Source organism: Mixophyes fleayi, chromosome 9, assembly GCF_038048845.1.
Source record: "Mixophyes fleayi isolate aMixFle1 chromosome 9, aMixFle1.hap1, whole genome shotgun sequence".
NCBI classification, from domain to species: Eukaryota; Metazoa; Chordata; class Amphibia; order Anura; family Limnodynastidae; genus Mixophyes; species Mixophyes fleayi.
Window position 1 is genome coordinate 28,076,814 of NC_134410.1, and position 118,593 is coordinate 28,195,406.

The 118,593-nt window shown below is 40.1% G+C and overlaps 3 protein-coding genes across 5 annotated transcripts; 1 reads left to right on the forward strand and 2 right to left on the reverse strand.

Annotated features, from left to right (window-relative positions):
- Positions 1-1,057: 1,057 nt before the first annotated feature.
- PPP1R37 (protein phosphatase 1 regulatory subunit 37) lies at positions 1,058-38,939 on the reverse strand. Its single transcript, XM_075187142.1, has 13 exons — positions 37,302-38,939; positions 20,957-21,054; positions 19,230-19,275; positions 18,087-18,187; positions 16,349-16,468; positions 15,103-15,253; positions 13,199-13,354; positions 11,001-11,113; positions 10,641-10,782; positions 6,158-6,324; positions 5,080-5,653; positions 4,064-4,159; positions 1,058-3,873 (listed from the first exon to the last, which is right to left on the reverse strand). Exons 1-12 carry the CDS (start codon positions 37,909-37,911, stop codon positions 4,065-4,067), a joined length of 2,373 nt encoding a protein of 790 aa, XP_075043243.1. The 5' UTR covers positions 37,912-38,939; the 3' UTR covers positions 1,058-3,873; position 4,064.
- Positions 38,940-54,361: 15,422 nt separating this feature from the next.
- Positions 54,362-63,780, reverse strand: NKPD1 (NTPase KAP family P-loop domain containing 1). The gene is made up of 4 exons (XM_075187143.1): positions 63,657-63,780; positions 58,862-58,922; positions 57,468-57,599; positions 54,362-57,011 (listed from the first exon to the last, which is right to left on the reverse strand). The coding sequence occupies exons 2-4, from the start codon at positions 58,881-58,883 to the stop codon at positions 54,844-54,846; spliced, it is 2,322 nt and encodes a 773-aa protein (XP_075043244.1). The 5' UTR covers positions 58,884-58,922; positions 63,657-63,780; the 3' UTR covers positions 54,362-54,843.
- An 18,214-nt stretch (positions 63,781-81,994) lies between these two features.
- Positions 81,995-112,025, forward strand: LOC142102335 (galectin-4-like). Of its 3 annotated transcripts, XM_075187144.1 has the most exons (12): positions 81,995-82,138; positions 99,584-99,672; positions 100,709-100,904; positions 104,042-104,161; positions 104,736-104,777; positions 105,410-105,451; positions 106,725-106,766; positions 108,158-108,199; positions 108,334-108,366; positions 109,012-109,100; positions 109,848-110,013; positions 110,111-112,025. In XM_075187144.1, the coding sequence occupies exons 1-12, from the start codon at positions 81,998-82,000 to the stop codon at positions 110,252-110,254; spliced, it is 1,146 nt and encodes a 381-aa protein (XP_075043245.1). In that variant the 5' UTR covers positions 81,995-81,997; the 3' UTR covers positions 110,255-112,025. The 3 variants fall into 3 exon arrangements, with proteins under 3 accessions (XP_075043245.1, XP_075043246.1, XP_075043247.1); XM_075187145.1 differs by lacking the exon at positions 106,725-106,766; XM_075187146.1 differs by lacking the exon at positions 104,736-104,777.
- Positions 112,026-118,593: the final 6,568 nt, after the last annotated feature.

A 118,593-nucleotide genomic window follows, 5' to 3' on the forward strand; every position in this document is an offset into this window, starting at 1 on the left:
CACCACAAAAGGAGTGTGCACCTCACATTTTAGCTATCTTTCTAGACACCACAGGGAGCAGCTGTTGCCCATCTGAGACACTCCTCCACATGGTACACCACACAAGGAGCAGCTGTTGCCCATCTGAGACACTCCTCCACATGGTACACTGCACAGGGAGCAGCTGTTGCCCATCTGAGACACTCCTCCACATGGTACACCACACAAGGAGCAGCTGTTGCCCATCTGAGACACTTCTTCACATGGTACACCGCACAGGGAGCAGCTGTTGCCCATCTGAGACACTCCTCCACATGGTACACTGCACAGGGAGCAGCTGTTGCCCATCTGAGACACTCCTCCACATGGTACATCACACAAGGAGCAGCTGTTGCCCATCTGAGACACTTCCCCACATGGTACACCGCACAGGGAGCAGCTGTTGCCCATCTGAGACACTTCCCCACATGGTACATCGCACAGGGAGCAGCTGTTGCCCATCTGAGACACTTCCCCACATGGTACACCGCACAGGGAGCAGCTGTTGCCCATCTGAGACACTTCCCCACATGGTACACTGCACAGGGAGCAGCTGTTGCCCATCTGAGACACTCCTCCACATGGTACACCGCACAGGGAGCAGCTGTTGCCCATCTGAGACACTTCCCCACATGGTACACCGCACAGGGAGCAGCTGTTGCCCATCTGAGACACTCCTCCACATGGTACACCGCACAAGGAGCAGCTGTCGCCCATCTGAGACACTCCACTACATGGTACACCACACAAGGAGCAGCTGTCGCCCATCTGAGACACTCCACTACATGGTACACCACACAGGGAGCAGCTGATGCCCATTTAACCTTCTTCTCCATATCGTAGACCACAGGGAAAATGGCTGATCCTTCAGTTACATGTTAAATAGTCTGTTCTAGTGAAAGTGGGTTGGCATACAAGGGGTTTATAGGGTTGGTGTGGTGACTATGTCTACAATGTGAGGCCCTTGTACAATCTTCACACATTACTAATTGGGGCGTACTGCAGCCAACCTTTGATATAACATATAAATACACATTGAGACATATAAGAAATCATTTTATTTGACAGTAGGAAGAAAACCCTTTTAAAACACAGCACATATTTGTAGGGTGTATATAAGGGGTGACCATACAGGTGAAGAGAGGTGTATGAACAGCAAGGTGTAGTGTAGGGCACAGTAATGGGGACTTGTATTGCACATCATGAGGTTTGCTTTTCCCCATATAACACCTTTTCATCTGACTTTAATTTGATTTTATAACTTGTAGACAAATCAATGAAGGGCAGCCATTTTGTTATTCAATAAAAGCAGAGTTAAAATAAATGAAATTGTGTGCTTAGACATAAATATTGATTTCTACAATAAATTACAAATAAAAAGATTTCTGTAAACGTGGCAGTTTCTTTAAGTGGACCTGTCACTCGCACCCATTGGAGGCACAGCCATTTTTGTCCAACCCTCTGTGAGACATAAAGTACCTCACACTTAAAATGCCACAAGTTCCTACAGAACTGACAAGCTGATTGCTCAATATAGTCTTAGCCCACAAAATGGCCACCTCCATTCGGTGTAAGCAACACATACACTATAATTGTTTGTTTCTCACTCCCTAACAGGTCATAGAAAAAGACAGAGGTGTATTTCAATGTGAATTTTATGACTTATTTAGGGTCATGCTGTGATGGGCAGTCACCTTTTCAGAAGACCTGTGGAGAGTAGAAAGCAGTAGCAGGAGAGGTACCAACCAAAGGAACTAGAATTTCAGTGTTTCCTCTGCCATGTAAAATGGACGCCAAATGTTCCCAATTCGGCAGCACAACTATGTTCCCACAAAACATCTTATGTCAGAATGAAAAAAAATAAAAATATTACTCTGACCTAACATACATGTATGTGTAATGCCTTTGACATCACTCTCTAACATGTACAACACAAGAATACATTTCACTAGCTACAATTAACATGTGGGTTATCTATGCCCAAAAACAACATGGCGTTTTCCACTGCGCAGAAGGAGTTATCTTGTTGTGTCCCGCACTACAAAGATGATTGAGTAATTGTGTGACTAGCTGCTAGCACAGGTCAACTGCATAATTATCCAATTTCAACTCCAGATCAGTAGAGGGCATTTATAACAACTGGGGCTCAGGTAACTGTTCAAAATCGTGCGTAACCCATAGCAACGAATCAGACTATTGCTCTCATTTTGTAAACTGCTCTAAAAAAAAATATGTAAGACTGGCTGGTTGCTATGAGTTAAAATAAAAATAAAAAATGCTTTAACAGTCATCTGATTACCAGTTTCCATAAACGTTCCACATAAATATTTCTTCGTTTAATACCAGCAGCTACGGCCAAAATGCTAATTCTGACATTTGGAATCCAAACTCTAAAATCTGATCTGTTTGTGGCTAGCAAAAACTAGAAGGTATAACTAATATATGGTTAAAGATGGATTAAAAAAAAAATACGTATTGCAAATTAACATTTAAAACGCCCAACAGGAAAGGAGATTTGATATGTAGACATATATGTAATAACTTTACAAATACATCTACCCATACAACATGGCCGCCCTCCTGCCCTGTTCATACCTTCCTCTATAGCAGAACTGGGAAACTTGAGGATCTCTGGTTATTTAACTAGCACAGCAGCTGCTGACCAGCACCAGGTTGACTAAGCCTACTCTGTAGTCAGCTGATGTTCTTCTCGACAGTCATTAGAACCCACAGCTGCAGGTTATGGTTCACAATTCCTTATAAGCTTGTCCAGGAAACTATATGGTGTGGGAAGCGTGTTGGGGGAAAAAAAGAAAAAAAATCACAGGGTCACCATTAAATTCCAAGTACCACCAAAAGTGTCTGTAGTACTTGTAGCTATGTCATTTCCTAACTGCTAGATCTTTCAGGTGAACAGCATTGCTATTTATTACACGTCTCAAATGATAACAGGAAAGCCGGTGAACAAGTAGTAACACAAACATTCTAGGTGGAGTTGAGGTCATCAGAACTCAGAAAGTATGGTCCTTAGATGTGGAGAGTGTCAAGAGGAACATGCTCTAGTAGTAAGTACACTAAACCAACCAGTCTAGAAAATCTAGAAACCTCAAATGGAATAAACAGATACTGGATCGATCAGACACCTACTGAGCCCTGTACCATCACAAGGCTTGAAGTAGGCAGACCAGTTGTTTATTATAGTACTGAAAAGATGAACGTCTCCCACCCCCATATGCATAAACCCATATATCACCCTATAATGTCCCAGCCATACAGAATGAAGTGATTTTTTATGAATGTAGAGTCAGCCTGTTTCAATCCTCCACGGGCACAAGTTATGGTCAGGGGTGTAGTGTAATTCTGTACCCATAGGTGTAACACGGTACATCAGTAGAATGCATACAAGGTAAGGCTGAAAACCCTATTGTGTTGTACAATGTAGATTACTGGAGTTTCCACAGAGTGTGACCAAGCAAAAGGGTCAGTTTATTTGTCCATAAGAGCCCTCATCTGAGAAGATACCCCAAACCAGTAACAGTCCAGTGTGTGTGAACAATATATCAGCGTTGTCCCATTCTCCAGGAAACTTTGAAATTGCCTCTTCTCTTGGATAAATCCCAGTCCGGGGAGTCCCAGCATGAAGGTAATGGGCTTTATGTTTACACTGTGCAAATTCCATTACCTGCAGGAACTGTGTCTGCCTTTATTGCCATCATATGGGGAAGCAAGTCCTCAAAGGGGAACCCGTGTAATGTGATCCTATAGGACCCCATTTCTTAAGGCAAGATCAATGGGGTTGTAAAAAGGATTCAGGGTACACAGAAGAAGGGACCCAAAGACCCGGAATAATCAATCCTACAAGAAGAGAGACACATGGATTAAACCACCAAAACAAGCACATTTCTCTGTGCTCCTGCATGACAATTACAGTTAACTGAAAGTAAAGGTTAAATCTATTATCTAGATTGATGTTTCATGCTTCATACATTATTTATACCCCAAGAAGAAACATAACTACATATATTACATGAAGAAATATAAATACCTTATAGTGTTATAATGTTCAGAGTTGGGTCTGGTTCTGTGGAGGCCTCCCGTAGTAGGTCCTCCAACTCTGTATCGCTGTAAGTGCCATGAGAATCTGCATAAAAGGTGAGACATCAGGTAAATGTTGGGACAATAAATCACCTTCCTGCATCTAGGTCTGAGCTTTAAAATTAGGTTTTGTCAGATTTGATTAGCTTATACTAGTGGACTTAGTGCCTGCCCTTCTTGATTTATTTGGGCCTTGACATCTAGGGGCATATTCAATTATTATTCGCGGCCACACAGGCCCCGGTACCGCAACATTGTGGATTTCTGTGCGCACCCCATAGGGCTCATAAATCCGCGATGTTGCGGCACCGTAATGGCACTTTATAGATGCAGCCATGTGTAATCGCGGCCGCAAAGCCTAATTGAATATGCCCCCTAAAGTTAAAAGGTGGAGAGAAGGCCCCACTACTTGGAAGACCAAGTAATCATCATCATAGTTTATTTATAAGGTGTCAAAGAATCTGCAGCAGCGTGCAATCAACAAACAAAATACAAATAAGTAATATAAAACAATAGCATCAGTGAAAATCAATACAAGATGAAAAATAGAAAGAAAGTAACTACGTTAAAAGACAACTAGAATGGGTGGGGAAGCATATAGAGATTGTAAGGGTAAAAGTTAGTGAGTGGAGGAAGGGGTAGGTGGAGTGGGAGGAGGGAGTTTTTTTTAGGGAAGAGTGGAGAAGCAGAGATAGGGGTGAAGGGCAAAAGACATTGAGGGGCGGCCCCTCTCCCTGGCGGGCCAAGTCCAGGGGCGGCCCCTCTCCCTGGCGGGCCAAGTCCAGGGGCGGCCCCTCTCCCTGGCGGGCCAAGTCCAGGGGCGGCCATTCTACTTAAATTAATGTTTTGCATTTCTAGGACACAAAGCAGTTATGCACAAGTGGATCTGAAAGACTTACTGTCCCAAAAAATGTCAACAACAAAAAAATAAATCTAGGAAATATAATTGTAGCACAGTACACCCACCCTTGTTATCACAGAATGTTTTTGCCCTTTCAAACTCAGCCTCAAGTCCATTGACCAGGGCAGGACCTCCTGGCAAGGTTACTCCAGCCAATGTTGATGCTTTAATCTCTTGGGCTCCCTTTCCGCCTTCCACTGTATTTGGATTTTCTACACGGGTGACCAGGAAGACCTTGTGGCCTCTACCAGGACTAGACACTGCTACCGGCCCTGGGGCACTCTGAACAGAGTTTTCTGCTGAATTTGTTGTTGCCTCCTTTTCCACCTCCACTTCATCCTCTGTATCAGAGTCTGACTCCTGCCCCTGAGGATCTGGAGCAGGAGTGATCTCTTCATCATGTTGTTCAGATGAGGGAGGTCTAGTATCCTCAGTGGCAGTGTTGGAATCCTCAGAGGGGTGGCTAATCTCCTCGGGGGCGGTATTAGTATCCTCTTCTTCAGCAGTGCTGGCTATCTCTGCCATTGACGCTGACTGTTGTAGGCGCTCTTCCTTCTCTTTGGCTAAAACAAAGTTTCGCCGGCAACCGTTTTGAATCTCTGTCAACAGTGCCTTTTGGGTTTCAATAAAGCTCTTAACCTGGAAAGATAAAGGAAATTAGCTACAAAAAGGACATAGAAGGATGAGCGAATCAAACCGAAAATGGAGATAGAGATGGACAACTAATAAAAGAATGTTAATTAAGGACGTTTTTATAATTAAACTCCGTATTTGTTTTGAGGGAGATTGGCTAAAAGGATTCATAAAGCTCTCCATTGTATATAAAACAAAGTTAACACCATTTTAAAAACCAGGATAATCACACATACCCGGCTATAAAAGCAGCATTGCCTCAAAGCAACAAAAGGGATTTAAAAAACTCATTTAATGGATTATGGACAGTGACACGTAAATCACTTTATCTAAGCCCCATTTAGCTAATAGTTTACTAGCAACCTGTGTTAGGGACATATGCATATTTCTATAGAAGGGGCATGTAAACACATTTTAATGTTAAAAAAAAACAAAACAAAAAAAAAAACAGATCATATCCGACTAGAGGGGAACCAATGAGAAATAATGGGGCACGCCATAAGCCCTCACCGCCTCTTTCTTTGGTTCTCGGTCCAAATCCAACCTGAGTAAGGATTGGTTGACACGAAGAGCCAATGAGAGTGCCATCAACCCCCCAGTCTTGATTTCATTCTCCCTTAAATCTAGGCGCAGTAGCCGTGGGGATTCAGCCACAAACTCTGCTACAGCCACTGCACCTGTAAAGTAAATACAAGAGGGAATAACAATAATGTTACAGACTAATACTGCTAACTGAAACAAACTAAGGTATAAAATACTCAATTAAAATGAATACTTAGCTGAAACAAACTAAATGTATGAAAGAGAGAATGTATACTCATGTCAAGACTGAAATAAAATAAAAAAAACTTTATTTAAAAAAAATAAATAAATGTGACAATCGCTGACACTAAACAAACAAAATTGTTGGTTATGCCGACATTCCAAAAGATTACTAATTGCATGTATGAACTTTGTTTCATATAGAGATGCATTTGATACCACAATCTTCCCACACCCGTAAGTCTGTGCTGTTACCATTTAGATCAGCGATGGACAACAGACGGCCCTCCAATCCCTCAGCTGCAGCTCCTTCCTGCTTAATTGTCAGATTTGATTCTAACAGTTTGTAAAATCCCCAATGTTGATGCTTGCATTGTCTACATGTTGGCCTAGCCCCTTCCACTTCAATCTTGCAGACTTGTGGAGTTGGCCGAGCCCCTCTGTACTGCTCTTAACATTCTAATGTTCTGATCGACTATAGTTCTATCTCTGCCCAATTCATATTCTCCATGTCTAGGTGTCCCATACTTGAAGCTTGTATACAATAGGTGCTCTGATCCCAGTCACTGGCATAAAAAAACAGACCTAGTATTGAGAGCACTCTGGATGCCTAACTCCTGCTGGCATACAGACTATTTAATTGGTATTTCTATTACTTCCGGTATAAAACTAATACTTTATAGATATACATTAAAACAATAGAAATTGAAAACTAAATAAAAAAAAGTCACAACATTTAAACACAATTCCCATCTATTTATATTATTTTATAAAGTCGAAAAGCCTTGTCTACCATTAAATACTATATTGACAATCAGATTGATTTCAGCCCTTTAACTAGTTAATTTACTTTAAGATAACTTAGAAAGCAAAAAACTCTCAAATATTTATGAATATTTGCTCATCCGTCAACAAACCTGGATATTAGATACAAGACATAAGAGGTAGAATTCACACCACCAGGTACTAAGTGACACACACGTATTGTGGTTTCCATCCCTATATAGGGAATCAAACAGAGTTCTACCCTTGGCTACAGCCTGGTTTGAGATTTCTAATCCATCAGTAGCATAAATTAATGCCCAGAAGATCACTTTAATCGATTCAGAGTCCTGAAGTCCTTTTTACTTTATCAAACAGTTTGGCATCCATTTAAGTGGATGCTCTGGGCACTCTTCTGCTCAGCTGATCGAACAGTAATTTAGGCTTAGACTCTCCTATCTTCCCCTCTTACATGTTACCAGCTGATTTAGCTAAAACTAGTTCTAATATATAGTGGGAGCCTGACTGCAGGAAATACATGCATTGCAATGGCAAATTACATTAAGAGCATTTCTAATGTACCAATTGTACTGGAAATGACAGAAAGCTGCTTTGTGGTTGTTATATGGTCTGCTTAAAATCCATCAGGTTTTGGTAATAAAATGATCGATCGTATATGTCTAATATATAAGCCCCATCATTATAAAAATGTATACAAAAAAAAACAAACAAAAACCTTAAAAATGGAAGAACTTTTCACTTACTGTGAAATCTTTCTCCATAGCATGTAAGGCTCCACCCTCTAGGACACTCCCAGCAGCTCATGTTTTCAGGATCTCTTTAATCATGCACAGGTGAGAGTCTACTTGGCTGGGTCAGTAATCATCCTATCTGTTTCCACAGACAGAAATACTTAAGACATGAGCTGTTGGGGGTGCATGGGGATGGGAGATAAGAAAATTTGCTGTAGGAGATAAGCACTTCGAAGAAAATTATTCTCTACAGTCATGGCCAAAACTTTTGAAAATGACACAAATAATATTTTTCACAAACTCTGCTGCCTCAGTTTTTATGATGGCAATTTGCATATACTCCAGAATGTCATGAAAAGTGATCAGATTTAATTGCAATGAATACCCTCATTGCCATGACAATAGACTTTATCCCAAAAACAACATTTCCACTGCATTTCAGCCCTGCCACAAAGGGACCAGCTGACATCAGGTCAGTTATTTTCTCATTAACACAGGTGAGAGAGTTGACGAGGACAAGGCTGGAGATCACTCTGTCAAGCTGACAGAGTTAAAATAACAGATTGGAAGCTTTAAAATGAGGGTGGTGCTTGAGATCATTGTTCTTTCTCTGTTAACTATGGTTATCTGCAAGGAAACATGTGCAGTCATCATTGCTTTGCTCAAAAAGTGCTTCACAGGCAAGGATATTGCTGCTAGTAAGAGTGCACCTAAATCAACCATTTATCGGATCATCAAGAACTTCAATGAGAGAGGTTCAATAGTTGTGAAGAAGAATTTCAGGGTGCCCAAGAACGCCCAAGCAACTGCCAGGACAGTCTCGAAATTTTGGGTCCATGGCCAGGAAGCTCTCCAGACCTTAATCCCATTGAAAACTCGTGGTCAATCCTCAAGAGGTGGGTATACAAACAAAAACCCACAAATTCGGACAAATTCCAATCTTTGATTAGGCAAGAATGGGCGGCCATCAGTCAGTATGTGACCCAGAAGTTGATTGACAGCATGCCAGGGCGAATTGCAGAGGTCTTCAAAAAGAAAGTTCAACACTGCAAATATTGACTCTTTGCATAAACTTAATGTAATTGTCAATAAAAGCCTTTTACACTTATGAAATGCTTGTAATTGTACTTCAGTAACCATAGCAACATCCGACAAAAAGGTCTAAAAACACTGAAGCAGCAAACTCTGTGAAAACCAATACTTGTGTCATTCTCAAAACTTTTGGCCATGACTGTAAATCTCCACAGCCTTCATTCCTCTCCAGTTTACAAATTGCCAAGCAGGCAGAAATAAGGAGATTTCTGTACCAAAGTGAGGAAAAAAAACACTACATGTCTCAGATAAACAGATTTAACAGTAAGTGTAAAATCCACTTGTTTCAATGTTGCTAGCATGCATACCTGTGTCATTTGTTCTCCATGGTGTACCTCAGACACCCCCACCCCCAAAAAGAACCCACTCGTCAAATAGCAGCCCTAATCCAACTGGAAACACATTGTGAAGGAGCCAACATTCCCTTCTTTGGGTCCTTAAAGAGAAGCAGAAGTGACACCAATGTAGTATTCTTACCTTCTGTAAATATAGACACAAAGGGGCAGATTTAATTCCCAGCGTTTTTCTTTAGAAAAATCAGGGAAGAGTGGAGGGTTACAGAGAAAAGAAGGAGCCTTTTAAGTCCCTGTCTCCTACAGGGTGAAGCTAAACCCTGGCCTGGGTTTGTGGTGAAGAAATTTAGTTTTGGGTAAACTTTACTTTTTAAGTTATAATAAAATGCAGAAGTACAGGCGGAGCCTCACAGTGCAAGCACATAACAAGTTCACCTTGCAGTACCTCCTATATCCAGAGCACGTGGTTACAGCTGGAGCTATGGGAAAGGGAGTTATATGGGAGCCTGAAGATGCACCCTCTGTCCCCTGTATCACGCACTGTCCCCACATGCTCCATCTTTTGTCAGCCCATGAAAGAGTGGCAGCGATGACACACAGCCCACTCACCAGACCCACATTCTGCCAATTAGTGTTCTCCTTGCAGGAAGGCTTCTCCGGACTGGTGGAGAAAAGCCTTCAGCGGAACTTTGGGGACCACAGAATGGGTACAAGAGCAGCACTCCACCCAAAACTTTACATTTTGTTTAGGGTGGCGTTATCCTTGGACCTTCCTGGATGTGTATTTTTAAGTGTACCAATTACTTTTTAGCATTGTATTGTGATAAAACTGTTGAACCACCGCTGTTCAAAAAATACTGATTTGTGTATTTGCCACAAAATCAATTCACAGTATTTGCCTCAACCGTCTTGCTGCACACCCAAAAATATAGCCAATAACTGGTCTATAGCGGACATGGCATGTTGGGACATCGGCTAGACATGTGAAAATCAGATTTTAAAAAAAAGATGCTTGCCAGGTCTCCTGACAAATGGAATGGTTTGGACCCTGTGAGTGCTCTATTTATCACTAGACTCCTCTCTAACCATCAAATGGTGGCATCATTTTCACTATTTATGTCCATTAAATTCTGTGGGTAGTTACACTGTCAGATATTACCATTTTTGCTGTTGAATATCCTGACTTGTTCGTGTTCTCTCACTTTCTTCCTTTGATTACATAAAGATCATGTTTAGCTGCAGTTTTATACCTCCCCAGTATAAGCAAGTCACATTCCATAATGCAGAACCTGGAATTGGCCAGAAGTTCCAAGTACATTAAGTAGACAGTACCTTCACAGGTGAGTTTGGCAGAGGCCAAGCCAAGCCGCAGTACGCTACGATTTCCGATTAGGCCATTCTTGAGATGGCGGACGCCCTCATTGCCGATAGCATTGTGACCAAGGTTCAAAGTCTCTAAATTCTGAGTGTGAGGCTGAGAAAGAGAGAAAAGGATTATTGTGAGGATGAATATTGCTGGTGTGGATCATGGAGTAGGTGGGCGAGAGTGATAAAAGTGTGTTCTGTAAGACACAGATGGGAGAAGGAAGAGTTGACAAAATTATCTCCACTCCCTTTCCCCCATACAACAATCCGTACACCATAGAATACTCGTTGTGGACGACTGGGAAACCACCAGTCACGTAGACTTACCAAGCACATACTCATGTAGACCATGCCAGCGTGAGTCAACTGGTTGTTCCAGAGAACCAACGTGACCAGTCCGTGGCGCTGCTCCTTTAGCCCCTCGCAGATATAAGCTAGTCCTGCAAATAAAAAGGGAAAAAGGAATCTTCAGGCGACATCAGGAATTTTCAATACGTAAGATGACAAAAGTGGCAATCAGGTTACATGACCTTTCAGATATGAAAGCACATGAGCATAACAAAGTGTAACCACACTACCATGAAGCACAAATGGTCTCTATAATCTATATGTGTGACAATCTGTGTAGAGTGTGGTGGCACTCCTAGTATAAATAAGCAGCGTTTTTAAGGTTTGTCCTTATATATTGGACTCTACAAACTATTTTCTGTGCAGTAACTTCATAAATTTAAATTTCCAAATGTTATGTTTAAATAGAATTCAAACGCTAGAGATTTGCTCATAGATTCCCCTTAATGCTGGTGTCACACAAGCTGCATTCACTCAACAAGAAAATAGCCAGTGAAAAACTCTTTGGTATTTTTAGCTAGAATAAAACAAATGTTGCCGAGACAACTGAACAGTTATTGAGGTGACGTTTAATTAGTCATATGACAGGCGCAGAAGGAATGACATACTTCTGCAAAGCACATATTTGTTTCAGCAATTTTCCAGATAGCTTTTAATATGTTTTAGTCAACAATTTAAACTGCCTGAAAGAAAAACCTGAGTGTGCAAGGCTGTTCCTCCCCTATGGTGAGGGGAGACTCTAAACTCAGACGGCAGTATCTCTGGTGGCAGAAGTCAAGTTTCTCACCTCTTCTCCTGACTTGCAGTCTAGCACGGGCAGTTTCAGCAGAGGAGGTACAGGAGACTTCCCCTCCCTCCACGTACATCTACTCATGCATCCAATCACTACTATACTAATGTAACAATCAGAGGAGGTAGTGCAGACAACTGGAGTCGCAGTGCCCTCCTAACTGCAATCAGTGGTGCTTAGTGAATCGTCACTATAGAACACTGTGACATGCCTTGATGTCCTGTAAATCAATGTCTGGAGTGGCGTTGCATTAGAGCCAAGTATCCATAGGTTTATAGACGAGGCAGGGGAATGGGGCAGCGGAGACGGGTGGTGGTGGCCGATAGGCGGCACAATGAGTAAAAGTTAGGACACTATCCACACAATCGATTCAAAAGGATATTGTAGTAACTTTTTCTTGCTTTTTTAAATCAAGTGTTTTTATTGAAAATGTTTTATACAAACACCACAAAGCCAACATAACCCGTAGCTAAACTACCCCCAACATTGTACTTTTTACTTTGAAATTAAAGCTTTGAATCTTAAAAACCTGGCAGATAAATGTATAAGTAAAATGCAAGGATAACATGAATAAATAAAAGAATAATAAAAAAGGACATGCAAACTAGCTGCAGAGGTCCATTTCTATAGAAATCTTTCCAAACACAGGTTTGTGGTTTCCTCAGCTGGGTTTTGAAAAGAACATTTGTTTATACATTAATTTGTATTGCTCCTTTCCCTCTCTAATCTCTCTATATATTTCTTTCTTTCCTACCACTACTTGACCTTTTCCCTCCCCATTTTTCTACTGTTTCTTTTCTCCCTTTGTCGCTTTTCTTCTCTCGCCATCATTCCCTCTAAGTTTATACCAGTAAAAGTAACTTATACACACCTTCCTCTAGCTTTCTATCAGGTCTCCTAACAACCAAAACCACCCATCTCTTCTTCCAAGCCCACATCCCTATGGACCCCTTGGCTCAGACAACATCACTCCATACACCGATTTACAGGACATCAAGGTACTCCAAACACTGCTCCACTGCTACAATAAGTATCACTATGTCTAGATATAATAGGTGGAGAACGCACATACACACCGCCTCCCATTACAGCTAAGAGCATTGAGTGAAGTTGATGCAGCTCAGATGAGATAAGGGAACGGTTCTGCCCATGTGACACCGTCAAGGTAAGAACTATTAATACTAAAACCATTGCAGTTCTTCCTGAAGGGTAAAACCACAGCATGCCTGACACCAGCCTAACACAACATAAATAAAATCTTTCACAAATGGAATGTGCAGAAAAACAAAAACCATTCTGTCTGATCCTGGCTTTTCACAGCAGCTTGTTAGGTAGTATAGTTGACCTTGAGAACGTTTGTGGTCCTGGTAAAAACGCGCTCACTCACCAGAGTCCATAATGTGGTTGTTCCGCAAGTCCAGGATCTGTATACAGCTGTTGAACTTTAATACATTTCCCAACTGGGCCGAGTCCTGCAGGCTGTTGAGACGGTTGTCGGCGAGGTACAGCTCTCGTAACACTATGTTCATCTTCAGCGCCGTGGCTGAGCGCGAGAAACATCGGGAGTAGGGAGCGGAAATTATTAATACATCAATTTAATTAATTAAACAGTACTGAGAAGGTGACATTTTTATTTCTTAGGTTGACGTATGAATTACCTGGTCAAATACATGTTATTAGTTTATTGAAAAGGAACCAACTTGACTTTATAGAATTTTTTTTTAACGCTATAGACTGCCCTTACTCTGGAACTTCTGTAGAATCCTGCTGACGGGGACCACTGTTCATTCAATTAAGACAGTAGCCAGCACCCCCTCCATCCTGCTGCTATCAGTTCTCAGTATGCATTGAGTGTGTTCTACAGCACTGAAGTGTGCATCATGTGATTACTAATAAGCACACTGCATCTTGGGACTTGTAGTAGGCTGGATTGCTGTAGCGTGCAATGACATCGTGGCTCAATGTGCACTGCCCCGAGTGCCAAATTCAAAATGAGCACTGAGGCAGAAATCATTAGCTCAGACTTGAATGCAGCTGAAAAAAAGACAAATGAAGCAGACTAGTGGATATGCTAATGCCTATGATGAAATGTACAAATAAAGCAAATTTGACACCTGTAAAATATATCATGATCATGTTAACACATGCGACGATAACTACCGCACAGTGGTCACCTATGATTTCAATAAGCTCCACAAAGTATATGAAAGCAACAATTCTTCCGAATCTCTGACACCGACATAGTCCAGATTGGTCTAGCCAGTGAGAGTTGAGCAAGCATCAGCAAATTTCCCTGGTCCAGTACACCTAACGTGATTGGATAGCCCCTTTAAATATGAAAGTAATTCATATTTCAAAAACATATGTTAAAAGTTTCAGACGCATTGTTAATTTTATGCTGCAGTATCTATCTATTGCCTGCAGGTGTCCCTCTTGCTACTTGCATCTATGGACACAAATCATAACAGTGACATTTGCAGGTTATTACAGGATAATGTACTGATCAAAGAAAATCATGTTTAATAAAATACCTGAACAGAAGCAAAAGAAAAACAAACCCCAAAACAATCAAACTTCTAACAGAGTGAATAATATATTATAGAACGTATATATCTTGCAAGATTAGAATTATGTAAAAAAAAGTATTTACCCACCACCTACACACACTGGGGGGCAGTCATTTTGTGAGTGCTTTCAATATACATAAAAGAGTGCAGCAAATCAATTCACTAGGAACAAGTGACATCAACTGGGGTGCAATCCCTAGTCACGTCATAGGCTGCACTGTCCTGAGTATTGGTGCATCTCACAAGATCCCCGATATATCCCTTCAGTGGGGGGTCAAAACATTTACATCTATTTCACAGCATCTGTCAGAATGGAAAGCAGAGCACTGTCAGTCTTGGTGGACTGAAGCCATCTTAATTATTCAGTCTGATAGATATAGTATTTGTTTGACAGTTGATTGGGTTGGTCAGCTCCTATCCAATCAGGTATTGGATTGGTCAGCTCCTATCCAATTAGGTACCCCATACAGTACATGCATGCAGAGTTGTGAGTTTAAATATTCTACCAGGCTGGCCTGGCACGGCTCGCTTCTGCAAGCTATTAGTAGGGCTGGACCAGGAGCAAAATTCAGGTGGCGTTAGTGGTCCTAGGGGCTGTAATGGTATCACCATTACTTGTAGGTGGAGGGAAGATGGATTGTTATTTAGCAATCCCTTTAGAAAAAGTAAAAAAAAAAAAAGAAGAGTTTGGAATGGATCTGATTGATACAGACAGATGACTCACCCAGCAACATAAGAGGTCTCCCGGAGATGCTGGTGTTCTCAAGGTGAAGGACGGTTAAGCTGCTGCTAATGCGAAGTGCCCGAGCCACAAACGGAGCCGAGTGGTCTAGCAGAGGGGTATTGCGGGCATCCAAGTACTGCAGGCAGTTTGTCTGTGGAATGACAAACCTTCATAGTAACACTCATGACCCATTACACCGAAGGACTATTTGTTTCACAAGAATTATATAGATCTCCTCTCTAAACAAGGGAACTACCAAGTCATAGATATGTGTGGGACATTATTTCCAAATGTTGGTAAAAACAAGCAAATAATCTAACACTTTCTTTGATAGTGTGGCCACCAGGGGGCACTGTTGTAAAAGAATCCACGGGGGGAGATTCAATTTGGCGCAAGGTGTTTCTGGGATGTCCGTGTGTTATGGCAGAAATCTTCGCTCATCTTTCCTTGCACCCCATAGAGGTGCGCAGACAAATGAGTGGCGATTCCCGCCGGACATCGCGGTGATGTCCGTGCATCATGTAGCCGCCAATTTTATCTCCCCCTATGGATGGTGTTCCTTTACCCTTAGCAAGGTAATTCAGCGTAACTGCTCCTACCTGTGTTAATAAAAGCAAATATGAAAAGAACAAAAATGATTCTCTGTGCAGTAGGACAAGCCTATGAAATATTAAAATAAAACAGGATTTTTGTACTCACTATTAAATCCTCATCACTTGTAATTCAATCGGGTGAGTGGGGCAGAGTGGTGGCATTATAGGAACTGATCTAGAGTTAGAATGGAGCAAATGTGCACCTGGACAAACCATGTTGTAATGCAAGTACATTTATTCAATGCAGAGAAAAGACTGCTTTTCCATAGCGCACATTTACTGGGTATTTTTATTTTAACACTGCAATTTAGAGTAAAGCTAGGATGCCCCCTTCCCAACTATAAACCTTTCCATACAGTTTAAATGCTGACCTGAAGGTTCTCACAAACGCATCGAGGAACTTCCTATCCAAAGTGGGATGGCCTGAGAAGTCCTTTTTTCAGAACAACAAAGTTCAAAAGTACCCCTTGAACTGCTCTGATGGCAATATGTGAACTACCAGCCCCTGACAAATAAAGGCCTTCAGGGCTTGGAACAGAAGAAAATCACCATTGAGGGCTAAATTGAATGAAAAAAATCCCCCTTACATCACTCCTGAACTCCCATATCCCTGTACACCTAGAAAGAACTCTGTATGTTAGGGCCACACTTACCTTACGCATCATATGGGCAGCAGCTTGCCAACCTCGAGTGCCAATGTGCTTGTTGAAGGAGATGTTAAGATGCGTTGCCGACTCATAATACTCAATCATGTCGAACAGAGCGGAGGCTCCCTGTACAGAGATGGAGAAAAAGTATTAAATGGCTGTATGGACAATGTAAAACACGGCTTTCACTTAAAGATTCCAAAATGAAATGCTTTTCTCCAAACCTCCCTTAGAAATCACCTGCCCTACTCCACTAGCTATGTTGCCCTCATCCATGTGAATCTAGCACCCCTGCAGGACAGGCAGGGGTAATTTGTTTCAGACTGTCCATGACAGCAGCACAATTAGACAAGGGTGATATAGCTATTATATTCCTGCAGGACTGGCTCCATGGTGCCTTCCTATGGTGCCTGTAGACTGAAAGAAAGATGGACAAGTGCTTGCACGGCACAGCCAAACATGGGACAGGCTTTTTATGGAGATACTGGGGAACATTCATAAATATGCGAGCACAGAAAAACTATGCAAAATAAGAAAATTAATGGACAAAACTGTACTGTGCTATTATCGTCTCCGGAATGGTACTGTGCTCTTGTTCCTCAGGCCTAATATCTTTTCATAAATATAGTGCTGCAGTCCCAGTCATGCAAAGATGCAGGAAATGCAAAGCCTGTAAACACCTGCAACAGCCGATCAGAATGGAGTTTCACAGTACAGGGATAGGGGTGAGGCACGTTGGCACTATTTTTTTTTTATTATTTTTTTTTAAAGTCGTAAAAAAAAAAAAAAAATTTTTTTTTTTTTTAGATTTTCTGGTCCATTCAACCTAAAATAATGTTTGTCAATAATAGCTCTGTTTTATATTGGTCAGTCACAAATATATACAAACAAGGGATATCTTGTTACACAAATATAGTAAATGATGGGGTTGCTCAGTGATCATGTCTACACTTACACTTCATCACAGAGTGAGTCTTCCTCCAGTCACTACGGGGACAGCTGCTTACCTACTTAATGACTAATGGCATGGGGCAGGGTGGATAGAGACAGTGGTCATTTTATTTTTATTTTAACATAATTTAGTATATTTTAGGCATGGCGCCCCAAATTACAGAGAAAAAAACAAAACAAAATAAAAAAAAACAACTTTATCTGGACAACCATAAACCCCAAGCATTCTGGGTAGTAAAACCAATACCTGTGTGCATTACAAATGTCTATCCTTTGCATACCAGAATATCAGTCTTTAAATCTATGGTTCTTCTCTCAGCCAGAATATGTCAGATAAAAGCGAGTGATAGCTTGCACTAGGCACTAGGTGTTTTGTTATAAACGGATATTGAACACTTATTATTCATTTGTACTGTTGTATTGTTAAGAGTACAGTGCTCAATGTTGCTTTTATCTATCAATATTCATACATTAAAGAGCAAGTAAATCCACATTTTCACATTTCTACATACCAGAGTATTTATATTACAGAGTTAATGATAATGTACATGAAGTAAGTGGAGTGTTTATATGTAACTAAATGTCCTCTATCACTCTGCGGCAGCAGGACGCCATGTTGGGAGGGTGGGGCTTCCCTAAATAAACAAGCACATTGGCTGTCCTAAAGATGTAGGAGGAGCCCCAGCTGAACGCAGTAGAGCAGGAGGTAATATTTAACAGTGAAAGTAATTTACCATCATGGCAGAGATCTGAAATTAAACTTACAAAATGTTCATTGAACATTTGTACTTACGTCCTCGTCCAGGTTAGTCTGCTCCAGATCAACCATTTTAAACTGCACTCGTTTGAAGATTTCCTCCAGAGCCTCACACGCCTTGTGATCCAGTCTCTCTCCTGTAGGGAGAAAACCTATACTTATACAGAGAACGTATGAAACTAGACACCTCCAGGGGCAATACCAGCAGGGGGCAGGAATGGACCCTGGTATGTAGACACGATGGAAAAAGACGTATTGTAGACTGAATTTATATTACGGTTTACATTATTAGCATTATATAGCGCCGTCATATTCCACAGCCCTTACAATTATAAGTAATAACACAGTAATAAAACAAGACTGGGTATTACCTGAGCTTACAATCTATAGGAAAACAGGAGCTTCATACAGGAGGTTAAGCGTCAGATCGATTGCAATGAGGCATATTCCTAAGAACCACCTCATTACTTCACTAGGTACATCACTGTGATGCATAGGGGTAAATTTATCAAGCTGCTGCGGTTTTCAAAAAGTGGAGATGTTGCCTATAGCAACCAATCAATCATTTATTTAGTACATTCTAGAAAATGACAGCTAGAATCTGATTGGTTGCAATTGGCAACATCTCCACTTTTTGAAACCCGCAGTTTAGTAAATATAAACTTTAGTGTTGTCATTGGTTCCTAGTCAATTACATTTTGTGGATACACATGCTGCCATATTAGACAAATTGCCCAGGACATGGGCTATCGTGGCAAGTTTGGTTAGCTTTAAGTAAGCACTTTCCCTCCCCTAAGTGTTATTTTACAGACCCCAGCACTCAACGTTATCATATGAGCTGTATTTAACCTGCAATGAAAATTACTAGAAAATAGCCTCAGGATTAATTTGAATTGGCATTATCTAAGTGTGCATTAAATATTACATTAACCAGAACAGGCTTTAATACTTTTTGATGCATGTGCCTACAAGAATAGAGTGTAATTATGTAATTTGACTTGCCAGCTATCTGCACTGCAGAAACATGTCCCATGGCAAGATGGGAGTACTGTGATGGTAGTCAGAGTATGGCAGTCAGAAGTGATCATGGGACAGAGAAATATGACATTAGATGGCAGGAGTGGTGATCAGAGGGGTGAGAGGGAATAGAAAATATCTACAGGTCAACCCCATTCTTACCTTTAAGGTCCAAGTTATCCACTCTCCCTGAAAGATCAGTCAGTTCCTGCAAGAGACAAAGTTAATAATACTGATGTGAGCGAGTTCTCTGTACAGCGCTGCGGAATTAGTGGCACCATATAAATAAATGGTGATAATGATGATTAATACAAAATCATTAAGAACACAGGAATAATTACATGTCAACCTCTCGCCACAAGAGAAGCAGCAGAAGAACCTAGAACTAGTATGTAAAATTACGATGACTAAATGGACCCTAGTGTGTGACTGGTAGGAAATAGATCAATGCGGCAGTGAATGAATACACACTGTATACTCTGTACAGAGCTGCTCACGAGCCAAGCTCCTCCCTCGAGCTGCACACATACTAAGACGCACCCTGTAGTGTCCCCCTGCAGCGTACATACTAAGACACTCCCTGTAGCGCCCCCCTGCAGCGCACATACTAAGACGCACCCTGTAGTGTCCCCCTGCAGCGTACATACTAAGACACTCCCTGTAGCGCCCCCCTGCAGCGCACATACTAAGACGCTCCCTGTAGCATCCCCATGCAGCGCACATACTAAGACGCTCCCTGTAGCGTCCCCCTGCAGCGCACATACTAAGACGCTCCCTGTAGCGTCCCCCTGCAGCGCACATACTAAGACGCTCCCTGTAGCGTCCCCCTGCAGCGCACATACTAAGACACTCCCCCTGTAGCGCACATACTAAGACGCTGCCCCTGTAGCGTCCCCCTTCAGCGCACATACTAAGACGCTCCCCCTGTAGCGCACATACTAAGAGGCTCCCCCTGTAGCGTCCCCCTTCAGCGCACATACTAAGACGCTTCCCCTGTAGCGTCCCCCTGCAGCGCACATACTAAGACGCTCCCCCTGTAGCATCCCACTGCAGCGCACATACTAAGACGCTCCCCCTGTAGCATCCCCCTGCAGCGCACATACTAAGACGCTCCCCCTGTAGCGTCCCCCTGCAGCGCACATACTAAGACGCTCCCTGTAGCGTCCCCCTGCAGCACACATACTAAGACGCTCCCTGTAGCGTCCCCCTGCAGCACACATACTAAGACGCTCCCTGTAGCGTCCCCCTGCAGCACACATACTAAGACGCTCCCTGTAGCGTCCCCCTGCAGCACACATACTAAGAAGCTCCCTGTAGCGTCCCCCTGCAGCGCACATACTAAGACACTCCCCCTGTAGCGCACATACTAAGACGCTGCCCCTGTAGCGTCCCCCTTCAGCGCACATACTAAGAGGCTCCCCCTGTAGCGTCCCCCTTCAGCGCACATACTAAGACGCTTCCCCTGTAGCGTCCCCCTGCAGCGCACATACTAAGACGCTCCCCCTGTAGCATCCCCCTGCAGCGCACATACTAAGACGCTCCCCCTGTAGCATCCCCCTGCAGCGCACATACTAAGACGCTCCCCCTGTAGCGTCCCCCTGCAGCGCACATACTAAGACGCTCCCTGTAGCGTCCCCCTGCAGCACACATACTAAGACGCTCCCTGTAGCGTCCCCCTGCAGCGCACATACTAAGACGCTCCCTGTAGCGTCCCCCTGCAGCGCACATACCAAGACGCTCCCCCTGTAGCCTCCCCACTGGAGCACACATACTAAGACGCTCCCTGTAGCGTCATCCTAAGCTCCTACCTGTAGTATCGCTCTGCAGGACACTTGTCAACACCATTAATGCTGCATTACAGTAAATGGAAACATTGGGAGCTGACTTACCTGTAGCTGTCGGATAAGTTTTGGAATCTGTTTACAGTTGAGTTTCTGGCAGGCCTGTGTATAGGACATGATGATATCCTCCACTGTGACATTTTGAGCTGAAGGGACAGAGAGAAACCATAATCACGTCATGTTACCTGTCTAAGCGTCTGTGAAAGAAGCTACAGTTAGACATGCTAAACTGAGAAAACAGGGCTCACTTTTGTATTTAGTGGGAGCAGTGATACAATTTGGTAAACCCTTGGGTTAGAGAGAGCGACACTGGCTGGATACTCAGCAGATGGTGAGAGACAAAGGGGCTATTTAGTAATTAACAGGGTTTTGCCCCGCTAATTAACATCTGTCATTACAACGATGACAGATGATTTTTCGGAAGCATCCATTACAAAAATCAGTGTGACCCATAGGAGTCTGTCCTGGTGATGACTTTACTTACCTTAAAACTGCAGCAGTCTGTCTCTCCTCTAACTATTACAAAGTGGCTGTCCGCATGCACGAACTAGGGCCACTTTGCGTAAAGCCACTTTGCGATAGTAACCGGAGGTGAGAGCAAGAAGGCTGCAGTGAGGGGATCCTAAGATCCCTCTACCGCAATGCTCTCCCCATAGGTTAAAACGGTTGATGCCAACTGGCTCAAGCTTCAAAAAGCTAGGCTGCTTGGAGCTTGTTAAAGTGCCCCAGACCACAGTCCCATGCGGGACTACGTGAAACATAGCCTAATGCAGTGGATATCTACGATATATCATGCGTTAGACTTCTGTTACATAGTAATATAATTTACAAATGCCTATACCATGGGGAAAAGCTGTTTCCACATGGTTTATAGCTTTATAAATAGGCCCCAAGGGCACATACTGAACAGGTAACACTTCTGCAAAAGTTAAGAGTATATAATTAAGCATAATTTATCTAGTCCCTATTTCCTTCTCTCAAGCGATGTGCCCACTTATCCACTCTTTCAAATACTCTTTACAGATATTTTAGAGACTCTGGGTGCTGATGCTGAGTTTGGACACATTTGCGTAATAAAATAAAATAAAAAAAAAAGCATAAATAAAAAGATATTGATAAAAAAAAAAAATTTAACTAAAAGCAGACCTAAAATAAGTTCACAAAAAAAACAATATATGCAGTTAGAAAATGGTTGGAAACACTGTGTGTGGCGACACCCTTCCAAATGTTGTTAATATGTTCAGCAAATCTAATTTTATGTTTACGATTAGTTCTGCCTATGTACTGTAGTCCACAGGCACATTTCAACATGTATACATCTCCTTCTGTGTTACAATTGATACTATCCTCTATCTTAAACTCCCTTTTATTTGAGTTTGATTTGAAACTTTTATAAGCCTTGTTGTGGACATGTTGCTATTTTTACATGCCTTACAGTTTAGGCAGTAGTGGAATCCTGTTGATGTCCCCATATTATGTTCTCCTTCAGTGTGGTATGTAATTGTTTCGTTAGCATATTTCGAAGATTGTTTGCATTTTTGTAAATAATCCTAGGTTGCTTTGGGAGGAATTGATGTAGTTCCTCATCCAAATTCAGAACATGCCAGTGTCTCTTAATAATGCTTTCCAGAGCTTGAGTGTTACTATTTATAACTACGTGATAAAGGCAATCTCTGTGGTCCTTCTGGTTAGAAGATGCTTCCTGTTCATTTGTTTGACACTTTCAAAAGCTGAGTTGACTGTTTATTCCTCATAATTTCTCTTTCTAGGAACTTAAGTTTCAGTTCTTCTCCCTGGGTTTCGAAGGTGTTTAAATCGGTACAGTTCCTTCTAATTCTCTTGAACTGGCCTGTTTAAATATTTCCAATCCAATTTTTATGATGGTTACTTGTAGCCAAAACCAAATTGTTCCTGTCCACTTCATTTGTGTCATTTTTTGTTTTTATCTCACCATCCTCTATATAAATTGCGAGATCTAAAAAAATCACTTGTACCAGTTTGGCTTTGGATGTAAATTCAAGTTTGCATAACTCTGGGCAAAACGGGTCCCCATCGCAGTTCCTGTTTGGATGTAAAATTGGCCCCCGTACCAGAAATAATTGTGTTGGAGAATGAACTCCATTATACACAATTAAATTCATAGAAAGAAATTATGAGGAATAAACAGTTAACTCAGGCTTCGAAAGTGTCAAACAGATGAACAGGAAGCATCTTTTAAAATATGACCAGCAGCTTGTTCCAGAGATTGCCTTTATCACGCAGTTTAATAGCAACACTCAAGCTCTGGAAAGCATTGTTAAAAGACACTGGCATGTTCTGAATTTGGATGAGGAACTACATCAATTCCTCCCAAAGCAACCTAGGATTATTTACAAAAAAAGCAAAACAACAATCTTCGAAATATGCTAATGAAAAGTTACATACCACTCCGAGAAGGAAATCAGAATATGGGGACATCAACAAGATTCCACTACTGCCTAAACTGTAAGGCATGTAAAAATAGCAACATGTCCGTCCACAAGGCTTATAAAAGTTTCAAATCAAACTCAAATAAAAAAGGGAGTTTAAGATAGAGGATAGTATCAATTGTAACACAGAAGGAGTTGTATACATGTTGGAATGTGCCTGTGGACTACAGTACATAGGCAGAAGGAAACGTAAACTTAAAATTTGGATTGCTGAACATATTAACAACATTCGGAAGGGTGTCACCACACACAGTGTTTCCAACCATTTTCTTACTGCACATAAGTGTGACCCAAAAGGATTGCAAGTTATGGGAATTCAACAGGTACATAAATTTTGGAGGGGTTGTAATTTTCTGGAGAACATTTCACGGGCAGAAGCCAGATTGATTTATCTGATGAAAACGTTAATGTCACATGGACTTAACATTGACTTTGATCTTGGCTCTTTTTTAGCTATTTAATGCACTATTTATAATTGGAGATTTTATGTTGGAGGTATTAGCATTTTTACCTTTAGTTTTAATATTTTAGATATTGAGGCAGCTACTTTTGATTCTCTGTCTTAGCATGGACATCTACATACTGTTTTTAAACTTCTATATATCGTCTTGAACATCATGGATTGTTTATTTTTATTTAATAAAGTTTTATCCAAATCGGAGGAAGAAGGGTATTTATAGCCTGTATATGTCGTATGATACACTATCCTTGAAAAAGTCCGTGGAACAGATGAAATGCGTTGGGGCATTTTTGTCACTTACCAGCCACCGTAGCCTGCGTTCAAGCCGGGACGTCCGCGTTTCAGAAGCGGCGAAACATCAACAGCATCTAGCGCGGATATGTGGACACTGCTGATGCATACACAGAGAGAGCGCCCTGACCCCCCTTTTTTTAATCAGAAGCAGCTAGCTAGCGCTGGTGACCATCACAATCAGTAGTGTGTATTTGCACCTGCACTCATGGAGAGATCAGTTCTTAATTACACAAACACGCCCTTAGTGTACTTGGCCTACATTAGAGCATCCCTTCCCCACCTGTCCCGCTCCTCCAATTACAAGTGTCACATGCGAGCAAATCTACATATGTGCGACCCGTTTTGTGGGCACGTGCAGCACAAATGTGCAAATTATATGCATATGGCCAACCCAGCATCTAGCCCTCTGTATCTATCAACTTCAAATAGTCTGTCCGCAGGGTGTCTCCTCCACAGAAGTCTCCTCTAAACAGAGTGAATTCATATTTTAAAAATGCTCTCTCAGAGACAACAGCACTACTATCAACACTCTCTATACTTCAGCAAACCTTTACCCTTATACAAAGTAGTACTGCTCTACAGATGTATACAATGATGCAGCCAATTAGGAAATAAAGAGGAAACCCCCTATCCTCCCAGACAATGATAAGTTGATAATTTTTTATATACTTATATCTTCTATTCTTCACTTTTTATGACTTTTCTCACTAAAAACAGATTACAAACTACACAAACACAGTTATTAGAAACTATACAAAGATAGTGATACCAGGAATTAATATTAAATATATGTCACAATGTAATTTATATTGCTATACATAAATATATATAGGGGGCAATAAACTGACCACGTGTTTTTTGTTTTTTTACAATGCGTTGTCATTTTAACGCGGTTTTCACTTATTTTAGAGCGAGTTAACTTTACCAGTAATACAATTACATTTTTAAACACACCATTTTTGCACAATCCGTCCTATCACGGATAAGTGGAAGATCCACTGAAAGTATAGGCAGGGAGGGAGGGAGAAGTGTTAAAGGCTATTCCATTCTTTCTTAACGCGGCGCGGTAAAATGTCAAGTCTCCAGTTTTATCTTGCATCTCTCATGGCTGTGCAAAAAATTAAACTATTTGAAATTAAGTAATAATGTAAAAAAAAAAGAAAAGAAATTATGTTTATCAGTAAAGCATAACATGAAAAGGTGATTTTCTTTTACAAAAAGCATGTAAAAAATAATTAATAAAAACAACACACTAATCACTAATTAATATATTTATGTATGTTATATGTACTAATATGTATGTACTAACGTGTTTTGTCATGGTATAGATAATTGGATAGTAGAATAAAAAATATAGTAAAAAGTACTGTATGTAGATATTATAAGATATAAAGGTTGTGTAATGCAATCTAATGTATGCCAATGCATTTATTTTTTTTATAGATGACCGCGTTAAACCCTCCCCTTCACTCCCCCAAAAATTCACAAGCACCAATGATTAACGCACGGAGGCTGGCAAACCTGTTTTTAGAATTGAATTGCACAATTTTTTATGCGGCGGTAGCTAAAACCGGTCGCGCCAGCGGGTCATTTGAATTCCCCCTCATAGTGTGAATTAGTATTTAATTATATAATAAATTGCTGTTTTTTTGCAAATGTATAATAACTGCCTATATTTGAAATATACTCTGTGCGAAGATTATAGTATACATGATGTTAGCCTAGATAACCCTATTACAGACATTTAATTCCATTGTATGCAGAGAACCTTACTCTGCAGAGGGACTATACAGAAAGTCGGCGATTAAATAACTAGCAAGAACAGCGCAAGACTACTGTGCATGCGCAGAACTACACGAGCAATTCAAAGATCTCCCGAGCTGAGGACTGCGACATTCGTGACCCCCAATATCTAGGGGAGGTAAAAGACAAACTGAGATTTAAGAAAATATTATATATTTTTTGTTTTATAATTTTTATCAATTTAAATGTTTTTATTGATTTTTCAGATTATATTGGTATTCATATCAACTGGTAATCACTGTCTCATAATACATAAGTATCAGGTGTGCCAAGACTTACTTTATTGTATTCTGGTTATATTATTGAGGTAGGGATAACCCCATATACAGTCCCAGCAGCACAAAATTTATCGCACAGGAAGCGGATAGGGGTATTTTCTGTTTCTACAATAAGCTGCGCCTGGGAATTTTTTTCTATCCTTTATCATTAAAAAAACAAAAAACACAACACCTGCGCAGACAACATTTTTATCAAACTGCCTGAAGTATGTGCTCTAAGCCTCCCTGCAGCATAGTGTACTAAACTTATTGAACACTCCATAATAATGTACTGAGCACTAAACGCTTGGAAACGCTTATAAGAAAGTGTGTGTGTACATTCGCTTACCTTCCTTTCTATTTTGGACTACCAGTGTTAAATAGCATGTTAGCCTGTGCGTTGTGTGTACGAGCCCAAGAAATTACCTTAAAAGGATTTAAAAAAAGTCATGAAATTGACTAACCTAACTAAAAGGAGATCGTTTACTTTCAATCCTTTGAATGTTGTGTTTAGAAGTCAAGGCTTTTTATTATGATGCTGTGAATTACATTGGCATTACATCTTATCGCTGTTTACATTCTTGTATAAATAACATTTCCTTTTTATAGCCTTTTAATAGTTTGGTTCCAATTAAATGTGTCCTTTATACAGTACAGTACTAACAAACTGAATTCATTCATATTTTATTGCTGGTCTGCATTACGCTTTCATTTTTAGGTGACATTATAGTTTGTGCAATTTATATTTAATTTGATCATTTATTAAAAATGAAGAGAAGCAACACCTGTTTTTTGGAACAAACAATAACTTGAGCGAAAACAACACGGAGCGAACATTTTTTGCTCAGACCAGGAATGGGGCATTACATACAAAACGTGGGATGGGAATTAAAATTAATGCGGTTTAGGTGCAATAACAAGATTTAGGGGTATGATAATGAACTGCGTGGAGTGTACATATAAATAGGAGTGCCAGATAATGCATTTGTCTGTAGAGCCTGGAGAAGGTACAAATACCGAAAGCCCACAAATGGCAATAACGGTGGTAATCGTTTTCACGATTACTACAACTCCGACAACAAGGAGGCCTACAAATAAAACCCGAATGTCGCAAAGCCCGATTTCAATTTAAACAGACTTACCTTAAAACCGACGGTGCAGATCTCCAATGGTACCAGCAGGCTGACCGCAAGTTACTCCGATTGGACAGGAAAGCGGCAATGTCGGGTTAAGTGTTTGAACACTTAACCTGCGTGGTCCAGACATTACCGCTTTAAATTAACATTGATACAGGTGGCGCTGACGTCAAAGTGTACTGCCGGACACCTGTCCATTCGTAGTAACTTGTGGTCAGCTTGCTGGTACCATCGGAGATCTGCACCGTTGGGCAAGTCTGTTTAAATTGAAATCAGCTTTTGCTACATTCGGGTTTTCTCCTCGGATATAGAAGCATCGTCCAACCCGGCAATAAACCGTATTTAACCAATATTTTCAATTGAACATCTTTAGTCTGGACACATTTCTCTGAAGCTAAAAGTCAAAGCCAGCATAGATGGAAGAAAGCAATTTTGGGAATAAAGAACAAATCTGCAACCAGCCCACATTGTTTAAGGTATGTGGTATAATAATGTAGCATATCATACTCTACAATAACCATCATGTTATTACATACAATGTTGTATTGTATATTACATGGTACAAAACACCTGCATATTATACCATCATTAACCAGCGCATTTTACCAGCAGTGTCCTCCACATTATGCCAGACCAACAAATTAGACACCAGCAACGGTATAGGACAGATTAAAGTTCAGCTTTCAGAGAATGGGGACAAGAGTGAGATAGATTAGAGCTTATAAAAACCTGTTTATTTTTATGGATGAGATGGGCAGTAAGAATGTGGATTGTAAATAAATAAAAAAGGAAGTAATCCCTGATGGCGCTCTGTCACGAGGGAGCAAGCAGCAGCTGTTAGGATATTGCTAGCCCTTATCCACAGTTACAAAATGTATAGGAAAGAAATATAACGGTGCTTGACCACTACTAGTGAGTGATACATTGAGTATAAAGGACGATATAATACAAAAGACAAGTTGAATGGGTAGATATGGGCAGCACATTGGTTAGCATTGCTGTCTCACAGCGCTGGAGTCATGATCCTCACACAACATTAGATTACCACGAGTGCCCTATCTATCTGCGTCTTTCCTCCGGGTGCTTCAGTTTATTCCCACAGTCCCAAAAACATGCTGGTAAGTTAATAGGCTTTTCACAAAATAGACCCTAGTGTGCGTGGTGTAGGGGATTTAGACTGTAAGCTCCAAGGGGGCAGGGACTGACATTAAAGATTAGATAATCTCTGCACACAGTATGCCTGGCAGTATTTAAACCTTATTTTTATTATTATCTAAAGCAACTAGAGGCTCATTTAGAGAAGCAATAATTTGCATTAAAAACGCAGCCATAAAATGTGATGAGTGCAATTCAAAATTGCATTTACGCATTTAAGTGCATGTAGATATGTTTTAAGCATATCACGTTGTGACGGCACACTCAACACACCACTCGCCATCAACTTGATGAAGATTATGACGAATGGCATTTAAAATGAAATAAAAAAAAAAATCAGACCTACTCTTCAATCGCAGGGGGACAAACAGTGTGGACATTCCGGACATTCCGCTGTCCACGGTCTGTTAACAAGTTAAGTATTACCTCTCTGTTACACTGCAGACAGCAGAATCTGCTCCCACATCTATAGGTCAGTGCCCTAATGGGATCTGATACAGGTAAAAAACGGATTCTTGCGTTCCTGCCACTATGTATGAAATAACCAATTCACACAGTATTTCAGCTTAGCGGTCAGTCACTGTCTGCTTGTTTAGGTTAGGAAGCCCCTCCCTCCAAACATGGCAACCCATCGCAGAGGGGTGAGAGAGAGCGTGATAGACACATTTAATGAAGTATAAACCACCCTACATGTATATTATTTAGTAATATATAGCATTTTATATATATATATTAATGTCATATAGTGGCTTTACCAGCTCTTCAATCCCCATTCAAGGGCTTAGCACCTTAACACTTATCCATGGAGCACATCTCCCAATCACTTCAAATCGTGTTGCCGCTGACACATCGGCATTGATGTTAGTAAAAGTTGAGCAGCCGGGTACAGTCTTCTCTGCTATTCTGAATGCCTCTCTTTCATCTTCTACATTAGTCCTGATTAGAGCCAAATTAGAATGACCTTGCTTTTAAGGTCAGATATTCAATTGTGTCATTAAAGTGAGAAGAAGTAAGCTCCTCAAATCAGGGGGCCGCCCAGACTTAGATTAAGGGAATCAGAAGATCTTCGATCTAAGGTTGGTTACACACTACAGAAAAGTTCTCCCGATGCAACATTTTTAACAATGTTATCAGTGACAGGATTTAAAAAAAAAAAAAAGAACTCTATGGACACTGCTGGTCATGAGTGTATACACTGCAGAGTTGGAACGACACCGTTCCATCGCTGAAAAAGATTTTTCGTCCGGTTTAAAAAAAAATAATGACATGATGTGCTCTAGAACATCGGAACAACAGATAAACAGTCAGCTTCAAAGCAATTTTTGTAGTATTTAACCAGAACACATGGTTCAGCACAGACAAGGGGTTTCTTAATCTACAACAATCAGCATCTAGAAGCTGGTCCTACACTACATGACAATACCCAATGCACAATTCCCATCAATGTGACCATTTTTCCCCTTCCATTTCATGTCTGCAGATAATTACACATCAATGGCTGCTGTGAACTGGGGTCTACTTCATATGGTCATGAGCATTCAGACAACACGAGAAATGGATTGGAGAAGCAACATTAATCCTGTTCTCAAACTAGACGGGTCTATCTGAAAAATTGTTTAAAGCTTTCAAAACAACTGAAGACAGAATGGTCAGATGTGTTCTAAATCCAAACTTGTGGGCAAGAAATACAGACATAAGAATGCCTTCCATTCAGCCCCAGTGTATCCAGCTCATCAAGGTCTGTTGGGGTCAAGACTTATTCCAAATCGAGAATTATAGTAATCAGCCCACTTTTACTATTGTAATGAAATCAGTAGAGAGTCACCTCCAATTAGAATCAGTTATGTCACTATACTTGGCACGACTGCCTGTTGTCCACCAAGCTAGGAGAATTATCTCATTCTGAATCTTTGTTACCATTCCATCATAGACAGTTATACATTTGGTGTTCAATCTGTGCATAAGACTACTCCTCTTCAGAGCTCAATTAAAAAAAACAAAAAACCTTAATTTGCCAAATCATAGAGGCAGATGGACCCACCCCACTTCTCTGAAGACATACTTGGTCCATAACTCATATGGAGAAAATCTCTTACCACCTGATTGATAAAGACAACAGAATCCATCAGGTATGGGCAGCAGGCTTCCTTCAAGCCCATCCCTGCAAACAAACTCGGCATTTTCAACCACAACCCCTCCCCTTGATGTTGGCCAAAGTATAATCATCATCTCAAACACTCAGAACCTTACATGACAGACATTAAAGCTCTGCAAATAGATAATGTTCCTACCACGTAACAACAAAAAACAGAAGGAGACATAGCAGAGATATACACAATGCACATTTTTGGAGTGATCTCCTCCTACTTCAGGTGCAAAACATGTTTCTGTCTTTCTTTCTTTCTTTCTTTATGCAACTTTAGAATGGATCTATGCTGGAACAACGTCAGTATTTGATACCATCAGTGAATGCCGGATGGAATGCTTATATAAGACTCCAAACACATAAATAAACCACCTTCATATCTCTGGGTACCAAGGTGGCAGCCAGCACCCTTCTTCACCCCACACCCACGTCTGCAACACAAGCTTTAATCTTTTGCAAAGTTTTAAGGTAACAGTTTTTCTATATTCATACTTTGTTACAACTATTTTCATATATTTTCTTGTAAATCATTGGATCCTGTATGAATATATCCTATTTAATTTTTATGAATGTTTGTATCCAAAAATTGGCAATTTTTTTTTTAAACACCTTCATTCAAACTTTTTTACAAAAAAAACAAATATCAATAAGACTGCTGACAGTAATCGGAGAATCGATAACATTAAATATAGCTTTCCAAATGCAACTTCTCCAAGGAAAGGATTGGTCCACTTTTTTCAAGGAAATAGGAGTTTAAAGAATGACTACAACTTCCTCTTCCAAAACAAAGACATAACCGAAATACTCCACCGGGCAGTCATTACTACTCGAGATGGGGACGTTTCACAGACTAAAAAGTTTACATAAGTTTAGACTTGGAGATGATCAAAGACAAGTTTGAAAGCCACAGTGACAGCAAATCTAGGTGGTTTAAAGGAAGGCCACACGACCATTTTCCTAAAATAGGTTCCTCAACACCTCTTCTCCTAACTAAATACTGAGAAGACCATATATGGGAACGTTATACCATTAGCCTTTGAAGCTCTTACAAAAGAACAAATACACCGAACCTTCACGGGACAATATCCCTCCTTTGAGATGCAGCTCCTCCTGAATCATATTCATCAACTTGAGCTTTTCAGCTGCAATAACAGTATCTCCTAATAGTCTCAACCTGCACCGATGCACCTCTTTCACCAGCAGAAAGAAAGAACGGACATCTCCCTCAATTATTTTGACCTGGGCAGTACCTTGTAGCAGCTCAGCGCGTGTAGTTTTGTCACCATAATTTGATCCAACTCCTCTTGCTGCATTGCATCCAGTGTCAACTCCACCGTGACCACCAGAAATATGTCACCGTGAACTCGCCGGTCTTTTGACACTGAATAACTGAGCACAGCTGAATTTTTGGAATTACTATTTATTTTGCACAAATCTATAAGTCATTTTCAACTGTTCCATATAACATGTAGTAAGAGATTTTGAATATATCGTTAGTTGCTCCTGTATAATGGAACATAACAATACTTTAGCTGCCCAGTGGCACAGAAACAAGTTCAAACTATAGTTTTAGTGTTTGTTCTGACACAGCAGGGAGACACTAATAAAAGTCAATTTTCTTTCAGTTTAGCAGCTCTTAAACAGTGTTCTTCTAAGGCAAACTCCTAGGCTACTAAAGTCGCAGCCAGAGGATTCCCTTTACCCATTATAATACCAGCAGCCATATGATCATCCTCTTGTACATTTACATAATACTACAGGAATTTTTTCACAGAAAGTGAACATTGGTTCACTTTTAGGAGATAGGTAGAAACCTTCCATATGAACAAACAAGAATTAACAAAATTCTATGACTTGCAAACGTTCTTTGTTCTAAGGATAACGCTGCCACTAGCAACAGCTCCCAGTCTCGCTCCCAACAAGGTGTGATCCTGATGGTTATACTCCTCTTAGTTCTGAATACTCTACCTTCTCTTTTCTACCCAAGGTATCATCAAACATACAAGAAGGAAGCTACCAAACGAGCCAATTTTAGACAGACAGTCAACAAAAGGTTTATAAATTGTACTTCAATACATATAGCTGAACTTTAAGGACCTTTCCATTTTGTTGAGCTTGGTTCTTATTTCTTCTAAACATACCTTTCATATTCTGTTGAAAAATGTTTCATCACTCTGAGTTTACATTAAAACGTTTTGAACACACATTTCTTTACACACATAAATAAACAATAGTTTTAGGGTTGACAGCTGTCTGGATTCGTGAACAAAGGCCAGTTGAGTAATGCACACAGTCCCATTCTTGAACGGTAAGCACATGCATGCAAGTGCACCATAGGAAAGGCACGGATTCAAACCCCATTAGCTCTTGTGAAGAACTAACCTTAGGACACAAGTTCACTCAATAGCCATCTTTATCCATTAATAGCTGTCAAAACACTCTCCCCATTTGAACAACCAGACTCACTTTTTGACAACAGCTCAGCTCCAACAGCAACTGTCTCTTCCTCAACATCTCTACTCCATTACAGCTAGGATATAATAACTGAGCCCTCTTGACAGCAATCTCAATTTGTTTTTAAGTGAAAACAACCGCCATAACATCACCACCAATTCCGCAGCGCTGTACAGAGAATATTACATCATTAAAGACATAATTTTTATTTGTTAAAAGGACAATAAGCCATTAATTCATCCATTACTTCATGCATGTAAATTATCTTTAAAATGGGCTTGTTACCTACATGGAGGCAGCCATAAATATTTCAAATGGATTCACTAAGTAGTAGTACCTCATGAGTATATGTCGGGTGTCATCAATAATAGACACTTAATACTAGTCAATTCTTAAAAAAAACCCTGTCTCGCCACTCAGAACCCTGTTTTCTCAACACTGTCATTGTTACTCTCTCTTTCTCTCTGAACATCCCTCTCTCTAATAACAGCTCTCCCTCTCCTAAGCACTCTAAGGCAGTGATGGCTAACCTGTGACACTCCAGGTGTTGTGAAACTACAAGCCCCAGCATGCTTTGCCATCTATCAGCTAGTTATCTACTGGCAAAGCATGCTGGGGCTTGTAGTTTCACAACACCTGGAGTGTCACAGGTTAGCCATCACTGCTCTAAGGGCTCAATTATTGAGCAGAGCTGCCTTATATGTAATAAGTAAATATTACATAGGGAGTCGCTATGCCCAAAGACGGAGGAAGGTTGACCTCGGTCACCTCAGCGGTGACGGCGGAGGGAAGAGCGCGGCTCGTGTTTATAACTCATCTCATGTAAGAGCACCGTGGTTCAGCCCTGACTCCTCCTACGGACAGCTTCGCAAATTACGTGACAGGAGGCAAATATGGATGAAACAGTGGAATTGTGCGGCTCTTTCCTCCATGTTTTCTTTAAGGCATAGAAAATTTAACTACAAGGTTAGTTAACCAATCAGCTCCTCCGTATAATTTTATAATATGCAAATTATAAATGTTACCTCAATTCTGATTGGTTGCCATCGGCAACTGCTCCACTGTTTTCACTGCTTTATGAAAAGTGCACAGTGACTTTCTGAACATCCTGTATTACCTTTTCAGCAATTGACTCAAAGTCTAACATTTGTTTTCCATTCAGCAACAGCCCACATTTTCAGCATCTAACATATATCATTTTTTAAAGTCTTCTTTCAGCCAACTACTTCACCTTCAAACTGTCTCAACAAACCACCTCTACTCTCCAACGTTCATTATTAGTGTTTTTTCCCCCGTACACTTGTTTGTTTTATTAAAGCACACCTCTACCCCCCTCCCCAGCCCCCATTACTAGTTCTTCCCTAGGACCAATACTATTTGTTCTATTCAGAAAGGTCCCGAAACAATCAGCTGGTATCTTTGCTGGTCAGCGGCAGCAATGACATCTGTGCCTGGGAAGATGGATATGGCATAACCAAAATTGCAAGTGGCCCCTGATTGGATGAGAGCAAGACCTGTTGATGTCAATGAAAAGCTGGCTTTTACTTTCCAGACATAAATAATACACCTCTAACAAAGGCAACTATACTGTCTAAGGAGACAACTGGTGGTGGAGGAGAACAGGTGAATTAAAAAAATATAAATAAATTAAAACAAAAAAAATGCAGACTTTCTTTTGAAACCTTACTAACGCTCCTAATGTCTAATTCCGACACACCTTTACCAATGTTTCACCAATCAATTAGGCCATTTAATCAGATGGAAACTAACATTCCAACATTAGTACACACTGAAAACCACAGTTACCGACGCTAAAAATTCCAGGAGTGTCATTCCGTAAAGAAAATACATCAGGGTGAATGCATCCAAGTCATGAAAATAGCCCGCTCTTATGGCAAGAATGACAAGTCTGGTTAATAAATAACTAATAAGTGCTCATATTGATTTATAATTAATCAACCCAGAAAGAGGTCAGATCTGGTTTCAGATCTAGGTAATACTATAGGACCAGAATCATCCAGCTCTATTGCGGTGTTTACAGTCCCCCCTACTTATAGGTGGTACATGTCTAAAGGACAGTCACATGGAACGTCTGTTGCAACTGTTGTTTTGAAACAACCATGTTCACTCATTTTACCAATGCAGACAGTAGGTTTGTATTGGATTTTATATTAGCAGCTAACAAAACGCCGGCATACCCCATGACTTCATGGAATTTTGCAGTATGCAGTTAACAATGATCACCACCACCTACAAAATTCTTGGTGAGAACATTGGCTGTCAACATTCCAATGTCTTCAATTTACTGGCTTGTATATCTTTGTTTAATTTTTAGCAAATGTATTTCTAGAATCAGACATATAGGTTTACTTTTATTACCCCAAAATACAGACACAAAGGGGCTCGCTCTGGATACAAAACAATGCTGCCTAATAATATCAATAGCGGTATTGGATAAGTTATATTGAAAGCTGTGACCCAGACCGTTCCAAAAACCAAAATAACCGCTACTGGGTAATCGTGCCATACGCACACATATCCTCACCGTGTGTCTCATCCTACAGTCACTGTGAGGAGCACTGATAAACAGGGAGAATGTCAGTGGTATTTGGGGAACACAGAAGTTGTTTTTAATAGAATATATATTTTAGGGATTGTACTCAAAATCATGTAAGAAAAAAAAACCTAGAATGCCAAGCATTCCAGATAATAGATCCCATGCCTCTACATGGTTGAAAATCAGAGGCGTCAGGAAGATAAAAGCTATGGATTTAGTAAAAGGTGCAGCCGGATATGTACAGGGTAATAAACTAAAGATGTCAGAGATTGGAAAAAACATTTAGGGCTAGATTTACTAAACTGCGTGTTTGAAAAAGTGGACATGTTGCCCATAGCAACCAATCAGATTCTAGCTGTGATTTTGTAGAATGTACTAAATAAATGATAGCTAGAATCTGATTGGTTGCTATAGGCAACATCTCCACTTTTTCAAACCCGCAGTTTAGTAAATATACCCTTAAAGTGAGCCTGTAAGTTACACACTGTAGAGGTAGCCATTTGTGGGCTGAGTTAATAGTCATCAGAATTATGAGCCTATGTATTCAATGGGAACCAGCACCTCATAAATATCAGCCAGGCAATGCCTCAGTTACGTCACTGGTTCCTAGCAAACTAATAGGGTTCTGCTTCAGCCCACAAAACGTATTCCTCCACAGTGTGTAGGTAAGAGTTCCACTTTTAACACCATCCTCAATCCTTGTTAACAGCGCAGGTCTTCAGAATCTGCGCACATGAGCTGAAACAAACCTGTTAAAATTACTGACTGAACCAAAATATTAAATAGGGAGGAAATCTATGAAACATTTACAGTGGTATGGTCCTAATTCCAACTAGGGAACTATTCGCGTGGCATTTATATATTTCTGCCGTGTTTTCATGCGCTTCCTCCTGGTGCTACGGTTTCCTCCCATAGTTCAAAAACTTACTGGTAGCTTAAAATTAGTGTGTGTTTGTGTGGTAGAAAATATCGACTGTAAGCTCCACTGAGGCAGGGACAATGGATGATTAAAAGAATATAAATATGTAAAGAGCTGCATAATATATTGACACTACACTATATAAATAAAAGGTTAATAAAACTTGGTATGAACCAGCATATTAGGGGTATAGGAAAAAATTTCTGAAAGTTAAGATGCCCACACACAGTGAGAATTTGGTTTGTCAAATTGACCAAGCAATGTAGTGTCTGTGGTCCCAACCGCAACAATTAAAATTGCATATCATGCATCAAGATGGAAAATCAGATTGGCTGGTGACCCTCATCAGGTTTGTGTGAAAATTAGCAAGCCTAAATAGTAGGGTAGCAGGTGCATACGATTTCCATTAGGATGTGATGAAGATGAGACATTGTAATCAAGTTAGACCTATGTAATGTGACCCCCCCCCCCCCCCCCCACATGTATGACCAAATTGCAAGCAGATCCAATTGCAATAATTGAATCCAAATACATTGCAACAAATGCGGCCAGCATGAGATTGCTATAGAGTATTGGGTTAAACAACATAAGGCTTTGAATAAAAAGGTTGACCAAAGGTTGAAACATCCACAAATTCAATAATAATAGCTCCAGTGACATCAGGTAAAGCTATAAAGGCATAGTTACTGCCAAACACACTAAGTAATAATCAGGGAATTAGTTATAAGAGATAAGACTCCTCACCATGTCTCCATGGGTCTTTGGGTTCTAGGGCACCTGACACAATGTCATCGTCACATGGAAACGTGACCCTTTTAGGTCCCTGTTTACTGCGCCCATTATCCTCCTCTGGAGCCCCTCCTTCTTTGGCTTCGTTCCCAGCATTCCCTTGGTCCATTCCATCAGTAGATAATGTCACTTCCACCCCATCAAGCTTTACTTCATTTGTAATGTCTGGATTGGAAAAATCCTGTTGGGTCCTATGAGGCAAGGCTTGCAAATCCTGGTTTACTGGTAATGAGACAATGGAAGACATCTCATTGGTCAGTTCCTGCCCATTGCCCAGAGTGCAAGGGACTTCTGCCTTAATTTCAACACTCAGTTCCACCCCTGTGCTCTGAAGAGCAGTATCTGTAGTTTGCACATTATTAGTCTCCACTGAGTGGGTGGGTACCGTAACAGAGTAATCTGTGCCATTTTCCTGTTTAGTGTTTTGATTTGAACATTGTCCATTACCTGACCCTTCCTCTGAACAGCAGGAGTCACCATTGCCCTCCTTTTCTGCATGCTCATCCTCCCTAGGTGACCCCTCAGAGGGCAGATTTGCACTTTCCAAGACTGCAGGCATCTCCATAGTAACAGGCACTCTATCCAGCCATGGTAGCCATCTTTAATTGATGAACCACAAGAAGTTTATAAAACATCAGATTCCCAAGTGCTTCATCTGCATCAAATTACAAAACAGCAGAAAACGTACGTGATCTTACACAGATTTGTGCCTTGTAATTCCTCTGCGGTAACAAAATGTCTTGATCACTGTTGCAGTCACATCTGTACGTGCATTCTTAATAACATGCAAACTCAGCACAGCTTATTGAATGGCAAGGAATCTCACTTCTCCTTAAAGTATAGTTACGGGAAATTCTGCAGATGTCAGTATCTGCCACTTGCGTCGTCTCTTCTTTAAGTGGGTGACTGTTGCTTGGATACCTTATCCACCGTTTGTTGATTGAAATAATGACCAATTTGTCTCTTTATAAATAAAACACAATCCAGACTAGCCGTATGTTTGCAATTGGAGCCCTCTCGCCCCTGACATGTTACAGCCAGGTAAGTTGCAGTAGTTTCTGTTTAAGTTTTACATCGGTCTCAGTTGTTACAGCTGCATTTCCCTTGGGTGAAGCTTTTTACAAGGGATGCTTTCAGGAGGCGATCATTTTGTAGCATGTTGGTGCGGAATAGTCAAGTGTCCCTACAGTTTCTCACACTCAGTCTCTACATCTTTCTGGCTGTGTCAGCCAATGTCTTCCCCATTGTCAGTTAAGACTCCCAGTGGAAATCACTGTCTATTTGTAAGTCAGGCTGTCACTTTACCTGCTTGTCTCTCTCCCAGCTCCTGGCAGCTCCTGTATAAGAGAAGGGATAGCAGTATTAGGTTTCTTCTTACTGTATTTCTGCTCCAGGTCGTCCTAAGATAGAGTATCCCTGGAAGGTTGTCAGTGCCCACAGTAACTCCCTGTGCCAGGCTGTCCTTATAAAGGATGCAACACTTTGCAGATTTAACCCAAGTCAGTCTATTTGCAGGCAGACTTCCCTATGTGTCTCTATCCCTCCAACAATGTCTCTTGCTGTCTAACTCAGTTTCCGGGTCACATGTTTCTGTCTCAGGTCTCTGCCAGGCTGTGATGCAAGCAACCAGCTGAACCAATCAGGGTCTGCCGCGTCAGCACCCACCATAGAGCTGCAGGAGGACGGGAGAATAAAGAAAGTATGCGCTGTTAAAATGACAGGTTATCATAAGGTAGAAGCCAAGCAACGCAGAAGAGATTATACCATAGAGATAGGAGGACTTAAGGATAGACGGCTAGAATAGCTTTTTAAAACTACAAATCCCAGCATTCCTAGTCTCACAGTAAAGGGCTAATGCTCATGGGAATTGTAGTTTTTGACAGATCTCTGCCTTTCCTTGTTACAGCAATGTAGAAGAAAATCTTAGTGCAATCAATTTCCCATAGTTATATAGCTAAATAAGAAAATACCTGCCATTAGCTGCCCATCTGACTTCTTTTGACAGTGTGATAATATTATTTGTCTGTATTTTTCACTTATATTCAATTTGCAGCCACTTGGGCCAAATGAGTTGATTAATGTAAAAGAAATGCATTTAACTCCCAGTTAATTTAGTCCAACTTATTGAAATTGGAAATTAAATAAGAACAACAGAAACAGTGTTAATACATTGTGAAAGGAGTCAGGTTGGCAGATTTGGGATAATATATTGCTCCTGCTTTTCACATTGAGTTTCTAATTGCTGTAACTTGGGCAAATTTAAGGAATTATTTATTTTCTTTATTTCATTTCAGGTCACGGTAGCCAGACTACAGACACATGCATGTTTTGCTCCAGATATTTGGATGCATCTTGAGCAGCAGCACTGAAAACATGTAACGACACATGTAAAATATGTGTATTGGTTTCCATGACTGCATAATTTATACAACTATAGAAAAAGTGCATGAGAATCTGCAGAAATGTTGTAATAGCTATTCCTATGGGGAGGTAGTAACAACAAAATGTCAGAAAAAAAATACAAAGCTCTTAGAAAATGCAGGGAACAAAAAAATCTATGTCTGTGTGAATGTATCCTTAGTTAGAAAATAAATGGGAAAAGCAAAAGCTGAATATTATCAAACATCTGGCTCTGGATGTCAGCCATAAAAGCAACGAAAAGCCAAAAAACAGGCATCATATGGCTAAAAAATGCCATGAATAGTCATGGTTAATGGCTGCTCAAACACCCATACAGCTGGCTCATGTGCACAGTCAGTGACACTCTGTCAATATCTGAGAACCTCTAAGGTGACAGTGGACAGAGAGCGGCACAACATCCAGGTGAGTGAACAGTTCTCTGATATCGGTGTTGTATATGTGTGGTGGAATAGTGATGCTAATTTGAGTTTACATATAGGACAATAATAAGATATCATCTGCATGAAGTCCTTTAAGAATTGCAGATGTATATGTAGCTAGGTGTCACAAGAAACCAAGATTTGTGGCTTATGAGATGTTCTGAATGCTGTATTTATATGTCTGTTCAGAACAGTGTTCTGCAGAGTGCTAGAGGTCAATAAACTAACCTGTATATTTTCAGTAGATATATTATAATGGATGATTATATATATATTATAAAGAGATGGCTACCACTCGGAGCACAAAGCATACATTTGTATTTTTATGCCCTGCTCATTCGCTTATAGCGGCAATTCAATCTTTATATAAGGTATACCATCCTGCTGATTTTCACATTATAAAGATGATCAGCGTGGTAGCACATGTACAGTGCTTAGCATTTCTGTCTCACAGAGCTGAGGTCATCACTTCAATCACCGACCAGGGGCTTATCTGTATGTCTGAGTTTTTATGTTCTACCCATGTTTGTATGGGTTCCTCTAGGTTCTCCTGTTTCCTCATACTTGTTAATTGTCTGCTGACTAAAAATTGCTCAAGTATGTGCTGTGGAATTTAGACTGTAAGTTCCAATGGGGCAAGGACTGATGTAAGTGACAAATATTCTCTGTAAAGAGCTGCGTAATTTATGGGTTTTTTTGTATATTTGCAGTGCTGAATTTAAATGGGAAAATCTCCCCACCCTTGATACCTTTCAAAATACCCCTATTATAACCTGCCAGTGATACAAAGGTCTTTCGGTGAGGTCACAGTTCAGACAGTGATGAGTACACCAAGGGTTGATGTGTCAGGGGCAGGACCTGTTTTTACTTATAAGTGTTTTCTTTTCAGCCTATCGCCGTCCTCCTAACTCTCCCACCTCTGCAACCCCCACCTCTGCTCCCCTGCTCACCCTCTTTGTGTCCACCCATCCCCTCTAGATTGTAATCTGGCACAAGCAGGACCCACTCTCTTAATCTCTCCTTATGTAATTATGTCACTTTGTGGGTTGTAATTATGTATATCTGTAGTTTAGTCACTTTTGTACTAATGTTTTGCTTTGTTGTATGCCCTAACCTCCTATGTACGGCGCTGCGTAACCCTTGTGGTGCCTTATAAATAAAAAATGCTAATCATCATCATCAGGTATTTTTATATAGCGCCACTAATTCCGTAGCGCAGCAATAATAGAAATGACAGATGGTAAGTAGTGCATTAACCTAAATGACAGCGCTGGACATGTGAAAAAAAAATAGATTATTGTATAGTAATACCAAGAATATAAAGAGGAATTTGAAAAAGATAGTGTCAAAATGCAAAGGAGATATCTTCTCAAAAGATGGATTAGATTGTACGCTCCCATGAGCAGGGCCTTCCTTCCTCTTGTCTGCTCCCACCTCGTCCACCAGTGCATCCTTCTCTTGTCTCTTGTTTGTTCTTTATGATACCTATTATATACCCTGCCTATTATGTCTTACGCACAGTATTACATTTCCTGTATGTACATTACCTGCTTGTCGTCTACTTCCTCAATGTACAGCGCTGCACATTTTTGTGGCACCTTTCAAATAAATGATAATAAAATAGAACTTTACATAAGGAAAAACATTGCTTTTTACAGATGGCCTTTATGTCTGCTTTCATCTCTGAGACACCCTGGTCTTCTGATCCATTTTTCGTGTCTTGTCTAGTTACTCTGAATTCTCTACGTGTTTTTTTTCTTTGGATTCCAAATTCTGGCCTTGAACCATTATCTGTGACTACTATCCCTGGCTTCCAATAACTGTTCCTCCTGAACTGGCAATTATTCAACTATCTATACTTTCAGGAACACTCTTCCCCTGGGCCATGGCAAGTCTTGCTTGAATATTCATCCACTGCAAGTGGTTTCAGCATTGTGATCAGGCAGATCAGAGGCCAGATTGATACAAATATTTACAATGAAAAGGGTAAAAGAAAGTCCCCATTAAAAACAATAACCTAAAAGTTGACCTTGTATTTATAAATTAAATTGTTTCATTCATCTATCCACCCAAGCATGCAGACACTGACTTCCATATCACAGACATAACTTTGACTCTCATGAAATGGAGTTTAAATAACAATAGAGAATGAATACAACTCTTCTCATAATTCCCCAGCAAATTAAAAACCTGATAGAAAAACTTACACAAACATGATGGAAACATAAACATAGCATAAATGTACTTTCAACCTTTTTTACTGTGGAAATCTGAACTGTCTCACGGAAAATGGGCTTCTGCCTCTTTTGTTGCTCACTGAGGCTGAGTACAAACTACAGAATTTTCCGAACAATGTATTATCTACAACGATTGTACCAACGACTGAAAAAGAAAAAAAGTCACAATCTACATGCCGATTAATGCGCACACACTATACAGTCATGGGCAAAAGTTTTGAGAATGGCAAAAATATTGTTTTCACAAAGTCTGCTGCCTCAGTTTTTATGATGCCAGTTTGCATATACTCCAGAAAGTCATAAAGAGTGATCGGATGAATTGCAATTAATTTCAAAGTCCCTGTATTCCATGACAATGAACTTTATCCCAAAAACATTTCCACTTCATTTCAGCCCTGCTACAAAAGGACCAGCTGACATCAGGTTAGTGATTCTCTCGTTAACACAGGTAAGCATGTTGACGAGGACAAGGCTGGAGATCACTCTGTCATGCTGATTGAGTTAGAATAACAGACTGGAAGCTTTAAAAAGGAGGGTGGTGCTTGAAATCCTCGTTCTTCCTCTGTTAACCATGGTTATCTGCAAGGAAACGTGCAGTCATCATTGCTTTGCACAAAAAGGGCTTCACAGACAAGGATATTGCTGCTAGTAAGATTGTACCTAAATTAACCATTTATCGAATCATCAAGAACTTCAAGGAGAGAGATTCAGTAGTTGTGAGGAAGGCTTCAGGGCGCCCAGGAACGTCCAGCAAGCGCCAGGACTGTCGCCTAAAGTTGATTCAGCTGCGGGGGATCAAAACATCGAAATTTTGGGTCTATGGCCAGAAAACTCCCCAGACCTTAATCCCACTGAGAACTTGTGGTCAATCCACAAGAGGCGGGTAGACAAACAAAAACCCACAAATTCTGACGAACTCAAAGCACTGATTAGGCAAGAATGGGCGGCCATCAGTCAGTATGTGACCCAGAAATTGATTGACAGCATGCCAGGGCGAATTGCGAGGTTTTCATAAAGAAGGGTCAACACCTGCAAATATGACTCTTTGCATAAACTTAATGTAATTGTCAATAAAAGCCTTTGACACTTATGAAATGCTTGTAATTTTACTTCAGTATACCATAGCAACATCTGACAAAATGGTCTAAAAACACTGAAGCAGCAAACTTTGTGAAAAACAATACTTGTGTCATACTCAAAACTTTTGGCTATGAATGTGCATGTTTTAAAAGATTTACTGTCAGATCTGTGCTTTTCAACTGTCATAACCGTAGGCTGCAAAAATCGTGACTCTGTAAACTCTATGGAGATCCTGATCGCGGGTGCATGCTTACTGCAGGATTGGAATGAGGTTTATAGTTCTGATGAACAATCAAATGAAACAATGATCGTTAATTTGGAACGACTATTCTACATCGTTTAAGTGTACACACTAATGCAGAATTGGCCCAAGCGGTCGTTTATCACTCGATGGACCCAATAGTCGGCTGAAAAGCCTGTAGTGTGTACCCAGCCTAAAGGTCAGTTGTAAACTGCATTAAATGCAGGATTTCAATGAATGGCAACTTCACAATTACCCCTATAAAAGTGGGATTTATTTGTTCAAGTTTGTGAGTTACCTTAGAATGCACATGATTGGAACAGTAAAATTAGTTAAATAATTATCTTAGTAAAGGAGCACACCCATAAAAACAAGTTTTTTTCTGAAAAACCTCCAAAATTATGCATTAAAAATTCTCCAAGACTGCTCACAGGTATTAGTTACTGATTTTTAATGCGGTGCATGTTTATTAATGCAAGTACAGCAAACTTACCATTGATGCTTGCATCTATCTCTATCTTATATATCTAATTATGTACATGAGATGGTCAAAAGCTTGTGGACACCCCTTCTAATTATAGTAAGTATAGTGTATAGTGTTTGCACATTTCAGCCACACTAATAGCTGAATAAAATGAAGCATACAGCCATGCAGTCTCCATAGTTAAACATTAGCAGTAGATGGGTCATTCTGAAGAGCTCAGTGACGTTCAACGTGGCACTGTCTTAGGATGCCACCTGTTATGGATTAGTTTTGGAAACAACAAAGTCTTTTCAGAGTCAGAGTTTTATTTCATAACGTGCACAGAGCTTGCAGATTCAAAAGAATGCAAAGCTGAAAACTAGTATAATAATGGCAGTTTTTATAGAGTAGTACACATCCTAACAGGAGCATGCAGAAAACATGTTCAGGAACCAATCTAGAACCAGCTTCTTATCTTAAGGGCGGAGCTTAACCATATTTGCATGTAAGGCATTGTCTAACAAAACATGAATAACAGTTTCATATTGTCAAGCTTAGAAAGAAAATATAAATCTAAATCTAATTGAGAAGATAGAATGTAACACATTAAAACATAAATCATGTATTTCAGTATATTTAAATGTCAAGGTCTTTTTCAGACTAAAAGCACAATTTTAAGCAATACATATTAACTTTTTCTATTCCTAACCAAGACTTTATTGTTTATCCATATTATGCATTTCCAACTAGACAGTGCATCAATTTTTTTCCCTGCTAGAGCTGTCCTGGTCAACTGCAAGTTCTGTTATTGTGCAGTGAAAAGGTCTAGGAACAACAACAGCTCAGTCGTGAAGCGGTAAGCCACAGAAGCTCACGTAGCAGGACCACCAAGTGCTGAAGTGCGTAGCATGTAAAAATTGTCTGTCCTCAGGTGCGACACTCGCTACTGAGGTCGCCACTCGCTACCAAACAGTCTCCAGACGTAACGTCAGCACAACAACTGTGGACTGGGTTAGGATGACTGAGTAGCTGCACACAATCCTCAAATCTCTATGAGTAATGTCAAATGTTGACTATAGTGGTATAAGCAGTGTCGAAATTACCATTGGTGTGGCGGGTGCCGTGCAACGGGGCACGTGGAGATAATGGGGCCTGCTGCATGGCAGATGCAAAGAGTCGGGGGCCTCGGATCCCGCCTCCCTGCACCGGGGCCCACAGCTCACTAGTTCAGCCTCTGGGTATAAGCACACCTCGCTTGGATCCTGGAGTAGTGGAAATGCTTACTCGGGAGTGACTAATCACGCTTTACCATCTGGCAGTCTGACAGACGAATCTGGGTTTGGCGGATACCAAAAGTACACATTCTTACCCGGATGAATACTGCCAAATTGATAGAGGAGGAATTATGGTCTGGGGCTGTATTTCATGGTTTGGCCTGGGCCCCTTCCAGTGAAGGGATATCCTATTGCTACAGCATACAATGACATTCTAGAGATCTGTGTGCTTCCACCTTTGGGGCAACAGTTTAGGTAAGGACTTTTCCTGTTTCAGCATGACAATGCCCGCATGCGCAAAGCGAGGTCCTTCAGAAAATTGTTCCCAGGTTTGGTGTGGAAGAACTTGACTGGCTTGCACAGAGCCCTGGCTTTAACTCCATAGGACACCTTTTAAATAAATTTGAACTCTGACTGTGAGCAAAGCCTTATCACCCAACTCACTACAGCTCTTATGGCTGAATGTATGCGAAACACTGCAGCCATATTCCAAAGAAGAATGGAGGCTGTTATAGCAGCAAATAGGGAACCAGCTGCATATTAATGCCCGTGGTTTCAAATGAGATGTTCAGCAAGCACATATGGGGGCAGGTTAAATTCCCTGCGTTGGGCCTGCGCACCATTGCTATGGTAATAGTGTGCATTATTACCATCACTACAGTGATTTCAGCACTCGATTTTGCTCGCAGCTCTGCGAGCCACGAGCAAATATCCGGGTTAAAATTATCCTAGTAACAGTAATAATGCGCGCCCCACGTTGTTTTTTAGAACAACCCATGGAATCGATTCTGCCCCATGGAGGTGATGTTTGGGTGTCCATATACTTTTGGCCATGTAATGTGTATTCTCTTATTAAACAATGCATATATGAGGTAATTTTTATTGTAACTTCACGTGTGAATCTTTGAATTGTTAAGTTTACTGCTCATACATGAGAGAGGTAAGATAAGTGAATGCTTATAAGTGAATTAGACCATGGTGTAGACTACATCAAATTAGAATGATATATATGACAATTTAGGAATATATTGAAATAGCCTATGTATTGTTCTTTTTTTGTTGGCAAGTAAAATCAATATATATATATATATATAATTATAATGTAAGCTAAATATAAATACAAATTTACAAGTTCAAATTTTATAGTTGGATAGAGTACTACTACCATCTACTGTCTAAAATTAACATTGTATAGTAATTATATTTTATGAAGCCAAAGAACTGTAATGGGCTGGAAATTACAAATAATCTTTGGAATCTCTGTTTGATGAGGAAAAATTATGCCATCCACAATGATGATTATGGAAAGTGAAACATGATACAACCTACATTGATGAGATCTTTATGATGATTTCTGAAATTGTTGTTTGTATGCTAGACTTTATCGAAGCTAATTAAATCGTAATTTTTTCCTATTACATATTTTGTGTTTGTCATTCTTTTTAGTATTGTAATCTTTGGATTTTTTTCGCTATTACATATTTGAATGTTTTTAAGTTTCTTATATATATATATAAAATAACTTTTTGGGGAGTAACAGAAACAGAAAATAAATATTTTCATATGTTTTTATTACTTAGTTTGAAACATCCCTGAAAATGTATCCAGTGCTATATGCCTCTCAGCTAATCCTGGTATCATGTATCTTTTCCTATTCAGTGGATCCTGGTATCCAGTGCTATATGCCTCTCAGCTAATCCTGGTATCATGTATCTTTTCCTATTCAGTGGATCCTGGTATCCAGTGCTATATGCCTCTCAGCTAATCCTGGTATCATGTATCTTTTCCTATTCAGTGGATCCTGGTATCCAGTGCTATATGCCTCTCAGCTAATCCTGGTATCATGTATCTTTTCCTATTCAGTGGATCCTGGTATCCAGTGCTATATGCCTCTCAGCTAATCCTGGTATCTGTTACTCTTCAAGTTATTCTTGTATCCTAGCCTTTCTACTCTCGTCTCCTTTTGTTGGTTAACATCTTATTCTCCTATCAGTCTCACCTGATACGCATCTGGAGAACCACGACCTGCATGGTGCAAGCAGCAAAGACCAAACCTCCTTGTGGGAGTCCCTGGCGATACAATACTTAGTAATTTTTAGTTTTGCAATTGACTCTTTTGGTACAAGATAGTTTACTTTAACTAAGGGCTTTATTTATCAGAGTACAAAGATTGATGCATCACACTATCTATCACAGGTAGTAACCCTGTTTGTTATTTCTCAGGATGGCGTTACCAGAAGAAAGCATTAAGAAATAATTAGTTTGTGCCTTACATTTTAAGTGACACTTCTTTGCATTTTCTTACAAGTCAGGAGAGGGCACAGGTGTGTGGGTGCACAAGTCAGTGGAGGACACAGTTGTGTGAGTGCACAAGTCAGTAGAGGGCACAGTTGTGTGGATGCACAAGTCAAGGTAGGGTACAGGTGTGTGAGTGGACAATTTCAGGGAGGGCAAAGGTGTGTGGGTGCACAAGTCAAGGGAGGGCACAGGTGTTAGGGTGCACAAGTCAGGGAAGGGCACAGATGTGTGAGTGCACAAGTCAGGGAAGGGCACAGATGTGTGAATGCACAATTCCAGGGAGGGCAAACATGTGGGTACAAAAGTCCGGGGTGGCACAGTTTTGTGAGTGCACAATTCCACGGAGTGCAAAGGTGTGTGTGTGCACAAGTCAGGGGAAGGTACAGGTGTGTGAGTGCACAATTTCAGGGAGGACACAATTGTGTAGGTGCACAAGTCAGTGGAGGGCACAGGTGTGAGGGTGCACAAGTCAGGTGAGGGTACAGGTGTGTGAGTGCACAATTACACACTGTAGTACCTGGACAAAGATCAATAAATAAAGTGTTATCACGCCCTCATATGATTCATATGTGTCTCTCTCCGTGTCACTATCTGTCACTGCATGGCAGAGGGCTCAGAGGATTCAAACTCAGCACGTGGGGGAGGTGCACGACGCCACTTCCATTACATATTTTCATCTCCATGAATGAATTTTACTGGGCGCCAGCAAAGAAGTCTTGCTTCAAAAATGCTTAATATTTAGTATTTTTAATGCATTAATGATTAAATAATATTTATTTAAGTACGTTTAAATCCTAGCACAGATGATGGACACTGTGGTAATGATGACCACATATCTGTTCACCTCCTTTTACAAGCATAACAACACAGTGCGGGAACTTGAATTCAGCGGGATGTGTCTCTGGAATGTCCATGGAGACACATTGTGCCAATGTTATTAGCAGAGATTCCTACCGTAATAGCTGGTAATGTGCGCAGCCGGACATCGCGGTGATGTCCGCAAGTGACATCACCAGGTATTGAATGTCCCCCAGTAAGTCTTTATATTGTGATATGATAGAATGTGGCATAATAAATGGGTAAAATGTAGCATAATATGTAGCAACCAACCATATACTACCATTATTCAAAAACAGTTAAGAAAATGAAAGTAAATTTCTGGTTGCTATGAGTTACAGCACCTACTACGCACAGTTACCCATCAGCTTGTTTTCAACTCTTCGGATGCAGTTTTCAGATCCAAACGGCAGGATTTTTTTTTTTATCAACTTGTGTTTTGAAGGCTGTAACCTCAAACGGCATCCGAGTTGATTAAGTTTGCAAACCCTTAATTTACATGATAAAACTGGGGTGCTTGGCAATATGAGATAGAGCGAGTGGGTGCAAACTTTATTTTAGTAAATAATAAAAATTGTACCCTGCCCCCATCTACCCAACGAAAACTAATTAGCCTCAACATCATGTAGCCTGTGCTATTTGCCACTAAAATGAAGTCCCTTGATAAATAGCACAAGGTTACACAAACTGAGTTGCTTTAACACTAATAACAGGAAAGACATTGAGGTCTATTTACTAAACTGCGGGTTTGAAAAAGGGGCGGTGTTGCCTACAGCAACCAATTAGATTCTAGCTGTCATTTTGTAGAATGTACTTAATAAATGATAGCTAGAATCTGATTGGTTGCTATAGGCAACATCTCCACTTTTTCAAACTCACAGTAAATATAGTAAATATACCCCATTTAGTGTTTGTCTGTCTGTCATAGCAGCATAACTTTTTCATCTTTGGGTGGTTTGATACGTTGCAGTTTTGTTTGCCTTTAGTAAATGAAAGAGTTTGTTAACCACACATCAAATTGCATGAAAACCAGTGGTTGGGTGAAACTGGTCTTGTAAATCCTCTCCTCCAGTAAATGAGAAATAAATCTTTTAACTTCGCTTTAACAGAAATTTTAATTTAACCAGCAGGTGGTGCTATAATTGCAGTGTTTTAATTTAACAACAATACCTTGATTAGCAGGAGTAGGTGTACCGCTGCAGTTCACTGAAATTCCACTGCTAAAGGATGTCTCTAATCACTCAATGCCAATTTCATGGCTAGCAATTGTCAGTCTTCACTGGAACAATTATTTTCAGCAATTTTTAGAAAAAAATACACACAGATGACACCGACCGAGTGTATTTTGCATGGTCAGAACAGTCCCTATTCCAAATGATAAGTAGGAAAATTGCTGGATGTATTAGCAAAGGAACTGTGGAAACACCCTTGAGAAATTCAAAGGCTGATGCTGCATTAAGTAACCATACTTGGTGATTTGCCTCTTTTTTTAATAATTGCAATAATCGGACTAATGAAGGAATAATTCCTAAACATTTCTCTGGAACAGTTTGCAAACCCAATAAAACGTTGCATAGTTAGCAAGTCAAAGTGTTTGGGCCAATTCAGTACTACAGATACCTTTTCACTTTTAGCTTTATTTGGAGTCCAGATTCAGATATGATGTACCCTCTGGAGACTAAATCAGAATATCATCTAAAGAAATTACAACAAACTGGTACAGAAAATGTCATTAATGAAATGCTGAAAGATGTTCATAGTGACCATCGCAAGTGTTGAACGCAACCTTAAACTCACCTCCCTCAGCTCATAAATTGAACTTCAAAAATATGATGATTACTTGACCGTGATAAGAGTTCTGAAATCAGAGGTAAAGGATATAGATTTTTATGGTAATATTAAATCATCTGTAATAGATGGAAGGTCCTAAAGAACTTTATTTCTTCATAGTGAAGAAGAACAATGTCAGGAGAAATGGACTTGCGGATGATTCGAATCTATAAATTCTCCTTGAGCTGCTCTCTGATACAGACAGGTGATGTACATGGTCTTTAGGAAGAGTAGAGCCTAGAATTAAATCAAATGGACAGTGAGGTGGAAGGGATTAAGTTTTGAGTTGGGATTGATTAATATTCAACAGTAAGAGTGAATTGTGGTCAGAAGTAGCCAAGGCAATTGGTGAAACTGGTATGACTCGACCATGACGAGTATGAAAGTATCCACAGAAGTTAATTTGATTAGAACTCCCAATTGTTGACAGGGCAAAGCTTTTGGAATCTGGGGAGAAGAATCAGATTCAGACATTTTGGAATGACATAAAAGAAAATGTGCAATTTTGTAATTTGAGTGTAGCCCCCTAGAATGGTGTTTAGATCACCAGCAGAGATATATACTATCTGTGTGAAGTTTGTATGTTCTCCACGTGTTTTTAGATGGTAAGCTTCAATAGGGTCAGGGACCGATATGAATGACTACATATTCTCTATACAGCGCTTAATATTGTTGGCGCTATATACAGAAACAAAAAAAATAATAATAATAATATACAAAGGCTTTGCTATGCAAACAACATGATTTTTTTGGCCAGTGCTCTATCTAAAAAGTTGTTGTCAGACCCCAAATCCAAGAAAGCTTTGGAACAAAATGACACTCCAGAATTTGAAATCTGAGTAAGCAATTCTATTTTTTTTAAAAGGAAATTAGTAGTTTTTGCCTAACATGACCTCTCCAGAACCACCTATCCATTTCATGGCTTCAGAGGGCACTGACTGATAAAGTAGCCTTTGGTTTGACAGTACATACACAAACCTAGGAACTGTCTATAGGTTCCTCTTCGGGGAGAAGGAGTATAAGTACAATCTACTTGTATAGATGGTAATAGATGATACTCAGATGAGGTGAATGCTTCTTAGTACACATCTGCTCTTGAAAGTGTGAAGATCTATCTTATTGCAGAGTATGATGAGTTCATCTAGGGAAACAGGAAGGCCATGACCTGCTAGTTCATCATTAGTTTTATCTGGAGTGGCAGCCATAAGATGGTCATCAATGATTTGTTCTTGCAACTAAGCTTCTTAGCAAAGGTACAGAATACTATAGCATGTTAGCCCATTTATTATAATACCCTGGCAAAAGTAGAAGAAACCTTTCCAGACTCATTAAAGACTTTCTAAAGAACAGCAATGAATGCAAATGACCTATTTGACCAGTTAACAAATTGACTTTATCAATGGAAAAAAATTCTAATGTAATCTATATAATCACATTTATGTGTAAAAAAAACAAAACTGTTGGGTAAACAATGTAGAAATTTTGCAGTTATTGTCTGGAGCATGTGAATTCAGTTTTGTTGCAGTTATATCTTCTTTTCTACTCATGTCAATATAGTCCTTCCAAGTGATGTATCTTGTCTAAGATTTGTGTGTCCGGAAGAATGAAAAGCTGGCACCAAGAAAGGAGATTCTGACAATTGATGAAGACGTGCAAATGGATCTACAAGCTCAACATTGTCAAACCCGGTAGTATAGTGATATACTTTCATTCACATCATTGTAATGATATCTATGTGAGCTTCCACTGAGATTGAAAATTGTGTTTTGTATTATTTGTGTTATATAATTGTTTTGCTTTATTTTTATTAGTTTTTTTTTTTATTTTTCTTAAATTCATAGTTTTCTGATTCTCTAAAATGTTCCTATGATTATTCCAGATTTCTCTACTCCGTCCAGTGCCATCTGCAGCAGGGTTGTACTCATATTTACAGAAGCCATTGTTTTGTTTATTATTCTTACCTAGTGACCCCATAGTGTCTAGACCACTCCCAGTACAGGTTATGTTCTGTCAGGTTTGGTCATATGTCAACGCCATGGCTCCCAAGAGCAGCTCTGGCAGAGTAAACTGCAGCAGTGTTTCTTTATGTACCTCTGCAATTTGCAGCAGTACATATTGAGGGCCACCGAGAGACTGCATATCTATAATATAAATGTCTAGTGGCGTGTGTTAGTCTGTCTGTGTGTGTGTGAAAAAAATAAAACCAAGCTGCAGCGCCACCTGCTGGGCGGAGTTATACACTGACCTACTAAATTCTTAGTGTGTGTGGGAAAAAAAATTCAGAAAGGGCTGAAATTTGGTATACTAAGATGTTTTTAATTTGTTAATTTAATTTGTTAATTGTTAAAAGTGTTTATAAAGATTTAAAAAAAAATAAATATATATATTTCTTGAAGGAGAAGTGACAGTTGGGAGTGGTTAGTGGTTGCCGGGGGTGACAGTGGGGAGTGGTTGGTGGTTGAGGCCTGGGCTATGGCCCAAATGCATGACAAGAACCTTTTTAACACCTTAAGTAGCTTGATTTGACTAGAATGCATGAGTATCATGCACGGGTTAACTTGTCTTATATATGTATCTATATATGTTGTTAATATTTTGTTAATTTTTATAGTTCACTGTGCACAATAAAGTGATATTATAACAACTTTTATGATGAATCCAGTCCATTGATTTCAAAGCCGTTTCAATTACTGTGCTACAAGCTTATTAGTAAGTTGTTTTGAATCTTGGCTCAACTTTATATTTTTTGTTGGGACAAATAATATTTTTTGTTAGGATAATGTTTGAGGGTTGGAGATGGATAAAGGTGTATGAATGTTGTTGTACATTTTGTTTAATAAATAAAGTGATGTATATACAGTATACTTTATACATTGCTTCATCTTTATGATGAATAAACATCAACTCCACTTATCAAGTTGCGCTTAGATATAGTAGTGATTTATAATACACAGACTCACCATCTGTTAAATTAGCTTTTTTTAATGCAAGTAAAAGATAAGTCATATATTTAACTTACAGAAATGTTCTTTCTACAAGACTCTCTGTTTTGTTCTGTACCTATGCTGTATTGTGAATGATATGTTTTTTTTTTCCAACTTCAAGACTTTTTGCTGTGATACGTACAAAATTAGCAGGTTTCATCCATCATGGAGGCCTAGCAGACAGTGAGAGTTCTTTATTAATATTACTGAAAGATTCCATTTTACATTAAAACTATAGCAACCAATCAGCAGTTCTCTTGTTTTTGTCTAATAATAACAAATGTCAGATTGGCTGTTGTAGTTCTAGTGCAGATGTACACCTTAGAGCAATATTACTCAATAACTGTAAGTGACAACATAACGTACATGGAAGGATCACGTCATGCTGGCAACATGTCCAAAATAAAAATATCACTTTCACTCAACTTCCTTAGGTCTTATGTATAGACTGAAATTTGTTTTGTATTGTTAAAAACCCTCATTTTTACTGTCGCCACGTCACCAATATATATTTAAAATGAGGCACCTGTACTTAAAATGAGGCACCTGTACTCAAAATGAGGCACCTGTACTCAAAATGAGGCACCTGTACTTAAAATAAGGCACCTGTACTCAAAATGAGGCACTTGTACTTAAAATGAGGCACCTATAAATACCATTTTTTCTTAGAATTCCATGCAGAGGAATATTAAGAGCAACTTACTTGTGTCTTAAGAGCTTGTCTGCAGTGATAAAGCACTTACAATAAGTGCCCAAAATAGTCTCTATTCAGAAAAATATTAGTAAAGTCTAGTTAAATGAAAAGGTACACTCCTATACATAGGTATAGTTGCTTGTATGCAGCTAATACACAATTTTGTTGCATATTTACAATTGGGTACCTGTAGACATGGTATATGGGAGCTTCTGCATTGAATAATTACATTCAAAATCCAAAACGTGAATATTTTAATGGACCACAATATTAACAGTGCATTCACAATAGCACTGATTAATACCTAGTCCCAGTAATACGATTCTATACTTCTCTTAAAGTCAGCTTTCCATTTGGTATATAACCTTATCTACGGTGCTAACCACTATGGTGGCGTAGTGGTTAGCAGATCTGCCTTGCAGCACTGGGGTCATGAGTTAAATTCCCGACCATGGCCTTATCTATGAGGAGTTTGTATGTTCTCCCCGTGTTTGCGTGGGTTTCCTCCGGGTGCTCCGGTTTCCTCCCACGCTCCCAAAAAAATACTGGTAGGTTAATTGGCTGCTAACAAATTGACCCTAGTCTGTGTCTGTCTGTGTGTGCGTCTCTCTCTGTCTGTCTGTCTGTGTGTGCGTGTTAGGGATTTTAGACTGTAAGCTCCAATGGGGCAAGGACTGATGTGAATGAGTTCTCTTTACAGCGCTGCGGATTTAGTGGCGCTATATAAATAAATGATGATGATCTTCTCTCGTTTGTACTCCCTCTAATTTCCCAGACTGTTCTTTTGTTTGGGTCTCTGCTATACACTGATCTCCGTCTTTCTTCTGGTCCTCTACAATTCTGTCAACCTCCTGTTTCTGTTTTTCAGCTATAAATCCTTCATCTGTCTCCTGAGAAACTTCTACATTATACTTATCTACCTCAATCATAACTTTACTCTCCCCCAAATCATCCTTTATTTTGTTCTGTTCTAAAGGCAGTTTTGTTTGAACCTCCACTTTACAGCCAAGACCTTCTTTCATGTTATTATCCTCTTTTTCCTGCATTCCTTCTATAAATCTTTCTGCTGTCTCCTGATAAACCTCTGCACTCTGCAACATTGTCTCATTCCAAGCTCCTGTTCTATCCTCAGTTCCGTCTTTTCCAAAGTCCTTCTTACACTCTGTTCCCTCCTTCTCAACCTCTTTTTTGCTATCATTTCCTTCTATTATCACCTTATCTTCTGCCTTCTCAGTTTTATCGTCTGTATGCACAGGCTTCCATTCCTTTTGAAGATTGTTAATTCCACGTAGGAGCCCCATCTTGTACTTTATAGAAGAATCCAAGTTAACTGTGCACTGGATAAGTCTTCTGGATTCCTCAACTGTGAAAGGGAATTCTTGAGAAAGGAACTTCATGAAAATCTCTGGATCTCCATCCAAGTCCAAAAGGTTCTTCAGCCCAGTCTTCAAGGAAAACAGCTCACTCCTATTCTTCTTAAACACGTCACAGAGGAGGCTGTTGCTGAACCCGTCCTCGGAGCCTTGTTGCTCTTCATCCTCCAGACACTGAAGTATCCAGCTTAGTCTACAGGGCCACTGATTACAGAGAACAACCCAAGCAGCTACCGATTTAGAAGATGTATTGTTCCACGGTATTTTACTCAACATCATCAAGTGAACCATAACTGGGATGGCGTTGACTATTCGTTTCATTTGGCATATGCTGTCAGGAATGTATTCATGTAGAACTTCACGCTCACTGTATAGGGCATAAAATGTTTCCTGAATGCAGTATGCAGGTTGACAAGGTGTGCTTACCTCTGTTTCTTCATCTTCAGATAGCTCGTCTCTCAGCAGTTTCATAGACTCTGCAATACCTGTCTTGGTGCCTCTATTAGCGTCATTACGGCAGGGCCAATCAATGAGATCCTCTGTCCTTTGTACAGCCTTTCTTAGAAGTTGCAGCTTGGTTTTTTTGCCAAGAGCTGGCACAGAGAATGGCAGAGTAACAGTGCGATTCAGGAACATGTAGCCATTGTCTGCCATACCTTTAAGTGAGCCTGCACTCTCCAGGCAAGTGACTATAATGCTGGGGTCAACCACCAATATAGAAATAAATGGAGATTTCTGGTCAGACAACAAGGTGTTTAGAGCATCAAGAACTCCAACCACCTTGTCTGGTGCGCAAAGCTCCAGACTGGTGATCTGCAGGACCACTCTGATTTTTTGCTTTTGGAAAATCTCCATGCATTGGACCATTTGGGTAATGAGTTCAACCTCTTTTTTCACCTCATTCATGAAGCCCATTTGTGAGCTGAACTTCTGGCTGTTGACTAACCGTTCAATCTTCTGCTTTTGGCTGATGAGGACACTCTTGCACAGCTTAAATAGTGTCATCGCAATGCCTGAACCAGCCACAACAGTAGCCAAACTCCCAAAGACGGTGGAAACTTTCTCATCACCTCCGTGGCTCTTGGATTTAATTGGCACTACTAGGAGGAGCAAACCAATAACAAGCAAGATAATAGTGACCACCAGTATGATGCAGAATATCTTCTTAAAGATCCACTCCTTTTCCTCCGATTCCAGGTTTCTCTTGGGTGCTGACCCAAGAACATTAAAGACGCTGAGAGGAAGAACTCCGAAGTGCCGTCGTATCTGCTGACAGAGCGTGGTGACCAAACCAGCCCACAGGCGGTCGCTGCCTGCATACTGCCAAGCGCTAAAGTGTACAAATATAAATTCAATGCTTTTACGTTCTAGATGACGCTCGGTGACTACAGGACAATAGAAAAGGAGACGCCAGAGCAGGTGTAGGAAGCCCCATCCGACAGGTTTAATTGCAGTACGTTTTAGAGTAATTTCTTCCTTCTCTGTTATACGTGATGCTTCTTCTCTCATGCACTCTATAACATATAAAAGCAGAAATCAATATTGATGCGGAAATAGACTTGTGTTCATATTTAATAATACCTGTTGAGTTACTGAAGCCAATGAAGGGTTTCATGGACTTGTAACTTTGTTGCATTCTGGAAAAGCTTGCGCACAATGTGGAAACTGAAGAGATCCTTGACCTCCATGTTGGCACATGTGGTCCATTCACAAGGGCGTACTTAAAAATGGACCACGCATCAAAAGAGCTGCTTGCACCATGATGTACATTTTCACACACTCATGAATGGAACCGAGAGATATTTATACACCTGGAGCGCTCGTCCTCAAGCAGGCCAGAGAATAACTGTAAGTTGGACCTAATGTTTCCCTAATTTACATAAAGAAGTTCTACACTAGGTTGTATAATGTATAAATTTAAATATGTATGTATATAATATATGTATCTGTAATAATAAATAATAACTTACTTATTATGCGATCCAGTAACATGTAAACTCTGCCCCCGAATGGGGCATATAACCCGACGGTAACTGGTGTGGCCACCTGACACAGTGACTTAGACAGACACGCACAATAGATGTCATCTTCTGTCTCCTTCCCTGTAGGAGATTCGTGGGTTACTCACATTTCCTTCATACATATCGATCCCTGATAATTTTATGCAAATTCACTAATCATTTTTACTGTCACATTTCATGGTGCTCCGAAACAAAGGGCAGTACATGGAGGAGATGCAGGCGAGGGCAGGGGTAGTGGAACGTCTGCTTACTGAGTGTGAACCAATGTATCCTGAATGTGCTACCATTTAAGAGCTTGTGGCTGATGAGTTGATCATCTTCATGGAGCAGTGATGGGCAACAGGCGGCCCTAGGCTCACATGGAGACCTCCGTGACTTCACCTACAGCCCCAGCTCCTGGCTGTTTTATTGTCAGATTTCTTTGTTATAGCTTGTAACACCTGTTTAAAATGCTGCTGATATGTTATTGCAGATAGACTTCCTTCTTTGATTAAATGTATTGTTTTAACATATTGCTGAGATGAAGGCCGGTGTGCGGCCCTTTAGAAGGATAGAGGGCCGTCTAGCGCTCCTGAAGTCTAATCAGTCTGTCTATCATTGCCATAGAGTTTTCAAACCACTTATAGAAGTGTTACTTGTTAATAAGTGACATGAGCCCACAGCAACCATTGTGTATTGTTATATAATAAAGTGCCATTTTTGCTAAAGACCCCCCCCCCCATCCCCCTCTTTTTGCTACATCTGTTAATCTGGATATCTGATATTCCCCCTGTAAGTGTAAGAGGGTATAGACCAGGGGAATATTCATGGAACGCATGCATGGTTGACTAACCAGCCCTAATTTACTAAGTTGCCCAAAGGATCATACAAAGCTTCGTTTTCAGTATCAGAAATTCACCTCTGGTCCAGACTGTCCCATAGTGACCAAATATAGGATACACTAAGTATAGTTGTATGACCTTTTACACTCGTCGATAGTGGACCTGTATGTCTCAATTTTAATAGACCAAGAGGAATTGGAATTGTTTACTATTTTGTCCATAATATTCAGCTGATCACTACAATTAGGAGATGTAGTTCAGCAACAACAGAAGTTGTTCCTGTTATTATTCATACATATTGCTGCAGTGATAACACAAACACTGGCAGTAAATATTTTCACAGCTGGTAGTAACTGAATTATAAGATCTAGAACTATGTTTGTCTTATAATCATAATATAAAGTTCTAGGAATCATAGACTGACACGTAATATGCCAGCTAATGAGTATGCCCCTTGTACTAAATGCTGTATACTGTAAACAGAATCTCATAAGAATATGGCCATTTAGCTATTATAATTACCTTTTGTTATTATTTTGTCCATGGCAGCAGCATTATCTTCAATGCACTGTTGAATTCATTGCTGTGAAATAAGGATTCAATATTTATATTGAATAATACATAATAAAATGGAAAAATTTTCAGAAGTTTACAGTGATCATCAGATATTATTTTAAATATTTTTTTTTCAGTATCTTAGCACTGTATTAAGGGGAATAAGTATAAGAGAGCAACACTGTTTACATTACAATAGACAACACATGTTAGATTCCTAAAACCAGATTAACCCCAGTGACACCCTTGATGCTGGCGAAGGTCATGCTATTGGTAACAACGTATTTTGAAGGACAAAAATAACAACTACGTGTTGTGTCAATGTTCACTTCTCGATCATGATGAAAAAATTGTCTGACGGTGTTTGGGGACAATAATTTCTATTGTTAGGGCATTTTCACCATGTACAAATGTGACATGCATAAAATTGCTCCCACTGCGCATACACACAACATATGGCTATATTTTGAGTTGAGCCTATCTTAGACTTGTGGCCCCTTGGGCTTGGAGAGACAGGTCAGGAGCAAGTGCTATATGCATACTTGCCAACTTCGGGCCGCCCCCCCCCCCCCCCCCCTCGCTGCTTAAATGCCGCGGTTTGCGGAATAATGCAGCCAGGAGTGAGGCTAGGATGACGCGATTCTCAGTAAATGGCGTTGTTACGCCATCTCCCAGTCCAAGAGAACTCCTAGAAGTTTGGGAGTCTCCCGGACATTCTGGGAGAGCAGGCAATGGAACTACAAAAGTATTTCAATAGCAATATAATCTTCAGATTATCCAGACCTCCTGCATACTTGGGACATTTTCATGACAATTAAAACTCAGGTATCAGAAAGTCCTGTCTTACTCTGGTTTTCTGTAAATGCACAAAAAACAACATAAATTCTGAAAATGACATATTTAAAAATGTTCCAAGTTTGTATTACTTGTTTGTGTGTTTTAATATAAAACAAGACCTTTGAACTATGACATATAACCAGTGTTCAAAGTGGAGGTGTAAATGGTGATTCAACATACCGCCACCGTCAAATTCTATTCACTTACATTCCCGCTACATCTTTCATACCGCCACTTCTAAATATCCACTTCAGCCGCCACATATAACCACATTAAAAGAGCATATACAGAGAACAAAGACTAGAAAAACAACCTTCGTGCAAATTAGCAGGTCTTTTCAGCAAACTGGATTTGGTTTGTCAATGCAGACTGTGGTAATAACGTTGCTGCTTACACATTAAATGGAATACAGCTTGGAAAACACTGAGATGGAAAAGAACTTAGAAATACTAGTTGCAAGAAAGCTGAGTAGCAATACACAGTGCCAGGCTGAGGCTGCTGCAAAGGTGATTAAATAATGGGATGCATAAAAAGCAGGATGCCGCATTTGCACGCGATGCAAACATAGTATTATTCATGTATAAGTCACTAGTTAGACCACATTTTTGGGTGCCTCATTGTAAGAAGTACATAGGCGAACTCAAAAGGTTCCGAGGCAAGCAATCTCATTAATAAAGGCAATGGAACAGTATAGGAAGGGGTTCTTTACAGTAAGGGTGGTTAGGCTGTTGAATTTCTTACCACACGAGATAACAGAATTCTAAAACGTATTGGATACCTTTCTTATAATTGTATTAAATAGGTAATCATTCCACTATCTTAATCACTTCTATTCCTAAGGAATATTCTAGTCTCAGTTTGTCTATTTTGTGGCTTTATATAATATATGAATTTCCAATGATTTAATAATCCGTGTTTGGCATTCCTAAACCATCTCTGTGTATCATTTCTTTCCTATCCTGTGTCTTCCTGGTTTTGCAAAATGTATTTATGTAATCAATCTGAAAAAGCAATCACACATTATATATGTAATTATAAAGATATTTTAGCAAGCAGATTTCAAAACAAATCACTTTATACCTCCACAATCATAATTACTTCCTCCTTTAAGATCTTTTTTTATTAAAACTGGTCTGACTGGGTAATTATAATTGCATAGTCATCACGGCGGTATGACATAGAAACTTAACAACAGTGTTATACACTCAAATGTCACTTATTTAGTCACATGCATTCAAGAACTTTATAGATGCAAAGCTATGGCTGTTTTAAGTTGCCTGTGCAGACATCCTATCTATTTGCTAGCTTCCCTTTTTTGGATTATCGGTCATAAACCAAAATAAGAAGTACATTCGCACTGCTTATATCTCTGTGGAGCCGGTTTTACTAAGGCCCCCCCCTCCATCTCCCCACCCCTCCATCTCCTCACAAAAAAAAAAAATATTTGGCACTCCCACTCTACTGGAGTTGCCTCTATGAAAAGTTACCAGGGCAGGGAGAAGACCAGGGGGTGAATAAACTGAGAAATTGGAGATGTTGGATGCAACCAATCAGATTCTAGCTGTCATTTTGTAGAATGCACTAAATAAATGATAACTAGAATCTGATAGGTTTCTATAGGCAACATCTCCACTTTTTCAGGAGTTGAAAAGTACAGTTATAGTGTCTACTACCAATCTGTGCTGTCATTAAGTGTTAGTGCTGAAGTAACTTGTACTTTAAAGAACTCCAGCAGCAAAATATGCACTACATGGGAAGCTTCAGGGGCATTAACAAATAGTGGCAGTGGGCATCATTAGTATTTACTGTTAATACACCGGTACTGTCTGGCCTGCTGCCTCCTAATTTACGCACAGCAGTATCATGGGGGTGAAAGAGAAGTCTTTGTCCTCATTGTTGGCTGTATAACATGCTGGTCCCATGATTTGCTCATCTTTGAGTCCGTGTGTAGGTAAATGAAGCTATATTGTGTGTATGTCATTGCATCTGTACAGTATGCTGGTTATTGGAGCTGCACAACATGCAGTCATATAAGATGCTGGTTATAGGAATACTAGATTGCTGTAGTACTTGTTGACAATTTATAATAAAGGATAATATTATTATAATAACATGTATAGAGATCATTTATTTTCTTGTTCCCTATAGTTTGGAACAAATAAAATAAAATAATTTGAATACACTGAAAGATTTGGTAAGCAAGAAGAATTGGTAATGGTTGTAGCCAAGAGCTTAATTAGCAGATATGTTTTAAGCTTGTTTTTAAATGCCTCCAGGGAGTCTGTCCTTCAGGTATTTATGCAAGATAGGCAGTTCCAGAACGTGGGAGCAGTGTGGCTAAACACTCTAGCCAGTGGCGGAACTAGTGAGCTGTGGGCCCTGGTGCTGGGAGGCTGGGTGGAGGGAACCGGGGCCCCAGACCCTCTGCATCTGCCATGCAACGGGCCATTATCTCCATGAGCCTCGGTGCACTACACCTGCTGCACCAATGGTAGTTCTGACTCTAGCTCCATATGGTTTTAAGTAGACTATACATGTATAGTTGCAGGCAGTATAATATGATGGCTCCTCTTATTAGGCTTTGAGGCTTGAGAAGTAAAGTTGAGGATTTGGTTAGCTGGTTTCTCATGTGTTCACTGTGTACTATGTCATTAGAAGTATTTACGCTATATTTTGATGTACACGGATCTGGGTTGTAAATGTATCAAGCTGCGAGTTTCCGGCAGGTTTGAAAAGCGAAGATGTTGCCTATAGCAACCAATCAGATTCTAGGGCCTGATTCATTAAGGATCTTAACTTAAGAAACGTTTTATTTCAGTCTCCTGGACAAAACCATGTTACAACAAGGGGTGCAAATTAGTATTCTGTTTTGCACATAAGTTAAATACTGCCTTAAGTTTTATCATGTAGCACACAAATATCAACTTTAAATTTCAGTGTACAAATAAGCTATCAAGTATTTGTGTGCTACATTAAAAAACAGTCAGTATTTAACTTATGTGCAAAACTGAATACTAATTTGCACCCCTTGCATTGTAACATGGTTTTGTCCAGGAGACTGAAATAAGAAGTTTCTTAAGTTAAGATCCTTAATGAATCAGGCCCCTAGTTATCATTTATTTAGTACATTCTACAAAATGACAGCTAGCATCTGATTGGTTGCTATAGGCAACATCTCCGCCACTCAAATCCGCCGGAAACGCGCAGCTTGATACATTTACCCCCTGATCTCTTAATGAAACAAATTCATTTTATTTCCTTCCAAAATACTCAGAAATTAAGCAGTATAGATCTTATAATAAGGTTGAGGTAATTTTATTGAAGTTAATGAGCAGAATGCGGGAGGATGGCCTGGTCTCCCAGGAGTCTGGGAACATTTGGGAACTTTGTTCTGATGACCTTTTATTTCATTTTAAATATGACTGTTCAGAAAATAAACTAGAAAGCTCAGAGAACTTTTCTTGCTGCTACATAACTAATTTGTTACTGACAAGTAGCTATTAAACACAGAGGAAGGTGCACGCCTTCATACTGCAAATTCACCGGTGGTGCCAGTGAGTGACTGAACCATTTCCAAGATTCCAATACGATAGAAGCACAAAGTATGGGAAACTGCACAAAGCAGGGCCTGAAGAAGAGACACATAGTGCCTCATACCTTAATGAATAAGACCAGTCCTTTTGGATCAAGTTCCTGTCTGCAGTTTACAATCCTTTTGTGCTGCTACTGACTGGGAGCTGCCATAATGATCTATCTCATAAGTACAGCTATATATATTCTAAGAACACAGAAAGAGTAGCATATATACATTTCCCAAACCAGTTTGCTCTATCATTTTGCTTAGATCGATAAAGTAGATTTATTACTATGTAAATATATTCATTATCAGTACAAATTAATAGAATGAATTTATAAAGCTACATACCTAATATTTCCCAATCAACAATGCTTCCATACAGTGTGTACGACCTATGTCTTACACAGCTCCCATCGAACAGACTGGCATTCTGTGCGTGGCTGCTTTGAAAGATGCAGGTTCCTATATGTACGTTTGATTTTTTGCACACCTATAACAAGACGTCTCCAACCTTTTATATCACTCCACCCTATGATCCATGACTCCACCTCTATAATTTGCTCACTCCCTGGCTTACAGCATTCAGAAGCTGCCTGGCTTGTTTGTCCTGTCCATAAATATATTTATTGTAAGGATTTTATGTATATTGCTTTATAAGTGAAGGTAATCTAGATGTTCCCGAGTATATAAACATTAGATATGAGTGGCATAGATTACAGAGGCTGATTTGGATAGCTTCTTATAAACCACGTAACAATTCTCTTACTTCCTCCACAAAATGTTTTTTGCTTCCAGTTTAATGTTGAAACTATTAGTGTACTCCCTCATAAATCCTTTATTTACAGTTCTTGATCCTATAATAGTATAAACCTTATTTATATCCATTCTCTTATCCGAGAAGACCTGTACATCTATGACCTTTTTATATTATGAGCACACCAGGGGGTATATTTACTAAACTGCGGGTTTGAAAAAGTGGAGATGTTGCCTATAGCAACCAATCAGAGTTAAGCTGTAATTTTGTAGAATGTACTAAATAAATGAGAACTAAAATGTGATTGGTTGCTATAGGCACCATCTCCACTTTTTCAAACCCGCAGTTTAGTAAATATATCCCTAATGAGGACCAAGTATTATACTCTCTTGGATCCTGTATCACCATATATTGCTCTATTTGCCCTGCTTCCTATACTGCAATGTGCAGTCCTGTGATATACTATATGACGCTGTATTATAGCATATTACAATACCACACAAGAGATGATGGGGTTTAATGTGTGTGTTTGGGAGGTGCAGATGTGGAAGTTCCACATTCTACATTGGTGCTCATTGTTATATCCAAATCACCAAGAAAAGGTAACTGGTCATCTACTACAGCATCTTTATCAGAAATTGATATTTTTAGCAATTTAAAAGGTGATTTTCAAATTGCTATATCTACAAGGGAAATTGTAATAGAAGTCACTAGTTTTTTAAACCTCCCAAAAAGATACCGAACATCTCAAAACCACTGAAATCACCATTTTCTGCACTGTTAAGTATAGAATATGAGTGATTTATGAAAGATTTATTCAGTTGCAAAAAAATAAGCTAACTGGTCAAAGCAGGGAATCCACAGGGCTAACATTTGCTGCCAGCCAACCACAAATCATTTTCCACGCTGACTACTTGTAATTGGTTGTGGTTTAGTGTAGTTCCAGGAACTTTCTCCTTTGATCACACATCAATAGATATTTATTGGGAAAAATACAAATAACAATGCTGTGGAACATTCAATGCATTCAAGTCCAGTAACCCCATTGAAATGAATAGGCCATTGGAATGAACGGGAAAAGCTCTGCTATTTAGGAAGTATGTTCCCCTTTTTTAAAATCACTCAAAATTGCCACAATTCACTTGGTTTCGAAAGAAAATCATTGTTTGACCGGTTAGAGAGTTTGGATAAATTATTATCCATTTTGTCAATTTATGTCAATTTTGTTTCATTTAAAACTAGTGAAAAAACCCCACTAAGTGTCTCACAAGTTCATATGGAGCCAACCAAGGATTTTATATAGCCACTTCCACACCAGAGATGTTGCAATGAGAAATAGGATGAGATAACACCTGTAAATTTTGCATCACTTCTCAAAAGATCCTCATCATAACCTTCGTACTTCCTTATAGATGCTTGGAAGAAAAAATTATGTATTTCACAGCATTTTCATAAATGAACGGGAAAGCTGTCTATAATGTAGACGTAATCTGTCCAACTTGTGCAACACTGACTGGGACAAACATGACGAAGTAAGTTATTTATATGGCTGATACGCTACATGAGATGATAGGAGGGTAGAGATGACAATTCATTACCCTGGTTATGTCATAACCGAACATCATTCTTCATGAATGTGTGGGGGGGAAATCTGATGTGTTTAACAAATGTATTTAATAAATTAATGTGTAAAAATATATAATAAAGACCTGGCCAGTCCAGCTAAAGTTTATAGGACTCCGATAATTTTACATTGTCTACATAATCTATTCCATACACGAAAGGAGATCAGATTTAATTGGAAGCCAGCATACAAATGTACTGATAACATTAATTCTTACTTGCCAGAATTAAAAAACACTTTAGAAGTGATGTCAAAACTTACATAGTGGAAGCAGACAAGTCCTTGTTACATTGTTTTTCTTGGGCACACCTTAATGTAGGATTACTTGCAAAACTGTAAACAAGTGTAACCCAGAAATGTAATTCAATGATTCACACCTACATGATACTGTTTGTCAAAAGTTACTGTTTTGCATAATAATGTTTTCTTGATGGACCTGTTTAAGTAAGCATTGCTTAAGGTACCATGCTTGTATTCCCCAACCTTGCAGGGGAATCCCATTCTAAGGTGCAGTGTTTAGGTGTCCCCCGTCTCTACATAATTATTATTTACATTTCCACATAACGGTACAACCAGGGAACATGAAGTGATGGGCTATGGGGGTGGCGCTCTGGTAAACCCATGTTGTCTGGGAAATAATGTATTTAATAGAATGGGTGTGTTAGACTCCAGTGTTGAAGACACTGATTAATAGAATCAGTGTTGTGGTGTATGCCTATGTATGGGAGAAAGCTCTTAGTACAAGACTTTTGAAACTGAAAGAAAGGTAATGGTGGTACAAAGCAGGGTTAGACCATACTTGGTGGCCGGCATGGCATGTTCCTGGTGGATAAGGTAACAATACTAGCTAAGGACTGGCACCAGAGGTGCTGAGAGGGGAGTTGGGGATGGTACAAAGTACCAGGGCCCAGGCCTACCTATGTAGTGGGAGAAGTCACCAACCTGGAGTGGCCACTCCCCCTTCGGTGGGTATGGAAGGGGCCCCAAAAAGTTGCTCTAGCGGGGCCCGATATTTCTCTTGGGCGCCATGGCTGGTACAGCACTTCCTAAGGTGGGGGGAAAAAGAGACTATTCACTTGGTGGTAGCTCAGCAACAGGCCCCTTCTCCATGCCACGTGTCAAATAAATACTTTTTTAATTTCCAATTTGTTTCTCTAGTGCATTAATATCTTCAGTTCATCATGTTATGTTATCGAACAATAACTATGAGAAACCCCCCTGATATCCACCCACCTGCCCAGTGTCGAGGGGCAAGAGAATGACATTTTTTAAATTTTCACAAAATGTAGTTGGCAGCTAAAGCTCTCGATCCAGGGTTCCACGGGCTATTGAAAAACACTCCCTGTGGCTTTTAATTATCAGTAAACATAATGGGAAAGGAAAGAGACATGGCCATAGGGACAAGTGTGTGTGGGGGGCTGTAGAAGACCATGGCTTAGGCTGAAAAAGGTACTGTGTCAACAGGCTTCAGTGATGACCTGGCATTGGCCACTACATGTCCTGCTAATGACCAAATGTCTGTAGAACATAACCGCACTAAGTGAATAAATAAATTTCCATATCATACATCCCCAATATTTCTGACCATGCAGTTTATACCAGATATTTGTAGATATATAATTTTTCTGGTGGGTGCACCCTATTACTACATATAATGTATAGGGAAGAAATAGAAGAGAGAAAGGTATATATAGAGGCACTCCAGGATGTGCTGTATATTTAAAAGATAAATTTTATTGGTATATATTAAAAACTGTTCCATACATGACCGAAAATATAAAGCAAACAATTAAAATATATGTGCAATGTGAAATAAAAATGCAGTCTCAGTTGCAGGCGCTATGCTATCTCACTATATGAATAGTATATCACCTTAATATGTAATAGGCCTCTGTTGATAGTATGTCAAGAATTTAGCTAGGTTCTATGATATTTGTAGATATCAGAAATCCTGGTAATCTGTATTATTTACCATAGTATATTAAAGATCTAATTATTCTTAATAATTTATTTGGCAATTATGTGCCTATTAGAGTTCTCTCTGAGATCAGCGTGCATTAGTTCTGTAGTACTGTTAGAGATCAGCGTATTCAGTGCCCGGATCTAACCAGCTATTGGTATATATAGGCTATCTAGGATAGAGTTCCAAGTAGACTGAATCTAAATTCGGCTGTAGCAGTATTATGTTAATAAATCCCTTTGAACGGTCAGCCGTCTATACGCTATTATTGGCAATGGAAGCTAAATATATTTAAGATTATAAGATGAGGCAATTAGTGAGATACAAAGCGAACGCCAACGCGCGTTTCGCTTGTATGCTTTTTCAAGGCAAGACGAGCAATAGTGTTGACTGGGTATTTAAATCATCAGGGCCGAGCCCCCGTATACACGTCATCATGAGGGAACCAGTAAAATGTCAGAATTATAAGGATGATCGGCAGCAATATCTCCCCTATCCTGATGAAGTTCCGCCTATTTAAAAATATCATTGGTCATCGTTACGAAGGGGGCGGCGGTACAATCTTATGGAAATGATTGACAATAATAACAGCCAATCCCATTCAAGTTCCACCTATTGAGGAATATTATTGCTTCAAGATGCGATATGCAGGCTGATCCCAGAGAGAACTCTAATAGGCACATAATTGCCAAATAAATTATTAAGAATAATTAGATCTTTAATATAATATGGTAAATAATACAGATTACCAGGTATTCTGGGACTATTATAGAAATACTGACAGTATTTAATTAATTTAGTTAATCATAGAGGCAGATGCCAATTATATATTATAATCTACATAGTGAGATAGTAGAGCATTTGCAACTGAGACTGCACCTCTTCTCACATTACACATATTTAGCGATTGTTTTGTATCTTACTACCTGCCTCATGTTACAATCTAAAATACCCAGTACTTATTGTGACTTATAGCGTGCACACGGCTGGTTGTTCTTACAGGATTAACAAATATATTGCTGTTACAGCCGATAGACATATAAATATACCTAGATCTCAGATAATACTACATAATGAATATACTTTGATCTTAGATAGTATTCAATAGGCATATAATTGCCAAATAAGTAACAAGAGTAATTAGACCCTCAATGTATTAGGGTACTAGATTGCCAGGTACTCTGAGATCAATATAAGATTTCTGATATCTACAAATATCATAGAACCTAGCTAAATTCTTGACATACTACCAACAGAGGCTTAAGCCTATTACATATTAAGGTGATATACTATTCATATAGTGAGATAGCATAGCGCCTGCAACTGAGACTGCATTTTTATTTCACATTGCACATATATTTTAATTGTTTGTTTTATATTTTCGCTCATGTATGGAACAGTTTTTAATATATACCAATAAAATGTATCTTTTAGATATACAGCACATCCTGGAGTGCCTCTATATATACTTTTCTCTCTTCTATTTCTTCCCTATATAATGACCAAAGGTCAAACATCCCCCACCCCCTCATGATACAGGACAGAAGCTTGCTGTACTTGTAGATGACACCTAATAATCAGAATGACACGTGCTTTTCATGTCCATATAACAAACATAGTGCTGCTTGGCCCACAAATGTATACTTAAGATTATATATAATTATGATTAAAGTTATAGCAATAAAATGCAACGGTTGACAAAACACATAAATGTTAACCTACAATTACTCATTTATAACAGATTCGTACGATTGAAAATAAGTCTGTTTAATTCTTTTTTAACTTTTGGACTTTGGTTCAATATTGAGAAAATGGAACAACTTACGCTCCCCACTTCCTGCTCAGCTTATTAACCTCCATTAACAATACTTTACAAATGTCAGGTTAAGATTCAATTTCATGTTGCTGATGTACATGCACGCATGCTTTGACTACCTGCTGCTGCTGGTGTCTTAAGCTCAGTTGCTGCTTGACTAGATCCTGAAATGTTGGGTCCCTGTTTGGAAAAGCGATTATTATTTACCTCCTGGAAAGCTGAACGATAAGTGAACAAGGCCCCCAAACCAGTCGGACATTAAATCAGTAGCTTTTTTTTTTTTTCTTTACTTTTTATTTGCAACAGCAGAAGAACAAAACATGTCACAAAACGAGGTAAAAAATAGTAAATAGATTGTGTAAAAAAGCAAGAAATAAACAGAATATATAGTGGGCATGGCATGCGAAGGGCCTGAGTCCCAAGGCCAGCCAATGAGGCGCAGGTACGACATGTGTCAATCTAAAATAGCCTTAATTAAGACAACCACAAGAAAAAAAAAGAAATCCCAAGTGACATAGACACAGAGGAATGGGTTGCTAATTATTTTAAGTTAGGGTGGGGAGGGATGGGGCAGGAAGTTGGAGGCATGGGGGGATGGTGTAGGGAGGGAGAAAGTTAACAGATATAACAACTTTGCTACAGCGAAGGGTTCAAAATGTTAAAGGACTACAAATACGATGATACAGATAATTAGAAATTAACCGTTAACATCTCGGGAAACAAGAAGGGCCTACAAGGTACACGGGGGGTGACAGTTGTTAAAGAGATACCAGGGGTCCCAGACTCTGTGAAATATAGCAACTGCATCATGAAGAGAGCTAGTTAGTATTCTATAGATGTAGTGTGCCAGGTTCAATTGACTGTGTTTCTGGAAGGTTGCAAAGCTTTTTCCAATCACTATCGATTTGGAGTTTAGCTGTGTTGCAAATGTGCCGTATCAGTTTGTCAGTTGACTTACTAATGGAACGGACAGGCGGGCAGAGTAAAATGGTCAATGGGTCTTTGGGTAGATAAATGTTGTATCTGAGTAATCAGGTCTAGGATGAGATATAAGTGAGCATTTCCACCAGACATGCATAAAGGATCCTTTGTGCCCACAGTTTCACCAGCAAAGATCGGATGTTTGAAGATAAATTGATAATGGTAGTTATAAAAGGAAACAATGTATGGTGTAGTATGTTCTAATGGATTATAACATCACCACGTATATAGTGATTCCCTTACATGCACACCTAGACCAAATAAACGTGCCACTTCCAAAAGTCCAAGCTCAAGGAACCAGAAAAAGCAGGATATAGAGAAGTAGAAAAGATGGTGCTAACTATAATAATGGGTGTCTCCTTCACCTGTTTTGGTCTATATTGGGACTTTCTGTGTGTGTAAATTAGGGAATTTAGATTGTAAGCTCCAATGGGGCAGGGACTGATGTGAGTGAGTCCTCTGTACATCGCTGCGGAATTAGTGGCGCTATATAGATGATCATGATGATATTGTGTGTGCATGCAAAGGAATCACTATATTTGGTGATGTCATAATCAATTGGAACATACTAAACTATATATTTGTTCTGTTATCTTTTCTTTTTTTGCTTGCTGTTATTTTTTCATTCCTTGGGCCAGTCATGGTCTAATTGTTGATTGGTTGCTATGGCTTTTGTACAGATTTGCTCCATTGATCACTGTTCGTAAATAACTATATAAATCAAGTGGTAAATATATCAAGCTGGGAGCTTCCAGGGAGTTTGAAAAGTGGAGATGTTGCCTATAGCAACCAATCAGATTCTAGCTTTCATTTTGTAGAATGTGCTAAATTAATGATAACTAGAATCTGGTTGTTGCTATGGGCAACATCTCCACTTTTCAAACCCATTGGAAATTCGCACCTTGATACATTTACCCCCTGGTGTCTTTTTCAAGGGGTTCAAAGAATTCACTAGTGTTCCTTAAATAGAGATGTGTTGCTCCCTAATTTTAGATCATAGTTGACTACTCTCCCAAGGTGTATGGGAAACTCCCAAATTGGGGGAAGACCTCACAGATCAGAAGAGCAGTCAATTTTCCAAGAAGGGTGCGTACCTACCTAATACCTGATAGGTAATTGGAAACATCCAGTAATGACAATGATTAGATGCTAGAAAAGTGAACACTGAAAGGGCAGAAGCATGATGACTCAATTAGTATCATCATACACAATGCGTTGCCCATTTGATGACATAAATAGTGAAAACCCCTCACACCTCTTTTCATACCTCCCAGAGGACAGGTAAGAAAAGTAGGCAATAATGTATTAGATGCCATTAAATCCTGTTGTACGATACAAAATACCGTCTTTAATACTCCTGCATATGGTTTGTCACCTGGTGATATTTTTCACTTGCTCTATTATACAATACCTTCCAATTACATACCTGTCAAAAGTCACAATTTCCACAGGACATTCCCAAAGGTCATTGACTGAAAGTGGATCTGGCCTCGCCCTAACGGGGAATTGATTGGGGGGTGTGGTCTAAATTATTTAGATTTTACAATAAGTATTGTTGGCAGATGTATCAGCGAACTTAAGAGACCTGACCACTCCCAGAAAGCATGCTTTGGATGATCAGGGCGTGGTTGAGGTGAAATGGAGGTGTGGCCTATTGTGTTTTATATTTTTGCCCTGCTATATTAGTAGGTAAATCTTGTGATAATTACCATTCTACTATATCTTTTATATTTGGAATTCCCCTATAAAGATATGTGATTGCCTTTGTCATTTGTTTCATGTTTGTCAAAATGTGTGCATCTGAACTAAATAAAATGCTTGTTTTTATAGCAAATTCCTTTCATATCTCTCAACATTTAAATAAGGAAAATCAGAACATAATAAGCTTATTCACAAGCCGTCCAACCATGACTGATCTGCCCAAATCTCACCCCAAACTGGTCCAAATTGCAGAGAAGTGACCCCCATCATTCCGTAAGTCCCTTCTTTTTTGAGTTCCAAGAATTGGGACAGTCCTGCATAAATTGGGTATATTGAAAAGTATGGCTACTTTATTATGTACAACAGTATACCTCCTCAATGCATAAAAGCATACAGACATGGTCAATAGAGTTTGGTTGTTGTTCAGACCAAATGCTAGAATAGGGAGAAAATGTGATCTAAATGACTTTGACCGTTGAATTATTGTTGGCGTCAGACGATGGGTATAAATTTTTCAGAAACTGATGGTCTCCTTGATCAGTTTCTAGAGTTTACAGAGAATGGTGCGCAAAACAATAAACATCCAGCGAGCGGCAATTCTGTGAGCAAAAATGCCTTGTTAATGAGAGAGATCAGAGGAGAATGGCCAGACTGGTTCAAGCTGACAGGAAGGTGAAAGTAACTGAAATAACTATCTTGTACAACAGTGGTATGCAGAAGAGCATCTCTGAATGTACAGCGTGTTGAACCTTAAAGTGGATTATTATTATTATTATTATTATTCTTTATATGGTGCCACAAGATTTCCGCAGTGGCTTACAGAATACAAACAGTAGAACATACAGGGTACAACAGTACAAAACAAAAACGAGTAAACCCAAGACTCTAATGATTCCGAGCATTGAAAGTACAATGATGTTGGAGGAGAAGAAATGGTAGTGAGACAGAAGGGAAGAGGGCCTTGCTCATAAGAGCTTTCATACTAAAGGGAGGGCAAACAGACAGCAGGTGCAAGAGGAGTCAGTGGGGAGGATCAAACGCAAAAGGAGCTCGTACAGGTAAGAGAGAGGCGAGGAGAAGAAGCAAGGAGAAGGATAGATGGATGGCTTGTAGGCTTTAAGGAAAAGATGAGTTTAAAGTGCCCGTTTGAAGGTTCTCAGATTAGGAGACAGATGGATGGAGTGAGGGAGGTCATTCCAGTGGAGGGGAGCAGCCTGGGAGAAATCATCTAGCGTGAGATGAGGTGATCAGTGGGGAGGAGAGGTAACGGTCATTGGCCGAGCGCAATGAACTGGCGGGAGTGTGGATGGAGAGGAGGCTAGAGATATAGGACACAGTGGATTGGGAGAGGGTCTTGTAGGTGAGGGTGAGGAGTTTGAAAAGAATTCTGTAAAGGAAACGGAGGCAGTGTAAGGCAAGACAGAGAGGGGAGACAGAGGAAGAGCGGCGTGAAAGGAAGATAAGTCTCGCTCAGCGTTGAGTGTAGAGCAAGGACAGGGGGAGTGTGAGAGGCCGGTTAAGAGACGGTTACAGTAAACAAGACGGGGAATGACGAGTGTGTGGATAATGGTTTTGGTGGCATCCTGAGGGCCGGATGTGGGCAATGTTACGTAGTTGGAAGCAACAGGATTGAGCAAGAGTTTGAATGTGGGGGGCAAAAGAGTGGAAGAAGTCGAGGGTGACACCCAGGTGGTGGAGTTGGAGAACAGAAGTGATGGTGGTGTTAACAGTGATGGATAGTTTAAGGTGGGAGGAAGATTTAGATGGAGGGAAAACAATGATTTCAGTTTTTGCAATGTTGATTCTGAGAAAACGTGAGGACATCCAAGAGGAGTTAGCGGAAAGGCAGTCAGATACAGGAGAGAGGAGGGGATGGTGACAGGAGAAGAAATATAGAGTTTCATGTCATCGGCATCAAGGTGATACTGGAGACCAAAGGAAGAGATGAGACCACCCAGGGAGGTAGTGTACATAGAAAAAAGTAGTGAGGGGTGTGTGGTTTGGCTACTAACATGGCCGCACGCATCTGAGAGAGGCTCCGTTTCAGCACACAGACATTGAGACAAAAACCAGACAACGCTTATGAAACATAGAACTTATTACCGACTCAGTCTCGGCGGAATTCTCGAGCTTTACAATGGTGCTAAATTGGACCATTAAGAAGCCATTAAACGAGAATATTCTCCTCACGATATGCACCTATAATTTTGTCACGAATAGTGCATAATAGCAGCCCAGTTCTGTCGGCTCGGATCTGTGTAGTTAGTGGCTCATAGCAGTTCCTACACGCATAAGATCAGATTGTTCTTCCAATAGAGGAGTTGCTGTGTTGACTGCTCAGGTTCTCCATAGTGGACAAACAATGGAGGCGCTGCAGACCACCAGGGAGCCCTTGGTGCCCTTTCTGTCATCGGTGGGGAGAGAATCACTCGCTGCTGGTGTAGTGCTTGCAACTCTGAGGTACGGAGACATCCAGCTCCTCCAACACTGCCTTTCAGATGGACAAATACAACAGATCCCTCACATGTTACAAATACTGATGACTGTCTTCACTATTATCTAAGTGTGCTCAGGTCACCAGCAGAGGTAGGGACAGAGCCATCCGATCTGCAGCTATGTCAGGAGGGAGTTACAATCATCACACACCAAACTGAGTACTCCATGTAGAACAAGCAGTCTTTAATATGAGTGAGGAAAGAACATACCTGAAAAGAGACTAGAAATTCTCTTTATTTTCCCACCACTATAGTGCATCACAACTTATCCCTTTAAACAGCATGAGTTGTCCATTCCTAAGACTCTTTCATCAGTCTATACAAGTGTCAGGTTCTGCATTCATTTAGTTAGATCTCTCTGCCGTTTATTCTCTTCACCTGCTGTCTGTTGTGGTGACAATGCCATCTAGTGGCCATCTGAAATATTGCAGTTTTGAGATATCATCTACCCATTGTCTGCTTGAAATATTACCATTTGCAATTCCTCTATTTACTGAAACACCTTTGCAAATTTACTACCATACTCTGGTTTTGCCTACGACTGATTGACTAGACACCCTTTTCATATTACCTCCATTGTAGGAGGTGCAGGAGGAATGATCTGATATTGAAATATGCCTGGGTGTTACCGATAGACCCCCCCCAATGGGGAATGGTGGCTGGAGTCGGCTCAAGTAATGTGTTTCTCTCTTCATGTAATTGTTCTATGCACACCATTCAGTGATATCTGCATCTTTGTACTGCTTTAGATGGAGAAGAACGAACAAACATCCTCCACAAAGAAAGTAAAGAAGTCTAAAGACACTAATTCTCAATCTGGTATCCAACAATTCCTGGTCACTCCAAATTCTTCTAACATTACTAGAGACTTCACAAAACCAGTCTCGTGAATTGGACACTCCACAGGAGGTTATGGATTCTGCTCCACCCTTTACTTCGCCTGAATGCGAGATATATGGGGAAATTCTATGCTATCTATATGATTAATTACAAAAATACCAAAGAAATTGGAAACTTTTAGTAGAATGTGTAGTGCACTTGGCTAGTTTAACGACTTACTTGGTTGCACCTTAGCGTTTAACTTTGAGCTGCCCCACTACCCCTTCCCCAGTTTTCTATACCGTTTGTTCTAGTAGCTGATGGAGATTCCACCAATTCCCATGTCATTTGAAGCGGATTTGTATTTTTACTGTTCACTTCAAAATGTTGATTTTACATTGTGTTTACTGTTACTGACTTTTTTCTGTTTCCTATCCATCCCTTTCTTCCCCATTGTCTCTCCTGCTGCCTCTTCCCAGTTGAACCCCATCCCAGGTGCCCGAATCATCCTACCCTCCCAACGCCGAGTTCATTTTCTCCTGAATGACGCTGATGCCTGACAACAACGCGATCCACCTCCTGACCTGCCACCTCATGGATAAGTTACAAATTTCTTCTCCTAGTGTTCGGGGACTTAACCTTGTTAACAATGTTAACTACCCTTCACACTCAGAAAGTTATTCATTCAAGAAACATATTTTAAAGGACACTCTGCCTCATCACTTTGTAGCCGCCACTACCCTATGGGATTTTTTAATGACAACCCGGTTGGTAAATCTAAAGGAGTGGAAATCCTATTCTCCCAGAGGCTTCAATTCACAGACACTACAGTGGTCAAAATTGGTGAGGGTAGGGGCCTTTTGGTGAAGGGAAAACTATTTGGTCAACTCTTTACCTTTTGTTAACTTATATGGTCCGAACAAGGGTCATTCGGCTTTCCTAGCATGTACTTTGGACTTGATTGACGAATACAAAGAGGGTGTCCTTGTAGTAGGCAGATATTTTAACTGGACTATGGATCCCCACGTAGACACAGTGGAACGGGGCCCCAGGCTACCTTTGCGAGAGACTAGGTAAACCAGGCACAATTTCCATGAGTATCAGTTGATAGATGTTTGGCGACTCCTACATTCTACTGGCAGAGACTACGCATACTACTCTGTTCCACACTCTTGCTACTCCAGAATTAACCATTTTTTCATTGAACATAGGCATTTGGATCTCCTCTTGGACTCCCGAATAGAGCAAATAGTGGGTTCACACCATGCCCCCATATATCTTACTGACTTTTACCGGTCCCTCCCCCAGGCAATGGACCTGGCGATTTAATGAATTGGAGGACCAATATTGTAAATCTCAGCTAATACAATCCCTTGATGAATATATTGCTCTAAACGACAATGGTGAGACTTCCAAGATCACAATCTGAGAGGCCCACAAATGTGTCATTAGAGGAAAGGGTATACAACTTGATTCTTTCCTCAAACAACAAAAGGAGGCTTACAGGGAGTCCCTACTTTCCCGAATAGCTACTTTAAAGAACTAACACAAAAGTTCTCTATCTCCTGACACATATCTAGAACTCGAAACCACTTGCAACGCGCTCAACAAATTACTAGATGATAAAACTAAATTTGGAAGTGTAAAAATAAATTTTTCAGATAGGGTAACAAACCAGGGAAACTCCTTGCTAAATCTCTCTGCAGACAACGTGCCCAGACTTACATTCACTCAGTCAAAAATGGATGGGGTATCCCATGTTTTAAAGATAAAGACATTGCCAAGGCATTCCATATTTATTATTCAGACTTATATAGCCTTGAGTCTCGTACCTCACCCACATTACTGGCCAGACACTCCAAAGTTGTCAAAAATTACCTGAAAGAGATGCATTTTCCTAGGTTTACTAAAGAAATGGAGGAGATGTTGGAACAGCCATTCTCTGGTGAGGAACTGGATGAAGTCATTAAATCATCTCTGTCGGGGAAGAGTCTGGGTCTGGACGGGTTATCGATCGCGTATTAAAAAACCTTTAAAGGTAGACTATCTACCCTCTTTTTGACTGTCTTCAGCTGTATCAGACAAAACCTACTTCTCTGGTCAAGCGTTGGAGGCACACATCACTGACATTCATGAAGAAGGAAAGGATCCATCCCAATGCTCGAGTTATCGTCCTGTCTCCCTCCTCAACATTGATATAAAGCTTTTTGCTAAACTCAGCCAACCGCCTGAATTTGCTCCTCCCAAATTTAATTAATTCAGATCAAGTGGGTTTTGTTCCTAATAGAGAAGCTCGTGATAACACGACCAAAATGATTGATATAATTCATGTCATTTCTCAGTCCAAGACCTAGGCACATCTCCTCGCCACAGATGCTGAGAAAGCCTTTGATAGAATTAATTGGCGATTCATGCGAGGGGTACTGGAGCAATTGAGTATGGGCCCTCTTTGCTTGCACAGGATTCTTTCCCTATATAAATCATCCAGTGCAAAACTCAGGATCAATGGGATCCTTTCGGACCTGGTCTGGATCTCCAACGGCACACGTCAAGGCTGCCCTCTCTCACCGTTAATCATTATTCTCTGTATGGAGGCACTGGCCAGGGCGATTCGCCAGATTGTTGATATAAGTTGTGTGCAGGTGGGGAATAGGGAGGTTAAACTAGCGTTGTTTGCAGACGACTTGTTAGCTATTGTCACACATCCAATTGTCTCCCTCCCGAACTGGATGACCAATTTCACAAAGTTTGCCCATCTGTCAAATTTCAAAATTAATTACTCAAAATCAGTTGCACTTAACATTTTACTGCCAGACCATATAGTGGGTTCCCTGAAGGCTTCCTTTCCCTTGAAAGGGTATCCGGCCTTTATCGATATTTGGGGATCGCTCTGTCGGACGACACCTCCAAATTATTTGGTTTGAATTACACTCCTCTCTTAGATAAAACACTCCAGGATTTGCAATCATGGTCCACACTAAAACTCTCCTGGTTTGGGAAGGGGAATGTCATCAATATGACTATCCTTCCTAAGATATTATATGTTTTACAGATGGTCCAATTAGAGTACCCCTGTGCTTGTTTGTGAATCTGCAACATATGGTTAAAGACTATGCTGGGGGGGCAGACGGCAAAGGTTTAAACATGATGTACGCTATAGACAAAGACATCAAGGAGGCTTACAGCTTCCACACTTATGGTGTTCCTACTAAGCTTCTATGCTCACTAGAGTTCTAAAGAGAACAAGACAAGTGGAAAGTAAAACGTGGCTTGTCATAGAAGGTCAGGGAATGCCAATCCCAATACACCTGATGCCGTGGCTGCTGACTATACCCAAACTCACACACCCCACTATTGGGCCCACACTGAATTGTTGGATGCAGATTAGGGTGAGCCAAAGTATCTCCACAATTATATATTCCCCTTGACTTCCTTTTTGGGCAAAAGGGACTTCTCACCTGGACTTCAGTTCAGTCAGTTTGCTGCTTGGACTCAGAGAGGTATCCAAGTTACCTGCTCAAGGATGCTATCATCTGAGAGTTTGGGGAACTCCAATCAGAAGTCTCACTTCCCACAAATGAACATTGGAAATATTTACAACTCCGTTCTCTTCTCCACACGAAGGGTACTTTAGCTAAGATCAACAGGCTGCTTACGCCTTTTGAGACTCTTTGTTGAAGATGTAACTCTTATATAGGTTCTCAACTCCATATCTGGTGGTCCTGTCTTAAGAGCTCTCCTTATTGGAACAAAATATTACACCTCTCTAAATTGATCACAGGTGCGGATGTGCCGACTGACCCTGGTTTCTGGCTCCTGTCGCTGTCCAGCATTCCCTACCTTACCTGCACCCAGGACACACGTAACCTTCCTAGCCTGCTTTCTCTGGCAATCTTCTGTCACATCTACTGGGTGAATCTTTCTTCAGTCAGTTTTCTTTCAAGTTGTTCAAAATAAAGAACAGAAAGTAATTATCTTTATTGAGTGCAATCTTGGGTATAGCTAATCTTGAAACTATATACTTTATCATTTATTATGATTCTTTAAAAACATCCTAATCAGTGTCCACAAGATATATACAAAAATTGAAAAAAAGTGAAATGAAACAGAAAGTATTTCATGTGATAGAGAAAAACAATATAGTGAATAAAATGTACTGAGTGTCTATTGAATATATCAAGCAGAGGTTAAAAATAATGATTGAATTTAATGGAGATTTTTTTTTATTTTTAAACAAGTTTTTATTAAACGGTCAGAAAATAGAAGACAATAAAATCCGAAAACAGTGGCACATAAAAAAGAAGCACAAGAAATCTCTCTTAATAGGAGTAAACAGTGTTCAGGGACAAAATCGATGTCACAATAGAAAGATCCAGCGTTTTATGTATTATAAGAAAAGTTCAAAGAAAAAGAAAGAAGCAAAAATCCAAATCCTGGTAATAACAGAGGGAAGAAAAGGGGGCAGTTTTTTCCAGTCAGAGGTGATTAGACAGGTAGCAGCAGATGTAATGTGGCGGGCCAATTTGTTCTGGTGTTTAGTTACTGAGGGTAAACTAAGGGGCAGGAGGACAAATTTTGGTTCAAGCGGGACATTAATCTGGATAATAGAATCTATTAGTGTTTTGAGTTCCCACAAGAAAAGGGTTAATTTCAGACAATTCCACCATATATGAAGAAATGAGCCTACGCCAGAGCAGAAACGTCAACAACTATCAGAGGAGTTGAGTAGAGGCGTAGAGTTTGTACATGTTTTCTTTTATTCAAAAACAGATTGAGCTAGAGGCGGCGTTATCTCGAATTTCAGTCCAGTCTTCGTCATCAAGGAGGTCGCCCAAGTCATGATCCCAGGCTACTTTGTGAGGATCACGGGGAGGAAAATTCGGAGTAGATGGTGGAAATCAGATCAGGCGTTGATGCTCGGAGCAGGCACAATGCTTCAACGGTGGTAGGGGGGCGAGAGGGAAGGCGGGATTTGACTGTAGAGTGGAGATTGCGGATTTGCAAATATTTAATGGGTATCTTTAAAGTGCCTTCTGTTGCCTGTTTTGGGTAGTGCAGAGCTCCAAGACTGCCCCCAAAATGGTGTCACTTGTGCCAAGCAGCTATAGTGGGGCGGAGAAGATTTGTAAAGTGACAGTATTGTGCGCTTTTTGATAAAAGCATGGAATTTGGCATGAGCTTCCTTAGTGTATACGTAAAAGATTTAGATATTGGGGCACGGCTGACTGGACCTAGAACAAAACTGGCGGCCATTTTTCAAAATGGTGCCCGTGAAGACTGAAAATGTTCTCATTTGCCTATATGGTCACCATTGGTATCAAATAATATGTTTTTGAGGTTGTGGAAGTCAAATACAATGTTATTAAAACTGTCAGATACACACATAGTAAGAGATTCAAGATCCATCTGATATTCAAACTATGATACTTCTACCAGACAAGAAAAATATTAAAAAAACAAAATTTGTTCTCAAAACTGTCCTATTACTATAAATATCACATTGAACTGTTTATAACACAATTATAATATAACAGTCCTTTACATTTATAATGAAACACATGTTTGATTTAGTCACATATCACAGCTGAAACACTGTCCTCCACAAAAACGCATAGCACTACAAGCAAGTCCTGAGGGTAAATGTATTAACCTGCGTTTTTTGCAAGTTGCCGATATTCTGCAACGTTGCAGGAGAAATTTAAAGTGGCAATGGCTTTAAAGGCAAGTTGTAATAACATTTTAGTTGACTTCAAAAACATATTATTTGATACCAATGTTAACCATATAAGCAAATAAGAACATTTTCCTAGTCTATATGAGCGCCATTTGGACAAATGGCCACCAGTTTAGTTCTAGGTCCAGTCAGCTGTGCCCTAATATCTAAATCTCTTCCATATACACTAAGGATGGTGCATACCAAATTCTATGCTTTTATCACAAAGTCATAGTTGCCTACTCTCCCGGAAGGTCCGGGAGACTCCTGAATGTCTAGGAGTCCTCGTAGACTCCCGGGAGAGCAGAGCAACTTCCTGGTTCCTGGTTAGTTGACTGGTGGGGGCGGGGCTTAGTGACACGGAACACGCGTCATCGCGTCCCGCTCTATAATAGGCTAAACTGACTGTGACATATTAGGGGGCGGGCCATGTAACATGTCCCGCTTGGGCACCCCCAAAATTGCCAGCGAGAACTCCCCTCCCGGAAGGGATCTCAAAAGTTGGCATGTATGCACAAAGTGCACAAGATTAATAGCTCTAGATAATCAATGTTTTATTTATAAAACACCAGCATATTCCGTTGCAGGCAGATAAAACAGGCTCCGGTTACAATACAGCAATATAACTATATATTGGCAGCAAGAGCTTACAATCTATGCTAGGTAAGATCTGAACACCATTCAGTCTGTGGCACGTTTTTAGCCACTGTGAACAGTACATAAGATATAACACAGGGATTGATTATCTCTGGACTGCAGTGTGCACAGCACTTCTTTCTGCATTTCCATTTCACTGTATGATAAAACCTACAGGCAGCTTTTCCATATGACCTCTGAACGGTATTTTCTGACTTCCTGTTCTACAGATCTCTCTTATTCACTGGAAACGAAACTTAGATTCACAGTTAGCTGCCTACAGAAAGTGCAGGAGCAGACAGAGCAGATGGCCTCACCTATTTATAATCCAGTAAGTAACGTGTCTTGTTTTCTGTTCATTCAGGTTGTCTCTGTGATTGGAAGAAAAATTGTGTGCTTGTTTTTAATCTTTGAAGGGGTTAAATCAACAAACATAAACCCTAATTAAAAGCAGATACTGAATGGATGATATAGTAAACTAAGGCTTGGGCAGTACCTGAATTCTCATTCTCTCTCTCACTATATCTCTCTCACTATATCTCTCTCTCACTATATCTCTCTCTCACTATATCTCTCTCTCTCACTATCTCTCTTTCTCTCACTATGGGGTAAATGTATGAATCTCCGGATTCTTCATCTCCGGCAAGTTCAGCGTCTTCAGCGCTTAAATTTAAAGCTGCGCTGCCTTGTAAAGGGGAGTCTCCCTTTACAAGGCTTTAAATATCTCTCACTATCTCTCTTTCTCTCACTATGGGGCCTATTTATTAAACTAAAAACTGTGTTCAAGCCCCGAAAGATTAAACGCAAAATTGTTGTTTACTATGACTGCATCGCTATGCTATCTGCTGCTTTGCATATATCTTCGTTTTACTGAGCAGTCCCCATAACAGTGTATGGGCACAGCTCAGTAACGCTATGTACCAACAGCCGAATTGGAAAAGAAAACATGTTAATGTACGCTGTGAGAAAACAAGTGCTACTGGACTGAGAACTTTGTACTCATCACCTGTTTCTTACGGTTTAATGTACTTTTAAATCCTTGGCCCAGTCTAAGTATATACACCAGAGCAACGGGGTATTATTTTTTCATGCTATTAGGTACATTTTGCCCTTGCTATTACCTGCAATATTGTATGTAGTATAAACATAAAGAATATTGCCATACTGTGTGAAAATAACAGGACAGCAGCAATCATTTTGCTTGTGTTAGCTAATGTAATTACCATTTGTCTCAAATGTTCATTGTTATGAGCTTACATTTGGTTTGTAATCAGAACAATGTCTGAGTTAACAAGCTGGCAGCCCGTGTTGACTAGTGTCAAATCCAATGTATGCTATCCGTGGATTGATGCCAAGCTTATACACAATCAAAGGAAATCTTCCTGCATGCATGCATTACGATCGATCGGAGAACAGAATATATCTCATCTGTATAGAATCTGCTCTGTTTAAATGCATACCAGGTTATACATTTATAGTAATTTTGATATGCAAAAATAGTTGATGAATCACAAGATCAGTTTCCTGACAAACCTGCGCTTGTACTTATTCTAGCATTATGGTGCAATTTCCTAAGGTAGTACATTATTTATAATCAGCTAATTCTGCAGATGCCATCTTTACTTCTGCTTTTAACATCCTCTGCAAAACTTCTTACCATTTCTAAAATATATACATATATCCCTGAGCATATTAAAATGTGAAGCATTCTTAAAGGTACACTACATTACATATAAAATATATTATCACTAGCTAGGTCAACAGGTAATCTGAGAGATAGTGAGGTTAGAACTTCTAAATGATATGCAAATTGGCTGAAATAGCATTGGGAAATGTATCAATGTGTATCAATATAAATGTTATTGTATCAAAATGTATCACAGATTCAGCTGCCGTAATACTGCTGATACAATGTGTCAAAAGTCTTATTGTTTCATGTAAGCGTGCAGTGTATCTAGCCAAAATAACTAATTGAGTCAAGCCATTCCATTGTATAATCAAGGTAACAGGGACAGTATGTCTAGCAGCTAAAGTGTCCAATGAGAGACCCCAGCTGTAAGGGAGAGGTTTGAGACATTTGACCCTACTTCCTGTGTATACAGCGAAGAATATAGAGAGAGGAGAATGCCAAGGAAGCGATTTTAGTTTGGAGGATCCTGGTGTACAAGACATTTGCGGAAAGGACTCTGGGCCAGGCATCGTGGTGCCGCTGGAGGAAACCCTACCAGGACAGGGTCTTTGTAAGCCAGTAACTGTTTTGCTAATTGTTAGTGGTAATATTGCAGGAGCATAAGACTCTGAAAGATGCTGAGATTATTAATTTGGAGTGCTGACTCCTAGAGGCTGCTGGAGGATACATGCTACTATTTATCCTGTAACTTGTGAACGTCTTGTAGTGTTGTGCTGTCGTAATAAAGCCTTATTTTGGATATATTCTGGTCTACCGGAGTGAGTTGAATCCCACAAAGGGTAACTGCCATCCCAGCTAAGGGTGGTATCCTCACTTACGCCAACTGAAGATGGCGTATATTAACATAATTTAAAAGATTTCACTGAAACAGCTCTGCTCCCAAGAGTAGAGCTGCACAGCGTATGTGTGGAGGGATCACATGATCCCTCCATGTCACATGCCTCAGGTTCTTTCATTCAGGGATCTGTGCGCATACCCGAGATTACCGGTCGGCACATGCGCACAGGGATTGATAGAGAATACCACGTCGCAAGCAGCACCGCACAGGGAGGAGAAGAGAAGACTCGAGTGAAAGGTGAGTCTTACACTTCACAGGAACAGTTGTTCCTGTGTTGAATTTTTAATAAATATGAGAAATCTTTCAATCCGCATCTGTGCGATGAAGTTTCATTCATATTTTGCGGTACTTTGTAAATAGACCCCTATATCTCTCACTATCTCTCTCTCTTTCTTTCACTATATCTCTCACAATCCCCCTCTCTCTCTTTCTCTCACTATGGGGTCTATTTAACAAGCATTTTTCCTGTGGTAAACCCCCGAAAACAACAGTTTTCGGGGGTTTACCATGAAATCACTATGTACCATTGAAGCATCGCCGCAGATATCTCAGATATCTGCTGCTTTGCATTTCCTATCGTTTTTCTGAGCACTCCCCATAACAGTGTATGGGAAGTGCTCAGAACCGCTATGTATGAAAGTTTAATTAGAGAAACTTTTCTCTTTTTTTACATGTTAATGTACGCCATCTGAAGCTGGCGCCATATGAAGCTGGAGCCATCTGAAGCTGGCGCCATCTGAAGCTGGAGCCATCTGAAGCTGGCGCCATATGAAGCTGGCGTACATTAACATATCTGAAACTTTCGCGCTGTCCAGCTCTGCTCTGAAGAGCAGAGCTGGACAGCGCATGTGTGGAGGGATCATATGATCCCTCCCTGTCAATCATCCTGCAGTTTGCCGGCCAGGATGTTACTGCGCATGCACCAACTATTCAGTCGGTGCATGCGCACTAACAAAAAAAGAAAAAAAAAAGACAAAAAAAAAAAGAGAAGATCATCGCAGCATTGAAAAATGAGAAAAGACTGCGATGATCAGGTGAGTCACTTCTCAGGGACAGCAGGTTATCGGCACTGCTGTCCCTGCAAAGTTTTTTAATACATAGCCGTTACTTTTCAATCCTTATCAAGGAGATAAGGATTGAAAAGTATCAAGTCAAAAAAACGAAGGGTCATAAATAGACCCCTATATCTCTCACTATCTCTCTCTCTTTCTCTCACTATATCTCTCACTATCTCTCTCTCTCCCTTCCCCCTCACTCTCTCTCTTTCTCTCACTATCTCTCTCTTTCTCTCACTATATTTCTCACTATCCCTCTCTCTCTCCCCCCTCTCTCTCTCCCCTCCCCCCTCTCTCTCCCCCCCCCCCCCTCTCTCTCCCCCCCTCCCTCTCCCTCTCCCACTCCCTCTCCCGGAAATATATAAACAAAATAAATAATTGGTAGAGATGGAGGGAATAGGCACGGCACTGAATTGCTGTAGTCCGTCTGACTTTTACATACTGACAGTTATAGAAGCTCTGACTGTAGATTCTGTTAGATATTCACAGACACACCCAAGTGGAATCTATTACAATTAAATATACACAAAATAAAATTTATTTATTTTAAAAAAAAAAATTAATATAAAAAAAAAAACACAAGAAAAGGCGTTTTTTTTATGAAACCCAGTGTCTCTATCACATCAAATGTTATTTAATTTAAGAATGTAATTTAATTAAGATATATTATACCTATGTAACCCCCTGTCTCCATGTGTGGAAGAAGGGAGGTATATGGGTGGGTAATACATCTCCTTACCTGTGCTCTCCCTGCCTAGGCTAACTCTTAGGTGTGGGCATTAGTGACCACAGGGTCCCCAGTACACACAGGTTGTACTGCTAAGTGTGCACACAGGTGTTGCTGTGTGGTGGTTGCGTTTTTCACCAGACCATCTCAATATTGCAAAATAGAAACTCTTTTTTTTTTTACACGCCTTCTCCATTCCAGCACAATGCTTGGGTTGAAAACAGTAAAACAAATATGTACAGTGTCTGCCTCCTCCAGCACAGTTCTTAACATGGAAACTTGTATATAGGACAGTCACATTTAAAATGGTGCCTCAGCACAAGCCTATCTCTTTCAGCAGTGTGTCCCTAAACCCTCCTCTGCAGGGGTAACATCACTCACTTGTTTGGATTTTGGCACTTACTTGCTAGTGTTCTCTCAGCCCTGCTCACCCCTCCTCTGTGGAGGTTAATGTCACTGCCTCTTTGCTCCAAGCAGGATGTCTCGGGATTCTCTCACTCAGATGCTGTGTTTCTTAGTCATGCTATTATATTTTGAGATAATGTGGTATATTCTCCCTGACTGAGGTCCCTAATCTATCATACAGACAGATTTTGAGATCATTTCTCCTGCAGATCTCTTCCATTTCACTCATATTCTCTCTGTCATGATGTATTTTGGCCCATGTGGCAGCAAGCCATTGACACGCACCCTGGGTTGCAAGGGGTATCCTGGGACCTCATTCCCTCTTTCCTGGGTCCCTGGACATCATTCTCTCACAATACAGGTTCTCACCAGCTCATATCAGCTTGATGTTGCTAAGCAGCCATTCCTGGTGTGTCTCCAGGGTTGCCAACTCTGAAATGAAAAACAAGCCCAAACCAATCCTAAAAAGCCCAAACTTACAAGGGACAGGGGTGTTATTGTAGCAAAAACTACAAAGTTTATTGTTCAATATAAAATAAATACCTCAACTGTGTCTTTGCCATTTAAATGAACCAAGAAGCCAGGTTTAAATAGGACTCTGCTTGTGGGATACAATTAACATGTATCCAGTAATCTATGTATTACTACTGTACCACTCCAAGTCAGGTATGGGTATGGTATAAGTGCATGAACACAGGCACGTAGCACTTACTACACATATCCACTACATAACAAACATATTTACCAATAAAAAGGCAACTTGAAATTCTATCAACAGAACTATAAGGAAGAACAAATATGTATGCAATAGTAAAAATAATAGCTTTAATTTCTCAGAAAAAAATTCCACAAATGAAACCAGTTATGATGCAGATATCAAAACATCAGACGACACTGGTCAATTTCACCACAATTTCCATCTATAGGCGCTGGGGTAAATGTCACTAGGTGCTTAGGCTGGGGCACAACCAGGAGCTATTACCCAGGACTGATACGCCTAGACTGGCATTCATCCTGAAGCATTACCCATCACTGACACTCCTAAACTAAGACCCAGAGCTAACGCCTATCACTGAGCAGAAGACATCACACAGCAATTAGGCTTCTAGACTGGGATCTAACTGGAAACTATTACATAGCACCTGCTTCACAAACAAGGAGGTCCTATACACACACACACATGAGACACAATGATGTGCATAGCTGTAAATGCAGACATAAAGCAGTATGAGGAGTGCAGGGAGTGAGAGTCAGAGGGAGATGCAGCAGTTGCCCCTGTAATCAGGGAACTGCGTCCTCTGCGGAGATCTCACCTCTCTGTTATATTGATAACACCAGCAGTATGGAAGTGACAGCATAGGACAAACAGAGCATAGTATAGAGCAGTGTGAGACGCACTGGAGCCCGGACATAAGCACCTGGATGAGGCGTCTTTCCAGGAACAGCTGGCACAGTGCACACAGCTCCTGCGCTGGACTTGGATGATTTACTTGTTGTAGTCTTGTGTTATGTCACCCGCTTTTTGAGATTGGCTGGAACTTTCCCTCTCAGAGGGGGCAGGGGCATATGGCTGTGCACTGATTGGCCTGTTTGGCTGATAGAACGGTGCAGCGTTCCAAAGGGGTAGAATTTCCTGGAGAAGCCGTCAGAAAATTGTAAGAGGTATTCTGGAGACCTTAGCTCGTTACATGTATTTGCAAAGACCAAAAACCCGCAACTAGCACAAAAAAACTGAAACTCGGGAAAAAAACAAGTCCAATTCCGCTTGTTATAAGCGGAATTGGCAACTATGCCTCTGAGTTCTAGTGCTGGGGCCACGCATTCAGTCACTGAGAGGAGTGTATAACACCAGAAGGGGTGTTACACCTGTTATCTATCTGTCTCTATCTCTCTCTTCGATAACATTAAAACCACCTGTGTTCGTTTCCATTGTGCCAACAAAACAGCTCTGACCCGTGGAGGCATGTACACCACAAGACCTCTGTAGGTGTCCTGTGGTATCTGGCAACAAGAAGTTAGAAGCAGATCCTTTAAGTCCTGTAAGTTGTGAGGTGGGGCCTCCATGGCTCTGACTTGTTTTTCCAGCAGATCCCACAGATGCTCGGATTGAGATCTCGGGAATTTGGAGGCCAAGTTAACACATTGAACTCTTTCTCATGTTCCTCAAACCATTCTTAAACAATTTTTGCAATGTGACAGGGCACCATTATCCTGGTAAAAGAGGCCACTTACATCAGGGAATACCGGTACCATGAAGGGGTGTACTTGGAATGCAACAATGTTTAGATAGGTGTACATGTCAAAGTAACATCCAAATGAATGCCAGAACCCGCGGTTTCCCAGCAGAACATTGCCCGGAGTATCACACTGCCTCCACCGGCTTACCTTCTTCCCATAGTGCACCCTGGTGCCATTTCTTCCCCAGATAATCAGTGCACACACACCCAGTCGCCCACATGATGTAATAGAAAACCTGATTCATCAGACCAGGCCACCTTCTTCCATTGCTCCATGGTCCAGTTCTGGCACTCACGTTCCCATTGAAGGCACTGTCGGGACTCGGCAGTGGACAGGGATCAGCATGGGCACTCTCACCGGTCTGTTGCCACACAGCCCCATACCCAGCAAGCTGCGATGCACTATGTGTTCTGATACCCTTCTATCATACCCAGCATTAACTTTCTCAGCAATTTGTGCTACAGTAGCTCTTCTGTAGGATTGTGCCAGACAGGATAGCCTTCGCTTCCCACGTGCATCAATAAGCTTTGGGCGCCGATGACCTTGTCGCTGGTTCATCAGTTGTCCTTCCTTGGACCACTTTTGGTAGGTACTAACCACTACATACCAGGAATAGCACAAAGACCTGCCGTATTGGAAATGCTCTGACCCATCACAATTTGGCCCTTGTCAAAGTTGCTCAGATGTTTACACTTGCCCATTTTGCCTGCTTCCAACACAGCAACTTCAAGAACAGACTGTTCACTTGCTGCCTAATATATACCACCCCTTAACAGGTGCCATTGTAATGAGATAATCAATGTTGTTCACTTTACTTGTCAGTGCTTTTAGTTGGTGTAGTCTGAAATTTCCAGGTACTGTACCAAGTTTTAAAGGTTTGTCCAGTAAATGTCCTTATCTTTCAGTATAGTAGGAACTGTACAGTACCAATTCTCTGTTCTGTGTATTAAATGCAATTCTCACAGTATAGCAGTGTTTCCCAAACTGTGCGCCTAGGCTCCCTGGGGTGCCGCGGCGATCTCACAGGGGTGCCTCGGCCAGGGTCAGTGGTAAGCAAGGCGGGGGACTACTTGGTAATTATTTTGGGTTAGGGGTGCCTTGAAAAAATTGTGGAAACCCTAAGGGTACCTTGAACTAAAAAAAGTTTGGGATCCACTGCAGTATACACTAACACCTTTTACAAGTTAATTTAGTTATTGAAAAACTTATTGTGAGATTAGATTATTACATTATCAACCAAGGTCATTAAACATGACATGATGTTGATTGCAGTGCACTAAATTCCATCTAGATAGTATTGCATTTGATATGCTTAGATGCACCTAGTCAGCAGCAAAGTGTCTGCAAATAATTTCAAACAATTGTATTTCCTGGCCTATTTGCCACATGAAACTGACCGTTGTGTACTTCCTGAAAAGGCCAAAATAAGTACAGAAAACATTCCCTGATGTCCCTCTCCTCTCTCCTAATAAATCCCCCAAACGGCCAATCATATAAAATAGCTGCGATATGAGCGGTGAGAGATGATCTGATGGCTAGTATACAAACCAGACCCTAATCTGATGGCTAGTATACAAAAAAGACCCTAATCTGATGGCTAGTATACAAACCAGACCCTAATCTGATGGCTACTATGCAAACCAGACCCTAATCTGATGGCTAGTATACAAACCAGACCCTAATCTGATGGCTAGTATGCAAACCAGACCCTAATCTGATGGTTAGTATGCAAACCAGACCCTAATCTGATGGTTAGTATGCAAAACAGACCCTAATCTGGTAGCTAGTATACAAACCACACCCTATTCTGATGGCTAGTATACAAACCAGACCCTAATCTGATGACTAGTATGCAAACCAGACTCTAATCTGATGGCTAGTATGCAAACCAGATCCTAATCTTATGGTTAGTATGCAAACCAGACCCTAATCTGATGGCTAGTATGCAAACCAGACCCAAATCTGATGGCTAGTATGCAAAACAGACCCTAATCTGATGGTTAGTATGCAACCATCAGACCACCCGTCCCTAATCTGATAGCTAGTATGCAAACCAGACCCAAATCTGATGGCTAGTATGCAAACCAGACCCTAATCTGATGGCTAGTATACAAACAAGGCCGTAATCTGATAGCTACTATGCAAACCAGACCCTAATCTGATGGCTAGTATACAAACAAGGCCGTAATCTGATAGCTACTATGCAAACCAGACCCTAATCTGATGGCTAGTATGCAAAACAGACCCTAATCTGATGGTTAGTATGCAACCATCAGACCACCCGTCCCTAATCTGATAGCTAGTATGCAAACCAGACCCTAATCTGGTGGCTAGTATACAAACAAGGCCATAATCTGATGGCTACTATGCAAACCAGACCCTAATCTGATGGCTAGTATGCAAACCAGACCCTAATCTGATGGCTAGTATACAAACAAGGCCATAATCTGATGGCTAGTATGCAAACCAGACCCTAATCTGATGGCTAGTATGCAAACCAGACCCTAATCTGATGGCTAGTGTACAAATGAAACCCAATCTTATATCTTAGAATACAGACCCCAGGAGACAGTGGTAAGAACTTGCCAAATTTGACCTGAAGTTTCTACTATTTTAAAGCCATTAATGGGACTCTGGTAGATAACCTGGTCTGTGTTTAAGGTTTTTGCTGTCACTACAACTGTCATGTGCAGAGTGGGGGAGACACCAAAGTTAGTACATTTCTAGATGTCACTCTCAGCCCTGTACCCACTTTCCTCCTCGGTCCTCCACATGGCAGACGTCAGGCTGGGAAGCTGCAGATCAGTAAGTTTAGCTGTGTGTCTTTGCTGCAGTAAACAGATGTGAGGTGATTTGTGAGTTACTTATTAACCTGTCCTTATGATAATGTCTGAATATAGGTTGCTGCAATCTACTGTCTTTAACTCCATTAACTACTACATTACTGTTTGATCACTCTACCATGGCCCAGTTAAAGCTGGAATCACATATATAAAGTTTTTTGGTACATTTTGTGCCTTTATAATATGAAGTTAAATGAATCTGATGTCATTTCCCCAGGATGTCCTCCAGTTAACTCATTGTTCTCTTAACAAAACCATTCTGTGGGGAAGATTAGTATGGCTGCCACTACAAAAAAGTGTTTCTTAACTGTAACTATTTGGTTGCTGCTTTTTCTTAAGGAAAATGTAACCTGAACTCTGAGTGTGAGCCAGTCAGTCACTAAGATCCTTAGTAGTTACATCATGGTAGAGGAAGTAGGTTGAGGGAGGTATGCTAGCATACCTCCCAACTGTCCTGATATAGATGGATCAATGCCTATTCTTTTGTCCTGACTGCCGGAACATTTGGAATTGTTGAGAGGTGTGTTCCAGTGAGAGGTATGCTTGGCAATTCAAGGTAGTTTTTAGGGGAGGGCATGATTGCTTGGACAGCTTTACGCAATAGGAAGGCCAGGCACATTCTCAGGGTAAATGGCATGACCCAATGTGGCATGACCACATACCCTTTCGGGAGCTTGCGGCAGTTAATTCCCCATCATCAACTGCTGGTAGGTAATGCTTACTGAGAAAAGGTGCATTCCAAAACCTCTCTGCTCACTATATCCTGTGTCATTTGACTGTGGTTACCAAGGCGATCACATGACACTTTGTAAACTAAATTATTAATTGTGTCTCGAAGAAAAAAATAAGGAAAATCGAATAAAACAATTTGGCCTTACAGGTATCCAGATTGATATATGTTAAAAAACACACATCATTTTTTCATTCAAGTGCTTAAATTAATTACAATATGTGAATGGGTTAGGGGTTAATTGATGCCAATACTACATCACATGACACTTGCTCTGTTAAAGTTTTTAACCTATGTCTGTTGGCCTTTATCCCTGAAACAAAACTCAAGTTCAGCTTCTACAAAAAGTTTCCAAATATACTGGTCATGTTATTTTAGAGGTCTAGTTAATGTGAAATCCAAGGATGAGTGAAAGAGAAAGGAATGTGGTAAATACACAGGTAAGGCCTGATCCTTTTTGTGGATGAATAGGCTGATTTCACAGCTGACAGTTGTCCCTGGTCTACAGGAAAAGACCCAGATTTAAATATTTTTCCCTGTGGAATCTTTGTCCCAAAGAATGTGAGAGATTTATGAAAATCATTGCAAAGGAAAATGGTATGTTACCCATAGCAGCCAATCAGATATTTGCATTCATTTTGTAAACCTCACTAACCAGAGTCCAATGGAATCTCATTAATATTCTAATGAAGAATATAAAATAGGGAGAGCATTCTAGCTACCTTTATATATAATACAGATGAAATCTTTACTAAACTGCGGGTTTGAAAAGTGGAGATGTTGCCTATAGCAACCAATCACATTCTAGTTATCATTTTTTTAGTACATTCTACAAAATGGCAGTTAAAATCTGATTGGTTGTTATAGACAATATCTCCACTTTTTCAAACCCGCAGTTTAGCAAATATACCCCTTAGTGTCTGATATACAATACAGAGCCCATTATAGCGAACAGTGTATAAAACACAGGACATACTAGTGAACACTACATGGGTGGAGTACAGAATAATGATGATCATTATTCCGACAAGACTTACCCCGACTCTTCACAGCGAAAGGCTCCTTCACGACCAGGGCTCCAAGAATACTGATGTGACAACCGACTGCCAGGCATCGTGGCGAATGAAGAAGCCGGCGAGAGTTGATGACGTCGCTAAACCAAATTTCATTCGACTATGTTTCCTCACCAATTTTGCCGTTAACTCCTTTGTTTCACAATCCCTTGTCCCCTCCAGGATCTCCTCAAACCGCCTTCAAGATATGGATTCAGGCAGGGATCTACCGTGCCGCAAAGCTGATGTGCTATGCAGGTGTGACTTCCTTCTGTGATATTCCAACCAAACCGGGCCTGCCGAACTCCGAAATCTGGGACTATATTCAGATTAACCATTTCTTAGTTTCTGGTCTTCCTTGTAAAGACACTGCCAAGTCATTATGTTCCATGTCCCGTTTCCCATCTCACCTGCTATACAAATTCCTTATAGAAAATCTATTTAGCTGTCTGTCTGAGTGGTAGAGATGCCCTGCACACCTGATGAGAATCTACCATGGGATCTCTGGCTCTTGCTTGCAATGTAATAGTAGTCCTGGTGCCCTCTTTCAAATATGATGGGATTGTGCTCTGTTACGCCCATTTTGGACCCAGGTTATTGCTATCTCTAGGGATGTCCTGGGGGAGATGGTGCCTGATACTCCTGCTTTCTGGCTTTTTAACAAGACAAATGTTCCAGTGTCCTGCTTCAAAAAGTCTCGCTTGAAGTTCCTAAATTCGGCAACCAAAGCGGTGATCGCAGTCCATCGAAGGTCCCTTCCCACTGGTACCGGATTGGTTCCGAAGATTGGAATATTACAGGGCAATGGATGAATTACTCCTGTCCTCTGGTGAAAAATTTGAGGCTTATTATGCTATTTGGGGACTCTGGTTGGAATTTGTAGACTCTAAACAATATATGACTCTCAGTCACCCGCCTAGGAGGACTCCATGTCCTCCCTGTGCGCTCCCCCTGGGGTATTTAACTCGCTGTCTCCCCTGCTGGGCTTCAGTAATCCCACCATCTGAAGACTGTATCCTATCCCTTCCCCCCATCTACCTTCTTTCCTTTCCTTTACTGTCTATTCACCCTTTCATTTTTATTATGCCTTTTCATAAGATTTTGTCAAGGATGCAGTGTATTGCATTTATTCTTATGTTCATACATGGTGTTATACCCTGGTGCTGTTTCTATGTCTTTGATTGTATGCAGGAGATGGGGGGTTGTTCTTTCTGTTTCTTCGGAATATAGAGAACCTTGCAAACATCTCTACTTTCACTTATTGCTGTCAGTAGCTTCCGTCTTTTTGCCAGCCATGTCCTCTCTCATGTATGATACTTGTCATAGTACCTTGTTATTGTTTCTGTCCATTCCCTTTGTGTTTTATATGTGTCTTTAAAACTCAATAAAAAGTTATTTAAAAAAAAAAAAAAAAAGAATTACAGACATAAAGATTGTTAAAGAAGCCTGGTGTACACAGAACTCTTCCTGACCCAGGAGCTGTTTGAATCCGGAAGCAGTATTATACTATTTGCATTGTTTAACTCTTTATCTTATAAACCCTGAAAAAGAGGAACTATCACTTTCTTTATCTATTTTTGTCACCTGCCCTACTAGGTGAAAGTGAAAAGTCCCTCTCCCCACCTACCTGCACTGGGGCCCACAGCTCACTAGTTCCGCCTCTGCATAAAGGGTTACAATTTTAGAAAGTCTTGGTGGGAGCAGCACCGTTAACTGTAATTTAACCTAATTTTAAAGTAACTTTCATGTTTTTATTAAAGTAGCAATCCCGAAAAAAGTCATGTGTGTTTTTTTTCTTTTTACATAAATCACTGTGGCAGGGTATAAGAAGTATGTTAGTGTTTGCCGTTATATTTAGTGGTCAAAGTGAAAATGTAGAAGTGGCGATATGTAAATGTAGACGTGGTGTTTTGAAAAATGTATTGGGAATATAAGTTTTACAATGAAGGCAGCAGGAGAAGTGACGGCATGGTATACATCATCATTTATTATATAGCGTCACATCAGTCCCTGCCCCAGTGGAGCTTACAGTCTAAGTTTCAGACACAGACAGACTAGGGTCAATTTTGATGGCAGCCAATTAACCTACTGTTTTTGGAGTGTGGGAGGAAACCGTAGTACCCAAAAGAAACCCACGCAAATACGGGGAGAACATACAAACTTCACACAGATAAAGCCTAGGTCGGAAATTGAACCCTAGTGCTGTGAGGCAGAGGTGCTAAGCATTAACGTACTGCCCATATACTACCGTATATACTCTCAGTTCGACCACTGATCATAATTCTTGACAACTATGGCAACCACAGTAACATGACACATGATGTGATAAGGAGAGAGGCTTTGGAATTCGCCTCTGAGCTCTGTCTGTACTGTGACAACCTCCTTTTCCCCCCTCTGTCATCACATGACACACACATTGAGAGCTGTGAGCCTTTGCCTGAATAGCAGACTGAGTCTGCCTGTCTCTGGCAGCCATTTTTGTTTGCCAAGCAGAGATGTATTGAAAAGAAGATAATGATTTGTAGGAAAATAGCTAAGAAGAACGAGTTACATCTTTAAAAGGTACTTAACTTGCTGTTTAAAGGGGAAAAAAATCTTTAAGGGGGGTTTGGTGCTTTAACATATGAAAAGCACAGTTTAGTCATTGCCTAAATAAACTAGACAATATAATGACCTAGCTGCCTACACAGTATATGTCATATGCAGTGTTATAATGTCACTTCACGATGACAGTCCCAGCACTGTTGCAGGTAAGAGGTAGAACTGTTAATTATCACAACGCTTCAGTATGGCATGGTCTGTGGCAGGAGCAAAACTTGATTCACTGCAAACGGTTTCCTACATAGGATGCAGTGAACAAAGTAGCACACGGCTAAATAATTGTATTCCCTGAAATATTATGTTATATTAGAAAAAACTGTTAAACGTATCTGGAGATGGAGTATTCTAATGTGAAAACAATTTTATCTTCAAGGAAATAGAAACCTTCTATAGATGTTACAGAAAGGTGGGCTGAAAAAATTCCCCAGAATATGACTTAACAGGACTTCACTGAAAGCCTTTCTCTGGAAAATTGCACAATATGACTTCACACCTCTTAGAACAGACACAATAATTCCACAATAGTCTCCTGAAAACTGTGTGCAGTAAAATCTGCACAACTTCCTTCATAATTGTTCATTACAATGCAGATAGGGATAATAGATATAAGAAGAAGCAGTGTGAGCTTGAGTGTCCAGAGCAATTCTCAGTTCATTGGTTTTCACAGTGTGCCGATATATAGCATAATCCCAGTTCTCTGTTCCAGACTGACTGCCCACAGAGCATGAGCTAATCATTGATACAGACGAGGGCATCATCCTAAGGACTCTGCATATAAATAACCAAAGAATATTTAACCACATTATTGTATAGTCATCATTAACGGTATGCCAGGTTGTAGACAGGGCACAGTGGTGGAAATGTTGCCCTCCGTCAGTAGATTTAATGACAGTAAAAATAATAACATGATCAGTAATAGGTTGGATGTATTAACTTTATTTCATGTCACTGTAATCTTTCCATATCAGTTTAGCAAGAGCCTCTCATCACTACTCTATTGGGTACTCGACCCCTTCCATTGTCTCTCGCCTGGCCCCTGCTTGCCTTCATTCCCTTCCCTACACTCCGTCTCTGCAGCCCCATCCTCACACAAGAGCACAGGTCACTGCTTTGAACTGTACAATATTATTGGCTACAGGTTGTGTTGTTCTATCCCCACAAATTCAAAACAGGTTGCACAGGGATGAAATGTAGATGACATTTAATAACCAAAACATGCTCAAACCCCGATGTGCCCTAAAATAAAGACCGACACTACTAAACATTTCATGCACCGTGTCTGTCATTTGACCCTGAGTATTTTTGTTTAAATCGCTTATTTACAAAAACTGCACTCTTTTGTCCTCTAGTTTGCTGACAATGTAGTTTTTCTATATATTTTTGAAACATTGTAAACCATTTGTTAGTAAGTGTTGGAAATCGGAGGTAACCTTTAATAACTCTAATTATGGCACTGCTCGGTGTCTATTTTGGACACAAATTGATTCTTAATATATAATATAATATATATATAACATATGGATCTCTAAGTATATTGCCCACATTTGCTGCAAGAATTGATTACCTGACAGCGGGTGGTGTGGTGGGTTGTGGCTGGGAGTGAGTGGATGGTAGTCGTGTAATGATAAACCAAATTATTGATGGAAGTGCTGGTATGTCAGGCAATCTTTAATAACTGAAGTAATATTAACACATAACATAAACAATTGAGATGACAAAACTCATAGAGTATTATCAAGAATAAAAAATAAAATATAAACTCTATGTGAAGGAACAGGACGGAGATCGTTTACGCTATCCCTGCATTTACAGCTTAAGATAAGTGATTATCTGTTTCATGTGTGCACATACCAGTAAAAAAACAGTTTATATTGTTATCATATTGGCACAGCAATAAACGGCTGTTCAACGGTAGACAGAACACCAGGACATAACAGGACTATTACCAGTCTGGCTTTTCTATAACATCCACTATACCAGGGGTCAGGGAACTTTTTTACCTTTTACCCCAAAATATATTTAGATACGCCGACGTTACCCCCTTGATTTCAAAGGAAGGAAATCATATATTATTAATTATTGGAATTCATTTTATTGAATCTATTCAAAATTTCTTTGAAAGCTTCAACTTCAAAACTTCAGGTTTTGGAGAAATGATGTTGCTTCATTTTTGATACGAGAGCATCAATATTGGGGCATTTTGATGTCAGAGCAATTTGGATACAGTCTTCAGCGTCCAATCGATTTCTCTGCTTTGTTTTTATGTTCTTTAGAGTGGAAAATCCTTGTTCACAAAGGTAGGTTGTTGCAAAAGGCAGCAACTTTTTTACTGTCTCCTCATGTGCAATTTTGAATGCCTTTGCAGCTGTTGACATCCAAAAATATGACAGCTCTGCTTTGTTTTCAAATGCAATACGTGCTTCATTATTGCATCGAAGCTCAAGCTCTTCTGGTACAACAGCAATTTCACATTTAAAGGGGTCTACAATCCAACTGACAGCATGTGAATCGGCAGCATTACCCCCAGGAATTTCATTTTTACCCCATTTGGGGTAATTTACCCCTGTTCCCTGACCACTGCACTATACAACGCAACTTGTGAACTATCACTTAATGTGGATTATATTCTATCTATAGGAGAGCTGAACAGACCTCTGTTCCTGTATACCTAGTCCACCCAGGACTTTACATCATCACTTTACAAGTTGGAAGTTGCTATATTTATCCTCCCTTTGGGAGCAATTATCCTTTTCCTCTGAAATACAATGATACCTGAAAAATAAGATCTATACCAGAATATTATCCTTAATACAATACTAGCAGGTGGCTCTATTCCAGTTTTGCATATATTGCGGTTTTAATTATTCTTATTTTATGTTTTATTTTATGTTTTATTTTTTATTCTTGATAATACTCTATGAGTTTTTCATCTCGATTGTTTATGTTATGTGTTAATATTACTGGCATAGCGGTTAGCACTTCTGTCTTACAGCACTGGGGTCATGAGTTCAATTCCCGACCATGGCCTTTTTCTGTGAGGAGTTTGTATGTTCTCCCTGTGTTTGCGTGGGTTTCCTCCGGGAGCTCCGGTTTCCTCCCACACTCCAAAAAAACATACTGGTAGGTTAATTGGCTGTAAGCTCCAATGGGGCAGGGACTGATATGAGTGAGTTCTCTGTACAGCGCTGCGGAATTAGTGGCGCTATATAAATAAATGGTGATGATGATGATTGCCTGACATACCAGCGCTTCCATCCAAAATTTGGGTTACTTCTTCTCGAGACATAGCACTACTATGTCCATTGGAGGCAGCTAGTCTAGTCCGACAGAGTTATAGATCATTTTGATATCGAAATTGATTGTATCAGTCCCACAGAGCGCCCTTTTTTCTTTGCCTTTCTTCTTTTGTTGTGTAAGTGGCCTGGTTGTGAGCTGGTTGGAGGAGAATAGGGTGGCTGGCTTGTTGAGGAGAGAGTGTTTTAGGATGGGTAACATTTAGTTGCTGATGAAGTGCTAGTCGAGATTACAAAAAAAAAAAAAAAAAAAAAAAGAAAACTATAAGGTGATACAGTGATTATTTTTGTTATATCTTTGCAGGGAGTTCCCTTCCAGAGTGCAGTACTTGGGGGGATTACGGAAGGAAAAAGGGTGACTATCCAAGGACAAGCCCACAGCCATGCCAAGAAGTGAGTTACACAGCTGCGCAAAGGGAGGAAGGATGGGTGAATTATAATCCATACCCTGCTCACTGCATATGAAATGCATTTAAAGCAATGCCAGTGGTTAACCAGCCTTATTTTTAGGTCTTATAACTTTATTATGCCATAGATATATTTGGTAAGAATATACTGAGGAGACCTATAATGCTTGTGGTTAGAGGGCAGCTGCCAACTTTAATACCTGAGCTATTAAAAATGATAGTACCTACGTCCCTAAAAATACCCAATAAAGCAGAAGTAGGTAACCTTTGGCTCTCCGGTTGTTAAAGGACCATATGCCGTAGGATGTGTCACCACCCTCAACAGCTGGGATCCCTGGACCTACAAAGCTGGAGAACTACAGGCTGCCTCAACCTGCAATAGTTTGTTGCCTTCATTTGTGTATGTCCATATTTAAATGTTAATGAATGTTTTAAACATGGTAGAAATGGTTTGCTGTGGTTATTATATTAAAAAAATAAACAAAATGTATAAAAACAATAAATATATAAAATATATATATTTAGGGCCCTTACAATTGGAGTAAAAAGAAACATGCTTTTACTGGCATTTTTGACATTTGTTAAACGCATGGAACGCTTTACATTTAATGATCCCGTACCCACTAGTATTTGCGTTTGTGGCGAAGCAGCTTTTTTTTTATGTCACTGCCGGCCCCATTTACTTACTTGCTGTGAACAAATTGGGATCAATGTAGAGTCCTCCATTTACACCCCCTAACTGCAAGTTCTGGTTCCCACTGCACGTCATGCGATGTTATTGGCACAGTTCAAAGAATAAAAAAAACTGGGAAATTTACTACGGTACACAGAGAAGTTATTATCATTTTAGAAAAAATATAGCAAAAAATGGTAAATGTTTGGTTACGAAGGTATGAAACACCCAGTCATAAAGTTGTTTTGCCAGTAATACAAGGAACTTGCTTGTATTTTCTCTGTTTTGTATCTTCTTGCTTGTATTTTCTCACCAGTGGGGAGGGATCTAAATCTGTCTCTTTTTGTAGGTTTGCTGTGAACTTTGTCTGTTACAACAGTGACATTGCATTTCACTTTAACCCCCGATTTGACGAGGGCAATGTCATCGTCTGTAACACAATGCAGTGCAAGAGCTGGGGCTCCGAGGAGAGGAAGAACCACATGCCTTTCAAGAAGAACACATACTTTGACATAGCCATTACTGTGCTTGGACATGCCTTTCAGGTGGGTATCTCTAGGTCAACGGTCTCTTGGAAAATCAATGTAAGTGCAGCAAGCTTTCCCTACTGTAGAGAACCTGTCATGCAGCCACACATTAACAGATATCCGAAGAGACAACGTATAATTAAACATGTTACATGTTACAAAGCCCCCTGATCCTTTTCACACAACACACCCTAATCTGCTAGCCCCACCCAGTTTCTACCAAGTCACACCCCTTTTGGAACAGTTAGGATATATGCATTTAGTGTACATGATGCTATATTTCATAGATAGTTAGAAATATACTTGAATATTAATGAGAGAGTAAACATCCTAAATACTGATGGGGTCATGTTCACTGTACTCCTATCTGCAGCTTTCAGCCATTGGGTCTGAGTCATCATAAGCTCTCACAAGCAGGGCCCTCCCTAGCCTCTATTTTTTGTCTGCATGTTCTCCAGCCACTTTCTCTGTTTCATTTCTACACGTTCTCCAGCCACGTTCTATGTTTCATGTCTGCACGTTCTACAGCCACGTTCTCTGTTTCATGTCTCCACGTTCTCAGCCACGTTCTCTGTTTCATGTCTCCACGTTCTCAGCCACGTTCTCTGTTTCATGTCTGCACGTTCTCCAGCCACATTCTCTGTTTCATTTCTCCACGTTCTCCAGGCACGTTCTCTGTTTCATGTCTGCAAGTTCTCCAGGCACGTTCCCTGTTTCATGTTTGCACGTTCTCCAGCCACGTTCTCTGTTTCATTTCTCCACGTTCTCCAGCCACGTTCTCTGTTTCATGCTTGCACGTTCTCCAGCCACGTTCTCTGTTTCATTTCTCCACGTTCTCCAGCCACGTTCTCTGTTTCATGCTTGCACGTTCTCCAGCCACGTTCTCTGTTTCATGTCTCCACATTCTCCAGCCACGTTCTCTGTTTCATGTCTCCACATTCTCTAGCCACGTTCTCTGTTTCATGTCTCCATGTTCTTTGTATGTTTTGCAGTATTGACTTCAGGCACTGCAGAGTTTTGTGTAAATAAAGGATGATGATCGCATGAAATTAGTGTCACAGGCTTAGGCATGTTAGCAGGAACTGTAAGGTAGAAAGAGTGATTTATTAACTGCAAACAAACATGAACCTGCAACGCCTCTTTATTTGCACAGGTGGGCCTCTTGTCCGCCTAGCACATTGAATGTGCACCCCCACTTTATGGTTCTTGGAACCTCCCTGGAACACAATCAGTTTGTTTAGCTATAAAAGTTTTAAGATCCCCTTCTGAATGTGCATGGTTGAACGACAGTCCGACCACACAGGACCAACTTTTTTGTTTTTCTCAAAAATTACTGCTTGGTTTATCCTCACTTATATCCTAGATTAATGATGGAAAGACATTCTGGTGATGGCTTAATTGAAGATACAGTAGAAGTCTAAAATTGTTTATGTAAATAACTCCATGTAAAATGGTTTCCTATAAAACATGCCCTGGTTATACGTATATATTTTTGGGCATGTTGGTTATCCTACCCTCCAATCAGCATTATGGATACACCCGTTTTGTATGGTATCAATCACTGCTGTACAGATCGCTACAGGCTGAAGCAAGAGTGAGCACATGGGGAGCTGGGGGTACCATAAAGGTCCCCATGTATGGTACCCCCAGCTCCCCATGTGCTCACTCTTGCTTCAGCCTGTAGCGATCTGTACAGCAGTGATTGATACCATACAAAACGAGTGTATCCATAATGCTGATTGGAGGGTAGGATAACCTGTTGCATGAACATCATGAATACATTTGCAGTGTTCACTGCATTTATCCTTAGTATTCCATGGTGTTGATCTCTGAAAACTGGCACTTTACAAGGCAGGGAGTAGATCATCGGGAACTGAAGGAATCATGGGTCAGTCATACGTGGAGTAACGTCTTTAAATTCGGAATTCCAAGAAGAGAGCCGCTTAGATTACAGCTGAAGAGGCCCAGTTCTGTTTTGAGATCTGGTTTCTTTTTAAATCATTGCAATCTCATAAGGCAAAATGCTGTGATCATAATAGTTTTATTATTCCATAGTTTTATTCAAGGGAGGTGTCTAATCTTGCAAAAGAGAAGCAGATGTTCATGTTGTCGAGGTCTCGGTTGAAATATGTGGATTACAGTGTAATCGATCTTTACAATGCATAACATGATGTCTTCCAGCTGGAATGATCTAATTTAGTTCTGCTTGACATGTACAATAAAGAATATGGGAGGGTCATTGACATCACAAAGTATTGAGCATTGGAAGCAAAAAAGTTGGAAGATGAAAAAAAAAATACTTGTTTCCGTTATTTGTATTAACAGGAAATGTATAAGATCTGACACAGCATTGGAGCAGCTATAGTAATTTATAGCATTAAAGTGTTGTTGTCAGATAAGAAATTAGTAATTCCTGTATTTAGAAGGAAAATACCCTATTTGTAAATAGGGATTACATTTGCTTTAGATTTTTATGTGTTACGTAAAACATATGGTGATAGAACATTCAAAAAGAAGTTTCTTGTTTCTCTACATACTTAGATATATATATATATATATATATATATATATATATATATATATATATATATATATATATAAAAAAGTATAAGTATATACATATATATTATTAAATAATTCTGCTCTAGGTGCACAGTGCCTTCAAAGAGGATTTTATGTTGCACCTAGACCATTTTAAATTATCATGCCATGGTTTAATGACATTTTGGGCCTGAGTCATTAAGGAGAGCAAAGTATAAAAAAAGAGTAACTTTGCACCTGGGCAAAACCAAGTTGCATTGGAGGGGGAGCTAAATTTAAAATGCGGGGACATATTTATAGCTGTGATAGTGCATATCCTAGTATCAACTTTAAATTTCAGTGTAAAAATAAAGCTATCAAGTATTTGTGTGCTACATGAAAAAGCAGCCAGTATGTATCTTATGTGCAAAATAATAAACTAATTTGCACCCCTTGCATTGTAACATGGTTTGTACCGGAGAACATTTACTCCTTTTTTTCTGTCTTACTTTCCTTAATGACTCAGGCCCTTTATGTCCAGCTCATTGAAGCAGCTGGTCATTAGAGAGGAAGAGCTTTCGGAACACTTTCTCCAGTAGTTCTGAACATTTGTGTAATCTTTTTCTTTTGTTCAGGTCACGGTGAATGGGCAATACATCCTAGAATATCGCCACCGTGTCTCCTATCAGACCATCCAGTCCCTTGAAGTTAACGGTGATGTCAGTCTGAACTGTGTCACCTTCTCTCCATCCCATGTAAGTACTTGATGCTATTGACTGCTTTCAAGACATTCAGAAAGCCAGCAATGAAATTCTAGGTTATATCTGATATCCAGGCAGGGCTGGCATGGGAGGCAGGAGGGCTAATACCCCCAGAACAGATTTACAGATGAGGGCTGGGGAGGAAGGATTGACGGTGCTTCCTTCTGTACTGCAAACGGTCAATTCAGCTGTGCATAGTTACTGTATATACCACCAATATGGTTGAGCAACTTTTAACTGGATGTCACTGGCCCAAATATATCATATTTCGTTTCAAGGCTTCAGGAGAGAAATGGTTATAACAATAACTAATATGCAGAAGGAATCTGCTGCTTAACAATCATAACTATTTACTACATTCCTTTCCATAATAGTTTAATATTGTACACCTGTAGTCGGTTCTGTATAGCACAGACATATTTTTATGTTCATAAATTGGAGCCATTTGCAACACACAAGCAGACTGAGCAAGTATTATCATTGCTGTGGGTGGTCTTTGTAACCCAAATGAGAAACTAGGAGATTACACAGATGGGTATAATAAATGTTCTTCATATTACAATTTTAGGCTGAAATGTCACCAGCACCACCACCGTACACCCCAGGTTATGTGAGTATGTCCTTTGTGAGGTGGTAATATAGCTCACTAATACTAATACTGGGACTAGGGTGAGGCAGGAGAGGCAGCTGCCTTGGGTGCGAGGTGACTTGATTGCACTGAGCACCATTCCCCATTTCTGCAGCACCAGCTTGCATGGTTGGCTTTGTTGTGTGTTGCTGGCTCTGTACATATACTGTGGGTATTAGGAAAGTTAACAGCTTCTGCTCTTTTTGGCAGACTTTTGCGTATTTTGCATGTTCCATTATGGGATTAGAATGGAGCGGACTGTCATTGATTAGTATTGATGATGGCAGATGCGTACTCTGGGAGATATAGTTTAGCATCTTTACCTTTGGTGCCAAAAACGCCTTATCTAAACACTTGCTAACTCATTTTCCTGCTAATCGCACCATGGAGGTATATTTACTAAACTACGAGTTTGAAAGAGTGGAGATGTTGCCTATAGCAACCAATCAGATTCTAGCTGTCATTTTGTAGAATGTACTAAATAAATGATAGCTAGAATCTGGTTGGTTGCTATAGGTAACATCTCCACTTCAAACCCGCAGTTTAGTAAATATACCACTTGGATCATCGCAGTACCCTCACACTTTGTCTTGTTGTTCCATGTCATGCCTTAGGTTCAAAATGCATTTGCACCTCCAGCGTATGCAGCACCCATGGTGAGTAGAGAAAATTATATATAATCTATTATTATATATTCCATTTTCCTTCCTTAGTAGCCATTGATAAGAGAACTGGTTTCCCTCCTCACCCACTTTAAATACTAGTATTTGTCTAAAGAGAGTTGTGAGACCAGACACATTTACATCTGAACAGACTTAGCTTCCAATCCTGTACATCAGCCACTCCCACAGAATTTTGCAACTAACTTTTCTTAAAACAAAGACCGTTTTGGAAAAGGCTGCTCACAGAGACAGACAGACCTTTCCTCCTCTCTGGACTCAGGAGAAGTATTTAATGGGCCCATCTGGGCTGCGGTAATATGTGATAATGAGGGAATATATAATGGTTATATAATGGATAAATCGTACTTGTGAGATCTCCCTTCCGGGAGGGGAGGTCTCACCAGCGATTTCTGGGGGTGTGGCCAAGCGGAACACATCACGTGGCCCCGCACCCTAAACTGATAAAACCATTATAGCCTATCACAGCAGGGAATAGCGTCGCCAAGCCCCGCCCCCTCCACTTGACTAGCTAAACTGGCCGTGATCCGTGAAGTTGCCCTGCTCTCCTGGTAGTCCGGGAGGACTCTCAGAAATTCGGGAGTCTCCCGTACATTTCGAGAGAGTAGGCAACTATGGGTTAATTATGTTCAATGCCTAGTCCCATAGTTGGTACTGATAGTAGCGTTTAATATGAACTGTAGTGTGTAATATGCTTGTCACATAGTTGAGTATACTGTACTTGTTTTATAGCCACATATCTTGAGTGCAATTAGGATTTATGGATAGTGCTGCACTATATGTATATGTAAGCTGGCTCTGTACATATACTGTGTGTATTAGGAAAGTTAACAGCTTCTGCTCTTGAACAGTTTATTTTACATATTTTGCATGTTCCATTATGGGATTAGAATTAAGCGGGCTGTCTTTGATTAGTATTGATGATGGCAGATGCACACTCTGGGAGATATAGTTTGACATCCAAAAACGCCTTATATAAACACTGGCAAGAAAATGTGTTCGCTAATAAAACCGAGGGGTATATTTACAAAACTGTGGGTTTGACAAAAGTGGAGATGTTGCCTATAGCAGCCAATCAGATTCTAGTTGTTATTTTGTAGAATGTACTAAATAAATGACAGCTAGAATCTGGTTGCTATAGGCAACATCTCCACTTTTTCCAAACCCGCAGTTTAATAAATATATCCCCAAGACTTGGATCATCTCAGTACCCTAACACTTTGTCTTGTTGTTCCATGTCATGCTTTAGGTTCAAAATGCATTTACACCTCCAGCATATGCAGCACCCATGGTGAGTCAAGTTATGCCGACAAATATGGAGATAAACTGATACATTGATGTAGACTTAAAACATATTCTTGCTTCTGATCACTAAAAGAAAATATACCCAATATATAGGGTACAATTAAAAAATTCTTAACTAACCATAGACACCTATAGTACATGGTGGCCATATTATGAAGGTAAAATACCCATTTTGTCTCTTACATGAAATTCCAACTGTTTTAATCAGAAGTAAAGCTCTAAAACACACTTTATTTCTGCCGTAGGTAATATTACAGTATTATACTGTATGTCATTAGCAAGGCATACTAAATGTTATTTACTACCAAGCTCACCGCTAAGTACTGCATCTGTGGTATGTTCGATCTCAGCTGTGTTTACTTCTTGGTGAACAAATTCTTAATCAGCACAGCAAATAGGCATCACTGAACCCTACTCAGCATACACCAAGAGCTTGTTACATCTTCGGACGTAAGTCCCGTTGCGTTCCATATCTTGCGTGAAAGTTCTCTGCACATGTTCAGAAACAGACTTGCGGCCAGTGTACACAAGGCATCCAATTTATTTCCGCACGCAAATGACACTTCCGACTGCCTACAAGTTGTAGTGCGGAACAGGGCCCGAAAGGGGAGGACTAATGTAGGGATTGTACAGTAAGGGCGAGCCGAGGTCAAGCACACGCACATGCGTCTGATTCACGCACTGGGCATCACGTAGGTACATGTTTTTTAACCATATTTTTTGCACCAGCAACATGGCAGGTGTAAGAGCCAACTGATAGTGATGACTGACACGTATATGTGCCAGACCATATATTTGCAAGGAAGAGGAACTATAAAAATGCATTTAATGTACAGTGCGCATTGAGAACATCCTTATTTATGTATTTCATGTAAAACAATAAATAAAACAAAATATATATTTTTTATTAATAATTATAGCATTAATAGTCATAAAAAAAAATAATATATTTTTTGCATGCATTCCGATGGGACTTTATATTACAAACATGCCGGTGTGTATCCTGCAGTCTGTTTTGTCTGTCTACATATGGCAAGTAATGTATAGCCAGAACATACTTACACCTAGATTCAAATGTAAACAGTTCTTGAGATGCGTTTGTATATGAATATAGGTGTATCAGCATTGAGGGTTTTTTTAAACTCAAGTTGCGTTCACATTGTGTTCGAAGATGAATTAGGCTCCAAGAATACACATGACGACTCATACGAACTTTCGTCCTGTGTGCATGTTCCTTCCAGCATTTTCTCTGAGCGCTGGTGCATTCTATGGGCACTTTTTATATGGTACAATGAACCTTCTTTTGCAGTTCTGGTTAAGCTGACATATGAGGATGGTGAAACAAGTTCATAATTCTGTCTTTTCTTATTGGCTTAGGTTCAAAGTATGGTGATGCCAATGATCTATGGGGCTCCCATGGTGAGTCTGCCAAAATAGGATCTATATATGTTTGCTAATAAATTTGAATAATCTGATTATGGTATTCTATTGTTTACATGTTACATTATAATGTATGATATTGACAATTATATTGTACTTTATTATTATTTTAGCCTCAGAAAGGACCCATGGCTGTGCACAACCCGGTATGTTTGTTTCACTTATTTTCCCCCAGTAGGTGCTTTGGAACATAGCCCTTTATTTAGGTCTTGTTTCTTTCCTACTTGAGACATTTAAAGATTTGTCCCCCCTTCAGATAGCTTTAATATATTGGCTTGCACGTGCCCTCCTGCAAAGTTTACTCTACTTTTCTGTATTCCTTTTGTGCTTTTCATCCATGTCTTTGTATGAGCAGATGGCGTTGTTAATTTTGATTGCCCTTGGATATGACACAGGTCTCAAGTGTAACTGTATCTAGAGAACAGCTTTATGCTGAATCCAAGGGCAATGAAAATAAACTTTGTCTGTTCATAGAGGGCCATAGCTGAAAAGCACATAAGAAAGATAAAAGGCAGCAACAACAAATTTACAGGATGCAGCATGTTGGCATCTAAAGTCCCTTTAAACCAGGCGACACTGCTATTAGTATAAGGGTTGCTAAAATTGCTAAGTAAAATAAAAATGGCAAAAAAATAAATGTACAATCGTTGCAAATTTATTCAACTAATTATGCTGATGTTGAGCTGCCACTTTTATACTTTATTCTGCTAGTGGCACTTTCAGTACCTGTACTTAGTAAATGAGCAACGTACTCATGCTTAGTTCAAGGGGGTGTTTTTTTTCTTGCCTAGGTGATGCCTTTCCAAGCTGCACTCCAGACAAACTTTACCAAAAACCGAAACATCATCCTTAATGGAAACGTGGCTTATGGAGCAGATAAGTGCGTTTCTGTCCTGTCCATGCTGTTGTTCCTCTGTGACCAGGATTGGGAGGGCAAATGGATGGTGTTTCCAAGCCTTCTCTGTGTGACATTGTGTTATCTGGGCATGTGCTGGGTTGAGGTCAGAATGACCAGCAATGTGTACCCACCAGCTGTGACTAGTAGCTGTCTGTGAGCTAAAACATTGACTACGACAAGGTTACAGATACTCTTGTCACACTTTTAGAGAAGGGGACCATATAATTGCAAGCGGATAGGCAGTACTGTGTCATCCATGGTCTTCAAATGTCCCCGTGGTCTTCGAACAGTTATGAAAACTCCATGAATAGTGGTTAGCACTTCTGCCTCACAGCGCTGGGGTCATGAGTTCGATACCCGACCATGGCCTTATCTGTGTGGAGTTTGTATGTTCTCCCCATGTTTGCGTGGGTTTCCTCCAGATGCTCCGGTTTCCTCCCACACTCCAAAAACATACTAGTAGGTTAATTGGCTGCTATCAAAATTGACCCTAGTCTGTCTGTTTGTGTGTAAGTGTCTGTGTGTGTATGTTAGGGAATTTAGACTGTAAGCTCCAATGGGGCAGGGACTGATGTGAGTGAGTTCTCTGTACAGCGCTGCGGAATTAGTGGCGCTATATAAATAAATGATGATGATGATGGTGAATAGACTGCATTCACATAAACATTGGTTTCACAAAAAGGCTCTCACCTCTATATAGGCACTTTAATTGTTTTGTCTTCTTCACAGGTTCCATGTCAACCTTGTCAATAGCAGAACAAGGAACATCCACCTCCACCTAAACCCTCGCTTCAGAGAAGGAGCATTAGTAAGGAATACCCAGGACAGAGGCACTTGGGGTCCTGAGGAGAGACAGATGACCTACATGCCATTTAGCCCAGGACAAGGCTTTCAGGTGAGGAAAACAGATGTTCTCAATTGTCTGCAAGCTGCATTGAAGGACATCTGTATCTAAGCATTCATTTATTTCTCTTCTATGTTACTCATCACAGATGGAAATCAGGAATGAGGGAGGAGCATTTGGTGTCTATGCTAATGGTGCAAAGGTTTTCAACTACGTCCATCGTCTACCAGCCAACCAGATTGACATGATTGAAGTTGCTGGAGATATCACCTTAACCTACGTCCAATTCTGAGCTAATGATACATATGTTAAGTAACTTAGCTTGTTCAGGAACCAATTACTTATAGTTTTACTTGAAATCAATACAAATTTCAGAAAAGCATACATTAGCCAGGTATGCATGGATATTGTCAGATTTAAAATCTTGAGGGAGTTAATGCTGTGATTAGGTATTTAGGGTTAGGCCTGCTCCCTACTCTTTATACCACCCCCCCACCCCCACCCCTCATTCCCCCGTCCCTCATTCCCCCGTCTTTTTCTTCCCTTATGTACAAAAATGGAATAAACATTATTGATATAAAAGAAAATAATCTTAATTAATCTTGAGGGCGTTGTAGGGCCACGGATCACTCCATTGGGATGGTAGGCTTGGCAAAAGTTGTTTTGGGACCATAAGGGGTGGACATTTAACTTTTTGCATTTCGCTTAATTCTTTATAGAAGCCCAGAAATAAACTTACGAAACAGAGAAAGGTTGGGCAGACATTAGTGACACTAGATCTTCTTTTGTTCAGTCACTCTGTGGTAATCTGGCACCATATTAGTTTGGTGCAAAACAGGCAGCACTGACTTATTTCAACACAACTAACCGTGCATTAAGGCCCCTCATTCCGGTGCAGGAACACCATGCTGAAAACACCATTCCAGGCTTGTTTGTCTTTACTTAAATGCAGACATAGCCTCCATGCATGCTCGAGTCCATCCACCAGCTTACGAAGTAGGATCTCGCTCCTAGTTTGTTTGCACAATCAGCACTGCACTTCTAATATTGCAGCAAGGGTCTGTGATCTATAGGTGGAAAAAAAGCATGACACAGCCAGTGCTAAATGGGTTTAGTTCTACTTTAAAGTCATCTTCTTTAATAATGCAGATACCATTTACGCTTGTGGATCCCATCTGGAGTTCTGCATCTTCAGGGTTCTTGGATTGCAACTTAGATTTTCACATACAACATCATGGGCCTGATTCATTAAGGATCTTAAATTAAGAAGTTTCTTATTTAAGTCTCCTGGACAAAACCATGTTACAATGCAAGGGGTGCAAATGAGTTTTCTGTTTTGCACATAAGTTAAATACTGACTGTTTTTTCATGTAGCACACAAATACTTGATAGCTTATTTGTACACTGAAATTTAAAGTTGATATTTGTGTGCTACATTAAAAAAACAGTCAGTATTTAACTTGTGCAAAACAGAAAACTCATTTGCACCCCTTGCATTGTAACATGGTTTTGTCCAGGAGACTTTAATAAGAAACTTCTTAATTTAAGATCCTTAATGAATCAGGCCCTATGTTTCTATTTTCAATAATACCCACAAATTGCCTATGCTACATCATTACACCATTCAAATGCACCTACAGCTCACACACAGTTGTCGTTGACATTTTGTGGGTTGAACCAATATTGAGCATAATGTAACATATCAATTAACTATGGTCACCCTGATATCTATAGATTACATAGGTGACATTCTCATAAATGTTGGTTCAACCCACAGAGTGGATTCTCTACTGTGTACATTAGACAAGCGGATTGCAAGCCCTCATAATTCTAGTACTAATAGAAGTGATTTTCTGAGTACTCTTGCCTGTAGAATGTACAGAGAACTTTTACGATGCCCCTAAATAATTGTGAAGGTTTGGACTTTTACTTATTCTGATGTTTAATAAAACAGCACAATGATTACATTACATTGTGTTGAAGAGTTTTTATATTTACTTAAATATAGCATGAAACATATGAACTTTTGTTTATTGAGTACAAGCAATAAATTCTTAAAGATATGTCTACCTTTGTCGTCAATTTATTATTTTTTTAACATTTTAATGTCTTAAGTTGTTGGTTCATTACAGCAAATTGCATCTAACACATATATGCACCATGAGAGTGAGTAGACATAGGCACTGTCTTCATTATATGGGACAATTTTGTGTGCATGAAACTTCTTATTACATTGCTGGAAAAGTGTCTGGAAAGCTGTTTGCCAAAGTGCAAATTGAAAGCGTAAAACGGGTCCCATTAAAAACACGCTCAAATATATACATATATATCACAGAAAGAAGAGTGATCACTCATTAATTAACAATTGCCGAGATACAGTATCAAAAATAGCAAAAGTCCATAAGTTCATAATAAACATAAGTAGGTCAAATTAGAATAGAGGGAAAACCCCATAAGCTAAATAGTTAAACCAATAATAACATACAACCGTAATTCTGGACAAAGTTCTCCACAGATCTTTAGGAAGAACTATAAATAGGTGTATAAACCAGTACTGTCAGATAGAGCAATCAGGTCTCTGTGTATTGTATTGTCGCAGAATCCAGTAAAGTGAACCTTGTAATGGCAATAACAAACATGCTTAGTTCCAAAATATGCTGTGTATTGGTGATAGCTTGTAGTTCTCATGGCCGGAAAGCAAGTATTCCATTTGAAGGATCCTAGGCGAGTGTAAGCGGTCTGAGGTTTGGGTATGGAACTTCTCTGGTCGATTTCCCGGCTGCTCCGGTCCTCAAGCGTCTCCTCACTTATGGACCGCACACCGTCTTCTCCTTCCAGATGTGGGTTAAATCATCCACCCGTACAAGGAGTCTGTGGTGCACATGCGCCCATAGCGGGCATGCTGGGCAGTTGCCCGTGGGCCCCATAGCCTTGCCCCATAGGCTTGTCAATTTTTACAGTGTATTATTCTGGGAGATTTGTTCAGAACCTTCCAACCCTCTTTAGTAAAACGTTTAAGTGTACTAACCACCTCAGTATCAGCTGTTATCTGTACATGCGATCTTGCTGTTGTGAATACATATCTTGACCTTGACGAAAACAACGTACACCTACTAATTGTACTGTACAATTAGTACTTGTAGGGCCCCAGTGCACTGCTTTGCCCGGGGGCCTATAATGCTGTTAAGACAGCCCTGCATCTGAGTACCCAAAAACTCTATTTCTCTGCCAGTGGTTCAGGTCATTCTGTCTTCCTGAGTTTCTCCTGTGTCTGTGCTAACCTTGTTGTGTCTGTGTTCCTTTGTTATTCTGGTTTTGACTCTTGACTGTTTTACTAGTTGTTCTGGATTTTTAACCTTTTTTCTTTTGACTCAATTTGTTTAACCACTCGCTTACGTCAGTTCTATCTGGCTTCTTCACCTCTCTTTATATTGTGGCGTTATGGACAGGATGTACGATCCTTGACACTTGAATGAATAAAGCCTTTTTCCTGATTATGTAGGGTAAAGGCCTTGGAGTTGTAATAATCAATAGTGAGATTAGATTTAGGCGAATGGTACATTATTGCTCTACACAACTTCTAGACATTCCTCCAAAATGTTTTATTTTATAAGAAAAATGAGATGTAGCCTTAAATGTTTTTCAGACATTTTCTCTGCATCATATGATATGAGAATGTTATTTTTTTCCATTACGTATTTTATCTTTTATTTATAAGGCACCACAAGGGGTCTGCAGTGCTGTACAATTGGGGTTACAATAAACAACAAAGTTACATAATTATAAAGAAAACACTAGGTGAGAGGGCCCTGCCCATGCGAGCTTACATTCTAGAGGGGAGGGGTGGACACAGAGAGGGAGATACTGAGTGACAGAGATGCATTGTATGTCATGGGCAGAACTACCATCTTAGCGGTGGCTATAGGGTGTCTTTGGTCAGGGTGATCTAGATATGCTGGTCAATCAGCCAGGGGCCCGAAGCTATCACTCTGCTTCTTTATGTGGCCCCAGGCCTGAGGCAGCCTCACACGTGCAGTGAACCCTTGTTTGGGCTCTTGTACATAAAGAAGTGTCTTAGGAGCATGATCTGAGATCACTATATTCTGAATCTTTATCAATGATTTATCTACTTTATCCATTCTCTGGAGTAAAGGTGTTAATATGTAATCCAGTAAGGAGAATGTGTCATGTGGATGTGAGTAAAAATATATTGACATTCCAGTGGGTTGTAAACTCTCCAGTGGATGATAAATTCAATGCTGTTTACATGCGTGTGCTGTCTATGTGTAGAAATGTTGGCGTGTTCTTAGTATTTATCGTCTACAGTGTTGAAGTTTCTGAATGCGAGATATGAATAGGAGTATTTGGCACATATCTCTTAGAGAGTATAAAAGATTCATTATTAATTTTGATTTTTAGGATAATATATCTACAGCCTTCACCTAATATTTGGTGCTCAATCTCATCATTTACTTTTGTCTAGTAGCATCTCTGTTCTCTTTAATATATGAAGAGGTAATATACTCTTGGATCCAATATTTTTTAAGTAGATTTTTTTCTTATTTAATTCAATATGATTTTGTAAAAAAACTATATTGGGTATTAGTTTCTGCAGATGATTTTGAATTTTTTTCTTTTTAATAGGGGGTATTAAGACCTTCAACATTTCATGATAATAATTTTGGATTAGGTTTCAGGATTGAGGTTGGATCTGCAATTGACATATTAGGGGATTTAACCTACACCTTATCCCTTCATTAGAGTATAAGATGAGGTACGGTAAGTAAAAATTGGTTCATCTCCCTGTCACAGTAAGCCGGAATATAGCATCGGACAATAAATTTGTTTATATCAAAAAAAGAACTAGGTGATGGTATGACATATCCTTGTGTTCGATATTTCTTCTTTCAACCTGAAAAAACAAAATTTCTAAACAAAACAAACTGTAAACTCATGTAATTGTCTGAAAAATCATTGTTGGAAATCAGGTAGAAAAGCTTTCCACAATAGTATTAAATAGGCAATTAAATCCAGTAACGTATACAACAGTAAAAGTGCTGAGAATCTGAAAGGCTATTCAGCTCACTTTGGTGTAGCAACAATTTCATAAGTGGTAATGAGGATAAAAGAGTACTTCCACTCTGTGTTATTGGCTGAATAAAGTAAGGCACATTTTATCTTTTGGGTAAAAAGTGATTTACAAACATGTGAGTACTTTCTGCTTTGCGGAGCTACCATACTAGAATCATTCTGAAATAGTAGAAGCTTGAAAACTTCTTAGTTTAGGTCACTTTTTTACTATATGCCTCCATTAGTTTGGACTTATCAGTAAAATTTAAAGTGTACATTACCCCTCAGTCTGGATCTTTGGTGTTCTTCAGCTACACTCTGGCCCAGTTCATTGTGCTTAATAAATCAATATGGGATGGACAATAGCTCCAGTGCCCAGCTCTTGGAGTAGTCATTCCAAGTCTTTACCTCTTACAGTGTCTTCTACCTTGTGAATAAGTGTTTGGAGAGTGTGTTCTGGACACTGGATATAGTCTTGTGTAACGTCCAGCTCATCCTCCAGTGTGGATGTCCTCTACTCCACTTCCATTAATCATTACACTTGGTCAGTAACTTGGGCTTTAGCGGTTTAGCAGTTATACAATTTTAAGTGGCAGACATTATTTAACCCATGCTTCCCCTCAATAACCCCAACTTCTGAAATACCATTAGGTTTGGTGCCAAGATACTAGCTCAGCCTCTATGACCCCAGGTTCCTGTGGGTGAAGTGACAGACACCTGTCCTTGCATATACAAGTTTAATAACAACAACATTTGAGCAGTACAGGAACAACAAGTGGAGCAGTGTTTAGTGGTATTAATAATGGGCACAATCCCAAATAAAATGTTTATTTTCCAATTTCACATTCCTTCACAGTTCACTTAGTAACATCATGGAGCTACAGTAACTTGACACAAGAGATGAGATAATAGATGTAGTGTAGTGGGATCCTGTGAACACTCACAATACACGTGCTAAGGTGTCACTCTGCTAAACACGTCACAGAAACTCTGCAGACAACTAGTTACAGCAGGAGTGATGAAGCGTCAGCTCTGCGGACAAGTGGTTACCACAGGGATAGTGGCGAAGGACACAATGAAGTGTCAGCTCTGCAGACAACAGGTAATAGCAGGAGTGATGGAGCATCAGCTCTGCGGGCAAGTGGTTACCACAAGGATAGCGGCGAAGAGGGCACAAGAAGATCGAGTCTGCGCATGCGCAGACCCGAGAAGAGGACGCCGGGGGTCGGAGTGCGGAGGTAAGGAATATTGTATAAATTGTATTGAGGTGTGTAAACCAGTAGCATATTTTTTGATCCATCTTTTCAAGTATAATCTGAGGATATGATGATTGTGTGAAACTGACCCTTATAGCAATGTATTCTGGTGGTGGTCCAAGCAGAGGAGAACTCAGTAACTCCTCTGACTTGGTTATCGAGGACACCTCCCGAAGTTCAAAGTGCTGTATTGTGGTTGTGGTTGAAGCTGTATCATCAGACGTGGTGACTGGGGAGGGCTGCTAGAGGTTGTAGCACCCAGCTCCCAAAGTCGGAAGAAATTTCAGACTTGACACTGTGAGTACCCTGGGTTGAAGAAAATATAGTGACTCACAGTGGGAGGGAGATGCTCAGTAGGTGAAAAATACAATGTGGTTTTACCTTATGGCTGCCCAGATAAACTATGAGGGTTTCTTGGCTTAACTTCCTATTGTAGACAGTGGGTTGCAAATTTTTCTCAAATAGCAGCTCCATTGTATGTCTTAACAATGGCTGCGGTCCCAGAACATTTTGTTCACACTGAGGAGACAAAAGTATCATTTGAAACATTAAAGGAAGCATTGCTCAGTACTCCTGCACTGGGAATCCCTATTTATGACTTGCCCTTTTTGTTGTTTTGTCATGAATATGATGGACATGCTACAGACGTGCTAGTCCAAAAACATGGAAATGATCCCACACCCATAGCATACTATAACACACAGTTGCTAAAGGATTTCCCAGTTGAGCAACATACTTGCCCTACAAGTGCTGTTTATTGCTATATTGGCTTTAAGTGTTTTCCTCTGTGCTGTGTAGGGATAAGGAAAATGTTGAAGACAAAGGAGGAGCCAGTTGAACAAAATCGAGAGGCATACGTAGAGTTAGAGGAAAGAAATGATTATTGTCAGGTTGGGATGAGAGTAGGATATGATTCAGTTTATGATGATATCGTAGTTGCTCAGATAAAATAAGAAGAAATAGTAAGGAATTGGATATCCATTTAAAATAGTTTCAAAAGTAAATACAACTATGATCCTATGTAAGGGCTCCCTAATATCCGATACGGTGAGTATTGGTGATTATCCTGTCACAACTGCATCTACCCTTTCCTCTGTTGTCTGTTTCCAATATCCTCCTTTAGGATCGAGAAAGGATCATATGATTTGTGTAAATTGTCGTAGTATGTTGCTATACAGCAACAGAGAGAGGAATGATATGGAAAATCAATTGACACAAAATGGAAGTTGAATTAAAGCTGGTTATAAAATAGAAGTAGGATGCATAAGAGTTAACAAGCTACAGTGCATATATATATATTGACAAATTAAGTTGTTTTTCTGCTTTTCAGACAGTGTTGCTCAAGATGTATGGGGAAACATGTCTAAAATATGTTCTATAACGTAACTTATAACTAACTGAAATGTGCCTTCCATTGTTCATGTTGGGAAACAGGGAAGCTGAGGTATAGTCAGTCTGCGCCAGATAAGATGTGACAAGGTCTACTTGGATTTGTGCCTGTATCTGGGGAATGTTGGGTGATGTTGAGTGATCCTGTCAGGAGTGATATTATTGGTCTAAAGTCTTATATGATGTTTAAGCTACATATTAGTTTGTGGTTTTAGGGCATAAAATGCTTGCAAGGTTAATATGAAATTACCAGTGTTCTAAATGAAGTGAATGGTCTGTATTGCGCATACAATATTATTTCTAAAGACTGCCATAACAATTGGATGTGAGGGGGACATTAGTATCGTTTTCTAGAGTTGGTCAAGATCGATTTATTTATTGCTAAATTAGATTATGTATAACATAATCTGCCACATTGCTACGTGCTATATAAATAACACTTTGTGCTAGTACTCTGCATGTACCTAACTGCTGGTCCTTGCCACACTGACCCCTCCATTCTCAGGCTCTTAACTTTGATCCCATCATGTCCCTCATGGCTGTACTGCTTTACAGTCTATGACATATAGTAATGGACCAAAATAATCAAAACACCAATATAAGGTCCCTTAATAGGGCATAAAGCCATGTGTGGTCAGTATAGGCTGTAAGTGCAGTGGCATGGAGTTTACCAATGTGAATGGGATGAAGCCTCAGTCTTCCAAGAAAGTCATTCCACTGACACCTGGTGGATGGTGGTGAAAATGCTGTGTGCTTGGTCTGAGATCTGGTGACTGGGAAAAATATATTATACTTCAGTGTCATGCTATTTTTATCTGTTGATTGGAGCGTAGTCATAATAAAAATCACCCCTCCCAGAAGAGGTGCTGCAATAGCGGGTGAAGAGGATCGATCAGTGATTAGCATTCACCTCGTC

Bases quoted from the DNA above. Each gene is read 5' to 3' on its own strand.
- PPP1R37 (XM_075187142.1), bottom strand. From the start codon at position 37,911: ATGGAGATGCCTGCAGTCTTGGAAAGTGCAAATCTGCCCTCTGAGGGG. The intron at 16,469-18,086 runs GTAAGTACAAAT...ATCTCTGTACAG, and splicing joins AGACTAACCTGGACGAGGAC to GGAGCCTCCGCTCTGTTCGA. The intron at 11,114-13,198 runs GTGAGTGAGCGC...TTTTATTTGCAG, and splicing joins CAACCACATTATGGACTCTG to GACTAGCTTATATCTGCGAG.
- NKPD1 (XM_075187143.1), bottom strand. From the start codon at position 58,883: ATGGACAAAATAATAACAAAAG. The intron at 57,600-58,861 runs GTAATTATAATA...AATCTCCTACAG, and splicing joins GGACAAAATAATAACAAAAG to GGAAGGAGACAGAAGATGAC. The intron at 57,012-57,467 runs GTAAGTTATTAT...TATATGTTATAG, and splicing joins GTTACTGGATCGCATAATAA to AGTGCATGAGAGAAGAAGCA.
- LOC142102335 (XM_075187144.1), top strand. From the start codon at position 81,998: ATGACCTCTGAACGGTATTTTCTGACTTCCTGTTCTACAGATCTCTCT. The intron at 108,367-109,011 runs GTATGTTTGTTT...TTTCTTGCCTAG, and splicing joins CCATGGCTGTGCACAACCCG to GTGATGCCTTTCCAAGCTGC. The intron at 109,101-109,847 runs GTGCGTTTCTGT...TCTTCTTCACAG, and splicing joins GTGGCTTATGGAGCAGATAA to GTTCCATGTCAACCTTGTCA.